At 49.2% G+C, this 121358-nt stretch overlaps 1 protein-coding gene across 2 annotated transcripts; it reads left to right on the top strand.

The window, feature by feature from the left end:
- The first annotated feature begins 21594 nt into the window (after positions 1-21594).
- On the top strand, positions 21595-109975 carry GTF3C1 (general transcription factor IIIC subunit 1). Of its 2 annotated transcripts, none has more exons than XM_025370397.1 (37): positions 21595-21849; positions 26013-26222; positions 33753-33929; positions 34183-34326; positions 39007-39103; positions 44023-44146; positions 58928-59080; positions 61636-61751; positions 63144-63453; positions 64182-64399; positions 67294-67430; positions 68906-69059; positions 71546-71649; positions 72452-72636; positions 74780-75061; positions 75363-75508; positions 76650-76747; positions 77239-77335; positions 77437-77614; positions 80238-80379; positions 80802-80937; positions 81658-81739; positions 81878-82066; positions 84113-84270; positions 85919-86061; positions 87494-87575; positions 89434-89546; positions 91776-91838; positions 93572-93665; positions 98133-98305; positions 99635-99922; positions 100483-100742; positions 104765-105045; positions 105450-105966; positions 106690-106741; positions 107822-108014; positions 109028-109975. In XM_025370397.1, exons 1-37 carry the CDS (start codon positions 21629-21631, stop codon positions 109238-109240), a joined length of 6330 nt encoding a protein of 2109 aa, XP_025226182.1. In that variant the 5' UTR covers positions 21595-21628; the 3' UTR covers positions 109241-109975. The 2 variants fall into 2 exon arrangements, with proteins under 2 accessions (XP_025226182.1, XP_025226184.1); XM_025370399.1 differs by having other exon boundaries at positions 21603-21849; positions 105450-105900; positions 106699-106741; positions 109028-109240.
- Positions 109976-121358: the final 11383 nt, after the last annotated feature.

The raw sequence follows: 121358 nt of genomic DNA on the forward strand, positions 1-121358 counted from the left end.
TAATTAAACTATTCATATTGTAATCACTCCCTCTATTTATCCTCTTCAGGTGGGAGGAGAGTGGTGGGGGTGGAGGTAAGAGCCCAGCATTGAGTTCATAAAAGTTCAATGCTTGGTTGATGCAGGGCCACTGTATTGGACACCTACTATGTGGCGAGTTTCTAGGCGGAGGCATCATCTCCTGCATCCTCACAACCACTCCTTTAGACCAGAGGTCAGCAAACTGTCTCTGTAAAGAGCCAGATAGTAAATATTTTTCACTATGTATGCCATAAGGTCATAAGACCACAAGGTTTCTGGTGCAACTACTCAACTCCACCACTGTAGCAAAAGCAGCCATAGACAATATGCAAATCAATGGGTATGACTGTGTTCCAATAAAACTTTATTTTAAAAAAATTATCACTTACAAGTGGGAGCTAAACATTGGGTATACATGAACATAAAGATGGGAACAATAGACACCGGGGACTTGAAAACGGGAGAGAGAAAGGGCTAAAAAAAACTTCTGTTGGATACTATGTTCACTATATGGGTTCACTATACGGGGTTAATAGAAGCCCAAACCTCAGCATCATGCAGTATACCCTGTAACAAACCTGCACATGCACCCCCGCCGAATCTAAAATAAAGATAAAAATTTAAAATTAAAAAAGCGGGGGGGCTGGGCATGGTGGCTCATGCCTGTAATCCCAGCACTTTGGGAGGCCGAGGCGAGCAGATTGCCTGAGGTCAGGAGTTTGAGACCAGCCTGGTCAACATGGTGAAACCCTGTCTCCACAAAACAAAAAAATTAGCTGGGTGTGGTGGCGGGTGCCTATAATCCCAGCTATTCGGGAGGCTGAGGTAAGAGAATCGCTTGAACCTGGGAGGCAGAGGTTGCAATGAGCTGAGATGGCACCTCTGCACTCCAGCCTGAGTGATAGAGCAAGATTCTGTCTAAAACAAACAAACAAACAAACAAACAAACAAAAAAACAGGTGACAGGCCAGATCTGGCGCACAGGCTGCTGTTGTTTAACTGACTCTTGCTTTAGATGAATAGTACCATTCCCATTGGTACAAAACAATGAAGAAATGAGAAACAAACAGGGTAAGTGATTGCACTGCTTGCTCAAGGTCACAAAAATGTAGCTTGTTAAGTGGCAGGGCTCAGTGTGCTCTTAGTCACCATCATCACCGTCATCATCATTACCATCAACATCATTGTCACGGTCAGGTCATCATCATCACTGTCACTGTAATCACCACTGACTTTACCCTCACTGTCACTGTCAACCATCATCACCACTGCCATCATTATCATCATCTCCATTACCGTGGGAGCTCACCTGTAGTCAGGGTTTACTACGTGCCAGGCACTGTGGGCTCGGGGCTAAGCACATACATCAAATCATTTACTCCTCACAACCACCCTATGAAATAGGGACTATATTATCCCACTTGACAGATGAGGGCACTGAGACCCAAAGAGATTAGGAAACTTGTCCAATACCACATAGGTAGTGAGCGGCAGAGATTTAATTTCAATCTGGGCAATTTGGCTCCTGAGCCTGCACTCCTAAGCACTAGACTCTAACTGTCCCTCGGCCAGGTCAGTAAAGGCTGATACAAGAACAAAGGCAGTACAAGCATATGCTGAGGAGGAAGTTCCAAGTAAGGAACTCTTCTGGGATGCAGCTGTTTAACGTGCTTTGGACTCCCACAGCAATTAATAAAGAGACTGGAAGGAAAGAATTCCCCAGTGAAGGTGGAGCTCCCTTCTAGCCAGATGGCTTACTGAAAAGATCTAGAAGATGGCAAGGAGCAGAAAATACCAAATGTGCAGAGGCAGGCTTGACATTAGACCCTCACGCCCATCGAGTCAGGTAAAATGCTCAGCCTTGGCACGGAAGGTCAGGTTTTGGAGAATAAAAGGAACTCAATAGAAATCTGCAGGTAAAGAAATCCAGTGTAAGGGCCTCCCCAGCACAAAAGAGTTTTGGATTAAGAACTTATTTCTGGCCAGGCGTGGTGGTTCACACCTATATTCCCAGCACTTTGGGAGGCCCAGGTGGGCAGATCACGAGGTCAAGAGATCAAGACCATCCTGGCCAACATGGTGAAACTTCGTCTCTACTAAAAATACAAAAATTAGCTGGGTGTGATAGCATCTGCCTGTAGTCTCAGCTACTCAGGAGGCTGAGGCAGGAGAATCACTTGAACCCAGGAAGCGGAGGTTGCAGAGAACCGAGATTGTACCACTATACTCCAGCCTGGCAACAGAGCTAGACTTGGTCTCAAAAAACTTATTTCTTATTCCCGGGGCAAGGCCCAGTGGCTCACACCTATAATCCCTCAAAAGCACAAATGCATTTTTCCTTTACGCTAGCAGTATCACTACTAGGAATCAGCCGTGAAGAAATGTGTCCACAAATAGGAAACAAACGTATGCGCAAGGTATTTGCTGTATCATGATTTGCAATAGCAAATATTAGAAATAATAAGTCACTGAGTAAGTATGATGAATCTACACAACGTAATTGAACATTATAAAGCCGAAAGAATGAGCAAGCTTCTTATATTCTACTCTTCATAAATCCTTAAAAGATGGTCATATTTTAGGTGAAAAAAATCAAGACAAGAAAGTATATGTTGTATGTAACTTTTTCTCTAAGAAAAAGGGAAGATCAAAATATATACTCATATTGGTTCTATTTGCATAAAGAACTACCCAGAGAGACATGTGAGGGACTTCTTAATGTATATTTTTTATATTGTTTTTATTTTTCTTTTCCTATTACTATTATCTTTTAGAGATTGAGTCTTGCTCTGTTGCCCATCCTGGAATGCAGTGGTGTGAACATAGCTCACTGCAGCCTGGAACTCCTGGGCACAAACGATCCTCCCACCTTAGCCTCCTGAGTAGTTGGGATACAAGGGTGTGCCACCACTGGGTGCAGTGGCTCATGCCTGTAATCCCAGCACTGTAGGAGGCTGAGGTGGGCGGATTACCTGAGGTCAAGAGTTCAAGAACAGCCTGGCCAACCAACATGGTGAAACCCCGTCTCTACTAAAAATACAAAAATTACCCAGGCATGGTGGCAGATGCCTGTAATGCCAGCTACTCAGGAGGCTGGGGTGGGAAAATCGCTTGAACCTGGGAGCCGGAGGTTGCAGTGAGTCAAGATAGCGCCACTGCACTCCAGACTAGGCAACAGAGGGAGACTCCTTCTCAAACAACAACAAAAACAAAAACAAAAACAAAAACAAAAAACAGAAAAAAACCCCAAAAGGATGTGCCACCACATCCAGCTTTTTTACTTTTTTGTAGAGGTGGAGTCTTGTTATGTTGCCCAGGCTGGTCTCAGCCTCCTGGGCTCAATTGATCCTCTTGTCTCAGTCTCCCAAAGTGCTGAGATTATAGGCGTCAGCCACGTGCCTGGTCTTACTTTTATTTCTGAATTATCTATTTGGATTTATTTCCTATTCAAAAAGCTAAAACAAACTAAAAATATGCAATGTCCAAAGGCTGATTTAAATGTGTAAAAAACATAACATAATGAGAAATGCTATAGAGTCTCCCATCCAAGACCTAAGATGGGGTAGGCGGTCTGTCAGAGGGAGATGGAGGAGCCTCTGTGAACCTCAGGACCCCAAAGCTTGCTGGAAAGAGAACACAGTATTTTTGGAGGACAAACTGCCTTCTTTTAAGAGATCAATCAGTAATGTGTGAGAGATAAGAATGAAATGATGACAAAATATGGTTTCTGGAAATTGAAACAACAGTTCCTTAGTGAAGCCAATAGGTTATTGGTGACCTGCTCATTTATTTGAGGGCGAAGTTTTTATGAAATGGCTAGAGAAGACGAGAAGGGAAAAACAAACAAACAAAAAAAAGATAAAGGAAGGTGCATTAAAAAAAGATAAAAAGATAAAAAAAAGATAAAGATGGGTTGTCTGACGATCTGATTTCACTGGGAGTCAGTTTTTCCAGTGCTTTCTGAGCACCTGCCATTGTCAGCTTCTTCCCCGGGTGATAGCTCTTGAGATTTCCTACCATTTGCAATGACAAAGCCACATGGGTCACAGAAGCAAAGCAAACTGCCCACGATCACACAACAAAGAAGCAAGGAAGGGTTAGCAACCCATTAGTCCAACGGCCGACCCAGTGCTCAGCATGTTTGCCCCACCCTGCTGCCTGCACACCATTCTTCCAGTACAGGAAGGAGAGCACCCCCTGTCATTACTACCCCCACTCCCCTACCCCCATTTCAACTTCCTTTTTTTTTTTTTTAGACAGAGTCTCACTCTGTCGCCTGGGGCTAGAGTGCAGTGGCGCAATCTTGGCTCACTGCAACCTCCGCCTCCCGGGTTCAAGCGATTCTCCTGCCTCAGTCTCCCAAGTAGCTGGGATTACAGGCGCCCACCACCATGCCCAGCTTATTTTTGTATTAGTAGAGGGTTTTGCCATGTTGGCCAGGCTGGTCTTGAATTCCTGACCTCAGGTGACCTGCCCGCCATGGCCTCCCAAAGTGCTGGGATTACAGGAGTGAGCCACCACGCCCAGCCGGCTTCCTGAACCTTGATTCTTGCTTCTACCTATAGCATTCACAAAGATAGACGTGTGTCGGAGTGAGGCAAACAGAGGAAGGTAGCAGGATGGGAACAAGGCAGGCTAAGAACAGCTGTCTAGGAGGGGCATGGTTGCTCATGCCTGTAATCCTATCACTTTGGGAGGTTAAGGTAGGAGCAGCTCTTGGGCAACAAAGCAAGACTCCATCTCTTAAAAGAAAAAAAAAAAAAAGAACAGCTGCTGGTTTCCATACAGAAAGGTCGGCCTGGTTTTGTTGGATTAGATTTTCCAGAGAAGTGGTAAATAAATCTAGTCTTCTAATTTTTAAATGGTGATGAATAATTTTAAAAAATTTAAGGCTCTGTACAGGCTAAAAAAATCAGGCCTCTAGTTTCCAACTACGTACATAATAACTAGGCAGACAAATGGAAAAATCTCCCACTTTCCCATTCTTCCTTTTTTTTCTTTTGAGATGTTTCGCTCTATTGCCCAGGCTAGAGTACAGTGGTGTGATCACAGCTCACTGCAGTCTCAAACTCCTGGGCTCAAGCCATTCTCCCACCCCAGCCTCCAGAATAGCTGGCCCTATAGGCATGTACCACCACACTTGGCTAAAAATTATTTTTATAGAGATGGGGGTCTCACTATGTTGCCCACGCTGGGCTCAAACTCCTGGATTCAAAGCAATCTCCCACCTTTGCCCGCCAAAGTGTTGGGATTACAGGCATGAAGCAGTGCGCCTGACTTTCCCATTATTTCTTTTCTTTTTTTTTTTTTTTCTGAGACAGAGTCTCACTCTGTCACCCAGGCTGGAGTGCAGTGGCGCAATCTTGGCTCATTGCAAGCTCCGCCTCCCAGGTTCAAGTGATTCTCCCACCTCAGCCTCCCAAGTAGCTGGGATTACAGGGGCATGCCATCACACCCAGCTAATTTTTGCATTTCACTGTGTTGGCCAAGCTGGTCTCGAACTCCTGACATCAAGTGATCCACCCGCCTCAGCCTCCCAAAGTGCCGGGATTACAGGCATGAGCCACCACGCCCGGACTCCTATTATTTCTTTATCTTGATGCCATGGACCCGTTCTGAGGGGACTTCTTTAAGGACATCCCACTAAAACAACATAAATCTATTAGACAAAAAGCAGGACTGTTTGAAAGCCAGGTAGGGCCGGGCGTGGTGGCTCACTCCTGTAATCCCAGCACTTTGGGAGGCGAAGTGGGTGGATCACCTGAGGTCAGAAGTTCAAGACCAGCCTGGCTAACATGGTGAAACCCTGTCTCTACTAAAAATACAAAAAAATTAGCCAGGTGTGGTGGCACATGCCTTTAATCCCAGCTACTAGGGAGACTGAGGCAGGAGAATCACTTGAACCCAGTAGACTGAGGTTGCAGTGAGCCGAGATCGTGCCATTACTCCAACTTGGGCAAGAAGAGTGAAACTCCATCAAAAAAAAAAAGAGAGAGAGAGAGAAAGAAAGCCAGCCAGGTAGACACCGGCTCTGCAACACCCCTTCCCTTCATTCCCCACGTGTGCCTCCAGGCTGATGTGGGCCTTTAAGTTACCTTCCTTCATGGAAAGCCTGATACAAAACCCCTGTCACTTTTCCTTTGCATTTTCTGTGTAACTTGACTTCTGGGGCCCAGTTTACTACCAAATTACCTGGGACAAACAAGTCATGCTAAGATCCTCTTTTCCTTTCCAAATCCAAACAGCAGCTGGCAGACAGAAATGGTTATTTATAACCTGCACACTGGTAACGCGCATTTGCTTGGTTTAGAAATGCTTAGCCATGTGTTCTTCCGTGAGCTTTGGGCTTCATAATTAGATAACAGCCTGGGGACAATGCTGCGTGGTGGCTGAGAGGGGAGGCTCTGGGTCAGCAGGTCTCACTTAGCTACTACCCATTTGGGAGTCCTATTAGTCCTAACTCCATTTAAGTCTATTGTCAGGGTTAAGGCACTACACGTAAAATGCTCAGAACAGCGCCCTGCATACAGTAAGTACTTAGCAGTTATTAGTTCCCATAAACTGCTGACTATTCATGGATCTCAGCCATTTCAATTGAACTTGGGCTTCCAAATAGATCTGGAATCTGTTCATTCCTATCATTCCCTCTTTCCAAACCAGGCCCCCGTCAACTCCCCCTGGACTTTTTTTTTCTGTTCTATTTTATTTATTTATTTATTTATTTATTTATTTATTTATTTAGGGCATAATCATGGCTCACTGCAGCCTCAACCTACTGGGCTCAAGTGATCCTCCTGCCTCAGCCTCCTAAGTAGCTAGGACACAGATGTATGCCACCACAGCTAGTTTTTTTTTTTTTTAATTTAGCAGAGATGAGGTCTCACTGTGTTGCTCAGCTGGTCTCGGACTCCTGGGTTCAAGCAATTCTACCCGCCTCCGCTTCCCAAAGTGCTGGGATTAGAGGCATGAGCCACCACACATGACCAACTTTTTCAACAGCCACCTAGTAGGCATCCCTGCCTCCATTCTTGCCCGGATTTTCCTATGGCAGCCATATAAAAACCAGACCCTACCACTTGCCTGCTTGACCTTCTAATGTTTCCCTGTGCATGCAGAAAAGAATCCGAGCCCCATTCTGACCAGGCTCTGCGTGGCCTGGCCCATGGGATATTCTGGACCTCTCGTCCCTCTTCCCTGCAGCCCTGCTGTCTTTCTTCTTTGTATTTAGAGAAGGAACCTTGCTCTGTTGCCCAGGCTGGACTGCAGTGGTGTGATCACAGCTCACTGCAGCCTCGACCTCCCAGGCTCAAGCGATCCTCTCAAGTGGACTCCTGCGTAGCTGGGACCACAGGCATGGGCCAGTGCACCAAGTCCCACATCCTTCTTCTGCTCCGTAGACCCAAGACTCCTTCCTGCCTCAGGGCCTTGGCCCTCTCCTCTGGGCCAAGAGCACTCATGCCCTGGTCTTATGAGGGATCCTTCTTAGCAATGAGATTTCAGCTTAAACCAACCCACCTCTCCAGAGGGACCCAGCCCTCAGTCCTCCCTGTCTTAACCTTCTGCATGGCGCTTACTGACATTTTCTTATTAATACGTTTGTGGTCTGTCTACCCAACCAAAAATAAGCCCCATGAAACCAGAGGCTGCTGTCTGGCTTATCACTGAATTCTCCACACCTGGAATAGTGCCTAGAATGGAGTGTGCATCAGTAGGAATTTCTGAAATGGATGAACGAGTGAATGACTGAATTTCTGAATAGACAATGCTGGAAGGGACGGGAGGCATGGCCATGTACTGCGGTGAAGACGTCATCCACTCTGCTCTTGCAATGTGCTTTCCCGACCCCTTCCCCCTGCTCTTTCTGGGATGGTGGAACAAAATATGACAAAGTCAGTTTAATACCCCATTGAAGATAATTGGAAAATATTGATTTTTTTTTTCCATTTGAAATAGTAAAGATAAGTAAATGCTACACTTCTTTAATCTAATCAGCGGCTTATGTGTCAACACGCTTCCCAGGCTGAAATATATTTTAATCTACCTCTGTATCCATCAGACAAGCTCCTAAACCCATTCCCACTCTGCACTCCAACCCAGCCTCATCCAGCCATCCCAGCTCCCCATAGTGTACAAGTGAAGACTTTGCACTTGTGAAAACGTGCACAGGTGTGTATGTGTACCCTAATTAAAGTGTCTTTTAAGTATCTGCATCTCCCAAAAATGATCTGCCAATCTGCCTTGATAAACACTGGAAGTAGTGCATGAGATCTCCCAGAATCCTAAGGAAAGAAGATGTGTTCCTTCTCCACATAGCTAAGTTGTACTGAGAGGCTACCAAGCACCAGGCCCTGTTCTAAGGGTTTTAGATGGATGAATTCATAGGATTTGCCTAGCATCCCTATGGGAAGGTCCTATTATTATTATTACTGCTATTATTATTATTATTATTATTATTATTATTTGAGACAGAGTCTCGCTCTGTTGCCCAGGCTGGAGTGCTGTGGCGCGATCTCGGCTTACTGCAAGCTCCGCCTCCCAGGTTCACGCCATTTTCCTGCCTCAGTCTCCCGAGTAACTGGGACTATGGGTGCCCGCCACCATGCCCGGCTAATCTTTTTTGTATTTTCAGTAGAGACAGGGTTTCACCGTATTAGCCAGGATGGTCTCGATCTCCTGACCTTGTGATCTGCCTGCCTTGGCCTCCCAAAGTGCTGGGATTACAGGCGTGAGCCACCCTGCCCGGCCTTAGCATTATTATTTTTTTGAGATAGGGTCTCCCTCTGTCAGCCAGGCTGGAGTCAAAGTGGTGTGATCATGGCTCACCATAATAACTTCGATTTTCTGGGCTTCAGTGATCTGCCCACCTCAGCCTCCCAAGGAGCTAGGACTACAGGCATGTGCCACCAAGCCCAGCTAATTTATAACATTTTTTGGTAGAGCTGGGGTCTGCCATATTGCCCAGGATGGTCTCAAACTCCTGAGTTCAAGCAGTCCTCCTGCATCAGTCTCCCAAAGTGCAGGAATTACAGGCATGAGCCACTGCCCCTGGCTGACAACAGATTTTTTTTTTTTTTTGAGCCAGAGTCTTGCTCTGTTGCCCAGGCTGGAGTGCAGTGGCATGATCTCGGCTCACTGCAAGCTCCGCCTCCCGGGTTCACACCATTCTCCTGCCTCAGCCTCCTGCGTAGCTGGGACTACAGGCACCTGCCACCACGTCTGGCTAATTTTTTGTATTTTCAGTAGAGACAGGGTTTCACTGTGTTAGCCAGGATGGTCTTGATCTTCTGACCTCGTGATCCACCTGCCTTGGCCTCCCAAAGTGCTGGGATTACAGGCGTGAGCCATCACGCCTGGCCAACAACAGATTTCTTTATGAAACCGAAGAATATTCTTAGGTATGCAATGTGTATTTAGGTGTTGGAAACTGACATAAGCAGTGTAAGGAAATAAACTCTGGTCAGGACAGTCATCTACATTACCTGGCCCCTGCAGGCCTCTACATTTGTGACCCCTGCAAGGGAACTTCAGGGTTCTGAGCTACTTCAGAGTCCCCAAAATAGGACCCTAGGCTAGATCTGTCAAGTCCCTTCTAGCTCTAACTTTTGGGATATTAGAGAGTTCATGAAATGTTTTTAAATAGTTTGGGACTCATTGCAGGGGAAAAACATACACATACATACACACACACACACACACACACACACACTGCACTGCAGGTTCACTTAGAGTTTAGAAAAGTGTGGTGGGCCCTGCAGGTGACCAGATATCTGTAGTGCTCTGACTTCCTGCCAGGCGCTACGTTTACCCACAACTTTCCTCTCCCCAAAGGACATGTTAAATCAGAGGGTCCACTGCTAAGAGTGGTCAAAGCAGCAGTGGGCTCTGAAGCGAAGTGGGAGCTGGGAGAGAAAGTGACTTCACTAGGAAAGGAAATTGGGCTAGGACAGGAATGCTAATGGGAGAGCACGGGAAGCAGCTGCCGGGGACAGGACAGGTAGCTAGGAGCGGGAATAGTATGAGGACTGGGTTGTCTAGGGAAACCATACATATCCACCAGAGAAAAAGGACCAGGCCAGGCAAGGTGGCTCACGCCTGTAATCCTAGCACTTTGGGAGGCCGAGGTGGGTGGATTATCTAAGATCAGGAGTTCAAGACCAGCCTGACCAATATGGTGAAATCCCGTCTCTACTAAAAAAAAAAAAAAAAAAAAAAATTGATAGGCATGGTGGTAGGCACCTGCAGTCCCAGCTACTCGGGAGGCTGAGACAGGAGAATTGCTTGAACCCGTGAGGCGGAGGTTGCAGTGAGCCAAGATCACACCACTGCACTCCAACCTTGGTGACACAGCGAGACTGTCTCAAAAAAAAGATAAAAAAAAAAGAGAGAGAAAAAGGATCCAACCACGGTCCCTGGAAGCTTGGCCTAGAAGCTTGGCTACGAGGCCCTTTCCTCTGTCTACTTTATGGAGACTGTCCAGCAATTCACCAGGGAATAAATCCGTTAATCTCTTTCCTGGTTACAGTGTCAACCCAGCAAACACTCATGGGATCTGCCTGTGCCAGTGTTGGGCATACAAAGGAAAGAAGTGAGTCCCTACCCTCAAAGATGGAGAAAGGCATGGAGCCCGTCCCTGTGATACAACACATGCATGACTAACTATGGGGTCCGCCATCGGGGAGGAGCTAATTCTGTAGGTGGTGCTGGTCACTGCAATTTACAGTGTGGAAGTGACTTGAAAGAACGGCACAGCTGGCAGGGAACACAGCACAGGCAAGGCAGAGAGGTGGGAAAGAAATGGTGTACTCCAGAGATGGCCAACCTCCCCAAGTGTCTTGGGCTGGGATTGAAATCTCAGATGCCTGCAAAGGAGGGCAATATGCTCAATGGAAGAAGTGAGCACCAGATGACAGGTAACACCAGCCAGAAGGGGTCATCGACACATGTCCCAGGTCAAGGGGGTGGCCACTGTTCAGTGCTAGAGGACCAGAGCTATGTGACAAGGAAGTGCTGAGGGCCCAAAGCACCCTGTTTATCAAGAGACTGAGAAGTCCAGGTTCTTATGTGAAATTACTTCTTTTTTTTTTTCTGAGACAGAGTCTCACTCTATAGCCCAGGCTGGACTGCAGTGGCATGATCTCGGCTCACTGCAACCTCTGCCTCCCAGGTTCAAGCGATTCTCCTGCCTCAGCCTCCCAAATAGCTGGGATTACAGGCGTCCGCCACCACGCCTGGCTAATTTTTAATTTTTAATTTTGTATTTTTAGTAGAGATGGGGTTTCACCATGTTGGCCAGGCTAGTCTCAAACTCCTGACCTCGTGATCTGCCTGCCTCAGTCTCCCGAAGTGTTGGGATTATAGGCGTGAGCCACCACATCTGGCTTTTTTCTTTTTTTTTTTAGACAGAATCTTGCTCTGTTGCCCAGGCTGGGCGTGCAGTGGCGCAATCTAGGCTCATTGCAACCTTTGCCTCCCAGATTCAAATGATTTTCCCCCCCTCGATCTCCCAAGAAGGTGGGATTACAGGCAGCTGCCACCATGCTCGACTAATTTCTGTATTTTTAGTAGAGATGGGGTTTCACCATGTTGGCCAGGCTGGTCTCAAACTTGTGACCTTAAGTGATCCACCTGCCTGGGCCTCCCAAAGTGCTGAGATTATAGGTATGAGCCACCATGACCTATTTTTTTTTTTTTTTTTTTTGAGACAGGGTCTTGCTCCATTGCCCAGGCTGGAGTGCAGTGGCATGATCACAGTTCACTGTAGTCTCAACCTCCTGGGCTAAGGTGATCCCACCTTAGCCTCCTGAGTAGCTGAAACCACAGGCATCTGTTGACATGCCCAAATAATTTTTAACAATTTTTTGTAGAGATGGGGTCTCACTGTGTTGGCCAGGCTGATCTCAAACTCCCGGGCTCAACTGATCCTCCCGCCTCGGCCTCCCAAATTGCTAGGATTACAGGCCTGAGCCACCATGCCTGGCCTGAAATCACTGTTTTTGAATATGGAAAAACATATTGATAGATGCTGTATAGTCCGGTATAAAACCTCTGGGTGTGAGAGCAGGTAGGCAAGTGTCTAAAAAGATGAGGCTGGAGGGGAGCTAATTTCCTAGAGAAATTATCTACTTCAAGGTGATATGATCCACAGGGCAATTGTTAAAGCTGCAAAGCCCCATGGGACATCAGTAGTCATACTTCCTTACTTTTACATAAAGTGCTCTGCAAACAGTGTCAAGTTGTTTCCTACAACCAACCACATTGCTCTGCATTAGCCTACTCCCATTTGGAGACAGAGAAGCAGTCATGGGACCAGATGCTGAGGGAGCTGGGAATGTAGTCAAAACGGGTGCCTTTCAAAATGTATATTCTTCCATCAGCCCAGTGGCCAGGCCCCACAGACTTACTCTCCAGGTGTGAGAACCTGGCAGTGACAGGGCTGAGATGGGCCTTCCATAACATACTAACAAGTGTAGGCCTTATTTGACTGAGTCCTGGCTCTGGTACCTACTAGGTGTGTGGTATAAAACAGACACAATCAGAGTATCCCATTGAGCTGTCTCAGGAGTCAAATCAGATCCGCCATGGCAACAGTCAGCAAACGTTTCCTCTAAAGGGCCAGATAGTAAATATTTTTGACCTATGGGCCACACAGTCTCTTTCACAACTATTCAACTCTCAAGAAAAAGCAACGGACTGTATGTATGTGAAAGGGTATAGCTGCATTCCAATAAAACTTTATTTACAATAGCAGGCAGTGGGCCACACTGCTTTGGGAAAGGGGAAGACCTCTACAAATATTATCTTCTAAGGACTCCCATGTTGAAATGTAGTCATCAGTTTATGTCTGCTTTCTCACCATACTATGAAGTTTCTAAAGGCAGATAATATATTCATTTTTTCAGATTAAAACAAAAAGAAGCTGGGCATGGTGACTCATGCCTATAATCCCAGGACTTTGGGAAGCCAAGGTGGGCAGATCACTTGAGGTCAGGAGTTTGAAACCAGCCTGGCCAACATAGTGAAATTCCATCTCTACAAAAAATACAAAAATTAGCCAGGTGTGGTGGCAGACACCTGTAATCCCAGCTACTCGTGAGGCTGAGTCAGGAGAATCACTTGAACCCAGGAAGCAGAGGCTGCAGTGAGCTGAGATCGCACCACTGCACTCCAGCCTGGGTGAGAAAACATGACGCTATCTAAAAACAAAAAACAAACAAACAAAAAGAATAAGTATAGTCCAGTATGGCACACAAGGAAGTCCACAGGAGTTTTCAAAACTGTACAAGTTAATACGAAAGTAGAATTCTAAGTACAAATGCTGACAGACACAATGAGAGAAGCCAGTCATTAGACAGGCCACCTCTCTCCTAAGGGGGAAAGTCTCCACTTAACTCAGGTGGTGGGACAATTGTTGCCATGCAGAATTCTGATTTGGTGTAAACAGACTCTATTGATATTTTCAAGAAAACACCACAATCAGGTATTTATGAGAAATCTGCTCATTTTCCAAGGGTGACAACTAATTCAACAATTTAAAAAACAAAACATTATGAGCCAAATAAACACGCATGTGGGCTGTTTCAGCCCAGAGGCTATTACTGTGCAAGCTCTGATATAAAGAATTCATTTCCAGCCAGGCACAGTGGCTCATGCCTGTAATCTTAGCAACTCGGGAGGCCAAACTGGGAGGACCACTTGAGCTCAGGAGATTGAGACCAGCCTGGACAACACAGCAAGACCCCCATCTCCACAAAAAATAAAAAATTAGCTGGGCATAGTAGCACACACCTATAGTCCCAGCTACTTGGACAGCTGACATAGGAAGATCGCTTGAGCCAAGAGATGGATGCATCAGTGAGTTATGATCTCACCAGTGCACTCCAGCCTGGGCAACAGAGCAAGACTCTGTCTCAAAAAAAAAAAAAAAAAAAAATCCACACCTGTAATTGTAGCACTTTGGGAGGCCAAGGGGTGGGGTTGGATCACCTAAGGTCAGGAGTTCAAGACCAGCCTGGGCAACATGGTGAAACCCCATCTCTACTAAAAATACAAAAATCAGTTGGGCATGGTGGCACGTGCCTGTAATCCCAGCTACCTGGGAGGCTGAGGCAGAAGAATCGTTGGAACTCGAGAGGTGGAGGACACAGTGAGCCAAGATCCGCCACTGCACTTCAGCCTGGGCTATAGAGTGAGACTCCGTCTCCAAAAAAAAAAAAATCAACTTCACAGAAAAATGTCAAGAATAGTACAATGAATTCCCATATCCCCTTCACCTGGATTCAATCTTACCCATTTTGGTATCTCTGAATTCCAGTACACAGAAGGCACCGAAATGTTGAATCATGGAATGAATCTCATAAGGAAAAACAAGCAAAACATTATGTGCTGACTTCCTATAACTTAAAGTGACAGGGAGGAATGACCTCGGAAAAAATCTGAGAGAAAAGAAATTAATTAGATAGAAGGATCGGAACAAGAAGAAAAGAAAACAGAACAGACACAAAGGCTATATGGGATGCACGTTTATTTCACCTGCTGAATGCTTGCTTTGTTTTATTGCATTTGATTGTCATTTTATTTATTTATTTATTTTTGCTGGGTTTAAGTAGTAAGAGAAACAGACAAATCACCAAGAAGCCAGGTAAATACCACACAAGGACAGGAGAGACCAGCTAAACCAATGGTGTACTCTCAGCAAAACCTTCCTAATTCAACCATCACCTGTTTGCAGTCTGGGATTATTTGGACAAGCGAGGCTAAATTTCATCTTGGCATTATTAATTATTTGAGAAAGTTTGCTAAGCAAATGAACAGTATAAACAGGGGAAATGTTGAATATTTGCTCTAGGGGAGCAGTGAAAAGCAAATGAACAGCTTCCAAATCCTTTCTAATTATATCGATGTGCAGAACTTTTGTCTAATTATTATGTTCCTTGAAAATGAAGTACAATCTTTTTTCCTAAACCATTTCATATGTTTAAAGCACCGGGGAATATTCAACTTTAACAGAAAGGCGAACATTTTCATAGGCAGAACACACACACTGCCAATGTACCTTCATGTAAATAAAAAATGTCAAACATTGGATTTTCTGTTAAGCAAAGAGTGTGCTAATTACAAAAGTTATCATTTGCTAGAAAGTTTCATCAGCACACTTCCCTCTTCTGTCAACGGTGTGGAAGAAGCCTTCCTGTTTGCAGATAATGATAGCATCAGCCACTATGTAGGAACTGTTTTTTTTTTTTTTTTTTGAGACAGAGTCTCAGTGGCCCAGGCTGGAGTGCAGTGGTACAATCTCGGCTCACTGCAGCCTCTGCCTCCCAGGTTCAAGCAATTCTCTGCCTCAGTCTCCCGAGTAGCTGGGATTACAGGCACCCACCACCACGCCTGGCTAATTTTTGTATTTTTAGTAGAGACAGGATTTCAACATCTTGGCCAGGCTGGTCTCGAACTCCTGACCTCGTGATCCACCCATCTCAGCCTCCCAAAGTCAGGCCGGGTGTGAGCCACCACACCCGGCCGTAGGAACTTTTTTTTTTTTTTTTTGAGACAGAATTTTGCCCTTGCTGCCCAGGCTGGAGTGCAATGGCGCAATCTCAGCTCACTGCAACCTCTGCCTCCCGGGTTCAAGCGATTCTCCTGCCTCGGCCCCCCAAGTGGCTGGGATTACAGGCATGTGCCACTACACCCGGCTAATTCTGCATTTTTTTAGTAGAGATAGGGCTTCTCCATGTTGGTCAAGCTGGTCTCGAACTTCTGACCTCAGATGATCCACCTGCCTTGGCCTTCCAAAGTGCTGGGATTACAGGTGTGAGCCATCGCCCCCGGCCAGGAACATTTTTTTATATGCCAGACTTGACACATTGTTTCACTGAAGCCACAAAACAAGGTAGGCTTCATTATCATGTCCATTTTGCTGACGGGAAAACCAAGGCTCAGAGAGGTCCAAGTGTACAGCAGAGACTCAAACCCAGGGCTATCTGGCCCCCAAACCTAAGAACATCACGCTGCATCACAGAGACAGATAGGACCTGCCCAAAGTCAAAATCAAAAGGCCAGGGAAAGGGTTGTGAAAAGCTATGGTGATTAAGACACGCAGAATAAACTAAATCATAGTCCAGTTTGGAGGGCATCTGCTAGACACTGAAGCCTTTGTGGGTTTAGGAAGTAAACATCTTTCTAATAAGGCCAGGCTTGGCTTATCTAGTTGGTTAGAATCACAACAAGGTATGCTTCACTTTATCCAATAAATAGGTATGTGCCTATAAAATTATGTGTAAATCAGGGCCAGGTGCGGTGGCTCACCGCTATAATCCCAGCACTTTGGGAGACAGAGGCGGGTAGATCACCTGAGGTCAGGAGTTCGAGACCAGCCTGACCAACATGGTGAAACCCCCATCTCTACTCACAAAAGACAAAAAGTTAGCGGGCCGTGGTGGCGTGTGCCTGTAATCCCAGCTACTCAGAAGGCTGAGGCAAGAGAGTCGCTTGAACCTGGGAGGCAGAGGTTGCAGTGAACAAAGATCATGCCACTGCACTCCAGCTTGGGTGACAGAGCGAGACTTTGTCTCAAAAAAAAAAAAAAAAAAAAAAAAAAGTATAAATAAAGTTTTAAAAATTGGAACAGAAAATGGGATTCTTCGGAGGTCAAATATGACCCTAGGTAAATACTTCGGAGAATGAATTTTTCCTTTTGGGGACCAATTTGAAAATGAACACATTCCTCCACTGGGCTACAATAACGTCCTAAGATTGCAAGTGCAGAGATGCTCATTGGAAGGCACAAAGCAGCTTTCCTGAAAATGGTCTACAGCAATGTTTCTCAAAGTGTGTTCTGCAGATCCTGGGAGGAGGGGTCCACAAAGACAAAAGTATTTTAATCATAATTTGAAGGGTTTTTCACTGTGTTGATTTTTTTTTTTTTTTTTTGAAACAGTCTCACTCTGTTGCCCAGGCTGCAATACAGTGGCATGATCTTGGCTCATTGCAACCTCTGCCTCCTGGGTTCAAGCGATTCTCTTGCCTCAGCCTCCTGAGTAGCTGGGACCACAGGTATGTGCCACCACACCCAGCTAATTTTTGTATTTTTAGTAGAGACAGGGTTTCACCATATTGGCCAGACTAGTCTCAAACTCCCAACCTCAGGTGATCCGCCCACCTTGGCCTCTCAAAATGCTGGGATTATAGGCATGAGCCACCCCGTCTGGCCCTGTGTTGACATTTGTACTTACGACACAAAGCAATGGTGGGTAAAACTGCTTGCAGCCTGAATCAAGGCAGTGTTACCACAATGTACTAGACATCTTCCCTCCTTCCTTCCTCCCTCCCTTTGTCCCTCCCTTCCTTCTTTCCTCCTTCCTTTCTCTCTCCCCTCCCTCCCTTCTTTCCTCCTTCCTTTCTCTCTCCTCTCTCCCCCCACCCCACCCCCTGCTCTCTCTCTCTCAACAAGGTCTTTTTGCCCAGGCTGGAGTGCAGTGGCACAATCATGGCTCACTGTAGCCTCAACCTCCTGGGCTCAAGTGATCCTGAGTGGCTGGGACTATAGGCACGAGCCACCACACCCCGCTAATTTGTTACTTTTTGTAGAGATGGAGTCTCACTATGTTGTCCAGGCTGGTCTTGACCTCCAGGGTTCAAGTGATCCTCCCACCTCGGTCTCCTGAGTAGCTAGAACCACAGGTGCACGCTACCATGACTAATTTTATTTTATTTATTTTTATGTATTTATGAATTTATTTATTTATTTTGTAGAGATGGAGTCTCACTATGTTGACGAAGCTGGTCTTGAATTTCTGGGCTGAAGAGATCCTCTTGCCTTGGCCTCCCAAAGTGTTGGGACTATAGGTGTGAGCCACTGAACCCAACCATCAGGACATTCTTAAATAAAAACAATTGTTTGTTTGTTTTACTGTGAGTACATGGCAGTAAAGAATATAATAGACAAATTATGGTTATTCAGACTTTGGGATTTGGCAGAAATTTTCTCAAATATGAAATAAGTGAGTCTGTCACTTCAAGGAAACAGCTGACAATATTTGTTGCCAATGTTAAAATTCAAGCTGTCAAGTGAAAACAAGTTGAAAACTTGTTTCCATTACCTTGAGTTTGATAGTTTCCTAATTACTTAAACTCCTTTTTAGGTGGTGATATTAACAAATGTGATTTTTTAAAATACTGTATAATGGCACCTGAAAGGTCAACCTTTAGATTTGCATAACTCACTGAACCAACATTTTCTAAACAACAAATGGTTGATGTTATAAAACCATATATGGGTAAAACAGTCAATGAAAGGGCAGGATAGACCACTGGATTTTAATGTAACATAGTATAAAAGTTCACCTATAAGGCTTCAGATGACACACTGTGACTAACCTTTAAGAAACTGCCACTTGTGGCCTGGCACGATGGCTCATGCCTGTAATCCCAGCACTTTGGGAGGCCAAGGCAGGCAGATCACCCACCTTGGGAGTTCAAGACCAGTCTGACCAACACAGAGAAATCCCATCTCTACTAAAAGTACAAAATTAGCTGGGTGTGGAGGCACATGCCTGTAATCCCAGCTACTCGGGAGGCTGAGGCAGGAGAATCCCTTGAACCTGGAAGGTGGAGGTTGTGGTGAGCTGAGATCATGCCATTGCACTCCAGTCTGGGCAACAACAGCGAAACTCTGTCTCAGAAAAAAAAAAAAAAAAACTGCACCTTGTAGGCCGGGCATGGCGGCTCAGGTCTGTAATGCCAGCACCTTGGGAAGTGGAGGCAGGCTGATCACCTGAGGTCAGGAGTTTGAGACCAGCCTGGCCAACATGGGGAAACCCCATCTCTACTAAAAATTAAAAAAAAGTAGCTGGGCGTGGTGGTTCATACCTGTAACCCTAGCTACTCAGGAGGCTGAGGCAGGAGAATCGCTTGAACCCAGCAGGCAGAGGTTGGTGGCAGTGAGCTGAGATCATGCTACTGCACTCCAGCCTGGACGACAGTGAGACTTTTTCTCAAAAAAAAAAAAAAAAAAGAAAGAAAAAAGAAAACAAAAAAAAGAAACGAAACTGCCATTTGCTAACTTTTGTATAGTATCAAAGAAGAGTGTCTACAGTTATCTGAAAAGACAATTAAAACATTTCTCTATGTTCCAATTATATATTTGATAAGGCCAAATTTTCTTCATATACACCAGCCAAAACAGCGTAACAAAACATTTTGAATCCTGAAGCAGAAATGAGAGTACTTTTTTCTATTTCTATTGAATAAACTTGAGAAAATGTAAAATAATGCTACTCTTCCTATTAACTTTTTTGAGGCAAATGTAACTGTTTTCCATTAAAAATATTATTTATGTTCAGAAGTAACAGGTTTATTGTTGGAGTTTTTTTGAGACAGGGTCTAGCCATGTTGCCAGGCTGGTTTTGAACTTCTGAGCTCAAGCAAGCAATCCGCCCACCTCAGCCTCCCAAAGTGCTGGGATCACAGGTGTGAGGCACTGCAAGGGGCCAATTAGAGACAGGGTCTAGCTATGTTGCCCAGGCTGGTCTTGAACTCCTGAGCTCAAGCAATCCATCCTCCTCAGCCTCCCAAAGTGCTGGGATCACAGGTGTGAGGCACTGCACGTAGCCAATTATTATTATGAGCCACTGCACCTGGCCAATTATTATTATTGCTATTATTATTGGGGTTTTTTTGAGACAGATTGCTCTGTTGCCCAGGCTGGAGTGCAGCGGTGCGATCTCGGCTTCAAACGATTCTCCTGCCTCAGCCTTCCAACTAGCTGGGATTATAGACACACATCACCACGACAGCTAATTTTTAGCAGAGACAGGGTTTCACCATGTTGGCCAGGCTGGTCTCAAACTCCTGACCTCAAGTGATCCACCCGCCTCGGCCTCCCAGAGTGCTAGAATTACAGGCATGAGTCCGTGCCTGGACCAATTTTTATTATTTTAAAAGGAACTAATTAATGGACATTTTCTCAGTTTAAATCTCTGATATCATAAATATACATAAATATCATAAATATATACAAACAAAGCTCTTTGAGGTAAGAGTATACAGGGGTCCCAAGGCTTAAAAGGTTTGAGAACTGATGTCCTATAGCAACATTACATTGACCTTTCCAGAGGGCAAAATGGTAATGCACAGTACAAAGGGCAAAGATGTATTTTAAGCATATGCCAGAATGTTCAACTGAAAACATTTTTTCCACACTACATTCAGTGAATATAAAAAGAAGGTAGATTCCCCAGGAACAAATTCCTGAGAAGTGAGGGACAGTACTGTAATTAGAGAAATGATCTGGATTCTAGCCCAGACCCTACCAGTCTCTCCAGACTTTGGTCTTCCCATCTGCAAAGTGAGATATCAGAATAGCCTATTTTCCATTTGCTTTCAATTATCAATACCATGACTCTAACCAGGGATCCCTAAGTAGGGACCCATAAGCTGTCTCTGGCCTTCAGACTGATTGGCCATCCCTGTTTCTGAGAAGTACCCCATGAGGACAATCAGCTGGTGCTTGGTGAGCAGCTTTCCTTTCAGGTGAGAAATTGATTTTCAGTTACGGTCTCAGTCCAGCTCGCTAGACTCTCCTCTGCAGACACCTGCATTTACAACCTCTGGAATAAAAGGCCCCTCAAAACCGGTCCAAATCTCAAACTCTATAATTCAGCTCCAGAGACAGAGTGTCTGGGTTTCTCACCCACTCTGCTACATGCTGGCTGTTTGACTTTGGGCAAGTTCCTTAACACCTCTGAGCCTCAGTTTCATCATCTGTAAAATGGAACAATGCTGACCTCAAAAGGCTGGTATGAAGCTTAGCGAGGTGTTGCCCAAGAGTGCTTACAGAGTTCTTGGTACTGGACAGCACTTTGTTAAAGGGGGCTATTATTATTAACGCCAAGGCACAGAAAGGGATTTTTCCCAAACGCCCTTCACACCCCATACCAATTCCCTTTCCCAGCACCTGACGATTGCACTCCCACAATCAAGCTTACCTTCATATCAACTCCCAAATCCCACAGCCACATCCCAACATTCACAAGACCCTCCTCAGACCTCTACTTCTCCTTCCCCACCCTACATCTCTTCACTGAGCTTCTGGCCAGTACCGGTTTCCTTCACGACCACAGCCGGGCAGAATGGTCACAGCACTGACCACTCCCCCAGCCTCTCCGCGCTCCGGACCACTAAGCCTCCCTATCCCTCATTTCGGAGACCCCCTTGGGTCAGGAAGTGGTGGTCCAGGGGTTTATAGCCTAGGATTCTGCCCAAGGCGCGCTCGGGAGGGATGGGAGAATAACAGCCCGACCTCCCGGAGGGGCCCGCGGACACTCACCGTCCATCCCCAGAGGCGGCGGTTCCGGGTGCTCGAACCGGAAGCGGCCTCTACACTGTTTGCAGTTCCCCTGGTTACTGCAGGGCCCCGGACCAATGACGGTAGAGCTCCAATTACTGAGCCCGCCCCCGGGGAGTGACGTCATGCCGGCGCACTGGAACTCCTCCTCCGAACCCCCGTCTGACCCACCCCGGGCCCCCTGGATCGTTGTGCGCAGGCGCGCTGGACCAAGGGCCTTGGAGGTGCGTTGCGCATGCGCCCCGGGCGCCGCCGACTGAAGTAGCAATGGACGCGTTGGAGTCGTTGTTGGACGAAGTGGCTCTGGAGGGGCTCGATGGCCTGTGTCTGCCAGCGCTGTGGAGCCGTCTGGAGACGCGAGTGCCGCCCTTCCCGCTGCCTCTGGAGCCCTGCACGCAGGAGTTTCTCTGGCGCGCCCTCGCCACGCACCCGGGCATCAGCTTTTATGAGGAGCCTCGGGAGCGACCCGACCTACAGCTCCAGGACCGGTCAGCGGGCGGCCTGGCCTGGCGGGCGGGCGGGCGGGCGTAGGGCCCGGGGGCTGATGGAGCTGGGGGCGGGGCGGGAGAATGGAGTGGGGCCGTGTAAGTACCGTAGGCCTGATGATTGAGTTGGGGCGCGGCGGTTAGGCTAATTTGGGGTCCCTCAGGCCTGGCAGGGCCCTGGAGTCTGATGGAGTTGGCGCGGGGAGGGGGAGAATCTAGTGATGTACCGTTTTGTCCCTGTGTGTGTTTTGGTGTAATGGCGAACAGGATTGGGGATATTCTTCAGGCCTAAAAGAATGTTTCCTTGATATTGGAGGGTAGGATTAGAGTAGGAAGACACTTTAGAGCCAGACTGGAGACTCTGGAGATCAACGGACGCTCATGGAGTATTCATTAAGTGCAGATAGAGAGCCTGGGGCAACTCGAGATCTGCATATCAGCACAATTAGCGATAATGCTAAAAGCTGACATTTATCAGGGACTTTATGGGTGAGGTGCTGTTCTTTTTTTTTTTTTTTTTTTTTTCTTATTTGAGATAGAGTCTCACTCTGTGGCCCGGGCTGGAGTGCAGTGGCGCGATCTCGGCTCACTGCAACCTCCCTCCGCCTCCCAGGTTCAAGCGATTCTTGTGCCTCAGCCTCCTAACTGGGATTACAGCGTGTTCCACCACGCCCGGCTAATTTTTGCATTTTTAGTAGAGATGGAGTTTCACCATGTTGGCCAGGCTGGTCGCGAACTCCTGATCTCAGACTAGCCGCCCGCCTTGGCCACCCAAAGTGCTGTGATTACAGGCCTGAGCCACCGCGCCCGGCCACAGTGCTGTTCTAAGAACCTGTTCTAGAAGCTTAGGAGCTTAAACTCACTTGATCCTCACTTGATTAAACTCCTTTAAACAGGAGATTAAATCCACTTGATAGTCACCTATGAGGTGAGTGCTGTTATCTTCCTCATTTTACAGAGGAAGAAACTGAGTCACAGAGAGGGGTTACATAATCTGTCAAAGGTTCTGGGGGCAATAAGTGACTAAGAATTGATTTGAACCCAGGCTGTTTCCAGCGGCTGTACTCTTAAGCCATATTGTGAGGGTCAGGGGAGGTTCCAAGAGGTAATAATGTCCAAGATGGGCGGGGCTCATGCCTGTAATCCCAGTACTTTGGGAGGCTGAGGTGGGCGGATCACAAGGTCAGGAGTTCAAGACCCGCCTGACCAACATGGTGAAACCCCATCTCTACTAAAAATACAAAAATTAGCCTGGCATGGTGGTGCATGCCTGTAATCCTGGCTACTCAGGAGGCTGGGGCAGAAGAATCACTTGAACCTGGGAGGCAGAGGTTGCAGTGAGCTGAGATTGCGCCATTGTACTCCAGCCTGGGTGACAGAGTGAGACTCCGTCTCCAAAATAAAATAAAATAATGTCCAAGACAAAACAGCCAGTTGGCAAAGAGGACTGTTGGACAGAGAACAACAAATGTGAAGTAAGTGGCTGCAGTGTGGAATTGGAGGTAGGGAATGAGGAATAGCTAGGACTGTGCTAAGATCCTTAACACAACATGTTATGTAATGTTTACAGCAACCTTAGGAGATGGGTAATATTCTCCCCATTTTCCTGAAGAGAAAATCGAGGCCCTGAGGGGTCAAATGGCATGCTAAAGGCCAACTAGCAAGGGAAGAACCCAGACTTTGAGGAAGGTCTGAGTTCAGAATGTACTCTGCCCTTAGCCAAATTGGACTGGAATCAAGTCTTTTAACCTACTTAAAGAGTTTATCAGCTTGTAATCCCAGCACTTTGAGAGACAGAGGTGGGCGGATCACTTGAGGTCAGGAGTTCAAGACCAGTCCGACTAACATGGTGAAACCCTGTGTCTACTAAAAATACAAAAATTAGCCGGGCGTGGTGGTGGGCGCCTGTAATCCCAGCTAGGCTGAGGCTGCAGTGAGCCAAGATTGTGCCACCGCACTCCAGCCTGGGTGACAGAGGGAGAATCCATCTCAAAAAAAAAAAAAGTTTATCAAAAGGATAGTGAGAAGTCACTGAAGAGGGGGTCAGACTAGGACCAAAGAGTGAAGTTGAGAGATTTTTAGTTATCTAGTCATGGTCTGGCTTACCATGGTGGGTATGGGGATGAAAAGCACAGGCAGTCAAGACATAGCAGGCCAGAGAATCAAGAGGCTTTGGAGACTGATTGGATGTGAAGTGTAAGGAAGGTAGGAATCAAGGGTGATGCCCTCTGGTGGCTGCTGTTTGGGCAACTGAGCAAACCCTGATTCTCATCTCTGAGGCTGGGAACATGAAAGAACAGTGTGGGGGTTGAGTCTGGGGGAGGTGGGGACTTTGCTGAAGGGACATGTGACACATTGAGCTTTAGGTTCTTTTGAGTTGTCCAAGTGAGGAGTCTTAATTAGTAAACATCTGGCTTCGTGGGAGTGAAAGCAGGCCAGAGGGAGGGACTGAGGTAGGCATCTGTGAGTCATTCTGTGCAGCTGGTAATTAAAGTGGCTGGCCAAGATCAGCCCTAAGAGAGAGTGTCGTGTAGTTGGAGGTCTTGAGACATAGCCCTGCAGTGCACCTACATTTCAAGGCTGGATGGAGGGTGAGGGACTTTCAAAAGAAGATTGAGGCGGTGTGGCTGGAGAGGCAGAGGACAGTCAGGTCAGAGTGTTGTTCTGGAAGTTTGGGAGGAGACAGGATAATTTAAGAACGAGGGTTGGGCTGGGTGTGGTGCCTCTCTACTAAAAATACAAAAATACAAAAATTAGCTGGGTGTGGTGGCAGGTGCCTGTAATCCCAGCTACTAGGGAGGCTGAGGCACAAGAATCGCTTAAACCCAGGAGGCGGAGGTTGCAGTGAGCCGAGATTGTGCCACTGCACTCCAGCCTGGGCGACGAGATCAAAACTCAGTCTCTAAAAAAAGAGAATAGAGGGTTAAATAGTACAGAGAACACAGAGGGGACAAGGAAGGAAAGGGCTGAAACATGTACATGGGATTTAGCTGCAATTAGACTAGTATAGGATGTGAGTGAGATTTCAAAAGAAAAAACTTGACAAGCAGCCAGGCAAGGTGGCTCACACCTGGAATCCCAGCACTTTGTGAGGCTGAGGTGGGCAGATTACTTGAGCCCGGTAGTTGAAGACCAATCTGGGCAACATAGTGAGGACAAAAAAATTATATATATATGTATGTATGTATTTTTTTTTTTTTTTTTTAAAAAAGAAAACTTGACAAGCTTAGCTAACTGCATGAAAGAAGCACAAATGAAAAACGGCCCCATGGTGTTGTAAGAGGCACCTAGGAGAAAGCGGTGGCAAGAGGGGAAAGAAGGGACTTAATTGGAGCTGAAGAGAGGCAATCATATTTGGAATAGGAGGTGTTTAATAGACAATCGAAGACATTGGATCTGTATTTGGAGAAAAAGGACTGAGGATTCAAAAGTGAGACTTGTTGACATGCAGACAGTAATACAAACCATGAAAATGGATTAGGATATTAGAGAGATAACTAAAGAGAGATGGAAAGATGAGATCTTAAAGGGAGGAAAGCTTTGGCCGCTTGTGGTGGCTCCCACCTGTAATCCCAGCACTTTGGGAAGCTAAGGCGGGCAGATCACCTGAAGTCAGGAGTTCGAGACCAGCCTGACCAACGTGGTGAAACCTCATCTCTACCAAAAATACAGAATTAGCCGGGCATGGTGGCGTACTAGTGTAATCCCAGCTCCTTGGGAGGCTGAGACCGGAGAATCACTTGAACCCGGGAGGTGGAGGTTGCAGTGCGCTGAGATCACGCCATTGGACTCTAGCCTGGGCAACAGGAGCAAAGCTCCATCTCAAAAAAGAGGAGGAAAGCCTTAAATAATTTCATCCAATTTGGTGGTTTGGAGACTGAGCACTAGATTTGGAAGGAAACAAAAGCCCATAACTTGGCCAATAAGGAGGTTTAGGTCCCAGCACCCAGCTTCTGGAATAGTCTGGGGAGTCCTGGAAAGGTCTGCGTTCTGTGGGATAGAAAGGCAGGAACCTGCTTGTCAAGATTATCTGCATTTATAAGGCAGGAAAACTGAGTGATCTCACTTCTCTCTGATCTCTGCTGGAGGTTGTCAAAAGAACACAGCCAAGCACGTATTATTTCTGAAGCTGAATTGTGCTTTGATATTTGTGCTTTTCTCCTTAGGTATGAAGAAATTGATTTGGAAACTGGAATTTTGGAGTCTAGGAGGGACCCGGTGGCCTTGGAGGACGTCTACCCCATTCATATGATCTTAGAGAATAAGGATGGCATCCAGGGCTCATGCCGCTACTTTAAGGAGAGGAAAAACATTACCAATGACATCAGAACCAAGTCCTTGCAGCCTCGCTGTACGATGGTAGAAGCCTTTGACAGGTAACTATTTTGCACCATCAGAAATTCCTGGGAATCTGGCTGGGGTGCCGTGGCTCACACCTGTAATTCCAGCACTTTAAGAGGCCGAGGCAGGTGGATCACTTGAGGCTAAGAGTTCAAGACCAGCCTGGCCAACATGGCAAAACGCTGTTTCTATTAAAAATACAAAAATTAGCTGGGTGTGGTAGCACATGCCTATAATCCCAACTACTGTAGTGGCTGAGGCATGAGAATCGCTTGAACCCAGGAGGCGGAGGCAGGCTGCAGTGAGCCGAGGTCATGCCACTGCACTTCAGCCTAGGCAACAGAGTCAGACCCTGTCTACAAAAAAAAAAAAAAGGAAAAAAAGAAATTTCTAGGAATCTGAGTGCTTTGAATGTGTAGTCAGAGCACTTGGATCTGGCCTACAACCTTGGAGTCTGTCAGAGTTCACTAGCCCTGCCCTAAGCCAGTTCTTGGCCTTCACTTGCCTTCTTCACTGGGGTCAGGGGTCCTGCCTTTCTCTTTCCTTTGTGCTCACAGTCCTCGAACACTTGAATGGTGCCCTTTCTCTCTTCCTAGCTGGGCCCTGTGCTGCCCAGCCGTTCTCTTGTGCATCCTCAGTCAGTATCCCAATTCCCCAGAGTGTCTAATCCAGATGATCATTTTTCAAGCACCTAACCCCATTGCTGCCTTCCTTCTTACTTCACAAGGCAATGTGAACTCTGCTAACTTCCACGTTCTTCCTTGACTTGCAGACTTTTCCACATTTCTTCCCTGTCTACTCTCATCTTGGAGGAGGTGAGAAATGGTGGCCCTGTCTAAGGCTGTGATCTGGATGCTTCCCTTCCTCCTTCTCTCCCTAGCCCAGCTCCCGCTACCCCTCTCTTTCCCACCTCTCAGTTAGCTCATCTTTCTCCTTGATTTTCTTTTTTCTATTTCTTTTCTTTTTTTTTTTTTTTGAGACAGAATCTCACTCTGTTGCCCAGGCTGGAGTGCAGTGGTGTGATCACAGCTCATTGCAGCGTTGCCCTCCTGGGATCAGGTGATCTTCCCACCTCCCCACTGAGTAGTTAGGACCACAGGCGCATACCACCACAACCAGCTAAGTTTTATTTTTTGTAGAGATGGGGTCTTGCCGTGTTGCTCAGGCTGATCTCAAACTTCTGGGCTCAAGCAATCCTCCCACCCCAGCCTCCTAAATTGCTGGGATTACAAGTGTGAGCCACTGCCCCATCTGTCCTTGATTTCTACTGAAGTTTTCCCTTCAGCACATGAACAGTTTACCCATCTCACAAAATAACCTTCTCTTGACCTCAACGCCCTTGTAACTGGTTGTCTCTTTGACTCTGCAGCCATGCTTCTTTGATGAATCAGCCCCATTCACTGTTTCTCCCTCTTCACCTCCCTTTCACTCCTTTGCCCACTGCAGTCCTGATTCCTGACTATCACTTCACGATTTTATCCTCTAAGATCCCAGTTAATAAGCCATGAACACTGTTAGGCCCCTAATGTCCTTGACCCTGCTACACTATTAAGGACTCAAAGCATTTGTGCCAGTGTCTTCCTGCCTTAATTTGTTTTTCTACTTTCCTTGCCATTCCTCACCAGCTTATTTGTGGATTCACCTACTTCCACCACTTAACTGTTGGCTGGTGGGCTGAGCAGTAATCCAAGCACTTTGGGAGGCCAAGGCAGGAGAATTTTTTGAGGCTAGGAGTTAAAGACTAGCCTGGGCAATATAGCAAGACCCCATTGCTACAAAAAATTAAAAAACAAAAAACTAGCTGGGCATGGTGGCACACTCTGTAGTCCCAGCTACTTGGGAGACTGAGATGGGGGGATTGCTTGAGCCCAGGAGTTTGAGGCTTCAGTGAGTTATGATTGCACTACCACACTCCAGCCTGGACAATGGAGCGTGACCCTATCTTTATTTATTTCTTTCTTTTTGAGACAGGGTCTTACTCTGTCACCTAGGCTAGAGTGCAATGGCACGATCTCGGCTTACTGCAACCTCCACCTCTCAGGTTCAAGTGATTCTCCTGCCCCAGTCTCTCGAGTAGCTGGGATTACAGGTGCATGCTACCACGCCCGGCTTATTTTTGTGTATTTAGTGGAGACATGGTTTCACCATCTTGGCTAGGCTGGTCTGGAACACCTGACCTCAGGTGATCTACCCGCCTTGGCCTCCCAAAGTGCTGGGATTACAGGCGTGAGCCACCACGCCTGGCTGACCCTATCTCTTTAAAAACAACAACAACAACAAAAAACCACATTGACTGCTTCTAAAGGTTCTCTGTCTAGTCCCAGACCTCTCCCAAGCAGCATATGTGTTATTCCAATAACCTGCTGTGCATACTCAGTGTGATCATCACTCTCCTTCACCCCAAACCTGTCTTATCTTCCCGTCTTAGTGTGTTGTGTGTTGCTAGAAGATGAGGCTGGATAATTTACTTTTTTTTTTTTTTTTTTTTTTTTTTGAGACGGAGTCTCGCTCTGTCACCCAGGCTGGAGTGCAGTGGCCGGATCTCAGCTCACTGCAAGCTCCGCCTCCCGGGTTCACGCCATTCTCCTGCCTCAGCCTCCCGAGTAGCTGGGACTACAGGCGCCGCCACCTCGCCCGGCTAGTTTTTTGTATTTTTTAGTAGAGACGGGGTTTCACCGTGTTAGCCAGGATGGTCTCGATCTCCTGACCTCGTGATCCGCCCGTCTCGGCCTCCCAAAGTGCTGGGATTACAGGCTTGAGCCACCGCGCCCGGCCGAGGCTGGATAATTTACAAAGAAAAGAGGCTTGTTTAGCTCACAATGCTGCAGGCTGGGATGCTCAAGGGCATGGCACTGGCTTCTGGCAAGACTTTCGTGCTGCCTCATAACATGGTAGGAAGGTCCAAGGGACAGTGAACATGTGCAGAGGGGCAAAACCCAGAGGGCATCCTTGCTTTACATCAACCCACTCTCACTGGAGCTAATCCATTCCCAAGAGAAGAACTCATTCTCTTCTCCAGGTGGCATTAATCTGTTTATGAGTGATCCACCCCAATGATCCAAACACCTTCTACTAGGCCTCACCTCCCAGTGCTGCTGTGCTGGTGATTAAACTTTTTTTTTTTTCCTTCTTGAGATGGAGTTTTGCTCTTGTCGCCCAGGCTGGAGTCCAATGGCGTGATCTCGGCTCACTGCAACTTCCGCCTCCCAGGTTAAAGCGATTCTCCTGCCTCAGCCTCCTAAGTAGCTGGGTTTATAGGCACCTGCCACCATGCCCAGCTAATTTTTGTATTTTTAGTGGAGACGGGGTTTCTTTTTTTTTTTTTTTTTTTTTTTTTTTTTTTTTTTTTGAGACGGAGTCTCGCTCTGTCACCCAGGCTGGAGTGCAGTGGCCAGATCTCAGCTCACTGCAAGCTCCTCCTCTCGGGTTCACGCCATTCTCCTGCCTCAGCCTCCCGAGTCGCTGGGACTACAGGCAACCGCCACTTCGCCCGGCTAGTTTTTTGTATTTTTTAGTAGAGACGGGGTTTCACCGTGTTAGCCAGGATGGTCTCGATCTCCTGACCTCGTGATCCGCCCGTCTCGGCCTCCCAAAGTGCTGGGATTACAGGCTTGAGCCACCGCGCCCGGCCTAGGAGACGGGGTTTCACCGTGTTGGCCAGACTGGTCTTGAACTCCTGGCCTGAGGTGATCCGCCCACCTTGGCCTCCCAAAGTGCTGGGATTACAGGTGTGAGCCACAGCGCCCGACTTCTTGGTAGTTATACTTCAACATGAGTTTTGATATGGACAAGCCTCATCCAAACCATAGCACTGCCTTTTCTCATTCTTTATTCTGGTCAGATGTACTCCCATGCATGCGGCTGTACAAGCCATAAACGTGGGACTCTCCTAGGCCCCAGTGTAATGGGATGTACCCTGACCACGCTAGGCAGAGGTTTCAAACTGACCAAATATGCCCACAGATGAGCTTTGTGTGCCCAGCATGGTATTCTGTTCGGTTTTTAATTTCATTTCATTGCTAATATTTAAAAACCTGGATTTCTAGCTTTTCTTGAAAAATCACAAGGTCTAGCTGCACTGAGACCAATTTTTTACAGGGGGTTATAGGCCAGAGTTCCCCTCAGCTGGCCGTGTACCGCCTGGTTCCATACACCATGATGTTGTGTTCGTGTTGTGTTCGTGTGTGTTCCCTGCCCTCCTGATCAGGTCCCAACAGGCTCTATGTGATTGTGCCCCTGCCCACACAATTCTCCAACCTCAGTTTCTTCACTCTGCACTGCACTTCAGCCTCAACATGCTGGACTCTTTCTGTCTCAAGGCAATCCTTGTGCTGTTCCTTCTGCCCAGAATATTCTGCCCACAAATCTTCACATCGCCACATCATTCAGGCTTCAACCTGACTCCTCTGGAAGTGTCCCCCATTGCCCAGACAGCATCATAGTACTCTTTATGGCACCAAAAATGGTTTTTAAGTGTTTGTTTATGTCACTATTTCCTCACTAGACTATACATTGCTCGAAGGCAGGGACTCCATCCTTCTTGTTCACTGCTCTGTCTCTTAGTTCTATAATATGCCGGCACAAAGCCGGCTTCTAGAAATACACGTTTGAAGTTGTAACCCCTGACCCATGTTATAGAATCTGAACTCCCCAGCACGGCATCAGAGGGCCATTGGGGATGTAGACGCTGCTGGCCTCTCGAGCTTTCCTTCTGCTTTTTGCTGGGTATCACACTCCAGACTTTGTAGCCATGCTGCACCTCTTACCTCCTGGAGCAGGTGTGCTGCTTCGTGCCTCTATAACCATGCAGCTTCTGTGTCCTTCCTCTTCTCTCTCTCATCCACCCAGCTCACTGCTAATACAAGAGTCACCTCCTTGCCTGGTGCGCTGGCTCATACCTGTAATCCCAGCACTTTAGGAGGCTGAAGGGGGTGGATCACTTGAGGCCAGGAGTTCGAGACCAGCCTGGCCAACATGGCAAAACCCCATATAGGCAAGTGCCTATAATCCCAGCTACTAAGGAGGCTGAGGCAGGAGAATCACTTGAGCTCTGGAGGCAGAGGTTGCGGCGAGCCGAGATAGCGCCACTGCACTCCAGCCTGGGCGACAGAGGAAACTGTGTCTCAAAAAAAAAAAAAGTCATCTCCTTGAGAGGTTTTCCCTAATCCCTGTGCACACACTCTTGTTTATACACGCATATTTGAATTAGGGCTCCTCATCTATGCCATCGACAACTAGAGCCTCTTTCTGTCAGAGAAGTTATGGCCTAATACTAGAATTGTTCATTTTACGTTTTTTTCTTCTTCAGTAGCCTGTGAGCTCCTTGAAGGTAGAAACTATTTTTATTTGTCTTGGTATACTGGTGTACTTTGCATAGTACTTCATTGGCCTTTGATAACCTGTAAGATGACCATAGTCAGCAAATTAAAGCTAGCAGGAGTCATCGAATCAGCTAATTGGCAATAATTAACAGAAACACAGGGATCATGACAGTGAAGGATAGTAAACTAGTCAGAGTAATGATGTTTTAAAAGCAGCAAACCAGTGCCCCTGTTTTTAAACTTTTTTCCCCCAACTGACCTCTTACAATTTAACTTAATGAGCCTATTTTGAGAACAAAAGAGCATAGGTCCTAAGTTCGTGAAATTCAGATACATAAAGTGAACTCTCTGTCATGTATATTCACAACCTAACATTCTTTTTGAAGATGGACTATATGGGCTTCTGTGACTTAGGCAAAATACTGATTTCAGGTCTCAAACAATGTGAAGAAAGATGCAGTTAAGTTAAAACAGCCTCTTTTTTCCTTTGTACCTACTTAGTTGTAGAAGTAAAGTCATCTGGTGTGGGGAAGAAGGAAGGAAAACTGTCAGACTGAGTTACTGAGTGGGGGGTGCTGCAGAAGGACCTCGTGACCAGGCATCTGTAAATCCTGGGGCTGAAAAGAGTGGATGTTGGCTCCCAATAAATGGGATTGGTAGCCTGTGAGCTTTTCTACGTGGACCCTTGGTGACTCCTTCATCTGGGAAAGGGGGATCCTCTACCTTAGGCCATTTCCTGCTGATATAGCAGAATACCACAAACTGGTTAATTTATAAAGAACAGTAGTCTGTTTGGTTCATGGTTCAAGGGGCTGTAAAGTCCAAGAGCATGGCACCAGCATCTGGCAAGGACGTCCCACTCCTGAGATAACTAACCCACTCCCACGATAAATGCATTAATGTATTCATGAGGGCAGAGCAGAACTCTCATGGCCTAATCACCTCTTAAAGGTTCTTCCTCTTACTACTGTTACAATGGAAATTAAGTTTCTAACACATGAACTTTCGGAGGACACATTCAAACTTGAGTCTTCTCCAGTTGAGTAACTTGATGCCAAGGAGCGAATGAGGGATGGTTTCCCCAGCAGCACATCCTTGTGGGATCTCCCAGCTGCAGGGCCAGGGCTTGGACTCTGAGAATGGGTGAATGGAACAGGTTAATTTGCTCAAGATGTTAGATTGAGCAGGCTAGGCACTGTGGTGGAGTCTCCATCATCAGTGATGGGGAATGCACAGTAAGGACTGTTAGATGTCAGCATAGAAATGAGTCTTCTCACTTGGGCTGTCCTCACATGCCTTGCTCGAAAGTGGTTTTGGCCTCTTGGTGCATTCTTTCTCACATGTCAATTTGGTAGAAGGAACGAATGATTTGTGCAAGGTCTGGCCTTCAACAGTGAAGTCAAAATGAGACTGTAGGTCCACTGATTGCACCGTTCAGGGCTTTTGACTCTGAAGATTATTTTATCAGTCCAGCTCACTAGCCTAGTTCATTTACTTAACAAATACACACAGAGCCCCTGTTATCACCCAAATTCATTATTCTAGGCACTACGGATGTCCTGCTGAACAGGTTGACAATGTGCCTGCTCTTATATTTGAATGAGGGAAACTGATAAGAAAGTTGGCTCAAAAAAAAAAAAAATATATATATATATATAGAGTCATTTCTGAGAGCGCTAAGTGCTATGAAGAATATGGAAATTGTGGGGGTGGGGCTGGAACTCTAGTTGGCATTTTCTGGAAAGGCTGAGGAGTTGACAACTGAGCTGTGACCTGAATGATAAGAAGAAATCAGTCACCTGAAGACCTGGAGGAGAAGCAGCTAGGCCGAGGAAACAGCGAGGGCAGCACCCCTGAGGCTTGTCTTAGGAATAGGAAGCCTCCTGTGAGTGAGGGGCAGAGCCGTGGAGGATGAGATGAGCAAGGCAGGGAGGGCTGGGCCTTGGAGAGCTTTCCAGGAGGACCAGGAGGAGGAGTTGGATTTGGCCTGAGCACTTTGGCAAGCCCTGAAGGACTTTCAGCAAGGAAATAAGATTGGCCGTGTTCCTTCAGCACACTATACTCCTTTTTGTCTTTTTTAGCACACTACACTTCTAAGACTGAAAACTTGCTTAGCTTAATTTTGGGATCTTGTGAACTCCTAGGAAGAAGCAGAAAGTAAGGATTCTATACATTTCTTTTTCATATCTCTGTTTACCTAAAATCAGTTAAACATTTCTTCATGCGATTGTTTCTGATTTGCAGGTGGGGGAAGAAACTGATCATCGTTGCCTCCCAGGCCATGCGGTACAGGGCCTTGATAGGCCAGGAAGGGGATCCGGACCTGAAGCTGCCCGACTTCTCCTACTGCATCCTGGAACGGCTAGGCCGGTCCAGGTGGCAAGGGGAGCTCCAGCGAGACCTTCATACCACTGCTTTCAAGTAAGTGGGAGGATTTGCTTCTCTGCTTTAAATTATACATCATTGCAACCTGAACCCCAAACGCAGGGGCCTGCTGCGGTATCTTCCCCGAGGCATGGCTTTTTGTTTCAAGGCCATGGTCGCACAGTGACTGTTTTCTTAGGTTGGCTGGACAGGAGGTTTGTGTCTCTGGTGTTTTATGTCCAAATGAGAGATTCTATACGTTGATAAAGCTACCAGCAAAGCGAATGACATGGCTCTTCTTCTCCTCCAGGGTTGATGCTGGGAAGCTGCACTATCACAGAAAAATTTTGAACAAAAACGGGCTGATTACAATGCAGTCCCATGTGATTCGATTACCCACTGGAGCCCAGCAACACTCAATCCTCCTCCTACTGAACCGGTTTCATGTGGACAGGTATGGTTTGTAGTGATCAAAATGTTAGGTTTTTTAGTTGCAGCCATGTGTAGTATGCTTTAAAAATCGTAGGGGCAGCTGGGTATGGTGGCTCATACCTGTAATCATAGCACTTTGGGAGACTGCAGTGGGAGAACCGCTTGAGGCCAAGGGTTCCAGACCAGCCTGGGCAATATACCAAGACCACAACTTTATAAAAATAAAAAATTAGCTGGGTGTGGTGGTGCACACCTGTAGTCCCAACTACTCAGGAGGCTGAGGTTGGAGGATCGCTTGTACACAGGAATTTGAGCCTGCAGTGAGGCATGATTGCACTGCTATACTCCAGCCTGGGTGACAGGGCGAAACCCTGTGTCTTAAAAAATAATAATAATAGGGCCGGGCGCGGTGGCTCAAGCCTGTAATCCCAGCACTTTGGGAGGCCGAGACGGGCGAATCACGAGGTCAGCAGATCGAGACCATCCTGGCTAACACGGTGAAACCCCGTCTCTACTAAAAAATACAAAAAAACTAGCCGGGCGAAGTGGCGGGCGCCTGTAGTCCCAGCTACTCGGGAGGCTGAGGCAGGAGAATGGTGTAAACCTGGGAGGCGGAGCTTGCAGTGAGCTGAGATCCGGCCACTGCACTCCAGCCTGGGCGACAGAGCGAGACTCCGTCTCAAAAAAAAAAAAAAAAATAATAATAATAATAATAATAGAAGCCAAATTAGAATATCACTATAGCTTTTTAAAAAATGATATTTGTTATCTGTTTGTGTGTGTGTGTGTGTGTGTGTGTGTGAAAATAAGTCCTGGTTGTTTAGAGAACCAGCAAACTATACAGAAAAGAAGGAAAAATAAATCTGTAACTTCACAGCCAACAATGGGAACCATTAACATTTTGGTGACATTTTGGGGAGATGTAAAAATAAAAGTGAGTCAGATTTGATTTGTTGTGGTGGCAGGATTGTAGTTGAATTATGTCAGTTTCAAATAGGATGTTTTGCAGCACTCAACCATAATAACCTATATGGACGAGATGGCAAGGTTCTGCTAAGCAATAACATTGTGTGATATTGCTATTTTAGCGGGATATTGTCCAGATGATACAGCAAACTAGTTAAATGTGCACATTCCCTTCTGAGGACCAGGGAGGCTGGGGGAGTGAGTAGGTTATCTCTGACTTCTTCATCCTTGCCATTGGGGTGGCTAATTACCTGGCATAGGAATGAGGGACAGAAAAGTTTCAGCACTCTGCAGAGGTCTCAGCCCACACTGCACAAACTCATGCCCTTTTTTATGGGAGGGGCAGAAGCCAGGATAAGAAAAGTTCAAGCTGGTGCAGGGCCTGGGAAGAGCAGCCCTTGGCTGAGGAAGCCCTGAGCCCCTTAGTACCTGGCCAGCAGCTCTCTGGGGTGGAGGTAGGCAGCAATGAGGGATAGTGGGGAGGGGAGGTGCATCCTCCAAAAGCGGGGGGAGTGATTACATGTAAATGTTAAAGTTTACAGTGCACATGGGTTGGCCTAAAGAAAGTGCTTGATGCATGTGTGTAGACTCTTTATTGACCTGGGATCTCCAGGGGTGAAAATCATCATTGCTGCATCTCTGTCAAATGTCCGCCTCCCGGATTCAAGCCATTCTCCTGCCTCAGCCTCCCGAGTAGCTGGGACTGCAGGCACCTGCCACCATACCTGGCTAATTTTTGTATTTTAGTAGAGACGGGGTTTTGCCATGTTGGCCAGGCTGGTCTCGAACTCCTGACCTCAAGTGATCTGCCCGCCTTGGCCTCCCAAAGTGTTGGGATTGCAGGCGTGAGCCACCGTGCCCAGCTACATATAACTCTTGACTCCCCAAAAACTTAACTACTGATAGTCTACTGTTGATCAGAAACCTTACCAATAATATAAAGTTAATTAACACGTTTTGTTCCATGTGTTATACTATTCTTGTATTATTGCAATAAAGTAAACTAGAGAAAAAATGTTATTTAGAAACTACATTTACAATACTGTACCGTATTTATTGATACCATAAGTTTACATTGTCCATTAACAAGACAAATTGTCTGAAATGGCGGGCAGCCGCAGCTGCAGACCTCACTCTACAGTACACGTCAAGCAATTTAACTTTTCCTTGAAGTGTCATGACTTTTGGGGAGCTTCTTGGGAGCATTTCCAGCATCACTAGTGGCCCTTTGTATGGGTCCCATGGTGTCAGTCAAGGTTTATGGTATTGCACTAAACACAAGGAAAAATACGTGAGAACTGCAAGAGATCACCTTTTTTTTTTTGAGACGGAGTTTTGCTCTTGTTGCCCAGGCTGGAGTGCAATGGCGTGATCTCTGCTCACCACAACCTCTGCCTCCAGGGATCAAGCGATGCGCCACCACGCCCAGCTAATTTTGTGTTTTGAGTAGAGACAGGGTTTCTCCATGTTGGTCAGGCTGCTCTCGAACTCCTGACCTCAGAAGAGATCACTTTTTACTGTTTACTAGAGAGGAACTGCTCACACAGAGATGATGAGCATCACATTTTTTTAAGAGAGTCTTGCTCGGTTGCCTAGGCTGGAGTGCAGTGGCACGATCTCGGCTCATTGCAGCCTGCACCTCCTGGGTTCAAGCAATTCTACTGCCTCAGCCTCCCAAGTAGCTGGTACTACAAGCTTGTGCCACCACGCCTGGCTAATTTTAGTAGAGACGGGGTTTCACAATGTTGGTCAGGCTGGTCTCGAACTCCTGACCTCAGATGATCTGCCCACCTCAGCCTCCCAAAGTGCTGGGATTACAGGCGTGAGCCACCGCATCCGGCCTGTCATGGCATTTTTAAGCCAATACTCACAACACTTAAGCTTGCCACAATAGTAACAGGAGGTGGCTACGAAGTTATTAACAGTAGTACACTGTTGTATTACGGTTAATTTTATGCAGGTTTGATTTCATCCCGCATCTTCATGTTTGTTTACATTTCCTCCACTGCAAATGGCACCATGTATGGTCTGTAAATGGTTGCGTAAGTTTTGATTAGCTTTTTATAATAGATTTGTGTATATTTTATGGTAATGAATGATAAAATAGACTAGTATCCACATATATTATACATTAATGACATACCTTTTTCTTAATTTTTTCAATATTTCTAATGTTATACAGTTTGTCTGAGTTTTCTCAAACTGTCACAAATCTCCAAAAATTCTAATATATATATATTTTCTAATATTTTTTCAATAAATATGAAAAAAAAAACTGCATATAAGCGGACCCGACCAGTTCAAACCCATGTTATCCAAGAGCCAACTGTACAGTATTAGAGAGAAGCATCTTTTATGAATTCACATTTTAATTGGGTTATACTATCTATTGATTAAGTAACTGTCTCACCAAACCCTTCACTTGTGTATAACCTGTGCTCTGCCAAGAACACAGGGTGGCAGCTGTGGCGTAGGAGAGAGAACACTGGATCAAGTCAAGATCTGTATTTCCATCTTTGCCCCTCACCTGGGCAGTCACTTGATCTCTTTGAACCACCATTGCCTCTTGTATTAAATGGCTGTGACACAGTGCCTCCTATGCAGAGTGGCTCATATGCATTAACCATCTGTTCCTCCATTTATTCTTTCATTCATTGAGAGGCAGTACAGATGGGGAAGTGGGTACAGTCACTGGATCCCATACGTGTGCTCTCTCTCCCCCTAGGACTATAAGTCAAGCCAAGCTATTGTCCAGCCGAACTGGCTACAAGATTTCTCCCTGCACCCCTCCCTGAACTCCCCCTAGACTTACACAGTCAAGGGCCCTCAGTGTTTTTAAATAGCTTCCTTTGCTGGCCGTTAGCTTGGAAGCATTGATCATGACATCCGCTTCACAGTAGAAGTGAGATGGAAGGTGGCCTCTGCCACGCCAGTGTAGTCAGGAGCAGGAACCGGAGCCTCAGAATCAGAGTGGCGTCCCAGTGAGTAAGGAGAGGACTGGATTTAGAGAAAGAAGACCTAGGTTTGTGTCTCCAGCCTGAACTTCAATAAAGTCTGTTAACTTTGTAGAATAACCCCCATCCTTCCTCACCAAGTGATCTGTTTTTTGTTTTTCTTTGAGACGGAGTCTCGCTCTGTCACCCAGGCTGGAATGCAGTGGTGCGATCTTGGCTCACTGCAACCCCCACCTCCCGGATTCAGGCGATTCTCCTGCCTCAGCCTCCCAGGTAGCTGGGATTACAGGTGCCTGCCACCATGTCTGACTAATTTTTGTATTTTTAGTAGAGACGGGATTTCACCATGTTAGCCAGGCTGGTCTCGAACTCCTGACCTCCAGAGATCTGCCTATCTCAGCTTCCCAAAGTGCTGGGATTTTGCCCGGCCCCTCACCAAGTGATTTGTAAGAAGATATGTGTGATACTTCCTAAACTTAAAAGTATTGTAAAAATGAAAGATGTTTTACAGAGTCATGTCATGCAAGTTTTAGTCCTAGAGTCTAGTCTATACGTTTCCTCTAGAAAGGTGGCCTTAGATATGACAGAACCTCTCACAGCCACAGTCTCTCCGCCTGTAGAAGGTAGGAGTTGGGCTGGATGATCTTTGAGACCTAAAAGATTCTGTCATGTATTGTCAAATGATTAAGTCAAGTCTTGCTTTGTCATCTTTAAGAAACAGGCAGTAAATATTGACTTCAGCAACAGGTTTGAAAAAACGAATCGCTCGGTGTTTCTTGCAGGAGGAGCAAATACGACATCCTCATGGAGAAGCTTTCAGGCATGCTGAGCACACGAACTAACTGTATAGAGACGCTGGGAAAGCTGAGGGAAGAACTGGTGAGCCTGGGGTTTCCCACGGGCAGGGCTGGGTGTGATCTGTACCATAGCCGGGAGGTCTTGTCAGGCATAGATGAATGATTTGCAGCCCAACACCCTATTCTGGATTTGATGCAAATAAGATTTTCCTTTGTTTGTTGTTTTTTTCTTTTCTTTTTTGAGGCAGAGTCTCTCGCTCTGTTGCCCTGGTTGGAGTATGGACTGTGTCCTTCCCGGGTTCAAGCGATTCTCCTGCCTCAGCCTCCTGAGTAGCTGGGATTACAGGTGCCAGCCACCATGCCCTGCTGATTTTTGTATCTTTATTAGAGACAGGGTTTCACCATGTTGGCCAAGCTGGTCTTGAACCCCTGACCTCAAGTGATGCTTATGTCTCAGCTTCCCAAAGTACTGGGATTACAGGAGTGAGCCACCGCGCCCAGCTGTTTTTTAGAATGAGAGAGTGCTTTGCCCTTCATTTAAATTCTTGCCTTTGCCTGACTTCCATTTTTCCCCTGGAGTTTTCTAGGACCTATTATCAAAGTTCAGACGGAATAGGAAAACGTGGCATTTAGGTTTACTTCTGTAATCAAGCTTGTGATCTTGTTCCCAGTGGTTTTGTACTGAAATAGCAGAGTGGCTGTCCTGAGGGGGAGGGGAGAGGATGCAGGGAGGAAGGCAGCTGTTGACCTGCTTTGTCTTTGGGCCCCGGAGCAGAGGCTGTGGTGAAGGGAGCGTGAGAGGGAGAAAGGCGGAGGGGTGCTGCTTCCAATCTGACTGGAAGGTTTCAGTGCAAGTCAGGAAAGAGCCAACGTTAGAGATGGAAGGAAAACAAGATTGCCCTGTGTGTGAAACCAGAACTTAAAACTGAACATTTGAAGTCAAGCTCTTTGGTGACTAGTAATTAGTCCCCTAATGAGTGGTCTTCAGTCTGACCACAGGCACCAGGACAGTCCTTGTTCTTTTCGCGCATTGCATCGGTGGAGTTGTAGTCTCTGATTTCATTGTTCACAGGGAAAGGAGGTATCTTCCGCATTGCTAGATTCGCTGTCTGCCTAAGCCTCTTTAAAGCAGTGGTTACAGTCTGGAGGCTTGTGGGCCAGACTTGGTCTGTTAAAAATCAATTTGACCTAGCATTTTTTAAGAAATTGAGACTTTCCATAAAAATCTAGGTTTCTAGTCTGTCTCTGGAACTGAGAAGCCTGGGTCTGCCCTCTCTCCTGACAGCAGTTAGCTGGAACTAGTTGTGCACTGGCTGGGTCCCCTGCAGTCCACCTGCTTTCTGTCACCTCTCAGACACGAGGCAGGGCGGCAGGGCTCTTTGTCATTCCCTGAGCACTGCTGTTTGTGATAGGGGAGAAGTGTTTTGCTTCTGTGTGTCTGAGTTTATCAGAGTAGAAAATCAAAGATAGACGGAGAAGACCTCAGGAAACCCTGGCAGAAACTAAGGAACTTCCTACCAGCTTAATAAACAAATAACTGGCCACTGTGTAGATTGATGTTGCTTGTCCAGCCCATGCAGACTCTGGAGATTGAAACCCTCCCTCCTACTAAGTCACTCAGGGGCAGGGAGACAGGGCTAGTCTGGTTTCAGGTCAGCCCTGTGGTCTGTGTTAGCAGCAAGCCTTGACTGTTACTGGACAGCCTTTCACTTATTCATTCAACAAATACTTCAGGGAGTGTGTATGCTGAGTTAGAACTGTGTTCCACAATAAGATGGTGAAAGTTAGCCAGGATGACAACAGGTCTCACACTGTCATGGAGCTGTCTAACCAGAAGGGTAGGCGTGTGAACACATACCTGGAAGGATGTAGCCGAGCCAGTAGCGGGAGAGGGGTGCTTTCTTTAGAGAACTGGGGAAAGCCTCATAGAGCTGTGCCAAAAGCACAGTTGAGCTGGGCTTTTCCCCCACACAGAGGGAAAGTGGCATTTGACGGAAAGGAGAAGAGCTGGTGCAAAGGCATGAGTTGTGGAAGGCCATGCAACATGCTTAGAAGTGGGCAGTAATCCACAGGGCAGCCGGCACATTGTGTGACTGGATAGGAAGGTAGGGGCCGGATCAGAAAAGACTGGAGTGCTGGCTGAGGAGTGGGGACTTTAGCCTTGAAACTTTAGCCTTATGCACTGCTGCTGGCCGTGTAGAAATGAAGAAGTTCTTAGCCAGGGGTGGTGGTATGCATCAGTCCAGCTACTTGGGAAACTGAGACAAGAGAATCTCTTTTTTTTTTTTTTTTTTTTTTTGAGACGGAGTCTCGCTCTGTCGCCCAGGCTGGATTGCAGTGGCCCAATCTCGGCTCACTGCAAGCTCCGCCTCCCGGGTTCACGCCATTCTCCTGCCTCAGCCTCCGGAGTAGCTGGGACTACAGGCGCCCGCCACCACGCCCGGCTAGTTTTTTGTATCTTTTAGTAGAGACAGGGTTTCATCGTGTTAGCCAGGATGGTCTCGATCGCCTGACCTCGTGATCCGCCCGTCTCGGCCTCCCAAAGTGCTGGGATTACAGGCTTGAGCCACCGCGCCCAGCCAAGAGAATCTCTTGAGCCTGGGAGGTGGAGGTTGCAGTCTAGGCAGATGAGCTGGTAGAGGGAAGGGGATGGGAAGAAGGTGGCGAGGTTGTGGCCATGAGGGCTGGAATTGTTTGAGAAACATTTTGGAGCTGGAACTAACAGGACGTGGTGAGTGCCTGCACTGGAATGTAGAGGTGACTTGAAGAAAGAGGATCTCAAGATGAAGCCAGTGGATTTGCTGGAGTGGCTGCTGCTCACCGAGGCAGCGCAAAGGCAGGCTTGTGAGGCAGGGATCACATCTGCTTGCTCACTGTGAGCCCCCACGATGAAGACAGTGCCTGGCCCCCTGTAGATGCTCAGTAAATATTTGCTGAATGAGAGTTGAATAAATAGAGAGGTCAGAAAGAGGAGCCGATTTGGGTGAAGAGGAGGCACAGGACAAATCTGAGTTTTGGACGTATTGGGTATGAAGATCTTCTATGACTTTCCCCTGGTGATGTCTAGTCAACAGCTGGAAATTGGGGTCACAGAGAGCTGAGCAGGATTCAGTGAAAATTAGCCTATAGATGAAGCTGAGGCCATGAATATGGATGCTGCCTTTGGGGGAGATTTGGTACGAAGACTCACTGCCTCTTTCTCTTTTAGCTGGCCAGATTGTGTGAGTCGTTGATGGCAGCCCCTCAGAAGGAAAGACTACATCATCCTTCCCCTCTTAGGATGGTCCAGGGCTTAGTGCCATATGTCAAGGGCTGGGATCTGATGGATGAGTTTCCATGGGGTCTTTTTATGGTGCTGGGGGCACGGCTAGATTAACGATAGATGCCATGTACAAGCCAGTGGCTTTGAATGAGCCATATGTGAGTCATCTGTATTGTTTTGATAGCCATATGTTCTGTCACCCAAGGGCTGGAGTGCTGGTTAGCCTGGGGGTAACCACACATATGTGGTGGCAGCAGCCCACAGACATTTGCTCCCTGTCTCTCCCCAGAGTGTAAGAGGAAACCTGTAAGACTCAGCAAACAGCTCTCAGTCGCGAATGCCTCCTGCTGTTCGCTCCTTCACTGGGAGCCGTGGTGACCTGCCTTACTCCTCCAGGGACTGCAAAATCACATGGCAGCAGTGCCCAGGAGGGTGATACCCACAAGCAAAATGGACCATGTGTAAAATAAATTTTTGATATAATATAGGTTTAAGAAATGAACTTTCCTCTAACTACCATTAGGGAAAATCAGCACAAAAATGATGATAAATGGCAACTGACCTTCAGTTTCATTGTTGGAGGCTCTGATGGGGGAGCGCAAAGGCTGTGACCCCCTGGAGACGCGTGGGCCCCGCTGAAGAGCAGCTGATCGAGGCTCCTGTTCACTGTTGCTGTGAAGCTACAGTCCTAGCATTGGCTGCCAGATCTTAGCCTTTCAAGAGAAGCCAGAATCTAGGTCTTTTTTTTATGTGAAATCACTCACTTTTCAATTTTGGCAAGTAAATTACTTTCTTGAAGAAAAACATTGTATCAATTTTAAAAGCAAGGCCTGCACTGGAGGCTGCTGTTGGTCACCCCTGCAGGGGAGATGTTCCTAGGATCATTTTGGTTTTCAGTCTTGCAAAAATAGGAGTGATGAGATGGAAATACCCATTATTATTCTGTTGTAACTTCACAGACCACATGTAAATTTTTACAATTTTTTTTCCTTTTTCTTTTTTTTTTTTTTTTTTTTAAACAGAGTCTCACTCTGTCACCCAGGCTGGAGTGCAGTGGTACTATCTCGGCCCACTGCAACCTCCACCTCCCAAGTTCAAGCAGTTCTCACCCTCAACCTCCTGAGTAGCTGGGATTACAGGCACATGTCACCGCACCCAGCTAATGTTTCTATTTTTAGTAGAGACAGGGTTTCGGCATGTTGGCCAGGCTGGTCCAAACTCCTGGCCTTAAGTGATCTGCCCGCCTCGGCCTCCCAAAGCACTGGGATTACAGGTGTCAGCCACTGCAGCCAGCCTATAGCATTTTTTAACCTATTTTTTTCTCCTTTCTTTTTCTCTACTGCCTTTGAGGGACAGGGGTGTGTGTCTGTGTGTGTGTGTTTGTATTAGTAATACGCTTACATGGTTAAAAAATCAAAACAACATGAAAAGGTATCAAATGAAGTCTTCAGTCTCCACGCCTCCACTCCCGCCTGCCTCATTCCCACCCCTGGATACCCTTCCAGGATCTGGCGAAGTGAATCTCTTTCCCCCTCTCTAATCAAAAGGTAGAATCGTTTATATCCTGCTCTGGACCTTGTTTTGGTCCCTTGACAAGGTAGCTTGGCAGGCTTTCCTCGTTAGTACCTCAAGATAATCAATTAATTCAGGTCCTGAACTTGTGTTCATTTACATGACTTTCTAGTCATTTCAGACATCTTGCTGTGTCTAATAGTAGCCTTTAAATTGTGTTTTGGCAGGGGCTGTGTGAAAGGACGTTTAAGCGTCTGTACCAGTATATGCTGAACGCTGGCCTAGCCAAGGTGGTGTCTCTTCGCTTGCAAGAGATCCACCCTGAATGCGGACCTTGTAAGACGAAGAAAGGTAACGCAGAGTCTCAGCTTCTGTTGCCTTGGCTGGCTGGCTCTCACTTCTCTCTTCTAAGCTTCAGCCTCTCTCTCCGATCACATTCTGCCTTGCGGCATAACGATTTCACGTATTTATTCAACTCTATACCTCAGTGCCTGGCTCAGGACTGTCCGTATAAAAAGTGCCTAGAAAATGTTTGCTGAACAAACTTCCAGCAAACATCTCTGTGGTGTCCTCCAAAATCATACTTTTATGGTGCCAAATAAACAAGTTCATCTTTTCCTCCTTATACTAAGCCACTCTATTTTTTTTTTTTTTTTTTTTTGAGGCAGAGTCTCGTTCTTGTCACCCAGGCTGGAGTGCAATGGTGCGATCTCTGCTCCCTGCAACTTCTGCCTTCTGACCTCAGGTGATCCACCCACCTTGGCCTCCTAAAGTGCTGGGATTGCAGGTGTGAGCCACCACGCTCAGCCCTTTTTTTTTTTTTTGAGACAGGATCTTTCTTTGTTGCTCAGGCTGGAGTGCAGTGGCATCATCTCGGCTCACTGAAATCTCCGCTTCCTGGGGTCAGACGATACTCCCACCTCAGCCTCATCACACCCGACTAATTTTTGTATTTTTTTGTAGAGACAGAGTCTCGCTGTGTTGCCCAGGCTGGTCTCAAACTCCTGGACTCAAGTGATCCACCTGCCTCAGCCCTGCAAAGTGCTGGGATTACAGGCGTGGGCCACCACTCCCAGCCACTTGTCATTCTTTAGCCTGCCTTTGTGAAGTGCCTACTCTGTATTGCATGATCTTGTTATCTAGCCCTGTAAGGTTGGTAGCATTGTCACCATTTTATATGTAAGAAAATTAAAGTGAAGAGATGCTGAGTAACTTACAGAAGGTTAAACAATCAGTACTCAGCAGAGGCAGGATCTGAGCCTTCTAAGAAAGTTAACTTAAGGAACAGACTATGAAACTTTAAAAACCTTCCTTAGGCTGGGCACGGTGGCTCACGCCTGTAATCCCAGCTCTTTGGGAGGCTGAGGTGGGCGGATCACCTGAGGTCAGGAGTTGGAGACCAGCCTCGCTAACATGGTGAAACCCTGTTTCTGCTAAAAATACAAAAAATTAGCCAGGCATGGTGGCGCGTGCCTGTAATCCCAGCTACTCCAGAGGCTGAGACAGGAGAATCGCTTGAACCCGGGAGGTGGAGGTTGCAGTGAGCCGAGATCGCGCCATTGCACTCCAGCCTCCATTATATTTTTTTCCTAGACAGGGTCTGTCTCTGTTGCCCAAGCTGGAGTGCAGTGGCACAACCATGGCTCACTGCACTCTTGATCTCCCAGGCTCAAGCTAATCCTCCTGCCTTAGCCTCATGAGTAGCTGAGACTACAGGCACACTTTACCATGCTGGGCTAATTTATTTTTATTTTTAGTAGAGACAAAGTCTTGCTATCATGCCCAGGCTGGTCTTGAAGTCCTGGGCTCAAGCGATCTCCTGCCTTGGCCTCTCAAAATGCTGGGATTATAGGCATGAGACACCAAGTCCAGTTATTTTTATCTATTCTTGATTTTTATCCCATCCTTTTTACTCCTCCTGATTAACCAGAATCATTTTAAAAGCTGCGGGTCAGAGTTCTCAGTAAAAGGTGTTAGTTGGAATATACGCATTTATCTACACTCCACCCAAATTTCACCATGGTGATGAAAGGGATATAAGAGGAGTAAACCCTCAACTACAAAGAAAACAGGACAGGAAATGACAACAGCAAATTTTTGTATTTTTAGTAGAGACGGGGTTTCACCATTGGCCAGGCTGGTCTTGAATCCCTGACCTCAGGTGATCTGCCCCCCTCAGCCTCCCAAAGTGCTGGGATTACAGGCGTGAGCCACTGCATTCATCCCTCAGTATTTGACTTTGAAGTCTAATGGCCTGAATGCCTAAAATACTCAGGGCCTGTGGAGCTAGTAATCATTTTTATTTCCTGTCCCGTTGGAAGAAAGGTGTTAAGGAAAAGACAGAAGTAATTTATATTTAAAGTAAAGAGAAACTAAGGAGAAACCTCAGTTCCTTAAAGAACCTTTTTTGCTAGACAGGCAACTGTAGAGAAAGGCTTCTCCTGAGCCTAAGGTCCCTGGAAATTGAACCAAACTAACTTGAAACTAACACCTCACACCTGAATGGACTTGAGAGTAAGACAGCCCTGGGTTAGAATTCTTGTTCCGTCACTGTCTGGTAAGGTGACCTTTAGCAAGTGATTTGATCTCTGTATACCTCAGTTTCCTCACCTGAATTATCTAAGGGGTAGTAGTACCCGCTTTCCAGGATATTGTGAGACTTACAGGTGACAGGAGACATAGAGCAGGGCCATAGGCTCATGACACACAGGCCCGATCTAGCCGTGTGTTTTGTTTGGCTCACAGTGTTTGTTTGTGTTGAATTTGTTGCTGGCATTTAAAAATCAGAAATTTTCACCTAAAAAGTCTGACTGTCAACTTCTCTGTAAAAATGCAATTAGGCAACGTTGAACTTCATTCCTTTATTAGCAGTTGGCTAGGCAGAGGGAACTGCCCCATTTCGGAGGGGCTCACCTTCCCCTCTCACCATGGACACCTGCTTCCCACTGTGTAGCCTGCGGCCTGCTTCACGCTGGGATGTCATTTGCCTGACCGTTGAAAGTAAGTTCATGCATAGGACCCATTGCCCAGTGAGTGGTTTCCATCATCTTGAGGCCTGGGGCTGGGACAAGAGGACTTTACAGAAGAAAGATCAGCATGACTTACAGCGCAGACAGTGGTGGCTTTGGCTCCTTGTGCTGGATTAAGGCAGCAGGCACCAAGATGGCGATGGTCAGGATGTTTAGATTGTCACATGCATGCACAAGGAGCCATTCTGATGGCTGGAGGGATGTCTTTGCCCACACTGTCGCCCACCTCTCTGCTGCTGCGACTGGAAACCTGGGCTCATGGTGAGTCCTTCCCTCACTTCCATGGCACGCTGTAGCTCAGTTACTCATCTGTGTGAATTCTTTCCAGCTAGCTCCTGAGCTCCTTCAGGGTGGTGACCACACGCTTTTCATGCTTTATGTCCTTTTTAAAGGCTGTGCAGTGTCTGCTTGAAACAGGGTAGGCGCTAAGCAGATGCTGAGCAAATTTAATTTAATTAAGTGCCACTTCAGTTACTTTCCATACGCAGGAGGCAAGAGATGAAGGCAGTTTTCAGGGTTTTTTTGCCTTGAGCTTTGTCTTTCCAGTTTGCCAAATTAACATAAAACCTTCCCTCTAAGGCATTATGGAGGAGACAAAGCTCAAATAATAAATAAAGATGATGTATTGTTTCATTTAAATTTACAGGTATACCTGGATCTAGTATATAAATTATTTCTAAAACTCCTTAACGAATTTGGATTTAGGCATCTTTCAAATGCATATTTCACTGCACAGAAGGCTTCAGTGATCTGTTTTGCAAAAAGCAAAAAAACTTTGGAAATGTAAACAGCCCCGCTGAACTGATCTGTTTTGCAAATTTGGATTATTTTCTTCAAGTGTTTACCAGTCATCCTGTGTTTATTAAATTGTGCTGAGAAAAGAAAGGGAGAGAAGTAGAAGTGAACTCAGCAGTCTGTCGGAAAATGATCACAGTTGGAAACAACTCACAGAAATTGTGCTCCCTGGGGCTAATGACTGAGGCGGTCAACTGGCTGGTTTTTCCAGGTTGTCACAAGCTCAGCATTGAAAGGACTGTGGGGTGAAGTAGCTGTGAATGAGATGGACTCTCTCCTCAGAGCTGTTGCCCCTGTGACTCTAAAAAAAAAGTTCAATAAGATTTCAGGACATGAGATCAGTATACAGAAGTCCATTGTGTTTCTATAGACCTGCCGTGCATAATCTGAAAATGAAATTAAGAAAACAATTTTGTTCACGGTAATTTGGGAATAAATTTAACAAAAGAAGTACAAAACATATACTCTGTGAAAACTACAAAATGTTGCTGAAAGTTAAGATTTATGTAAATGGAAAACATCCCAGGTTCCTGGATCCAAAGACTTCACAGTATAAGGAATCTACTGATTCCACACAGCCTGTGTGAGAATCCCAACTGACTCCTCCTCAGAAATTGACAGGCTGATTCTAAAATTCACAGGGAATGCAAAGGGACCCAGAGAGCTAAAACAATCCCGAAAAAGAATAAAGTAGAACTCACACTTCCTGCTTTTTAAACTTACTGCAAAGCAATAGTAATGGAGACAGTGTGATACCGGCACAAGGGTAGACAGATAACCGAATAGAACTGAGAGTCCAGAAATAAACCACACATCTATGGTCAAATGATTCTCGGCAAAAGTGCCAAGCCCATTCGATGGGGAAGGTGTGGTCAGTCATGAAAGGCCATGACTGTGTGGTTCCATTTATAGGAAAGTCCATAATGGGGGAATCTGGAAGTAGATAGTGAGTGCTTAAGGGCAGGGGTGCGGGGAGAGAGGAGCGAGAAAGGGTTTGAGGTGATGAGAATGTTCTAGAATCGACTGGTGATGGATGCAGGGGCCTGTGAATATAGTAAGAAACCATTGACTTGTACAGATTAAATGGATGAATTGTGTGATATGCAAATTATATCTCAACAAAGCTATTAAAATTTTAAAAAGTAAATAATAACCAAGAAACCTAGCAGGGTATAGCAAATTAAAGTATGATAGTTAAAATGGCCAACAGGCACAGTTAAAAAGTTAAAGTGGGATTGATGTATACAAGCTAAGAAAAAAGAAATGAACCATATTAAGAATGATTAAAATGCAACAAATAAATCCAAAAGTTTAAAGGAGCTTTGAAACCAAAAAATGAATTAAAAAGAATCAAGATTAGAAAAACAAAAAAGATAAAAGGTGAATATGAACAGAAAAAGAGCAGAAAAAGATTGTCAGAGATGTTAAAAGCCTAGAAAATTGATTATGCTGGAGGGAAAATGGTTAAAACAGTTAAAAAGTGATTAAAGAACACTAGCTTAAAAAATGAATAAGAGAAGTAAAAGAAAGACATGGTAATATGGCAGAAGCTCTGTTGAAAGCAAGAACTTTAAAGAGGGGTAAGAACCCCAAGGGTGTAAATTTCTGGGCTGAGTAACTTCTGCTGAGTCCTAGACAGTTCTCTGGAAGGGACCCAGGCACCTGGGGAGCGCCCTTTGCCGGGAACTGGCCTCTTCCCTCCTCTTTGCTCTCCCCCAGGAGGGACCAGCCACTCAGTCCTGCAGACAGCAGGAGGCTTTGGCCTCCCTCAGCAGAGAAATGTGTTGTGTTTCTTGGAAGAGCACACTGGGGACAGGTGGGAGGAGTGTGAGGACTGGGAAAGAGAAGCAGGCTGGAACAGGATGGGTGACTGGCCGTGCGCTGAGGGAGGGGCCCTAAGATTTTCTTGTAAGACCTCTCTAAGGTGTAGCTGGCTGATGCCTTTGCAGGCTGAGAAGGGAATGCTCCCTGCGCTAGGAAGAGTTGAAGGCAGGTGCCAGAACTTGTGAGCAGGGGAAATGACCGTACAGGGTGAGGGCCTGGCAGCGGACGGAGGTATCCATGGGGCCAGTGCAGCGACTGGGATGTTTCTCAGTGAGGGATATGGCCTCCTTAAATAGCCCCTGGCTCAGAGCCCTCAAGAGAGGTTCGCTGCTGCTGTTAGCACTGCACAGTTGACACCAGCCCCTCCCATCTATTGATCACACTTTAAGAGCACTGGGGAGGCTGGGCGCCGTGGCTCACACCTGTAATCCCAGCACTTTGGGAGGCCCAGGTGGGCGGATCACTTGAGGTCAGGAGTTCAAGATCAGCCTGGCCAACATGGTGAAACCCCATCTCTACTAAAAATACAAAAATTAGTTAGGCATGGTGGCAGGCACCTGTAATCTCAGCTACTTGGGAAGCTGAGGCAGGAGACTTGCTTGAATCTGGGAGGTGGAGGTTGCAGTGAGCTGAGATCGCACCTCTATTCTCCAGCCTGGGTGACAGAGCAAAACTCCATCTCAATAAAAAAAAAAGAGAGAGAGAGCATTGGGGACCTCAAGTCAGCTACCAACTCAGCCCAAGGGTTTGGGGAGGTGATTGACTCAGAAGCTGTACACGAAGAGCGTTTCAAGAGTGTTTATAATTTTCTGAACCCTTGTAAACCCCCATGTGTACTATTGTCAGTACCCTTGTTTCCTCGAACAATTAGTGAGAAAAACCCAAGACCCTGTGGGCTTGTCTAGAGGCACTAAAAAGAGGAAAGAACTGGGTGAGATGCCATATTGTTATCCCATTTTGTGGTCAGTCTTGGAGTGGAGGGAAGTAGAAAAAACATCGAGATGACAGTCCAGGCAAGGCTGGCTGGGCATGGTGGCTCATGCCTGTAATCCCAGTACTTTGGGAGGCCGAGGCAGGCGGATCATTTGAGGTCAGGAGTTGGAGACCAGCTTGGCCAACATGGTGAAACCCCATCTCTACTAAAAATGCAAAAATTAGCCAGGTGTGTTAGTGCGCGCCTGTAATCCCAGCTACTTAGGAAGCTGAGGCACGAGAAACGCTTGAACCCAGGAGGTGGAGGTTGCAGTGAGCTGATCACACCATTGCACTCCAGCCTGGGCGACAGAGTGAGACTCCATGTCAGCAAAACAAAACCAGACCAAACACAAGGTCTCACTCTGTCTCACCCAGGCCAGAGTGCAGTGCTGTGATCATGGTTCACTGCAGCCTTAGCCTCGAAGGCTGAGCAATCCTTACCCCTTAGCCTTCCAAGTAGTGGGACTACAGGGGTGTGCCGCCACACCAGCTAATTTTTTTAAAAAATTGTTGTTTTGTAGAGATGGGATCTCACTTGTTGTCCATGCTGGTCTCGAACTCTTGGGCTCAAGCGATCCTCCTGTCTTATCCTCCCAAAGTGCTGGGGTTACAGACGTGAGCCACTATGTCCAGCCTTGTTTCTTTCATTCTAGTCCTTCTAACCATACAATCCTGTCAGTACTATTTTCTTTCTTTCTTTCTCTCTCTTTCCTTTCTTTCCTTCTGTCTCTCTCTCTTTTTTTTCTTTGTTTTTCTCTTTTCTCTTCCCCTTTCTTTTTCTTTATTTCACCGATGAGAAAACAGAGGCACACGTCCCTTGCCTGAGGTCGCAGAGCTGGGCAGTGCTGGTGCAGGGATTTGGATAGAGTGTCGGTTACTTACTCTGCTGCCTCCCATGTGAGACTAGGCTGAACTCAGGAGGAAGTGGAAATCGGGTAGTTGAGTGCCTGGGGCCTGAGCCTGGCTGGGACACTGGCTAAGGGTAAAACCAGTCGAGGACAGCTCCCATGGGCCTGAGGGTCTGTGGATCTGGACTCCCTTTCAGGCCTCTCTCCCTCCAAGCCAGCTTCCTTGTCCACTGCAGAAATAGCTTCCAGTCAGTCCCAAACATCATGCCTACAAAATAAACAAGAAAATATACTATGGTTGGCATAGAAACCTTCCACAGCTACCTTTCTCTGTATCCTCACCTTCATTCCTGCCCTCTCCCCTCCCCTTCCCCAGTAGGCCCCTTTTCCATCTCAGCGCCTTTGCTCATACCCTTCCTTTTGCCTGGAATACCTGTCTTCTTCTGCCTTATCAGACAATTCTTAGTATCCTTTACTGTCCCACCCAAATGCCACCTCCTGTCTCTGCTGTCCCCTGCCTAGCCCCATCCTGCCTCTTTCTCATTTCCAGGCTCTGTGCATGCTTAAAGCAGGGTCCTGAAGGTGTTGTAGCACATTTCCCAGCATGGTTGGCTGGCGCTGCTAGTAGTCAACCAACCAGAGAGCATGCGTTGAGTACCTAATTTGCCTCAAGTGTTACGCTAGGGCCCTTGAATGCATTCATTCATTTAGTCCTTACTACCAGCTTGTTCTAGGCATGCTGTTAGAATTACCCTCATTTTACCCATGAAGAACTTGAGGCTCAGAGAGGTAAGGAGCTTCCCCATGGCTGAGCCAGAATTCAAACCCAGGCATGTGAAGCCTGAGCACATTGTCCTTCCTGTGCTGCCCGCCAGCCTCTCTCTCACACACACAACCTTTTGCAGGGGCAGAAAACCTGTCTCTCTCATCTGTTTGTGTTCTGGGCCCAGCACAGAATAAATGCTTGTGGAGTCAAATCGAGTTAAAGGCCCCAAGCACTGTCTGATATTTTCAGCCCAGGTGACTGGGTATGCCACTTGATCCTCCAAAGCTGTGCATTTCCAAGGTTGAACGATCAGAGTTGTAAAAGCAGTAGCAAACATTGACAGAGCACTACCTCCACGCCAGGCGCTGTCCTAAGGTTTCTATGAGGAAGATGCTATTATTATCCCTATGTTATAGATGAGGAAACAGGCCTAGAGGCCGTATTACATAGCCAAGTTATACAACCAGCAAAGGCTGCCAGAGGCAGGGTAACACCAGACAGATTGACTCCGGAGCCCATAATTTAACCTGTACCACCATTGCCCTGGGGTGTGTGCTGCAGCACCCCCACCTCTGTCATTCAGTGTTCCCTGAATTCTGTGCTTTCAGCCTGTGGCCAGGCGTGTGTGTGTGTGTGTGTATGTGTGTGTGTGTGTGTGTGTGTGTTGGGCGGGGGTGGCGGGGAGGTAACACACTGAATTTACGGGACATCTGCCTGCCTTACCAGTAGGACTTTCCCATTGCTTGTGATCCTTAAAGAGGAAAGCTGCCATGGGGTTCGTTTGTTCCCATCTTGCTTTTGTTCTTTCTTGGGTTGATCACAGTTGAGAGTGTCATTTTACTAGGAGGCCAGATGGATTTTTCACTGGGAACGGGAGAAACACAGACTGTTGGTTCCACCTCACAGCTACTCTGGTTTTTCCTTTGCAATGAATCGTGCTCTCTGATGGAAATTTGAAATTCTAGCCTAGCCAGGTGGCCTAGTGTGGAAGGCATCGGTTAGATCATATGACCACTCTGAGTGTCAATTTTCTTTGTCTTAAAATGGCAATAATAACTTGCAGAAGCCACGTGGTTAGTAAGTAAAATCGCTTCCGAAAACACTAAACACAATGGCTGGCTCCTACTAGGTGCTCCTTAAGGAGTCACTCCTTCTCTTTTTCTCGTCTGGGTCTTCAGAATGTCGGAATGAAGTCCATCTTGGATCCTGGACACAAAAGATCTATGTGATTTCTTTGTGTTGGACTGCTAATATTAGCATGCCATGTCTTTAAAATGCCTGAAACTCCTCATGCCTGTGAGCGGGTGCTGGTTTTATCTTACTGCCTTTGGTTCCTGGGAAGAAAGCCCTGTGTCCAGGGACCAGGGGTTGCCATTAGCAAGTCCCCAGTTCCTCCCAGGGGAATTGCTGGTCACTGAGGTGGTAGCTTAAATGGGGCAATACGCCCCAGTCACCCTGGATGACGTGCGCTTATTCGGGTCTTGCTCTGCCCCTGTGGCTTTTGGCTTTAGCTGACTTGTAGTCTGGAACAGGTACCTTCAAAAAGGCAAGTAGGAGCCAGAGGGATTTTAATAATAGAAACTGAAATTCTAAAGCTGGTAAAACTCTAGAACTGTGGGAAAGGCACACAGGGCTGGTGAAACTCCTTCCGGATGGTCCCTTGGAATCACAAGGCACACACTACACTGTTCCATCGTTTACCTGCCTGATCTCTTAACAGTTCTCCCCACAAGGCTAAACACTGTCATCAGCCCTAGTTTTCAGGCAAGACACTTGAGGCTGAGGGAGGTCAGCCACCTTGTCCAGGCCCACCCGACACAGCAGCAGGGCTCACAGCCAGCTCTGTGGCAGAGAGTCTGGCTTCCCCACCACAGTGCTGGGCTGCCTCTCCAGCACAAGGTTTCCAAAGGAAAGATGTGCACCAGGCTCGACTCGGTGGCTCATGCCTGTAACCCTCTACTTTGGGAGGCCAGGGTAAGAATGTCACTTGAGGCCAGAAGTTCTAGACCAGCCTAGGTGACAAAGCAAGATCCCATCTCTACAACAAATAAAAAAAAAAAATGATCCGAGCGTGGTGTTGTATGCCTGTAGTCCCAGCTACTCGGAGGTGAGGTGGGAGGACCGTGTGAGCCCTGGAGTTCGAGGCTGCAGTGATTGTGCGGCTACACTCCAGCCTGGGCAACAAAGTGAGACTCTGTCTCAAAAGAAAAAAAAAGATGTCACGGCATGGGGAAAGGAAAATGTTTCTGTGATTGGTATGTTGTGAAAGAGCAAAGCCAGACACAGCTTGGTTAAATAAAACAGGGCTTACTTGCTGGGCAGATACAGAAGAGAGTCAGCGCAGTTGGGATTCACAGCAGAGAAATCAGCTATGCCCTGTGGGGCAGGCAGAGCCACAGATCCCATGGCCAAAACATTCGGAGAGCCACTCCAGGCCTTCTGGAAGCACAGCCACCTCACGCTGGGCCCAGCCTCAGCACCTGCTCCGGGTCGTGGGTGCTTTGTGGGTCCTGGGGCTGATGATGCCTATTGTGGTTGCACAGAACAGCTCATAGTCCTCCCGCATCGCCCTGAGCCCCCGTGGCCAACAACTGAGCCTTATGCTCAGAACCAGAGCAGGGGGGCGCCTTCCCGCGAGTCTCCAGGAGGCAAACCATCATGACCAGAGGGCAGCTTTGGGGCTTATCCCACAATAAGAGGGGGCCCGCCACCCTGAATGCCACTGATGTTTGTCATGCCTCAGCGCTGTGCTAGGTGCTGGTGGTACTAATCAGAGTAACTCCCCTACTGGCCGAGTGCATCCACTGCAGGCTGGCAGCCTGGGCTGACTGACATCCTAGCTCTGCCACTCACTCCATAGCGCCATCACTTTGAGCAAGTGCCTTAGCTTCCGCATCTGTGAAATGGAGCTTACAGGGACCTGCCTCCCTTGGGGTTGTGGGATTTTATGGGTTAATTCATGTACCGCCCTTGGCATGGTGCCTGGCTCCCAGCAAGTGCTGGGTGGTCATGTTGAGGGATTGCTCCATGCCAGCCTCTGTACAGATGTTGTCTCGGCCATGCTAACATTAACCCCGTGACACAGAGAACACTGTCATCCCATTTTGCAGGTCGGAAAACAAAGAGTCATACTTGGTAATTTCCCCAAAGTCACAGACATGGGGAGCTGTGGAACTTGAGATGGAAACACTTCTCTGCCTGGCCCTGGAGCCCAAGTTTCATCCCCACCTTCCCTCCAAACGTTTATTCAGGAGGTAGTTGTGCCATTTGTTGGAGGGGGGCATGGGATGGGTGTCAGTTGCTCCACTAGTAGAGAGGTGAGGACGGTGAACCAACTTGGTGGGGAGAAGAAGGGGTTTTTTTGTTTTTTTGTTTTGTTTTGTTTTGTTTGAAACAGGGTCTCACTCTGTTGTCCAGGCTGGAGTGCAGTGGTGTGATCATAGCTCACTACAACCTCAAACTCCTGGGCTGAAGCGATCCTCCTGCTTCAGCCTCCTGAGTAGCTGGGACTACAGATGCACACCTCCAAAGCCTAGCTAATTTTTTGTATTTGTTAGGGAAATGAAGTCTTGCTCTGTTGCCCAGGGTGGTCTCAAACTCCTGACCTCAAGTGATCTGCCCGCCTCGGCCTCCCAAAGTGCTGGGATTACAGACATGAGCCACTGCGCCCGGCCAAGATCAGAAGCTTTGAAGGCTGTGAGGCTTTTTCTCTTTTTTGCCTACTGAGGTCACGCGTTTACTAGTACCGTTTCTTGCCTTCCACTGTGTTTATTTTGAGGGCTGTCCTGTGGGTCTTTTCCTAGCTAATTAGCCTCTTAAAGAAGTTTAAAAGGAGAAGAAATAACGCTGGGCCACTGGCTGAGGACGCCTTGGGTCTGACTCCCCTAAGTGCTGTGTTGTGCTGCTGCTCAGGCAGAAGCCAGCATCCCTGACCCCGGGTCACTCAGCTATTCCCAGTCTCAGGGACGTTTTGAATCGGGGAGTCTAAACCAAAGGTTTAGAGCCTGGATTGTGGAGCCAGATTGCCTGGTAAATGCCAGCTTCTTACTGGCAAAGAGACATCTGTTTGTGTGAATTCCTCAGCTCCTTAGTGTTCTCATGTGGGACTGGAATGATCACCCTTACCTCCTCTGGCCATGGTGAGGGTCAGTTCATAGGGCACACAGGGAGCCTAGGATAGCATCCAGGATGTAGTACTGGATAAACGGTCGTAGTGTTATTAGGAGCAATAGGTTGCTCGTGTGAGCAGCATGGTGGAGTGGGGGTTGGGAGGGGGTTGACTAGCGGACAGTCTAGGGGGGAATGGCGTGGTGGTCTTGTCTTCCTTTGTGCTGGGTGTGTTGGCCACCAGCTGCTAGAGGTGCTACTTGTAGAAAGGGAGCCTGGCAGGGGACCCTGTCCCAGTGCCCGAGGCTTTAGATAGTTCTTACTCATGTCCACAGTCCCGAGAGTCCCCTTGTCCCCATATTTCCCCTCCTGATTGCTTAAGCCTCCCATTCTGAAAGAGGGATTGCAGGAGAGGGCAGGGCAGGGGCCTGGAGCACAGGGCAGAGCCAAGAGGGACGGCAGGAGGCCCGGCGGGGACTTGGCAGGAGCCGAGGCTTCAGGCCTGCGCTGGGGCCTTAGGTTGCCTCTAATGAAAAGCCATGCCCTGGGGGACTTTCTGTTGCTGTGAGGAGTGGAGGGGTCAGCAGCAGGTTGGTGCCTGGGGACCACTTCTGCTGGCCGCTTGCCCTAGGCTGGCTCCCCCTAGAGTGTCTCCTGAGGTCTGTTGAGTTCCAGGCATCTCCTGAGTTCCAGGCCCTAAGATGCTTATTTGTGAACTTCACCTGCAAGCCACATGCTGTGCCCCCACAAGAACCTCCTGCTCAAGTGGAGGTGGCTGGACCTGACTTTCCTTGGACCTCAGTCTTGTGTGCTGTCGGGGGTGGCATTTCACACTTGCGGGCAGGGTCCTGTACTAGAGGGCTGGGCTCCAGGGCCAGAGTCAGTGCCCACTCCTTGCTGTAGCACCCAGGATTCTGTGCATCCACATGCTGATGAAAGTTGGTGGAGAAGCTGTCCCTATTATTCTTACGACTACTGTAACAAATTACACCAACCTAGTGACTTCAAACCACACAGATAGATTACTATCTGAAATGGCTTTCACTGGGGTAAAATCAAGATGTTTGCAGGGCAGTGTTCCTTCTGGAGGCTTTAGAAGAGAATTCATTCCCTGGCCTTTTTTAGTTTCTAGGAGGCACCTGCATTCCCTGGGTTGTGGTCCCTTTCTCTGTTTTCAAACCCAGCAGTGTAGCATCTCCCAGTCTCACTCTGATCCTACTGCCTCTCTCTTTTAACGACTTTTTGTTGTTGTTTAGTGTTTTGTTTTGAGACAGGGTCTCTGTCACCTGGGCTGGAGTGCTGTGGTGTGAGCTGGGCTCACTGCAACCTCGACCTCCCAGGCTCAAGCAGTCCTCTCACTTCAGCCTCCTGAGTAGCTGGGACTACAGGCACATGTTACCACACCTGGCCGATTTAAAAAATTTTTTATAGAGTTGTGTCTTGCTATGTTGCCAAGGCTGGTGTTGAACTCCTGGGCTCAAGTGATCCTCCCTGCTTTGGCCTCCCAAAGTGCTGAGATTACAGATGTGAGCCACCATGCCCAGCCTAAGGACTCTGTGGTATTACATTGGGCCCACCCAGATAATCCAGGATAACCTTATCTCAAAATGCTTAACTTCACTCTGACAACAATGACCCCCAAAAATCCACGACGCCTTAATTTAATCACTTCTGCAGAGTCCCTTTGGCCATGGAAGGCAACATGTTCACAGGTTCCGGGGATGAAGATGTGAACATCTTTGCAGGGCAGTTTTCCCACTCCGGGTTATCGTGTATCACAGGATATCTTGGTGTTCATGTTGGAGACCGGTGACCTTAACTGAGTCACTTTTCCCGTCACTTACAAGCTGTTGGGAGCTTGGACAAGTTATTCAACCCCTCTGTTCCCTAGCATCTTCATCCAAGGGTTGTTGGGACCGAATGAGTTAGCACATGTCAAGTGTCAAGAAGTCCCCATTTTTCCTTGTACCTTTTCTAGTTCTTACCTACATGTACACTTATCTTTCTCTTGTTATAGCCGTAGGTACAAGTGTGTTATTTTTTCCCCATGTTTTACTTTTGTAGGTTGCAGTATAGGTGCAGTGCGATGATTTGAAGGCAGACACTAGTCCACAGAAAGTGAGGTGGCTGGTAGGTATGCCACCCTCCACCCCCATTGCTGATTTTTTTGTAGTACTCATAAGATTGCTCTGATGCTATAAAGAGTACTATAGTGAACCTATTAGTACTGATAGCCTTGTCCTCCTTTTGAGTTGTTTTCTTGGAATAAACGTTTACACTTGGAATCATTGTAAAATCCCCTCGAAATGCTCTAGAAGGGTTATACAGCTCATTTACACTGCTGCCACACCTTATTGGCAGTGAGTATTAGCTTAAAAGGAAAAAGATGTTTTTTATCCTTTTGGCAAATACCGCTTGCGTGCCTGCTGAGTGTGGGCCGTGTCCTGGGTGCTGGGAAGAGACAGGCACGTTCCTGTTGTCATGGAGCTGGTCTCCAGCAGGAGAGGGCGACTGTTGATTTAACAGAACTAATAGCACCTCGTTATTCCTTCCATTTGCATTGCTTTCTTCCCTCATTCTTCTAAAAACAAAAAGCAGCTTTATGGAATACATTGTCAGGTCTTGTGGTCCTGACCACATTTTTAAACCTCCGGACATGGTGATGTGTATGACCTTTGTGGGGATCTCTGTCTCTGCCGACATGTGCTGTGATATTTCAGAACCCCTCACCTCCCCCAGGCAGCGCTGCTTTCACTCATTGCTGGAAAACCTGTGCTTGTGTTGCCAGGGACTGATGTCATGGTTCGGTGCCTCAAGCTGCTGAAGGAATTTAAACGGAATGACCATGACGATGACGAGGACGAGGAGGTCATCTCCAAGACAGTGCCTCCTGTGGACATCGTGTTCGAGCGGGATATGCTCACGCAGACCTATGACCTCAGTAAGTCTTTTTCCCACATCAGCTTGGATGTGGTTCCCGAGAATCTGAGTCAAGAAGTGCTTTGCCCACATGTGGAGAGAGGACTCTGCTATAGAGAATGTAATACAATGGGAAGCGCCTTGGTTCCCCAGAAGGGTTCAGGCTTTGAGGTCAGATTGGAGTTTGAATCCTTGCTCTGCCACTTAGCCATATGACTTTAATGAGGTCTCTGAGCCCCAGTTTCCTCATCTGTAAAAGCAGGCATTTTAAAGTTCTCCAGAGACACAGAATCAGTAGGAAAAATATATGTAGATGTATGAAAGGAGCTTATTAAGGTAATTGGCTCGTGCAGTTATGAATGCTGAGAAGTCCCACTAGCTCATCTGTGAGCTGGAGGCCCAGGGAAGCATCAGAACTAGGGAAGCCGCGGGGGCATGTCCCAGTTACCTAAGGCTGGAGAGCCTGGAGTTCTGATGGCCAAGAGCGGCAGCAGAGGGGGCTGCAGCTCCAGAAGAGAGAGAGGGCAAGTTCGCCTTCCTCTGGCTTCTTGTTCTGTCTGGGCCCCTGGCTGATGGGATGGTACCCGCCCACATGGAGGGCAGATCTGTCCCACGTAGTCCACTGAGTTACACACCAGTCTCCTTCAGAAACACCGTCACAGGCACACCCAGAGATAAAACCTGACCAGTGATCTGGGTATCCCTTAATCCAGTCCCATTGACAACTAAGGTTAACCATCACATGTCGAGAGCATCAACACTAGCACATTATGAGGATAAATGAATCAAAATAAAAGAGCTGCTATAGGGTCTGGTGCATAGAAAGCACTGAAAAAAGAAAGCTATTACTATTATTATTCAAAGGTTCAAGAGCTATCTGTTGTTTTCTAAGATTGGTCTGGTGTTACCACAGGCCAGGAATCTATGATAAATGGGCAAAGAAAACATTCTCTCCAATTCCTAACCCTTCCCCCAGGTCCCCTAACTTCTGTGTAGCAAAGAAAACATTCTCTCCAATTCCTAACCCTTCCCCCAGGTCCCCTAACTTCTGTGTAGGACAGCAGTGACCTAGTGTCATAGGTGGTGTGGCCTCAGGTCCCTGCAGGGAGGACAGAGCAGAAGGTGAAGCGGCTACAGGGGATCTGACTGAGCTGTGGGGTCAGCCCAGCCTTTTTGGAGGGCTGTTTGGTAGCTCCCTTCACATCTCTCAGAATGGGTTCCTCACAGCACAACTGGGGAAACGCTGCCCTTAACCCTTTCTTTTTTCTCTTTCTTTCTTTCTTTTTTTTTTTTTTTTTTGAAATGGAGTTTCACTCTTGTTGTCCAGGCTGGAGTGCAATGGCGCCATCTCAGTTCACTGCAACCTCCGCCTCCCAAGTTCAAGTGATTCTCCTGCCTCAGCTTCCCAAGTAGCTGGGATCACAGGCATGTGCCACCATACCCGGCTGATTTTTTTTTTTTTTTTTTTTTTTTTTTGAGACAGAGTCTCACTCTGTTGCCCACGCTGGAGTGCAGTGGCACGATCTCGGCTTCTTGCAAGCTCCGCCTCCCAGGTTCACGCCATTCTCCTGCCTCATCCTCCCGAGTAGCTGGGACTACAGGCACCCGCCACCACGTCCAGCTAATTTTTTTGTATTTTTAGTAGAGACGGGGTTTCACCGTGTTTGCCAGATGATCTTGATCTCCTGATCTTGTGATCCGCCCGTCTTGGCCTCCCAAAGTGCTGGAATTACAGGCGTGAGCCACCGCACCCGGCCAAAAGGAAGATACTTCTGAAAAGTCAAAGAGCTTTGCCACCACGTCTGCCTTGCGGCTCGTGTGCTTTACTGCTGGGACTACCTGCCTACCTCCCAGTTCCTAAGCCAGCTCCTTCCTGGAGTTCTTAGTTCCAGCTTAGTAGGATGCATTTAAAGGGCCTCTGAGCGGCAGATATACTCACAATCCTGACATACACCAGCTTATGACAGCCCAGGAGTGGACAAGCTACACACAGCAACAGTGGGGCCCAGTGGTCTGCGAGTCATTTACTCCAGAGTCGAGGAATACCATTTCCTTTCAAAGTCCCCGCTTGCACGACTCTTACGGGACCGTGCAGTAGTCAGAGTCCACAATGCCTCTGTGTCTATCAAGAAACACTGGGAAATGAAGAATACACATTAAAAAAAGTTCTGAATTAAAAATTATTTTGATGCTTCTTAAAGAGGTCAGTTTCATTGATCTGAAACAGTTCATTCATGCGAAAGGGCTAATTTCTTGCCATTGGGTAAAGCCTATTGGGTTCCTGCATTTTCGTATTTCAGCTGTTGATCACCTGACATTTAGTATTTTAACGTGGTGTCGTGAGATAGTAAGCATTCAAACATTAGCTGTTAGCGTTACTAGCCTAGCATAGTATGTTACTCAGAGGCTTGGGAGGGAAGCACACTTGGGAGGATAAGGGAGAGAAATGGCGTATGTTTTGTTCTGTCTGTTAATTTCACAGCATTGAAATGTCTGCTGAAAAAGTGGGCTGGAAACTGACTTGTGCAGAACAGCTCCTTTGCAGCCGTTTGGGTTCATGTGTATTGTTTCTCACAGTTGAGCGCAGAGGCACGAAAGGAATTTCCCAAGCTGAAATCCGAGTGGCTATGAATGTGGGAAAACTAGAAGCAAGAATGCTGTGCCGACTCCTTCAAAGATTCAAAGTTGTCAAGGTAACATCATGAGCCTTCCCCCAACACTCCTTGTCTTTGGAGGTACATGCGGTGTATTCGCTAAGGAGCATCTCAGTCAGAAGATTCGATGGCCTGACATGTGTGTCAAGGAGGCAGTTGGCCTCCCCGGGGCTGAGTGCAGTCCATAGCCATGTTATGTCTCTCCCTCACTGTGGTTCCTGTTCGTCTTCCCTTTTTAAGAATTGAATGACTTGTCAGCTTTGAAAAGTCAGAAAGTAGCCGGGCATGGTGGCCCACACCTGTAATCCCAACACTTTGGGAGGGTGAGGCAGGTGGATCACCTGAGGTCAGGAGTTCGAGACCAGCCTGGCCAACATGGTGAAACCCTGTCTGTACTAAAAGTACAAAAATTTAGCCAGGCGTGGTGGTGCATGCCTGTAATCCCAGCTACTCGGGAGGCTGAGGCAGGGGAATTACTTGAACCCAGGAGGCAGAGGTTGCAGTGAGCCAAGTTGGCACCATTGCACTCCAACCTGGGCAACAAAAGTAAAACTCCATCTCAAAAAGAAAGAAAAGTCAGAAGGTGATGTGGCCACCCCAGGAGCCTACTCCCATGTGGGGACAGTCAGCTGGGGCTGGCCACTCTGTTCACCTGCTTCAGACAAAGCAGTGCTCTCCAGGGTTCCACCATCCCCACCTGGCCCTCCTTCTCATGCATGTTACTTGCCGGGTGCCTGGGGACATCGAGTTGTCCAGCTATGCCCGTCTGGCACTCTTCTTTTGTAATTCAGACCTGTGGTCTCAGCCCCTGACATGCCACTCTCGTCTTGCTCACGATCTGGTCATCTGGCTGGAAGGCAGTATTATAGTTGGGTGAATGACTGCAGCACACTTAGCCCCATCCTGGCATGTGGTGGTACCTAGATGTTACTCTTTTCCTGTCAAACGCCCTGGGAAGAGCCCCTTGCCCTTTTCTGGAAGTTAAAATGGGTGTGGATCACTGATGCCCTGTCCACCAATCCTCATGGCAGTGGCTAAGTGGAGCTCGAGTTCTCCAGTCTAACTTTTCAGTCTGCATCACAAACACTTGCTGCTTACTGACCGTTTTGTGTGGGCCACGTCCTGTCCCAGGCACTGGGGCTATATGGAAGGTTAAGTCAGGGCCCTGCCCCTGAGAAGCTCATAGCCTCATAGAGCAAACACACATTCAGGGTTGTACTTCAGAAAAGGATCCCTGTGGAAGCAAGACCTGGGGGATTACAGAGAGGAAGAGCCTGGAGGAAGCATCAGTGTTGCCCAACCCAGGGCCCAGGCAGTAAGACAGGAGACACAGAAGAAAGACAATGAGGAAATAGACGCCACAGACCACCTGAACCCCTGTGGGTATGATGCCCTCTTTGCAGTGGGATAAACACATCTTATTCCCTCTAGGGATTCATGGAAGACGAAGGTCGGCAGCGAACCACCAAGTACATTTCCTGCGTGTTTGCAGAGGAGAGCGACCTAAGCCGGCAGTACCAAAGAGAGAAGGCCCGCAGTGAGCTCTTAACCACCGTGAGCCTGGCATCTATGCAGGAGGAGTCGCTTCTGCCTGAAGGCGAGGACACCTTCCTCTCTGAGTCGGACAGTGAGGAGGAGAGGAGCAGCAGCAAGCGGAGACGCAGAGGGTCCCAGAAGGACACAAGAGCCTCTGCGAACCTCCGGGCTAAGACCCAGCCTCATCACTCCACCCCAACCAAGGGTAGGGAGCGCGTGGGGCGGGCGGGGGCTGCGTGCACTGCACTACTGGGCACCTGCAAGAAACACCTCTTCAGTTCAGCAAACGCCTGCAGTTGCCCTTGGAACCATCCTAATGAGAGGCCCGATGCTGTCACTTGTACCACATCATCATGGGTTTGGAGGAGAGGGTCCTGTGGTATCTCCTGGCTGCTTGCAAATCATTTCTTCATGGCCGATGTTTTGTTTGCTTGTTTTTACTATTAAAGGATGGAATTTCATAAGCTTCCTCTGCCCCCTCCCCTCCAACAGTCTAAGACTCCTCCAAGTTTTTAGTTTAGTTATAGAAAACTTTTTTAAAATGCATAGTGAGTGGTGCTGATGACCCGTTTGCAAATCTGGTACCCAGCTCTGAGCCCCCTGGGGACATTGTTAAATGTCCAGCTTAGGAGGGACTCCTACTGGCATTTCATAGGTAGAGGCCAGGATGCTGTTTAACATCCTGCAATACACAGGACAGCCCCTGACACAGAGAATTAATTGACCCAGACGTCAGCACTGGCCAGGTGGAGAAGCCCTGCTGTAGATGAGAGGCCAGAAGGAGGAGCCCAAGCTACTGCTGGTCTACTTCCCTCACCTTTCAACTGACTCTCAGCAGAATCCTCTGGCCCGTGTGGGTCTGGTCTGACTGCCAAGCAGGAATGCCCTCCTGGCCTCCCCCTTGATTTGTTCTACCTCTTTCCTCCACCACAGGTGGGTGGAAAGTTGTAAACCTACACCCATTGAAAAAGCAGCCACCCTCCTTCCCAGGAGCCGCTGAAGAGAGAGCCTGCCAGAGCCTTGCCAGCAGGGACAACCTCTTGGATACCAGCAGCGTCTCAGAACCCAGTGTGTCCTTTGTCTCCCACTGTGCGGACAGTAACAGTGGTGACATAGCTGTGATCGAGGAGGTCCGGATGGAAAACCCAAAGGTCAGTGCATGCAGAGGGAGGGAGTTGTCTCCGAGAAGGAGCCTGTGGCCTCATGGTTTCTGTGTTTAGGAATCACATGATCGCAGTGGAGTCATCCACAGCGAGAGTGCTGCGTGCCGAGGCCTGCCTGTGCTTCCCGGGCAGTAGCGCGGTGCTCATTTACACACCACCCTCATGCAGCCTGGGCCCTACGCAGAGATTGTCTGCATGGTTATCCACCCAGTGGCTTATTAATTTCCAACAACTTATTCTTTTCAGTTAGATTTGTTTTAGAGGGAAACCTATATGCCTAATTTAGATCAATGGTTCTTACCCAGTTTTACCCCTTTTCTGTTCATTGGATGCCACAACTCTCTATGGAGTCAGGATTGGCATTTACCCCAGGGGACATTTGGCAATATCTGGAGACAGTTCTCAGTGCCACACTTAGGGAGAGGCTGCTACTGGCATCCAATAGGGAGAAGTTAGAATGCTGTTAAACATCCTACAATACACAGGACAGAGCTTCACAGCAGAGAATTTCCTGGCCCAAATGTCAGCACTGGCAACGTGGAGAAACTCTGCTTTAGATAAATGGCCAATATCGTTTGTCGTAAAAAAGAAAGTAATCATAGAATAGATACAATAAAGTCAAAACTGTATTAGTACATTCTAGCCAGTTACTGTTATATATCAAGGAGTTAAAGACACAGTGAAGTCAAACCAGTACTTTCATGAATATAATTGGAAGGATCAAAAGACAGTTGATAAGGAATGCCTTTCCCATTATGTGATTCAGTTCACCTAATGCCATGTCAATACTGGACACATAACTACCTCAGACACCGCCAGTGCCACCCCCTATATTTTGGAAACACTGAGTAGAGAATGAGGCACCTAGCACGGAGTAGTAGATGCATGATCTGGGGTGGCTTTTGATGGTGTTGCTGATGTTTATGTATGTTTTTTAATTAATTAATTTTTTTGAGACAGAGTCTTGCTGTGGTGCCCAGGATGGAGTGCAGTGGTATGAGCTCGGCTCACGGCAGCCTCTGCCTCTTGAGCTCAAGTGATCTTCCTGCTTCAGCCTCCTGAGTAGCTGGGACTGCAGATTTTCTCTTCTGCAGGCACGTGCCACTGCACCTGGCTAATTTTTGTATTTTTTTTGTAGAGATGAGGTTTCCTCATGTTGCCTAGGCTGGTCTCAAACTCCTGGGCTCAAGTGATCCTCCCAACTCAGCCTCCCAAAGTGCTGGGATTCCAAGTGTGAGCCACTGCGCCTGGCCACTGCTGTTTCATACAGCCCTGTAAGGTCAATGTCAGCTTTGGTCTGTGAGAGGAAAGCGAGGCCCCTAGGGATAGAGTAACTTGCCTGCGCAGTCCCTACCCTATGCCACTTCTCCCTTTTTGGAATGGTAGCCTGTACTTTGGAAGTATTTCTATGGCAGAGGTGATGGGGCGTGGGGTTGATTTTTTTCTAGACCCTTTCAGGCCTTTTCTGTTCATTGGATGCCACAACTCTCTATGGAGTGAGGATTGGCATTCTTTCTAACCAGGGAGGCCGGGCCTGCCAGCAGTGGAACCCAGCAGGTCCCCTAGAGTCCCGCCTGCCTTCCTCCCCCTGCCATCCCCTTTGTACCTCTGTGCACTTCCACCAGGTCTTAAAATCCCTGACTTGTTTCCTAGCTCAGCTCTTCCTCTCTCTCATGGAAGTCCATTCCCAGAGTAATGGCAGCACCGTGGTCCTCCCCACATCCTTGCTGAAAAGAATGGCACCCACTGCTTGCCTGGAGGCTCTTGGCAGAGCACGTTCCCTTTGCTGTCCAGCAGCCCCATGGAAAGTGGCTAGATTTACTCACATGATTTTCCCCCAAACTTTTCACCCTGAAACACAAGGGTGAACAAAGGACTTTCTGCCCCTCTTGGGACCCTTCTTGAATCTTTGATTCTTTCCCCCTTCAACAAAGAACTGTGTCTTGCCTGGAGCTCCCACAGTGGACAGGGAAGTGGGCTGGGGCCTGGCTGTTCAGATGCCATCACCGAGTGACCTCCTTGGGCACTTCCTCATTTCCTGAAATTGCTACTCCAAGCTGGGAGGTGACAAGCAGAACATGCCCTGGGGCTACCATAAGGCGCTGACTTGGGTCCAGTGATTCACAAGATGTATATTAGAGTTAGGATTTCTTTTCCATATAGGGTTCACATTTGGGCTTTCACATTTTGATCCAATGTTGGGTGAAACAGTTCATCTTAAGCTCATTAAGAGAGAAAGACATTACAAGATAAGTAGATGATTTAGTGGGGATAGAAGAGGAAGCACAGATCCACTCATCCTAATTTTCCTAGAGGAACCCTATTCTGAACTCAAAAGCCGTCTTCTGCCTCATGTCACTTTTTGTCCAGAGACTGCCCTGGCTTCTTCCATCTGGAGTCAGAGGCCCCATCCTGGCACGTTCACTCCCCATGAAACCCTGGAAATTAGCCACACAGCCCTGGTTTCCTCTTCTGTACCATGGGAACTATGATGATAAAAGTGTTAAGAGTTTTTGATGGAAAAAACCCAACAATACCTGGCGTGTAATTGTCAGTATGTCAGTTTCTTCCATTCCACTGTGGGAGAACCAAAGGGGAATTGAGGGAACACTTCAGGAGCTGCTGGAGTAGATGCCTCTGATTTCTGTCCTGAAACCAGCTGATCTTCATAAACTGGCCCAGGGTCCTCTGCTGGCCGATGTCTTTTTCAAAGCATTGAGATGGTAGAGTAGTGGGATCCTGTGTAGGAGAACAGGCTTCTCGGCTTCCCTTCTTGAAAGATAGAAGTTCCTTGAAGAGGGCCAGTGCACCCACAAGAGTGGCGTGTGGCCCCCAAACCTTGCCAAGCCCATTTCATCTTGTGCTTTTGGTCTCTGTTCTAGGAGAGTACCAGTTCCCTGAAGACTGGGAGGCACAGCTCAGGCCAAGACAAACCACACGAAACTTACCGACTGCTGAAACGCAGGAATCTGATCATAGAAGCTGTCACCAATCTTCGCTTAATCGAGAGTTTATTCACGTAAGGAGCTGTCTGTCTGTCTTCTTGCACTAACAGTAATCCTTCTACCAGTTAGTCATCACAAGCCATGGACACCACTGAGCGGCCTTCAAATCTGTGTCCCACTGTGTAGATTCTCGTCTCGTTCCTTTGCAGTAGGAAGGATTTAGAGTTTACTCTTATTCAAAAGGAGCAGATACTGAGGAATTATCAGCACACTAGTCAGAGAGAGAATGACTGAGCAGGAAGCAGAAGTCACAGGGAAAGTGCGTTTGTCTTTTCCTTACCTGGAAGATGGTTGCTCTAGAAGGGCTATGGAGACACTTAAGCGGGTAGTAGCATTACTTCCAGACTTTTAGTTCTCCATGGTGCATTTTGTGCAAATAGAATCTTCTAGAGGAGAAAAAACAAGAGACACAAGTAGAGCTTCTGTGTTTGGCATGGAGTAGAGGCTCTGAACTCTGATGTGGTTCTTGTAACCTCCTGTCACCACCACCTCCTGGGTGGCATTTTCAGGGCTTCTGAGGCACCCAATGTGAGAGCCACTTGGTGAGGAGGAGCCTTACCTTCCATCAGGGACATGGCTTCTTCCTCATACTCCGTCTCTAACGAGGGCTGAATGGGAGGGGGTAGGGACCATCTGCACACACTGTCACCTTGTTCTCCTCCTCTGAGTCATGAGAGGTTTAGCTAGGTGTTCCTAATGTCCCTTCTGGCCCTGCATTCTATTTTTTATTCTTTTTCTTTTCTTTTTTTTTTTCTTTTGAGATGGTGTCTTGCTCTGACGCGCAGGCTGGAGTGCATGATGCCATCTCAGCTCACTGCAACCTCTGCATCCTGGGTTCAAGCGATTCTCCTGCCTCAGTCTCCTGAGTAGCTGGGATTACAGGCACCCACCTGGCTAATTTTTGTATTTTTAGTAAAGACAGGGTTTCACCATGTTGGCTAGACTGGTCTCAAACACCTGACCTCAAGTGATCCGCCCGTCTGGGCCTCCCAAAGTGCTGGTATTACAGGCGTGAGCCACCACGCCCGCTGGCCCTGCGTTCTGTGATCGGTGATCTAGAAAGATCACCATCGTGATTCAGTAAGACCTAGAGGTAGTCAAAACGCACTTCAGATCTTAGGGGCTAGTGATAAACCGAAGCAGCCCTTATCTGGATGTTAAATTAGCATTCGACTTGGTGAAGACAGGTTTCTATCATGGTGCACAGTTTCCCTGCCATCATGATCTCAAATTGTAGTCTCTTAAGCTGCTGGTGAAAGACTCAGCTGTGGAGCTGCTGTCTTTGGTGGCTCGTCCTTATCTGATACGTTTGCCACAGAGGGAAACAATCACTAACGTCTCAAGGAGTCAGTCTTTCCAGGGTGGGGAAACCCTCTTTGATCCTTGCCTGTTTCTGTTGGTACCGTGAGGCATGTCTCCGTTGCCTGGGTTGAGGAAGGCCTTCCACGTTGAGATTGGGAATGTTATCTGCTTATTTTGTGATTCCCAGGATTCAGAAGATGATCATGGATCAGGAGAAGCAGGAAGGTGTGTCCACCAAGTGCTGCAAGAAGTCCATCGTCCGCTTGGTGCGGAACCTGTCTGAGGAAGGTCTCTTGCGATTGTATCGGACCACCGTCATTCAAGATGGCATCAAGAAGAAGGTAACCAGGGCCTCCCCTGATGTCCAGAGCCAGCCTAGTGCTGTTGCAAGTTTTTGTCTAGCTTCTCTTGTCATTGCTGTATCCTGGTAGTTGCTTTATTACCAGTGACTGGGAATTTCCCATTACGCCTCCTGATTTGGGGAATATAGGTTAGCTGGAAACAGAAAAGAGCAAAAATTTGCTAGGATTGTAAAGCATGTCAACTCCAGGCAGCAGCTGTGCAGGCATCCAGCCCCGCAGCCATCCTTGAAGAAGCAGAAGGCAGGCAGAGGCATATTGAAGTTCAGTCATTGTGGGACAAATGAAATAACATTTAGAAGGTGGGAAATTTAGACTAAGCAGCAAGAACGCTTTCCTCAGAGAGCTGAGGAAATATCCCAGAGGAAGCAATGGCATCGAGTCAGTGAGGATGCGCTGCCGGGTTATCCGATGGGAGCAGTACATCTCTTCCGCCTCGACATGTCTATTTCTGTAAAATTTAAAGTTTGGGGGGATGCATTCCCATAGCAACTGTAGCTCAGCAGCTTCATGGACATTCTAAGGCACACGTTTTTCACAGTCAGGGTAATTTGTGATGGTACAGCCAGGCACCAGGGCCAAAGGGAATGGTTGTGTGGGGACAGTCGCTCATAATTTCCTGACCTTTTCTTCTGACTGCATTTTAAATCTCTGCCTTAAGAAAGCTCTGCTTTGATATTTTGTTTTCTTAATAAGCTAGCAAGGTCATTTTTGCTTTTCTACTTTTATTTTTTGAGAAATTTGAAAACTGCAGAGCAGTATGAAAAATGACTTAAGAAACAACAGTGTCTATCCTTCCCACATTGACAGCTCTTCTCAGTTTTTATATCTACTGTAAGTCTTTTTAAAATAAAACAATAATGTTCCCTGGCCCCTGCTCCCTGCTTCCCCACCAGCCTGCCACTTGTGCCCTGAGCAGTGGCAGTGGGTTCCTGCGCTGCCCTCTCTCAGTGAAGGCCGAGAAAAACTAGCCCAGTAGCAGCAGTGTCTTCGATTTCTGTTCATCTTCAAAGAGTGCAGTCGCTGAAGACAGGAATCCCCCCACCCTCCAGTCTAGGGTTAGGGAGAGGCAGGCAGGCATAGGCATTAGCTATGTCTCCAGGCAGTGCTGGAGGGAGTGGGCGAGGGACGGGGGCAGCGGGTAAGCATGGGGGACCACATAACCTCAAAAATGAAAGTGCCCAGGCCTCTTGCCACAAGGTCCCACTATAGTAGCTGGAAAGGGCTTCTGTCGTGTGCATGTGACTCTAGTACCAGCGTAGGTTTCCAGGCAAGACTTTCTCTGGCACCCAGAGCATGTGCTGCTGGCAGCCTTTGATCTGCTGGGGCCATGTGGACTGGAGCTGGTGTGCCTGTGTCAGTCTTTTGCCTTTGCTCCTGTGTTCTCCCCCGCCCATGGGGCCTCTGGGAAGTTTGCTGGGCCATTTGGCTGTGGAAAGTGGGGCAATGTGAATGCTGTATATTTCTCCCTTGCCTTTGACTTCTCTGAAATGTTGCCTCACTGCATCTCATTTGAGCTTCACAAAACCACAAAGCTGGTGGTTGGGGATGGGGGCGGGGTGGTCCTTATTTCACAAATGAGGATCAGGAGAAAATGAGCCAAGAGTGGCGTTCGGGAGCCCTCGTCTAGGCATTGTTGCCTGCCCCATTTCCAGATCTATCTGAGCCCGTGTTCAGCATGAAGCTGCTGGCCAGAGTGGATACTCAGACAGCCTGACCTTGCTGTCCCCTGCCTCAGCAGAGACAGGCAAGAAGCATGGCTCCCTGGGGTCCTGGCCATCCTTACCTGCCACAGCATGACTGGTGCGCTCACACACACCGTGCTCCACTCCCCGACTCCCTGCTGAGCATTCAAGTTACTTCCCTTCCACACAGTCTGTTTTTCATCTTGTGTATCTCTCATGAAATGATAACCACCTTAACTGTTCAGCTTCAGTAGCTCGGAAAAGGTAAAACAACAAAAACAGCTCTAATTCTCTGCCGGTTTGTTTGGACGTGCGCCTGGCAGGAGTCCCATGATGGCGCTCTCAGCAAGGGTAGATTAATGAAAGCCGCTTACCTTTTCCAGATGGAAGCCCTCAGGACTCACGAGCAACTGGGAAATTCTCAGATAGTGGGAAGGGGGCACAGAGCAGCCCGCCAGGTAGCAACAGAAACCAGTGGGCTGTGACAGCCCAGTGAGGGATTTGCAGGGGGACGGCTCTGTGTCCTGGCCCGATTCCTCAGTAGGGCTGAGCAGCCCCGGCACCCATGGCAGAGCCTGATTGCTTGGTCACTTGAGGGGTTTGGCTGCCAGTAGCTGCACCAGCATACTGTTCAGCAACACATTTTGTTTCGATCTCCTAATTGTGTTTTGGAAATGTTAATGAAAACAGGTGTGACTGAGGTTCCACCAGGAATCGACTTGTGGAGCCAAGTCTTCCTCAGCTCTTCTCTGACCTGTGGGATGCTCCAACCTCTCTCTCCAGGTGGATCTGGTGGTGCACCCGTCCATGGACCAGAACGACCCTCTGGTGAGAAGTGCCATCGAGCAGGTCCGCTTCCGGATCTCCAATTCAAGCACAGCCAACAGGCAAGTGGAGGCGCCTGGGAGGAACCCATAGCAAGGCTGCCAGGCCTGTGTGTCAGCCTGCAGCAGTCCATAAGAGCCCTTTCTTTATACCTTCATGGATCAGTGGATTTGTTGGTTTGGAGTTCATGGTCCATGATATCCTAGTCTAAATAAGGACCAATTTCAGGATTCTGTAGAGGGGAAAAAAGTCCTAATGGTCTTTATTCTGTCTGATAGAGTGTGGACAGAGCACTCCCCATCGTAGGCCTCTGAAGTCTGACACTCACTCTCATAATGGCTCACAGTGATTCTGGTTGCCTTTCTCAGATCTTCTCTAATTTCATTCATAAACCATGTAATGAGCTGAGAGAAAACTCAGGGGAGGGAGAAAGTTCTTAGCTGTGTCTCAGCTAGAAACTCTCACAGGCAGGCAGAGGGCTGATCTGGCTTGCACATGCTGGTTTGTGGGATCTGCTAAGTATTGGCCACACATACTTTGAATAGGTTGCTGGTTAATTTCTCATATAATTCCTGACTTCTAGCATTGATGCATATGTCAAGAGATCTAGCATATTGGATTCCCTGTCTCACAAGGCAGCACCCATAAGTGGGGGTGCCCTCTCCAGGGCCCCACAATCCCTACCACCCCCAAAAGTTTCAGTGACTTGACATTTTGTTTGCGTCATCTCCCTGGCCCCTACAGGGAGCAGAATTTGAAACCCCCAGGCCAAGAGGCTGTATCTGATTCACACAGACAGACTCTGTCCTTTCTCTTAGCCCTTGATTTTCTCGGTACATTATTGCATGTTTATTTGAACTGCAGGGTTAAAACTTCCCAGCCTCCAATGCCCCAAGGGGAGGCAGAAGAAGACAGTCAAGGAAAAGAGGGCCCAAGTGGATCAGGGGACTCTCAGCTGAGTGCTTCCTCTAGATCAGAAAGTGGACGGATGAAAAAAAGTGATAAGAAAATGGGCATAACCCAGCTTAGAAATTATCACCCCGTTGTAGGTAAGCAGCAGCTTCTTGTCTGTGTTTAGTTACATTTGATTTGTTGTTTGTATGACGATGTTTGAGGCACTTGGTCGTCTCCATTCGAGCTCTGAGCCACAGTCAGAAGAACCGCATCTGAGCTGTGGGCTGGATCCTGTTACTCTGGCCGCATAACTTCTTCCAGCGTCTGTTTGCCTATCTGCAAAATGGGGACAATTCTGCCTGCCATACCTTACAAGGCTTTGGATAGACTCTGATGAAATCCAGCTAGATGTCAATATGAGGAAAGAATAATTTCTTCTGCTGAATGTCCTTGAGCTGGAACATTCTACAAACGACAGAAAATTTCTCCCTGTCCCGACTCGACAAATCCCCCAGCAGCACAGTCATTGATGAGTCTGAGTGCTCCTATAATTTCCTCAGAGTTGGAGCGCTGACGGATTCCCTCTTCCCTCATTTCTGAACTTGTGCTGAGCAAGGCAGGTGGCCATGGCATTGTAATCAGGATGCTTAGCTCCTCTCCAGGCCACGGCACATATGCTGGTTCAGGAAGGAGGGAAAATTTGGCTCATCGGGGCCCGACTGTCTGTCAGGCAGCATCGGGTCCGAGACACAGCAGACCCAGGGATTCCAAGTGGAAGAGATTGTGTGTGTGACTTCCATTTCCCAGGGCTGCAGCCCCACAGTGTGGCATTTACTCTCAAGGTTCCCCCGTTAGAAGGCACAGGTGAAGGAGGAACAGCAGCATGAGTGTGTGCAGCTAGACAGCATTTGCACTCGAATGGACCAGAGGCAGCACGGGTGTTCCTCGGGTGGGCCTTTTCTGACTGCCTGTCCTGTACCCTCTTGCTGTGCCTACCTCCTCTCGCAGTCGTCATCTCTCACTGGGGAAAACCAAGCAACAGTGCATTTGTATCAACAAAGAAATAAGCCCCTTTAAAATAATGGAGATGGCTGGGCACTGTGGCTCATGCCTGTGACCCCAGCACTTTGGGAGGCCAAGGTGGGTGAATCATGAGGTCAGGAGATTGAGACCATCCTGGCCAGCATAGCGAAACCCTGTCTTTACTAAAAATACAAAAATTAGCTTGGTGTGGTGTCTGCAATCCCAACTAGTTGGGAGGCTGAGGCAGAATTACTTGAACCGGGGAGGTGGAGGTTGCAGTGAGCTGAGATCACGCCACTGCACTCCAACCTGGGCAACAGAGCGAGACTCTGTCTCAAAAAAAAAAAAAAGACAACAAAAACTGAGATTATGGAATATTTGGCACAGTTCTCATCAAGCCAGAAATCCTTATCCAGTAGCTTCTCAGGCCCTCTGTTAGGCCGTTCTTAGCCTGCTATAAAGGAATACCTGAGGATGGGTCATTTGCAAAGAAAAGAGGCTTAATTGACTGATAGTTCTACAGGCTGTATAGGAAGCATGGTGCCAGCATTTGCTTGGGTCCTGCTGAGGCCTCAGGAAGCTTCCAGCCATGATGGAAGGTGAAGGAGGAACAGGCACATCACATGGCAAAAGCAGGAGCAAGAGAGAGAGTTGGGGGAGGTGCCACACACTTTTAAACAACCAGATCTCATGAAGATGGCACCAAGCCATGAGGGATAACCCATACCCAGACGCCTCCCACCAGGCCCCATCACCAGCACTGAGGATTACATGCCGATGTGAGGTGTGGAGGGGCATCCAAACCTTCCCACCCTCCTTGCTGATGCCCTGCTCGGTTGCCCTTCTGCCACAGATTCTGTACTCTCCTTCCTTGCTCTGCCTCCCCTTCCAGGAATGTGCGGGGCACACCCCCACCTCAGGCCCCTTGCATTTGCCCTGTAGGCACGCCCCAAGGGGTCTGCACTGCCGCCAGCTCCTTCACCAACTGGAGTTCACTCTAAGGCTCCCCAATGAGGCCTCTCCTTTTGTAGAATTGCAGCCCTCCTCCCATCCGTGCTTTATTTTCTGCACCAGCTGTTTTCATCTGATGGGCTATTTTAGATCTTATATTTTATTATCAGTCCTTGCCCATTAGAAAGTAAGCTCTAAGACAGTAAGAATATTTGCCATCTTTCTGGGCCCTGGCACATAATGGCACTCAATCGTTTTTTAATGAATTAAACTGAATTCAATATGGGATTTTTCAAGCACTGCCCTCTCCCTTTCTTGCTTTAGTTCCCGGACTGGGGCGTTCTCTAGGGTTTCTGCCCAAAATGCCTCGCCTGCGGATGGTCCACATGTTTCTGTGGTACCTCATCTACGGGCACCCTGGCAGCAGCACTGTGGAGAAACCAAGCCTCATCAGTGAACGGAGAACGATAAAGCAGGAGTCGGGCAGGGCAGGCATCCGGCCATCCTCCTCTGGAAATGCCTGGGAGGCCTGCTCTGAAGCCCCATCTAAAGACAGCCAAGGCAGTGTTACCTGGGAGGCTGAAGTGGAGCTCGCCACGGAGACAGGTGAGAGGCCCCTGCCACTCCTGCACCTGGGGCAGGCAGGCCCAGTAGTAGGATCCAGGGAGAAACATGATGGTTCCTTATCCTTGTATAAACTGGCTACAGCCTCTGATCCAAATGGAAACATAATCCACACTTCCTGAACCTGCAGGCTTTCTTCCTCATCTTCCTTCCTGCCTGACAAGTAGAGTTTTCCTCGAGTTGGGGGTAAGGACATCAAGACCTCCTGGGAGATGATGTCACCATATGTCACCATGGTGACTGGGATCCTGGCTGCCGGGGGTAACTGTGAGTTTTTTCCTAGTGTATGTGGACGATGCCTCGTGGATGCGCTACATCCCCCCGCTCCCAGTCCACAGGGACTTCGGCTTTGGCTGGGCTCTCGTCAGCGACATCCTCCTCTGCCTTCCCCTCTCCATCTTCGTCCAGATTGTGCAAGTCAGCTACAAGGTATTGGTGACAGGAGCCATCACAGGACTGGCCCCTCGGCTCTGGGCTGGGAGGCCTACACTCACCTGGGCAAGGGAGGATACTTGAAGACCCAGGGTTGCCCAGATGGATGGATGGATGGGTGGATGGATGGATAGATGGATGCTCAGTCAAGGGAAAATACTTTAAGGATTTGTTTGAGATAGATTAGACTAGATTAGATTAGAAAGATGATTGGGTGGATGGGTGGGTGGTTGATCGGGATAAATACTTCAAAGAGTCGTTCTTCTAAATGGATCTATTGGTAGGTAGGTAGGTAGACAGAAAGAAGACAATTATATTACAACAATAAAACATGTTGTTTTTAGAAATTTGGTAAATGGAGAAAGATAAAATAGAAATTACCCATAACTGTATCACTCAGAGATATAATTACTACTAAGTAATTATCTTGGTAAGTTTTTTGTAGTCTTTCATTGCTATGCCATACATACTTGTGTATACTTGTGTGTACACGGGTATGTGTGTGATCTCCCTTTAAAAAAAAACTGAATTGAAACTGTATTCTCTCTTATTGTCTGTGCTTTTGACTAAAGAATGTTTCATATTTTTTGCATCATTAACTTTTTTAGACTTGATATTAAGTAGATTCATGGTATTCTTATCTAATTTATTTAACTATAATATTTTCTATTTTTGGACATTTAAATTCCACTTTCTTGCTACCGTTGAGTAGGTATTTATTATGACATGTTGATGAATACCTTTTGGTAGACATAGATTGGCGGCTCCATCATTATTTCCTTCGGGTAAGGATAGGAGCAGAATCACTGGCTTCAAAAGGAACGCGTGTTCTCCATCTCATCTTTTCTTGTTTAATATAAATGTATATATTCTTGTGTTGCCCCCAGGAAAGGTTTAGCAATTTCTATGCCCACCAGCAGGGTAGGAGGGCACCTGTTTATTGCTCCCTGCAGTGTGGTAGTTGGGCTGGAGGGGAGGGGCAGCAAGGCCAAAGGCAGAGATGCACGGGCACTTGGTGAGGCAGGAAGGAGAGCCTAGTGGGCAGGTTCAGGGAGACTATGTTCAGAAAATAGTGGCGAACACTTTTTCAAGTTTCTTGAGGGCCAGGGCGAGCTGAACCTGCACATCACCTCTTCAGGTGGACAACCTGGAGGACTTTCTGAACCACCCGCTGAAGAAGCACACGCTGATCCGCTTTCTCCCCAGGCCCATCCGGCAGCAGCTTCTGTACAAGAGGTGAGGCCATTGAACCTGATCCAGAGTGGCCACAGGTCTAAACAAACCCTTTAGTCAGGGCTCTGAGCCATCATTCACCAGAAAGAGGAAAAGGTTTCTAACTTCCAGCTTGCAAAAACTCAAGATTTTTATTAAGTTATTAATATTAATGGAAGTATGGACTGGTACATTTTATTACTTGATTTGAAGGTTCTTTTAAAGTAAAATCTGCTGCTAATGTCTGCAAGTACAGGAATGTTTTTGTTTTCCCCTTTCATTACTTTTACTTTCCAAATCAAATCCCCAGTGTCGGGTTGATCTCTGTGGCCCTGGTTGGGTGTTAGGTTGGGTAGTTCTGGGCCTCAGTACAGTGTCAGCTTGAGACCGGTCCTCCAGTGACCACCAGGTGGAAAAGAGAAGAAGGAAGTCGCACCCCTCACCCCACATGCAGACCTCTGCGGCTGGCTGCGAGTGTGGGGTGATGGGAACCTCCTGCCCCCTCTGTTTTCTAGGCGTTACATTTTTTCGGTGGTGGAGAACCTTCAGAGGCTGTGCTACATGGGGCTGCTACAGTTTGGTCCCACGGAAAAGTTTCAGGATAAAGATCAGGTAATGTCTCTCAAGTCGAAACGAAGGAGATTCTGATTGTTTAACAGTCTCCAAGCAGCCAAACCCAATATGGGTTCTCCCTGTCTGGTGTCTCCCGTTAGGTCTTTATCTTCTTGAAGAAGAATGCAGTCATTGTTGACACCACCATCTGCGACCCACATTACAACCTGGCGCGCAGCAGCCGGCCCTTCGAGAGGCGCCTCTATGTCCTGAACTCAATGCAGGATGTGGAAAACTACTGGTTTGACCTGCAGTGCGTCTGCCTCAACACCCCACTAGGTGGGTGTCGGCTGTTTCGGCTGGACCTGGCTGCTTTTGCTCCTTTCTGTGTGCTAACTGGGATTTAGGGCTAGAAAAGCCTAGGAGTCGCCTCCACCAGTGGTGTGTTCTGAGTGCTCCCCAGAGGCCCAGAGCACCCCTGGGGCTCCCTCAGAAAGGAGAGTGGTGGGCCTTGAATGGGTGGGGTGCTCCCAGTTCCCCCACCCAGTTGAGCCCAGGTAGCTGCACTTGGGTGCTCCCAGTTCCCCCACCCAGTTGAGCCCAGGTAGCTGCACTTTGTCTTCATTTGTTCGTTGAGTAGGTATTTATTAAACACCTGCTGTGTGTCACTTCTTCTGCCTGACCATGCTGCAGTGAGGACACACCCCGCCCTGCCTCCATGAGACTTGGAATCTAGTGTGAAGAGGAGACACAGCTCACAGGAGTGCGATGAGGGCCCGGGTGTTGGTTGCAGGGGTGTTTATTCCAGGGCTCAGGAGCAGCCTTGCTGTGGAGGAGACATTGGAGCTGAATCCTATAGGATGAGGCAGAGCCAGGGCCAGAGCTGGGGAGGGCATCCCAGGCAGGGGCAGTGCCACAAGCTGAGGCCCTGAGTGGTATGTTGGAAAAAGAGAGGAGGCCATGTGGGTGGGAGGAGAGTGGCATCCACTGGTGACAGTGGGGAGGACAGGGCAGGACTAGAGGTGTTTTGGAGGGAACTGACACGATGTGCTGGTGACTTTGCTGAGTTGGGCTTTGCTGGGAGCCTCTGCCCACACCCCTCTCCCTCCCTAGAAGGGCCCTCCCTCCCTCACTTGCTTCTCAGATGCCCACTCCTACTTCAGGCATCACCTCTCAGAGAAAGCCTGTCCACAGCTTTATTAGCATCATTCCATTTCATCCTGTGAGTTCCTCGTGTTTAGAATAGTTGGCTTCCATCGCCACGATGTGTCGCAAAGGCCGGGTGCACAGTTGGCTTCCTGTAAATGTGGATCAAATGCATGGAGGGTCTGCAGAAAGCAAGAGAGCCTCCCCTGCAGTGCTTTTCCTCCAGGCCTCTCTCCACCTGGCCTTTTCCTGCCACCTCTACCAGGAGGGAAAGGAAATCACGTTCAGCTTGCACCTCCAAGAGGAGTTCCATTCTGCTCCTCCCTTCTTGAAGCTGGAAGATCCAGTATCACATTTTGATTTTTGCAAAGTGGGAGTCACACATTTTACTTGGCAGAATTATTTAATGCCAAGAGTAATAGCACTTGTATTTAGAAACTTTCATGGGTCCAGACATATTTTAGAACATTGTGTTTCATAGAATCCTCGGCATTCAGCAGTGAGCTAGGCTTTTGCCAATTTAGATTTTAATAATGCCCTAATTCCCCTGCATTTTATATGTAGATAAAAATTTGTGAACCAGCATGAATTTGCACCAGAGTTTTTCAGGCCTGACAATTGGTGAATTTCCATCCCTTTAGGTGTTCATGAGCAGAAATGGCAGAGGCTTATTGAGCCCATTAATCAGGCATTGATTATCCCTTCATTCAATAAACATTTGAAGAGGTTCTGCCCCAAGGACGAGGGAAAAAGCATCATATAATGAGATGCAATCATCTTTTAGAGTAGGTGCTGCATGAACATTAGCCTGCGTAAGAATCACCTGAGGAACATATTAAATGCTGATTACTGGGCCCTACCCAGAGAGTCTGCGTTTTTTCACAAGCAGACTTGTGCTGCTGTTATTTATATGAGAAACTTTGCCTTAAATACTGTTAGTTTCAAGGGTCCATTCAAACGGGTGACCTCGGGCAAGCTACTTGTAACCTCCCTGAATCTTAGTTAATTTCTAAGCTGAGAACTCCACTGCCACCACCATATGGGCCAAGGTGAAGTTGGGCAAGGCGTCTCATGTAAAGTTCCAGCTGCGGGGTGTGGGGCTTGAGCTCCCGCGGCCCAGGCCCCACCAGCCATGCCATCGAGCCGAGGTCTCCGAGCATGCTAGGAGAGAGTCTTTAGAGTCTACAAACCTTCCCTCACCTATCAAGCAGTGCTTTTAGTGGTATCTTATATTTCTTTGCAAGAAATGCAATTTTCTGTATTATAGAATAACTGGATATCATTTCTCAACTCCATTAGCAAACCTCTTGAGCACTTAGGAGACATCTGGCTGCTCCTGGAGCCAGGTGGGGCCCAGGCCTGCTTCATGCAGTACATCTCAGCAATCTATCTATGCAGGCCCCTCCCCATTCCTGCCTCCACCAGCAAGGGCCATCGTTTCTGCCACCCTGGCGCCAGCAGCTCCCGGGACTTTCTGAGAGACAGGAAGGCCTGGGTTTCCCTTGCGCTAGACTCCCTGAGCCTGCCGGGCTCTCTCTACTGCCTTGCCTGCCTTCTGTCTTTAGTGAGTTCAGTCTGGCATAAATCCTTTCCTCAGGTCACCCACCAGTACTCCAACTCTCTTCCTCTGTTCCCTCTGACTTTCTTGTATGGATATTTTGTATGAAGAGGTCTTACCAATCTCAGACCTCCCAGTGGCCAGGGAGCCTTTTCACAGGCGGGGAATCCACTCTTCTTCCCCACTCAGCCACAGGCAGTAGCCACCAGAGCTGCAGCAGGAAGGTGTGATCAGTCACCCTGATGTTTGGTTTTCCAGGCGTGGTGCGCTGCCCGCGCGTCAGGAAGAACAGCAGCACAGACCAGGGCAGCGACGAGGAGGGCAGCCTACAGAAGGAGCAGGAGAGCGCCATGGACAAGCACAACCTGGAGCGCAAGTGCGCCATGCTGGAGTACACCACGTGCGTGTCCGTCCCAAGCGCGGCCAGCCGGGACTGGGCTGCGGTGGTGCTCATTTCAGATGCCTGCCGGCCCTTGTCTGGCTTAGGATGTCAGGCCAGACGGCCTGTCTCTCTGGTGCAGAGGCTGCAGATGGCTGGCTCCAGACATACTTTATTTAGCCCACATCTTGTTTTTAAAAATGTAATCAGTTATCAAAAATTATTTTAGGAATTTTATATAAAAATCTGGATTTTTGACTTATCTTGCAAAAGTGAAAAAGAGTCAACACTTAGGGCCCCCAAATTCTTCATTGCTACCTCTGGGGTGTTTTTCTGGAAAGGTGAAAGTTGGTTATAATTAATGTCCCTCACCCCAAGCCATGGGCTCTCTTTTTCAGTGATGACCAAGAAGCGTTCTTTTCTGTTGATTTCCTGTCTTTTAGTGGAAGTCGTGAGGTGGTGGATGAAGGCTTGATCCCCGGAGATGGGCTGGGTGCCGCAGGGCTTGATTCCAGCTTCTATGGACACCTCAAGCGCAACTGGATCTGGACCAGCTACATCATCAACCAGGCCAAAAAGGTGGGCATGTGTCACAATGGATCACAATCTCAGGGGTCCTCGCTACTCACCCTCCTGTCCCTCCCTGCCTGACCAGAGACACAAATACTGGCTTCTGTATTGAAAGTGCGTCAGGCCCCTCAAACGTGTGCCTGGCCTGTTTTTTTCCCAGTGGATTCTAACTTACTCTGTGACGTGGACAGGTATTCCTTTTTATTTTTTTATTTTTTTTTTGAGACGGAGTCTCGCTGTGTCGCCCAGGCTGGAGTGCAGTGGCCGGATCTCGGCTCACTGCAAGCTCCGCCTCCCGGGTTCACGCCATTCTCCTGCCTCAGCCTCCCAAGTAGCTGGGACTACAGGCGCCCGCCACCTCGCCCGGCTAGTTTTTTTTTGTATTTTTTAGTAGAGATGGGGTTTCACCGTGTTAGCCAGGATGGTCTTGATCTCCTGACCTCGTGATCCGCCCGTCTCGGCCTCCCAAAGTGCTGGGATTACAGGCTTGAGCCACCACGCCCGGCCAGGTATTCCTTTTTAAAGAAGGATCAGAAGATCTGGGTGACACAGGTCCTCCAGGAGGGAGTACATGAGCAATGGTAAAGCGGGTGGCAGGAGACTCCAGCCCCTGGCTGTCGGTGCACAGCGGCCCTTAGCTCCTAAGAGACCTTGGTGCATTTGTTACTCTGGGCGGCTGGGGATTCGTGGAAGCTCATGCTTCATCCCAGTGCTGTGCTTGTCTCACAGGAGAACACTGCCGCAGAGAACGGACTCACAGTGAGGCTCCAGACGTTTCTGTCTAAGCGCCCATTGCCTCTCAGTGCCAGAGGTACGTGTGCTGAGGGTTCACCCCAGAAGTAAATATGGTACCAGTTCAGGGCCTAAACGACCACCCTATGTTCAGTTTGGTCTTCCTGTCCTTTATAGCACTCATCCTGAAACTGTTGTCTCCTGTGATTATGTCTAGGCAACAGCAGGTTGAATATTTGGGGGGAAGCAAGAGTAGGCTCCGAGCTCTGTGCTGACTGGGAGGAGCAGTTTGAGGTGGACCGAGAGCCCTCGCTGGACCGAAACCGGAGAGTGAGGGGTGGGAAAAGCCAGAAGCGGAAGCGGCTGAAGAAGGACCCTGGGAAGAAGATCAAGAGAAGAAAGAAAGGTTAAGTTGTGATCATTTACATTTACTGGGTCTTGTCTTTACATTTTGGCTTGGAGACATGCAACAGCCTCACTCCAGCCGGGCCTGAGCTCTGTCCTTCAACGCGAGTTTCCACCTTCCCTTGATGTGTGGCACTGACTCTCTGTGATGGTTGCTTTATTTCCACATCCATCTGGCAGACGAGAGAGCCTCGAGTGTCCCATATGCTTCCCTTTTAGAGCTTCTGACTTTAGGAACTCATTCAGTTCAAATGCCTAGTTTCATCTCAGCTGAAAAAATGTCAGCAACAGCCTCATCACAACTAGCCCAAATCCTAATTTTGGGGGGGGTTTACCTTTTAATATCTGTGTTTATGCTAATCAAGCCAAAGTTCAAAGGCATGTTGCATTTTAATTTTTAAATTTTTATTTTTTTGCGTCAGTCTCACTCTGTCGCCCAGGCTAGAGTGCAGTGGTATGATCTTGGCCGACTGCAACCTCTGCCTCCTGGGCTCAAGCAGTTCTCCTGCCTCAGCTTCTTGAGTAGGTGGGATTACAGGCGTATGCCACCACACCCAGTTAATTTTGTATTTTTAGTAGAGACGGGGTTTTGCCGTATTGGCCAGGCTGGTCTCAAACTCCTGACCTCAAGTGAGCCACCATGCTGGGCCCATTACATTTTTAAATTAGAGGGAAGCTGGGAGTCGCGTAAGCCTGCAGCACCTTCTGATTTGATGCACCCCTTGTATGGTGCCTTTTAGACTGCCATTTTGAGTTCTTCATCCAGCCAGTATTTGTAGCAGAGGGGGTGATAAGGAGACCAGCATCTAGTTTTTCGACCACTTTTGTATTTCCTAAGTGGTTCACGAGTTTTAACAGCAGCCACTGATGGCCAGTAGCTATTTCAGATAAAGACAGAATGTTTAAACAGGAACCTGTTTTTAGTGGTTTATTTGGCTGGCATTCATAACAAATAGCATTCCATCAGTTGAAATGGCCCCCTCAGTTTCGCCTCTCGTAGATATGTGTAGCACCAATTTGGCTCAAAAACCAGAATTTATCACAATGCAAAATGTGATGGTGTCTCTTCGAGTCCAAATTTCCTTGCCCCACTTTTCTTCTGCCTTAATTTGGAAGACACTCGCTCAACAGCCTTTTGAGATTGGCAGTGGCATATGGTGTCTATCCTGTGAAGGTGCTATCAGTACCTCGCCTAGGCAGGAGACCTTGGCAACCCCATGGCTACGCTCTCAAGGTTCAGATCCTCCCTCTGCTGCTGACTCAGCTGACTCAGCTATGTGACTTCAGCAAGTCACTGTCTCTGTGTTCCTCAACAAAAAACAGTGATAACAATTGTATCCATTTCATAAGGTTGCTATAAAGTAGTATTCTAAGATAATACATTGAAAAAAGCATAAACCAATGCTAGGCACACAGTGAATATTCCCTGATGGTAGATTGCTGCTTTGGTGGTGGTGGTGGTGGTGCTGTTTAGTTATTAAGTACAGAGATCTCACTGCTGATGTTAGTTATTTAGTAGCCACCACTCTGTGCTGGATGTTTTATATGCAGTCTCCTTCCACCCTCTCCATGGCCCTGGAGCAGAGGCCTTATTGTCCCCAGATGCACTCAAGTCTACACAACGCCCGTGCAGTCACAGAGCAAGGGAGTGTGGGGGCCCGGTGACTGCACAGTCCCTGGTCCTGCTCACTTGGTGGATACGCCCCGAGCACGCGCCATAGGCTTCTGTACAAGATGCCTTCAAAGGACTCTGTCACAGTGGGGGAGATTGGAAACTGGCAGATAACTAACTAGAGGCTGCATTGAGCCTTCCAACCTGTGCCTGTGAAATTTTATCAAGATAAATGATGAAAGGGGTTTAAAAAGAAATAAAATCTATCAAAAGGGTTGAGTCTTGCAGTTAGTTGTGTGACTTTAGACACAATGGGTAATAACCAATACCATTAGTCACATCTCACTGGCTGGGTAGGGACCCTGCCCCTCTGCAGAGTGACAGCTCCAAACCAGGTGTTAGAGGCCTCCTCCCTTCTCCCTCTGGTGTTTTTAGGAGAGTTCCCAGGAGAAAAAAGCAAAAGGCTGCGCTACCATGATGAAGCCGACCAGAGCGCCCTGCAGCGGATGACGCGGCTTCGCGTCACCTGGTCCATGCAGGAGGACGGGCTGCTCGTGCTGTGCCGCATTGCCAGCAATGTCCTCAACACCAAGGTACCAACCAGCCCAGCCCAGAGGTGGGCCTGCCCCTCTCTCGGAGCTCCTTCCTGTCTGAGCCTCCCGGGGACTCCCAGCCAGGGACCACTCCTCTCAGCTGCTCTGCTTGGCCCCTGGGAAAAGCATTGCCCAGAATCCTACACGTTTTCTTTTTTAGAGAGGTGGAGCCTCACTTTTTCACCCAGTCTGGAGTGCAGTGGCATGATCACAGCTCACTGCATCCTCAACCTGGCCTTAAGTGATCCTCCCACCTCAGCCTCTCCTAGTCCTGGGACTACAGGCGCACCCCGCCATGCCCAGCTAATCCTACAAATTAATACCATTCTGTTTTTCTACATTTCTTTTTAGCTTTCAGTTGTATACATATAAATGTTTGCCTAGCTGCAGGCAAACTAGTTCAGAGCTGTTCTTTCTCTCTCCTCACCAGGAATCTAACCCTGTCCTGCTCCCTTCCTCCCACCTTCATTGCCTGAAAAGCTCCTATTTACCTTCCTATAACTGCCCATCATGTCTGGAACGATCTGCCAATTGCATGTCATTACCCTGCTCTTTCTCTGTTCTTGACCGGATACTTCTCACACTGTTTCTGTCACCTCTGGTACCTCTTGGCTCACTGGCGTGGCTGGTCCACAAGGCAGAAAGACCTCCTATTTGCATTCCAGGAAAAAGCTCTGCCAGGCCAGTCCAGGGCCCCTTCAGGCAGTAGTGCCACAAGGCAGCTTCAGAGGAGCCCAGGTGTGCCTCCGGGTCTCAGCCAGGCCAGGCAGGAGAAACCCAGCTGAGGCTCTGTGCCCAGATGCTTCTTGCCTGCAAACTATTAGATCCCTTGTCTTGACCGCTTATCCACTGTTCTCTCATCCCTCAGTCCTCTCCTGAATTCCAACCCAACCTCTTTTCCAAGGAAGAACCTGAAAGGTGACATGTTGTCATCCCTAATTTCTGTTCCCTGCATCTGCAATGGCTTTGTCATTGCAGAGCTGATGGGGGAGAGGGGCGTCCCTCCCTCTACTTCAGCCCTGGTACAGCTAGAGGAGGCAGGAGGGTCCTGCATAGGTCAGTGTTGGTGGACTGTCACCACTTACCGGAACTTATAGCCTTCTTGGGTCACCTCATCCTTGGGGATGTAAGAAAATAACTGTCATCAAGCGGCTTTCTCATGTCGGCCTTGCGTTTCTGTGTTATTGACCAAGATGTTCTCCTAGGTCCACTAATTTTGTACATTCTGCTTCTACTAACGTGGCATACAAGCACAACATACAGAACGTTTCTGAGCATACATGATGCATAATTAGGACACTAAGACCTCTAACTAAACACATTTTACATCCCCATGATTTCCTCTAATACAGCACCCTTTCAGGCAGTTCCCCCTTGCTCCTCTGGGCACCTTTGTCACACATGGCACTTGCCAGAATACACTCTTTCCCGCTGGTCACTGAGGCCTCGTCCCGTGCTTGTCTGCCCAGAATCTCCCTCAGTGTCTGGCACATGGTGGGACCAGTATATATTGTGAGGTGATAGTTGTGGGGATTCTCTGAGGAAGGAGGCTGCACAAAACACATTTTGTCCACTTTTTAATGGTAATTCCCCAGGACGTGGGCTCTGAGGATACTGACTTTTTGTCTTGGCTCTGTGTTTGATCCAGGTGAAGGGCCCATTTGTCACCTGGCAGGTGGTACGGGACATTTTGCATGCCACGTTCGAAGAGTCTTTGGATAAAACATCTCATTCCGTTGGACGAAGAGCTCGCTACATAGTCAAAAACCCACAGGCCTATCTCAACTATAAGTAAGCCTCATTGAAGCCTGATCACTCTTGGACGTGGTTACGTCAGCACTTCTCATTCATTCTTTACTCTTCCTTCATCCCGTTTGCTTAAGAGTCTGGCAGAGGCCGGGCGCGGTGGCTCAAGCCTGTAATCCCAGCACTTTGGGAGGCCGAGACGGGCGGATCACGAGGTCAGGAGATCGAGACCATCCTGGCTAACACGGTGAAACCCCGTCTCTACTAAAAAAATACAAAAAATTAGCCGGGCGAGGTGGCGGGCGCCTGTAGTCCCAGCTACTCGGGAGGCTGAGGCAGGAGAATGGCGTAAACCTGGGAGGCGGAGCTTGCAGTGAGCTGAGATCCGGCCACTGCACTCCAGCCTGGGCGACACAGCGAGACTCCGTCTCAAAAAAAAAAAAAAAAAAGAGTCTGGCAGAAAGTGCGGCTGGAGCACACTGAGGCATCTGATGGGGTGGCCAAGTGTTGGAGTCTGTTGGGGAGATGGACCTTGGTTTTTTGAGGGTGAGGGCCAAGCATGATTCTCGGTGCTTTCCCATGCAAGGTATTGCTTGGACCTTATAGTGGCCTTGAGAAGTAGGTGGTGTTAGCCTTTATTTGGATGAAGAAGCAGAGACTAGATAGGCTGACTCGCTGAATACCATGTGCCTAGCAGGTGGTGGAGGCTGAGGCAGAGGTTGGCTTTTCCTGCTGTTTTCAGCCCTCAGAGCAGCTCCTGAGAGCTCTGATTGGTGGCTCCCTCCAGCAGCAAGCTAGGCAGGACCTGGGATCATTGGACAGGATGCCCTCTACCATGTTCTTGGCAGAGCTGAGAACTGTCCTCCTGCACCGCCCTTGTGTGTGTGACCTCAGGGAGTCCCCTCGCCTTACCAGGCTGTAAAGCGGAATGAGTCTCTACCTGGCAAGCTCTTTATGAAGGCAGCAGTGCTTGGCGGATGGGAGCCCAGCAAAGGCTGGTCGCCTTCTCCTGCATTTTCTTTTGGGCAAGTCAGGCTCTCCTTATATCATGGGGATGTGAAGGTTAGTGGAGTGGACACACCTCCTGCTTTGCAGTAGATTAGAGAACTTAAGAATAATAAACTGCAAAGCCTGTTTGGTGTTTTTAAATGTATGATACACTTTCATGTAGGTCAGCCCATACGGTCCTGGCCAAACCCCTGTGAGAGACACTTTGGGACTCAGTGTTCTCGGCTACCCATGAAGGACGGAAGTTCAGAGAAGCCAAGGTGTAAAGTGTGAACAGACCTGACTGAGGTCAGGCTTGGCTGACCCCAAATCCTTCGTTCTTAAAAGCTGCAGTCGCGCAACAGGCATATAAGTAACTCATGCTTCACGGTCAACCAAGGCCAGAAACGTGAGAATGGAGCTCTCTGAAGTTTCCGAATACGGCATCATTGCAATTCCCAGACTCCAGCTTTGTCTCCTCTTCCTGCAGAGTGTGCCTGGCCGAGGTGTACCAGGATAAAGCGCTTGTTGGAGATTTCATGAATCGAAGAGGTGACTACGATGACCCAAAGGTAGGTCCTGTGTGGGTGTAGGGCTCGGTCTGCTTGGAGGTTGGGGCATCTAGACTTCGGTCAGCTCCTCTCGTCCCACAGTGACCCTGCCAGCCTTAGGAACGTGGACTTTGTTTCCTGCTCACTTGAGAAATCACTGAGTCAGCTCTCTGGTGTTGGCCTTGACTTGATCTGTCTTCAAGCATCTGTTTTTAAAGATGATTAGAATCTGACAGGCCACTTTGAAGGGCTGCTATGCCTTGGGCCTGTTTTGTTTAGAAAATAGAACATCTCTTCAGAAATTACAGGCTTCCTAGAAAGCTTGCAGACTGGGTGTGTGTTTTCTTTCTGAGTTTTCTGTCCTGAGGGGCCAGGGCGGTGGCTGACAAGGAGGGAAGCAGTCTGCTGACCCAAATTCCTGCCCTTTGCCTCAGAGGCTGCTCATCTTTCGTTTTTGTGCTAACCCTGGACTCTACAGTGTGTGTGGCAGAACTTGTGCCAAGTAAGGCCAGTGGACAAGGAGAGGCAGCCTTTTCCCCAAGGAAGCCACAGGCAAGTGGGACAGACAGAGAAGTACATGGTCATTGCAGGACAGTGCAGTCAGCTCCCGGAAGAGGAAGGCACAGGCCCGCAGAGGTCGGGGAGCAGGCTCAGCAATGCTTTTGGATGGAAGTGACAGAAAAACCTAACCTAATGGTGTATACGGCTTCCTTTTTCCCAGATGCCAAGCAGTTGAGGGTAGTCCTGGTCTGGTGCAGGGGAGCAGAGATGTTATCAGGCTCCCAAGTTCCTGCCGCCACACTCCCCTCCAGGAGCAGGGGCCAGCTTTCCATCCTATGCCAGTGACCCCCTGGTTGCAAATGTTGACTATGAGAGCTCAAGTCCTCACAACAGAATCCCAGAACAGGGAGCAGTGGGGAGAGGGGCTGCAATAGACCCACATGGCCCTTGCCTCAAGGGGCAGCCTTTCCTAGGAGCCCCTGGCAGACCTGGGCCACGTGGCTGGGAAACAGTGGGACACAGCACAGGGGACCCAGGCTGCCATGAGTGGCTTAAACTGTCCTGGTGTATCCTAGGAGGCTGGGCATCCTCCCTCCCCACAGCAAATTGAGGCTGGCTAATCAGAAAGCATGGGGAAAAATGGAATAGGTGACCCACAGACACCCACAGTGTCTGCCAGCGGGCTTGGCAAAGGTGTCAGCACTGGGCGAGACTGGAAACCACAGCAGCTGGGGTAGCGACAGTAAGGGGAGAGGGAGTGCAGGGCTGGCAGGCACAGCATCAGGATAGCAGCGAGATGCAGCAGGGACCACGTCCTGCACAGCCACCAGGCCAGGGAGGAGCGGGAGCATACCATGTCGCGCATTGCACACCGGGTGACGTGACCAGCTTGCTCCTCAGATCTGGGTCTGGACTGAGACGATTGCAGTGCGCGTATAGAGGAGGAAATTGATTTCGGGGCCACCCGTGGAGTGTGAGGCTGGGGCAGAGGAAGAAGGCTGACTACACGGGTGAACCAGGGAGCACCAGGCCTGGGAGGGAGGCTGTGAGGGAGCACTGTGTGGGGCACGTTTGAGTCTTCTCACCTGGGACTTGGGAGAGTGCCAGCGATGCAGGTGTGAGGCTGTCTGCAGGTTAGTTGGCACCAGGTGCCCCAGTTTCCTGAGCGTACTGGTGAGGGTCTTTTGCCTCCTCTATATAGACCAAGCTTCTCAGATGACAGGTGACAGATGACAGGTGCCCAGGGGAGGCACCTGGTCGGTGGTTCTCGGACTTAGCTGGTGCAGGAGTTTGTTACAAGATGTTCCTTGGTGCATCTTAGCAAAACCTCCCTTCAGGAAGAGTAAGGGCTTAACCTCTCATGCTCTCATGTTGAAAGGTTTGTGCCAACGAGTTTAAAGAATTTGTGGAGAAGCTTAAAGAAAAGTTCAGTTCAGCCCTAAGGAATTCTAACCTTGAAATCCCAGACACACTGCAAGAGCTGTTTGCCAGGTAAGTGGCTTCTGGGATGGTTCCATGTGGCCCTCGCAGGGCAAGAGGGAAAGGCCAGCCCTGTATCCCTTATCAGCAGGTCCAGGAAGTGCCCAGCACCCGCCTGGCTGCGTTTGGCCTTGCAGTGGCCCTCCTGTCTCTCCTCTCATGGGTGACTTGAACGCAGAGTGGGGCCTAGCACCCTGCCGGGCATTTATGTTCATTCTCCCATTGGTCCTTCAGGCTTCCTTGTTTGGTTGGTGTACTTTTTGCTAAGCTTGCTTACTTTACCTATGAGGAAATTCCTATGTAAGAAACATGCCCAAGGTCACAGTGCTTGTAAGCATCAGGGCCAGGATTTGAACATAGGAGGGTCTGGAACCACTCGACGTTTGGAAGAACATTCTTGGGTATGAGCACAGAACCCTGTACAATTTTTAAATCTGAAGTTCTGTGAACTAGGCCTGTTTCCTCAGCATCTTCCAAATGTAGATCCCTTTTCTCCACCATCCTCACCCAAGAAGTCCCTTGAGCCACTGTTTTTCTGAATTTCTCCTTGTAAAATGATGGCATCCATCAGTTCTGCCTGTGAACTGTACAACACCCTTGCTCTCAACATTTCAGTTGAAGACCTCATTCCTTCATTCACTCAACAGATAATGTATGTTGCGCCCACTGTATTGCCGTGCCTAAAGAGCAGTTTGTACTCGTTTTCAGAGTTGATCTCCTTTACCCACATTCCGAGTTTTGTTTTTGGTTTGCAGTAAATTGTTCCCCAGAATTCCCAAATGGCATGGTTTCAGGTCAGTCCAATGGCCTGTTTACTGATTTGTAATTTATATCTCCACATATTCTTAGTAGAGTTATGGGGCAACTTTTAATCATAAAAGAAGACAGAGATTTTTAAAGGAGAGTCCATGAACCATTTAGAGAGAAGAAAAAGTTGCAAGTGTAACAGTTTAATACTGATTGTGATCCTGAGCATTCTGGCAGGCAAGGCAAAATAGAAAACGGTTCCAAGCCAGGCGTGGGGGCTTACGCCCATAATCCCAGCACTTTGGGAGGTTGAGGCAGGCAGATCACCTGAGGTCAGCAGTTCGAGACCAGCCTGGCCAACATGGTAAAACCCTGTCTCTACTAAAAATACAAAAATTAGCCGGGTGTGGTGGGCACACGCCTGTAATCCCAGCTACTTGGGAGGCTGAAGCAGGAGAATCACTTGAACCCAGGAAGCAAAGGTGGTTTTCACATTTTTCTGAAAAGTTTATTTTTCTTGGCACTAAATTATAAGAGGAATTTACTGTTGCAATCAAGATTAATTTTTCCATTGGTTTAGTAGAAAATGAAGAAATGTCCTACAAATGGCCAATTTGCCATATTTTATAAAAAGACAGTTCTATGATTTATTCTTAAATTTACTTGCATGGTATGAATACAGTAAAATAATATTACATGAAACTCAAAAAAGAAATGGGGAAATAGTTTGTAATTCCAACACCTAATATGGCTACTCTTTGGGGATTTTCATATTTCTTTGTTTTAATTGATGAATAATAATTTTATATATTTTTGGGGTACAGTGTGATGTTTTGATATATGTGTCCATTGAGGAAAGACGAAATCAAGTTAACTAACATATCTGTCGCCTCACCAACTTCTTTTTTTGGCAATAAGAACCTTAAAAATCTATTATTTTAGTAATTTCAAAATATGTGTAATATGTCCTTAACTGTGGTCACCATGCAGTTTGAAATCATGAAAACTTATTCCTCTGGTCTAACTGTAACTTTATACCCTTCGCTCTACATCTTTCCTTTCTTCATTCCTTCCCTTCCACTTCCCAGCCTCTGGGGACCACCTTTTTCCTTTTTCTATGAGAATAATTTTTTTAGATTACTTCTGGGACATTTTCTTCCTTGTGCTTTTTCTTTTTGGATTGTAACACACCCACAGTTTTAAATCCTGTTCCTTTTACAATTAACAGTGGATTTTTGCCAATTCACATTTTTCCGTGTTGCCACATAATTGTCAGTAGGTGAACACTGCACATTTTCTCAGCCCTCCTTCTACCAGGCAGAACAGGGTATATTCGCATTTTAATTTACATGTACAGCGCTCGACTTTTGGTGAGTTCAACATTTCTCCCACTCCCAACACTTTAGCCAATAAATGGCCATCTTGAGTCAGCATCCGCTTGCTTAGTGAGGAGCTGCTTTGTTTCATTGACATGTTCTTATGTTTCTTTTGCAGGTACCGAGTTTTGGCAATTGGGGATGAAAAAGATCAAACCAGGAAGGAGGATGAACTTAACAGGTAAGTGCTGATATATAGAGTAGCTTTTCCTCAGCTACTTAACTTGGTGGCTGACAGCCTATTGCACTGGGGTAGTCTGGGGCCAAATCCGGCCCACTACCTGTTTATGTAAATAAAATTTTATTGGCACACAGCCATGCCCATTCTGTATGTTGTCTGTGCTGCTTTTATGCGAGAACATCAGAGGTGAGTACAGTTGACCTTGAACAACTTGGGGATGAGGGGACGCCGACCCCCTGCACAGTCAAAAATCCACATAGAACTTTTTTTTTTCTTTTGAGACGGAGTCTTGCTCTATTGCCCGGGCTGGAATGCAGTGGTTTGATTTCAGCTCACTGCAGCCACTGCCTGTTCGATTCAGGCAATTCTCATTCCTCAGCCTCCCAAATAGCTGGGATTACAGGCGCCTGCCACCACACCCAGCTAATTTCTGTATTTTCAGTAGAGACGGGGTTTTTCCGTGTTGGCCAGGCTGCTCTCGAACTCCTGGCCTCGAGGGATCTGCCCGCCTCAGCCTCTCAAAGTGCTGGGATTATAGGCGTAAGCCACCACTCCTGGCCCCACATGTAACTTTCGACTCCCTAAACCTAACCACTGATAGCCTACTGTTGACCAGAAACCTTATCAATACCAAACAGTTGATTAATATATATTTTGCATTTTATATGTATAATATACCGTACTCTTACAAGAAAATAAGCTAGAGAAAAGAAACTATTAACAAAAATAAGGGGCTGGGCACAGTGCCTCACGCCTGTAATCCCAGCACTTTGGGAGGGCACTGCGGGTGGATCACCTGAGGTCAAGAGTTCAAGACCAGCCTGGCCAACATGATGAAACCCCATCTCTACTAAAAAATACAAAAATTAGGTGGGCATGGCAGGCGCCTGTAATCCCAGCTGCTTGGGAGGCTGAGGAGGGAATCACTTGATCCTAGGAAACGGAGGTTGCAGTGAGCTGAGATCATGCCATTGCACTCGAGCCTGGGTGACGTGAGCGAAACTCTGTCTCAAAAAATAAACAAAATTGGAAGATAAAATCTGTTTACTATTCACTAAATGGAAGTAGATCATCTTAAAGGTCTTCATCCTTGTCGTCTTCATTTTGAGTAGTCTGAAGGGACACAGGAAGAGGAGGGGTTGATCTTGCTGTTTCTAGGGTGGCAGAGGTGAAAGAAAATCCGTGTGTAAGTGGATCTGTACAGTTCAGTCCACAGTGCAGAAGGGTCAGCTATAGTTGCAACAGATTCCACAGAGCCCACCAAGACTAAAGCATGTATTAACTGGCCCTTTAGAGGAAAAGTTGCTGACCCCCTAGCCTTGACTATCACTGGCCAAGCCTTAACGTAGATTGAGGAAAGGATTTAAACTCTCAACCCATGAGCTTTCCAAGCAAAACTCAGTTCCAAAAGCTCAGGTTTTGTTTTTCCATCTTGGATAATCAATAGTCACTTTGATTTTAGCTCTGTAGAGAAGTACTAACTACATTTGTTAGTGGTCACGTAAACCCATTCTGGGTAGGTCACCCCCTGTCCACTAAATAGAAACTTTTCTCCTGCAAAAATGGACCTGTTAGTAAAGCCTAGAAACCATCATTTATTGTGTTTTCTTTTGTGAAGTTTTGGCATTTGTGTCCCTTTTGTGAGATTCAAGATTTTTTCCCTAAGAATTGTATCTGCCTGAGCTGAGTGGTGCCTGTGGCCTCATGGTGCCTTGCCGCCCCCTCTCTTTCAGCGTGGATGACATCCACTTTCTGGTGCTCCAGAACCTGATCCAGAGCACGTTGGCCCTCTCGGACAGTCAGATGAAGTCCTACCAGTCATTCCAGGTGGGTACCGGCTGCCTAGCTGCACAGCAGGGATGTGGACCCTTCTGAGGCCAGCCTCGTGAGGTGCTGGCCCCTGCCCTTCTCTGCTGTGGGCTCTCAGGGGCTGATTCCCCCAGCATGCCGGCCCACACATCCTTCAACTTTATCTTTTTATCGTTGTTTTATTTGTATTTATTTGTGTTTATTATGTATGTTTATGGTATACAACTGAAGGATTTGATGTACGTATACATTGCAGAGTAATCGCCACAATCAAGCCAATTAGCACATACATCCCCCCACACAGTAGCTTTTCTCGTTGTGGTGAGCACGCTTGGCGCTCTCTCCTCCTGGTGCATTTCAAGTGTACAGCATCGATTGTCACCTGTCATTACCAAGCTGTGATCCTCCAGGGCTTAGCATCTCATAGAACTGAAGCTTCGCACCTCTTGGCCAGGTTCTCCTCATCTCTCTCTTTAGTTTTTAAAGCATGGGGATGGGATCCAGTGACCTCCACCATCCCTCCCAGAGCTGAGGTTTTTAAGTCTTACGTTTAAGACAGAAAATGAAGCAGGGAAGGAAATGAGGCATGGCAAAGGACCTGAGAAAGTAATTGAGCTGTACGGCGTAGCTTTTCAAATCATCACTTTGGAATGCCAAGATATTCTGGTTGTGGGAGGTCACTGGATGGGAAAGCTGCCCTCCCATGGGCAGTGAGTCATCTGTCTCCCGAGGACACAAGTCCATGTGGCCACTCTGCTGCGGCTGAAGGAAGATGAGAGTGAGGAAGAGAAATCACATTGAACCCCTGGTGGAGCCCAGGAAGTCAGTGGTCTTAATACTCTTATGCAAATGTGGGCACTTGAGGTTCAGAGAAGTTAAATCACATGCCCGAGACCACATAGCTCAGTCAGTCATCACCCAAGACCCCAACAGAGAGGTGCTGAGGGGCCCCAGCCAGTGCCACCCAGGGCCTCGTTCTCCCCCAAGTCATCACAAAAGGAAATTCTAAGGAGGACCCATTCATTTTGTATTTAATCACTAACCCTAAAAATCTGCTCCTGGCTTACATTAACAAGTTACCTGATTTGGAATATGAGGGGAAAAAAGAATGAGGAAACAAAGGGACTTTCCTAGTCCCGCTGATGAATTCAGCTGGGTGAGGACCTGATCATCAGGGCGCCTCAGAGTCCACAGAGAGATCTTGTAGCATGTGGAGCCCAAGCCCTGTCCTCAGAGACTCCAGTCAGGAGCAGCGGAGTGGGGCCCTGATAAGAGTGTGCCATCCCTCCCCCAGTCCCGAAGGGGCCCATGGGCCACCCTTGCAGAAACAGCAGTGTCGACCCTGCTGGGGCGCTGCACGTGCTTGTTACTTTGGCCACAGCAGGGCAGGGAGGACAGGGAAATGGAGCTGGTTCACGAAAATGCCAGGCTGGGCTTGAATGCCCTGCTTCAGAGCAGCACCCAGGCCCTAGTCTTTAACAGCCATGGCCAGGCCTCAGCACACCCAAGACTGAGTGTGCATATGATTTCTCCTGTTTTCATCACCACCTGGAGGTTCTCTGTGCCTCCTGCAGGGACACGTAGGACCATCAATCAGAGACGCCCAAGAAATGTCCTCCATACCCTTGCCGTGCATCCCTTGAACCCCATGTTTTATTTCCTTGGGCCTGTTTTACACTTATGGTCAGGTGTACACATTTGGAGTGGAAGGCTAGCGTCTGTGCCATGCACCCCTCTGCTACCCCAGCATTTTGTAGATGAAAGCAAAACCCTGTCTGAACCTGAACTTGCAGAGAAAAAAATAAATAGTTATCAGGTGAAGTTCCAAATAAACAGTCCACAGACCGCATTTTATTGGTCTCACACTTGTTTAAAAGAAAAACACAATTTTTTTTTTCAAAAAATGTTTTTTCCAACATTACACATAGGAGTCCAAATTTCCGACTTCTGGCTATGGGGTGGGCCTTCCAGCTGTCCTGCTCATTAGTGGCTCAGAGCTGGAGGGGACTTTGGGGATCCTTCCCACTGTATCCTACCTCCAAACAAGAAAGCCCAGCCCCAGTGGCAAAAGCCGGGCCCCCTGCCTTCCAGCCAGGCCTGTCCCCAATATTATCCCACTGCTTTTTCCTCCAGTTCCATCTCCAGGTGGCACCTGGGCTCTGATGTTTGGTACTGAAGGCCTAGTCACTCTGCCTCAACCCCCAGGGGCATGGAAAGTCACCTTAGAAAGACCACCGGCCTGCATGGCCTCTCTCCCTGAGCAGGAAACAGGACACTTCTTTAGTGACTTCTTCAGTGACTCCTGAGTGAGGACTAGAAGGCCAACAGCAAAGTCAGAGCCCCATAGGGGACCCCGCGAGGCTCCCCTCAAGGTTCCAGGAAGCCAGTGGAAGGCTGCAGGTGGGCTCACTGTGCCTGTGACAACCCAGCCTCTTAGAAATGTGAGTCAGTGGACCACAGCCCCCAACTCACCACACATGGCCTGAGCGCTCCTATCCTGTTGTGTGGGAATACACCCATTCGCTAGTTATATTCAAATGGAACAGAAGATCAAAGGCACAGAAGGCTTGTCACAAGGAGTGAGATGCAGCTTCCTTCCAGTGCTGTAGGGAAGGATGATGGTGTAATGGCCACTCCCAGCTTCTCCCGTCCACTACATGGAGAGTGTTTCTCCATAAGGCCTGATGGTCTGCATGCCCAGGACTGGCGCACAGGTGCTGTTTGGGGAAGCAGAGTTGCACAGGCTTCAGGCAGACATGCTCCAGGGAATACCTGAGTGCTGCCTCAGAGCCCCAGCTGACCACTGCACTGGTCCCCGGTCCCCTTGTGTCCCTCCGCTGGAAGTAAGGTGCAGTGGTGAGGTTGCTCTTCTCTTCTCTGACCCACCCCTGCCTGACAGTGTGACCTGAGGATCACTTAAAGTCCGTGTGCCTCAACCTTCTCTGTCACTCGAGGTCCTGGAGGCAGTGCCTAAAATCCTTAGACCATGATAGGGATTTTTCTCAGCCAGCACTTTTGAGGAGACAGTCCTGTAGGAGCTCTCTCGGAGGCTGGCAGATGCTAGATACTCAGGAACAGATTGTTGCTTGCCCTTTGCAGAAGCTTGGAGTAACAGAGACTCTGCTGACCGCACAGTCCTTTCAGGTGCTCATCCACTAGGTGGGGCCCAGGTCCACAAGACTTAGCACGCTGAGCCATGAAGTCCCCATGGTGTGTTCAGCAGAGGCACTTCCTTCCGCCTAGGCACTGGGGTGGCAGCAGCAAGAGCTGAATCTAGGCCAGGCATGGTGGCTCATGCCTGTAATCCCAGCACTTTGGGAGGTTGAGGCACGATGATCACTTGAGGCCAAGAGTTAAAGACCAGCCTGGGTAACATGGCAAGAACCCCATCTCTACAAAAAATACAAAAATTAACCAGACAGTGCCTGTAGTCCTGCCTACCCAGGAGGCTGAAGCAGGAGGACTGCTTGAGCCAGGAGGTTGAGGCTGCAGTGAGCTATGTTGGTGCCACAGTACTCTAGCCTGGGCAACAGTGAGACCCTGGCTCAAAAAAAAGGAGTTGAATCTGTGTTCTCCTGGGACTTCCAAACAATGAGTAAGTAGATGAGATCATTTCAGGTAGCTGCTATGGAGAAAATAAAACAGGATAATATAAGGCAGTTGACCGCAGAGGAGGAGAATGGAGAAGGATTTGTCATTTGAGGGGAAATATTTGGGCTGAGCCCTGAATGTTGAGGAGTCAGCCATGCAGAGATTTAGGGGAGCGGCAGGGCAAAGGTCCCAAGGTAGGATGCCTGGACTTTTTCAAGAAATGTAAGAGGGTCCAGGAGGCTGGTGCAGTGAGCAAAGGGTGGTGTTGGGGGAGGTGAGGCCAGAGTGGTGGGTGGGCGGCCAGGGTCCCACTCATCAGGCTCCTTGTCGTGAAGGCCTGGTTGTGGTCACATCTGCAGAGGGAAGTCCTCGGGGGCTTTGAGGCAGGGCAGGAATGTGTGGTCTGATGTAGGCATCAAAGGATTACTTTGGCTGCTATGGAGAATGGTCAGGGGTTGGGGGAAGGTGACGTGGGGAAGGAGGGAGACCAGTCAGCTGGGGACGGTGGTGAGAAAGAGCAGTGGCATGATTAGATGGGCCAGTGCAGGTGGCACGAACCCAGTGCATTGGAAGGTAGAGCCCACCTGACGTGCTGATGGCTGGGTGGGAGGCCAGGGGACAGAGTGGTAGACCAGATGACTCTGTGTTGATTCCGTCTGTCTGCATCAAAAGAAGTTGGCTTGGGAGTGAATAGCCCCCGTCTCGTCAGTTCCCTGCCCTTTGTGGTCTCTGAAAGTGTGATGTGATGGTCCGAGAATTGGGATTGCCGACCCTCCCCCGCATACACACACTCACACACACACTAACACACACATACGCCAGCCTGGGCCTCCCATGATCGGTCACTTCCTCTATAAAGCATCAGCCTCTGCCTCTTGCCTCACTGTGTTGCAGACTTTCCGCCTCTATCGGGAGTACAAGGACCACGTTCTCGTGAAGGCCTTCATGGAGTGCCAGAAGAGGAGCTTGGTCAACCGGCGCCGGGTCAACCACACGCTGGGCCCCAAGAAGAACCGGGCCCTGCCCTTCGTGCCAATGTCCTACCAGCTATCCCAGACCTACTACAGGTGAGTACCTGTCAGGAGCCCTGGGTACTCCAAGGTTGAGCCACATAAAGAGGAGCAAAGGAAGCATCGTGGCCATGAAAGCATGTAGGAGCCGGGGCCCCTCGCAGCCTCATGCGCAACACGCAGGCTCTGGGGTTTCCTGTAGCCCCTCTCCTCCTACCTGGTGTGGGGATCAGGTGAGTGCTAGCAGCATCTTTGTGTTGGTGGTGTTGCCATTTTGCAGGTGGTTTGTTTCCGTTTCTCCCATCAGATGGAGTGAAATCGGTTTTGAATTTAATAATTGGCCCAGCTGGAAGTTCACCCTCCAGTTCCAGCATAGCCTCAGTCCCTCTTCCGCGTAGCCCTGAGACCCAGGAAGTCTCCTGGGCCCATTCGCAGCACCAGCAGCCGGTGCGGGGTTGGGGTGCAGAGGTGCATTCAGACAGGCATCCTCCTGGGGCTCCTTCCTGAAACGCAGTGTGGCTTCATGCCGCAGAGGGCGTTGTACCACCAGCCTCCTGACCACATGCAGAGTCCCTGAGAACATTCCCAAGCCGCCACCTTGGCAGCTTCCCCTTCACACCGTTCTCCTTGCCCACCCTCAGGTCTGCACAGGGCTGCAGTCAGATCCTCAGAGACAGCACCATGAATCTTCTTTCAGTTCTTTGATACCATCCCTTGCCCGTGATGGCAGACACTTCCTCCTCCCCAAACCCTCACCCCGAATGACCCTCAGGCCTCTGGGAAGTAGGTGTGGCAGCAGAAGATACATGTCCAAGTCCAACAAGGCCATTTGTCACGGAGACACTGCTCTGACCGCATGTCCCCATCTGAACCGAGGGCAGTGGTCAGCAGACAAGGAAGGCCTTTTGGGTCCCTCCCTCTGACCCTGGTAGCAGGATCGTGGAATGTTGCTCTCTGGACAGAGCCGGGGAAGTGACTCACCAGGTGCTGCATGGAGACAGCTTGGGTACACGTGTGAGACCAGGGCTGGCTTTGTGCGGGGACTATTATTACAGAAAGCATGCTCACCATCCCTAGTTCAGCAGCTGTGTACAGTGAGTGCCTGTGAGGTGAGCCTGCCAGCGCCCTCCTGGAGCGCCAGGTGAGGCCACATTGAATTAGACGAGGAGACGGTACTCTGCATGGAAGGTACTCAGGCTAGCAGGGAAGAGAGACACGAACACCGCTACACAGCGCCTTCATTTGGGATGGGACGGAGAGCTTTAGGGGAGAAATGGGACGTTTTGTTTAGTTCTCATCATAATGATTTGACGTGCTCATAGCCTGTCCAAATGATGGCTTCCCACGGCCGACCCTCAGTCAGGCCCTTCCTTTTTGTCTGTGTAGGATTTTTACGTGGCGATTTCCAAGCACCATCTGCACGGAGTCATTCCAGTTTTTGGACAGAATGCGGGCTGCCGGCAAGTTGGACCAGCCTGATCGTTTCTCTTTCAAAGACCAGGATAATAATGAGCCCACAAATGACATGGTGGCCTTTTCACTGGATGGCCCTGGAGGAAATTGTGTGGCCGTCCTGACCCTCTTCTCTCTGGGCCTTATTTCCGTGGATGTCAGGATCCCGGAGCAGATCATCGTGGTAGATAGCTCAATGGTGGAGAATGAGGTCATCAAAAGGTAAGAGCCCGGCGTCTGCAGCATCAGGTCTGGCCATGTGCTAGGCATTGGCCAGACACAGACCGGCAGGGGTCGGTAGTGCCTTCTGGGAGCTTGCAGGATGGGCGTTGCAGATGAGTGACTGGGGATTATAGGCCAGTGTCCAAGGCGTCCTCTGCTGATGCCTCCCAGGTGTTATGGGAATCGGCCAAAGAGAAGGACGCAGCACAGTGGCGGGGGTGGGGGTGGGCAGGGAAGAGAAGGGAGGACTGGTCCTGAGGGCCTTGCAACAGAACTGGGGATTCCTGGGGAAGTGGGTGTTTTCTGGACTGAGAGACGGGCAAGAGGAACAGTCCCCACAGAGACGCAGATATGTGACAAGGGATGAGCGCGTTGCACGGGAAGGTGGGAAAGGGGATGGATCTGGGGCAGCCGTCCACACCAGCCTTGGTAATGAAGCACAGCCAGCTGCTGGGGCCACTGCTGAGGCCCGGCCACAAAGACCTCTCGAGGGAGGGGAGAGGCTGCAGTAGTAGCTGGCTGGCCTGTGCTTGGGTATCCAGGTCGCAATTCTCTTCTAGCTTGGGAAAGGATGGCAGCCTGGAGGATGACGAGGATGAAGAGGATGACTTGGATGAAGGCATAGGGGGCAAGCGCCGGAGCATGGAGGTGAAACCTGCACAGGCCTCCCACACTAACTACCTGCTGATGAGGGGCTACTACTCCCCCGGCATTGTCAGCACCCGCAACCTCAATCCCAATGACAGCATAGTGGTCAACTCCTGCCAGATGAAGTTCCAGCTCCGCTGCAGCCCTGTGCCCGCCCGGCTCAGGCCCGCTGGTGAGTGCTCCTGCTGGTGCTGGGGGAGGGCCCGGCCTTGCCATCATCCAGGAGGACCCTGAGGCCTGGCCTGAGACCTAGACCTTCAGGCTCCCCAGGCCAGGCGTGCAGCCACAGGACACACAGAAAAACACACCCCATCCTTGCAGCTGACTCAAGGGACACCTTCCCCAGGTGCCGGTGCCGTGCCCACACCTCTGTGGGAGAGCTCCCCGCACCACCGCTGTCTTTTAGTCACAGCTGTGCCGCAGGCACCAGCAGTCACCCAGGCGGGCTCACGAGGAAGAGCAGAGCACTCCCGCCTCCTCACCCCGCCCACTCTCCCCGGGGGGCCGCAGGGCTCTAGTCTCCTGGTGCTTAGTAAAGTGTGCGCTCTTAGGAACCTTTTAGGTATTATCTTTTGACCCCTTGCTAGGAAAGATGAGTATTCCACTCACATTCATGATCTCCTGCCTCCTTTACTTCCAATTTTGACGCTATCTTAGTTCTATTGATGACCTTTGAAACTTTACTTTTTATTTTTATTTATTTATTTGAAATGATTGAGACAGGGACTCACTATGTTGCCCAGGCTGGTCCTGGCCTTAAGTGATCTTCCCACCTCTGCCTCCCAGAGTGATGGGATTACAGACGGGAGCCACCACACCAAGCCTATTTTTTAGAGACAGGGTCTTGCTCTGTTGCTTAGGCTGGAGTACAGCGGCACAATAATAGCTCATAGTCATCTCTAGCTCCTGGGCTCAGGTCATCCTCCTGCCTCAGTCTCCTAAGTAGCTTGGACTATAGGCATGTGCCACCACAGCCAGCTACTTTTTAAATTTTTGGTAGAGACAAGGCCTTGCTCTGTTGCCCAGGCTGGTCTCAGGCCTCAAGGGATCCTCCCGCCATGGCCTCCCAAAGGGGTGGGACAACAGGTGTGAGCTACCATACCAGACCTAGTTTATGTAATATTCTAAGTCCTTTGTTGCCATTTCAATGATGTTCTCAGCGTCTTTACCAGGAGTAGATTCTATGTCAAGAAACTCAAGAAACCACCTTCTTTGCTCGTCTATAAGAAGCAAGTCCTCATCTGTTCAAGTTTGATCCTGAGATTGCAGCAATTCCATCCCATCTTCAGACTCCGCCTCTAGTTCTCTTGTTATTTCCACTGCATCTGCAGTTACTTCCTCTACTGAAGACTTGAACCCCTCAAAGTCATCCATGAGGGTGGGAATCAACTTTTTCCAAACTCCTGTTGATGTTGGTATTTTGACCACCTCCCATGAATCACAAATGTTCTTAATGGCATCTAGAATGGTGACTCCTTTTCAGAAGATTTTCAGTTTACTTTGTCCAGATCCATCAGAGGAATCACTGTAGTAGCCATAGCCTTACGAAATGAATTTCTTTCTTTTTTGAGACAGAGTTTCACTCTTGTCACCTGGACTGGAGTGCAGTGGTATGATCTCAGTTCACTGCAACCTCCACCTCCCAGGTTCAAGTGATTCTCCTATCTCAGCTTCCCGAGTAGCTGGAATTACAGGCACCCACCACCACACCCGGCTAATTTTTGTATATTTAGTAGAGATGGTGTTTTACCATGTTGGGCAGGCTGGTCTTGAACTCCTGCAGGTGATCCACCCGCCTTAGCCTCCCAAAGTGCTGGGATTACAGGCGTGAGCCACTGTGTCCAGCCATCAAATGTATTTCTTAAATAATAAGACTTGAAAGTGAAATAACTCCTTGATCGATGGGGTACAGAATGGATGTTGTGTTAGCAGGCATGAAAACAACATTCATCTCCTTGAACATCTCCATCAGAGCTCATGCGTGACCAGGGGCATCATTAATCAGCATACCATTTTGAAAGCAATCTTTTTTGTCTGAGCAGTAGGTCTCTACAGTGGGCTTAAAATATTTAGTAAGCCACACTGTAAACAGACGTGCTGTCATCCAGCTTTGCGGTTCTGTTTATAGAGCACAGGCAGAATAGATTTAACATAATTCTCTTCCCTCAGAATTTGGGGATAGGAAATGGGCACTGGCTTCAACTTAAAGTCACCAGCTACATTACTTCCTATCGAGAGTGGGCTGTCGTTTGAAGCCTTGAAACCAGGCCTTGCCTTTTCCTTTGTAGCCACGAAAGTCCTAGATGGCATCTTCAATATAAAGCTGTTTTGTGTACATTGAAAATCTGTTTAGTGTATCCACCTTCATTACTGATCTCAGCTAGCCAGAGCTTCTGGAGAACTTGCTGCAGCTTCTCCAGCAGCACTTGGTGCTTCACCTTGCACTTTTATGTTACGGAGACGGCTTCTTTCCTTAAACTACATGAACCAACCTCTGCTAGCTTCCAGCTTTTCTTCTGCATCTTCCTCACCTCTCTCAGCCCTCATAGAATCAAAGAGAGTTAGGGCCTTGCGCTGGATTAGGCTTTGGCTTAAGGGAAGGTTGTGACTGGTTTCATCTATCCAGACCGCTGAAACTTTCTCCATATCAGCAACAAGGCTGTTTTTGCTTTATTATTGTTCATGTGTTCCCTGGAGTAACGCTTTTCATTTCCTTCAAGAACTTTTCCTTTGCCCTCACAACTTTGACTGACTTCGGCACAAGAGGCCCAGCTTTCGGCCGTCCTGGCTGTCACCATGCTTTCCTCGCGAAGTCTGATATTTTCTAGCTTTTGATGTAAAATGAGAGATGTCCAACTCTCCCTTTCACTTGAACACAGAGGGGGCCATTGTAAGGTTATTAACTGGCCTGACGTCAATTTTTTTTTTTTTTTTTTTTGAGACGGAGTCTCGCTCTGTCACCCAGGCTGGAGTGCAGTGGCGCGATCTCGGCTCACTGCAAGCTCCACCTCCCAGGTTCACGCCATTCTCCTGCCTCAGCCTCTCGAGTAGCTGGGACTACAGGCGCCCGCCACCGCGCCCAGCTAATTTTTTGTATTTTTTAGTAGAGATGGGGTTTCGCCATGTTAGCCAGGATGGTCTCGATCTCCTGACCTCGTGATCCGCCCACCTCGGCCTCCCAAAGTGCTGGGATTACAGGCGTGAGCCTCCGCACCCAGCCAACCTGACTTCGATATTGTTGTGTCTCAGGAATAGGGAGTCCCAGGAGAGGGAGGAAAGTGGGGAATGGCTGGACCCTGGAGTTGTCAGAACACACATGACATTTATCAATTAAGTTTGCTGTCGTATGTGGGCGTGGTTTATGGCGCCCCTAAACAGTGACAATAGTAAGGACAAAGGTCACTGATCACAGGCCACTGTCACAGATATGATAATCATGAAAAAGATGAAATATGAGAATTCCCAAGCATGACAGACACAAATCGAGCACACGGTGTTGAGAAAGTGGTGCCTGTAGACTCTCTTGGTGCAGACTTGCCACAAGCCTTCAGTATGTAAAAAACCCAAAAAACAATATCCGTGAAGCACAATAAAGTGAGGTGCGTTGTTGAAGTTGATGGTATTCACTCTATGTTTCATAACCACAGTTAGAATTCTGTACTTTGTCTGGAGTTTGGACTGGGCAAAAATGTAGTGATAACCTACTGATTATGGCCTTAGCAGAGACATATTCCATAGGAAGCAACAGAAGCCAGCTCTGGCTAGTGTAGGCAAAAGTGGGGTGTGTAGAAGGGGCCTGGAGTATCTCACAGGGTCTAAGGAACAGTGGGCACATGAGCAGCAGGAAGGGATGGGACCAGGCCAGCCCTGGTCAGTGACTCCCCCTCAGAGCACTGGGCTTTACAGTTCTCGAACCCCAGTCCTCAGCCTCTGTGCCCTTCACTTTATGTCTTGAGCACGAGAATCATAGTGGCCAGGAGAAATCCAGTCAGCTGTAGTCAGAGGCTCAGGGTTGCGGATCAGGAGCCTGACTGCCAGGGGCCCAGCCTGTCTGCCCAGCAGGTGACCCCTGTGGCTGTCGGGGAAGCAGTGAGTTGGTGCTGGAGCATGCCTTTCCTGAGTGTGGCCTGTGCATTGGGCAGGGGAGGGGGGCCTCTGTCGGGCTGCCTCTGATCTTCCTCCGTGTCCCCACAGCCGCTCCTCTGGAAGAGCTAACAGTGGGAACCTCCTCCCTCCCTGACACGTTCACCAAGCTGATAAAGCCCCAGGAAAACACCTGCAGCTTGGAGGAGTTTGTCCTCCAGCTGGAGCTGTCTGGGTATAGTCCCGAAGACCTGACTGCTGCCTTGGAGATCCTGGAAGTCATTATAGCCACGGGTTGTTTTGGGATTGACAAGGAGGAGCTGCGCAGACGGTTCTCGGCCTTGGAGAAGGCAGGTGGCGGGCGTACCAGGACATTCGCAGATTGCGTCCAGGTGAGCTGTGCCTTAGGCTAGCCGGATATCACTGAAGCGGAAATTGCAGCTCCCAGGCCAGGTGCACACTGAGGATGGGCTTGATTTGGGGCATAGCATGCTGCGTTCTTTTTAAACGTTGAATTAGTCATTAACATTTGAAAACTGGGGCATTTCACATCCACTTTGAGGGTGCAGTTGTGAATCCACAACTGCACCACAGCTGATGCGGCTCACCAGCGGCCAGAGAGGAAGAGAGGCTGCTCCAGGGCACAGGGCTAGCAAGGGGCAGCCCCAGGGTTAGGAGCCAGGCCCGCCTCGCGAGCCTGGGCTGCTCAGGGCACTCAACCCGCCAGGGACGAGAGGTCACCAGCGCGGAGGATCCCGGGCTCCCCACAGACCCCCTGTGTCTCCTGCCTCCCCAGGCCCTCCTGGAGCAGCACCAGGTGCTGGAGGTCGGCGGCAACACCGCGCGCCTGGTAGCCATGGGCTCTGCCTGGCCCTGGCTCCTGCACTCGGTGCGGCTGAAAGACAGAGAAGACGCTGACATTCAGAGAGAAGACCCCCAGGCCAGACCCCTGGAGGGGTCTTCCAGCGAGGACAGCCCCCTCGAGGGACAGGCACCTCCTTCTCACAGCCCCCGGGGCACCAAGAGGCGTGCCAGCTGGGCCAGTGAGAATGGGGAGACCGACACTGAGAGCACCCAGATGACGCCTGCCAAGAGGCCGGTACTCCAGGACTCAAACTTGGCCCCCAGCCTTGGGCCCAGAGCTGAAGACGGGGCAGAAGCCCAGGCCCCATCTTCACCCCCAGCTCTTGAAGACACCGCTGCAGCGGGGGCAGCACGGGAAGACCAAGAGGGCGTCGGAGAGTTCAGTTCCCCAGGCCAAGAGCAGCTGAGTGGCCAGGCGCAGCCTCCAGAGGGCTCTGAAGACCCCAGAGGTACCGTGCGCCTTGTCCCCCACCCCACCTCACCCCACCCGCGCTTTCCCTCCCCTCTGCCCTGATGGGCCCCACGCCTTCCTCCGGGATAGGGGAACTGCCACTGACACAAAAGGGGCTTGACTTCAGCTTCTCGGAGCCTGAGCCCCAACGGGGGAGGATGCTGCCTGTAAATGCATTTCCAGGGGAGCGCGGGCCTCCCACACCCCCAGGCAGCGCTGTGAGTTCTGGAGCGGGAGCTCAGGCGGTGGGGCCAGCGTGTGTGCTGCAGCAGCTGCTGTGGGGCAGTGACGGCATGGAGGTCTCACCTTCCTCGGGTGGCAGCACGCCCTTTCCTGTCCTGCACGTCTGCCATCAGCAGCAGCCTTCTCATGTGGCTTCTCTGGGCGTTTTTGTTTTCTTTGGGCTGTTGTTGCCTCGGGTTTACACCACCCTTGTGGTCAGGGCTTCTGGGTGGAAAATGAGGTGTTCGCTGGCTTCCTCCGGTGTGGGGCTTGTCCGGGCCTGGGACGCTGCTTGCATGTGGCACTGTGTGCGGCAGTCTCCCCGGCCCCGCACCTCCAGGTGGCTGCTCTGTGAGATGATCGTTGTCCTTTTTTTTGATGCTTCATCCCCTGAGCCTCGAGGTGCCCTGCTCATGCTGGGTGCCATGCTGAACGTGGGGAGGCAGAGATGGCTTCCCTGACTTTCCGAGTCTCTCTCATTCTCTTCCTCTTCCCTCAGGGCTCGCAGAGAGTTTTGGAGCCGGCAGCATCTCCCAGGCAGCGCGGGAAAGGTGGGTGTGGGGTTCTGGCTCCAGGGCTTCGGGTGGGGCTCTTGACAGGGACCGAGGGTAAGGATTTGTGTGAGGGTTTTTGAGGGTCTTTCCCCAGGTGCCAGCTCTGACAGGCTGCCCAGCACTGTGGTTCTCGGCAGGGGTACTTGGAGGGGCGCAGTGGGTGAGCAGCAGGCGTGCTGAGCACCAGCAGTGCCCAGGTCGGCCTGGAACAAGGGCTGCGCTTCCAGAATGCCCAGGGCGCTGGCGGAGAACCATACCTGGTGCCGTCAGCTGCACTTCACTGGCTCCTCATGGCCCACAGGCACCTCACCCGCTCCTGCAGATGAGCCAGGGGCCACAGAGGGATAAGCCCTGAATGCCCAGCTGCCCCCGGGACAACTGTGCCACACAGTTATAGGAAGCAAGGGGGCCACAGAAGCCCCTCTGGTGGGGGCGCCTCCCATGAGTGTGTGTGCTGACCCCAGATTGGGAGGGCCCAAGTGTCCTGTGTCCTGGCTTTCAGGAGCTTTCAGGAGCCTGTGTCCTGGCTTTCAGGTGTGCTCCTCCAAGGCCCAGCCGTAGCGATAAGAGCCAGGTGTCCAGCTCTTCTGGGTCCGCCCCACTCCTGGGCCCCGGGTGGCTGTTCAGTCCCTGGTTTAGTAGCAGAAACGTCCGTTTCAAGGAAAGCGTTCCTGGAACTCTGCACATGGTGTGGGGCAGAGCTTCAGGGTCATGCTCCTGTGAGCTTCGCCACAGCCTGGAGGTAGCTGCTGCCCGGGCTGCCAGGAGACCTGGCAAGTCCAGGAGTCTCAACTCTTGGCCCTCTCCTGCCAACGTGGGTGGGCCCACTGAAGCCTCAGTTACAGCTGCATCTGAGCAGGACCCCACGTCATGGTTCCACCCAGCTGGCGGTCAAGGGCCCCTCTGTCCAGACAGGAGAGAAGCGGGGAGTTTGGAGAGCAGAGAACAAGAGGTGGCGGCTGGTCTCAGCCCTGTGACCTGGGCCAGGCCCAGGACACCCCTGAGCCTCAGTGTTCTGTCTGAACGAGCTGCCCTCCTGCCCCCGCCAAGCCCTGATGCCAAGCCCTCCCCCTGCAGGGACTGTGAGAGCGTCTGCTTCATCGGCCGGCCATGGCGTGTCGTGGATGGCCACCTGAACCTGCCCGTATGCAAGGGTATGATGGAGGCCATGCTGTACCACATCATGACCAGGCCTGGCATCCCCGAGAACTGCCTGCTGCGCCACTACCAGGGCGTCCTGCAGCCCGTCGCCGTGCTGGAGCTGCTCCAGGTATGGGGCCTTCCCAGGCTCAGCAGGGGGTGGGGGCGGCTGGGTGCTCTCAATGGCCCGGCCGTGATGTTCAGGCCCCAGTCTGCATGCGGAACCACCATACTGCTTGCCTGCACCCCCTCCCCCAGCTTGTCCTGGGCTCTTGCCTCTCAGGCCGTCCCTCGGTGTCCTTCACCAGCTCCATGCTGCTGGCCAGGCTGGAAGAGGGGGTGCCCGGTGCTTGTCTCTGATGCTTTCTCTGTGCCGGGGGTCACTAACTCATGAGTCCGCAGGGCCCCATGGGTCAAGCAGCTGCCCCCTGGTGCGGCTGCCTCCTGCTCAGCTGACAGTTGCCCTGTGCTCCGTTGGCCCAGTGCGCCTGGGGCCGTGTGTTCCCCCACGAAGTCAACTGGAACAAGTGGATCCACCTCTAGGACCCCTGTGCGCGTTCCCTCCCTCCCAGCCACCACCTGCCACACCACTCCTGCCTGATGCTCGGCAGACGCCACTGTGCCCCGGCCTTGGGTCTGCCGAGCCTCCTGCAGCAGGGGACAGGTGCTCTGGCCAGAGTCACAGCCCGACACGTTTCTCACTGTCCTGGAACTCTGGAAAGAGGGGCTCCCCCACCTGCCTGCCCCCCAGGCTCTTCTGGGCCTCTGGCTCCTCCAGCAGCTAGGAGCTTGAAGTTCAGTGTCAGATTCCCTGCGAGCCAAACGGAGCCCCACCTGGAAGCCAGTCTTGGCTCACAGGACGCTGGGATGCAGCCCCTGCTGCAGGCCTCTCCTCCACACATGAGATTCAGTGTGGTGGCTCCGGCCCGCGCTGTACACATGCTACTCAGGCTGCTGCCTCTCCCACCAGGGCCTTTGCCTGAACCCTCCTGGTACATCCCCACTTGACTCATGCCCAGTTCAGGTGTCCCCTGCTCTGGGAAGTGGCTTCCTCGTACAGAGAGAGCATTCCCTAAATGCTTGAAGAATAAATCAAGCAGGCGAGGGTAGTGCCGCTGTAACCGGTGTGTCTGGTGTCTCCAGGGCCTGGAGTCCCTCGGCTGCATCCGGAAGCGCTGGCTGAGAAAGCCGAGGGCCGTCTCGCTCTTCTCCACACCCGTGGTGGAAGAGGTGGAGGCGCCCTCCAGCCTGGACGAGAGCCCCATGGCCTTCTACGAGCCCACCTTGGACTGTACCCTCCGGCTGGGCCGTGTGTTCCCCCACGAGGTCAACTGGAACAAGTGGATCCACCTCTAGGACCCCTGTGGGCATTCCCTCCCTCCCAGCCACCACCTGCCACACCACTCCTGCCTGATGCTCGGCAGACACCACTGTGCCCCGGCCTTGGGTCTGCCGAGCCTCCTGCAGCAGGGGACAGGTGCTCTGGCCAGAGTCACAGCCCGACACATTTCCCACTGTCCTGGAATTCTGGAAAGGGGCTCCCCCACCTGCCTGCCCCCCAGGCTTTTCTGGGTCTACCCCTTGGGAACTGGCCTCATCACACTGGGAGTTGGTGCTTCTTGTCTCTGGGTCTCCGGAGTTCGCCCCGCCTGTGCACACCTCACATTCCAGACTCCAGCCATCTTGGCAGGATCTCCTGGCTCCTTGAGTGCCTAAGTGCCACCAAGAGGAAGGGCCTTGTGGGATATGCCTTGCAGCATAGGGATCGGTGTGCGCTGCTGCCGGGGGGTCCCCATGGGGACTGTGGCCCCTCGGCAGGCAGGACATTCCAACCCCTGGCTGGGACTGAACGACCCAGAGAAGAGCAGCTCCCTTTCCAACCTTGCGAGTCACCTGGCAGGCCCCAGCTGGGCTGGCTGTCCGTGTCCCTCGGCCTGGCTGGTGACTCCCTGCGGGCCGGAAATGAAGAGTCCCTGGAGGTTTGGGTTTTGTTTGGTTTATTTTGTTCTTTCACCTTTTTTCCTCATTAAAAAAAAAAAGTCCCTGTGGAGTGTATTTATTTATTTTTTGATTAAAGGGAAGTAAAATGCATTCTTCTGTTTTGTGTGTTTCCTAAAGAATCAGTGATTCCCCTAGGGGACTCCCTACTTTGGCTGCAGAACAACCTGGAATGGCTGTTCCCATTGAAACCAAAGGAAGAGGGAGGCCCTGATCCTAAGCTCGGCAGCCCTGCCTGGCCCCAGCCAGCGGTGAGACATGGCCTCCAGGATGGAGAGGGGCACAGGCGGCTCCCTCGCCGCCTTCTCAGCTGGTCCCAGGCCCGTCCCCACAGAGCAGCTCCCAGCCCAGTGCCAGGCCCATGATCAGCTCGGCTCAGTGCAGCTGGTGCCGGCGGCAGGGCCTGCGGGTGGGTCTGGCACCTGAAGTTCTCTTGAGCTCACATTGTTACATTGTTTTAAGTTAGTTGCCAACAGTTTTAAAATGTAGAGTTCACATTTTTAAAAAAAAATTCAGATGTCTTCTCTTAAAATGGAAAGTTCCAGTAACAATGGCCTTAGCTTCCTGCCTGTGGCAGTCAGAGTGCAGAGCAGAGGCCGCTCCCTCTAGGTGGGACGGGCCCCGCGCTGGCCAGCTGTGTCTCACACCCACCTGCAGCTTCTCTCACCTAGAAAAGTGTCCCCTCTGGGGAACGTGTACCCTTAGGACCCCTGACCTGACCCACCTTCCAACCCTATGTCTCCATCCTCCCTCTGCGAGGGATGCCCTGGTCACTCTAGGCCACACTTCTGGGTGGGGAGGGATGAAGGCAGGGACTTGGGAGTCAGGGTCCTGAGAGAGTCCCTGCACTGCCAAGCCTGGTCAGGTCTTAGTGTCCATTTTTTTTCTCTTTAAAGTTTCAAGTGTAGAAACAATAGTGTTCTATGGGATTTTTTGAGGCAATCAAGTAGAGTAGTGGATGTGGTCTGCTTCATATATAAAATGCTGTACAAATGGGAATGTGTTTGGGAATGTGTGGTGTGGTGGAAGAAAGGTTTGGGAATCCGGTAAATGTTTCTAAAAAACCAACCCCTGCATTCATATTTCAGAGCCTTAGTTTTGTTGTGTGAAAACGGGGAAGAGTGTCTCCCTTGAGGGAGGCAAGGTGAGCTGAAGAGCACCGGGTGCAAGTGCATAGTCAGGTTCGGCAGGTTCCCTTCTTCGCCTGTGCCTCCCAGATGATGGAGAGAGTGGGCGTGTGTTGGAAGATGAGACACAGGGATGGTGGGGACTGCTCTCAGATGGTGAGATGGGGCTTCTGTGAACACCAGTGCACATTCCCACAGTCACTCTGCCCAAGGATGACCTGTTCCTTCTTCCCCTCCCTCCTACCCATCATGAAGCCCCTCATCTGCCCACCCATCTATCCATCCATCTACCTACCTATCTACCCATCCATTCATCTGTCCATCCATCCATCTGCCCATCCATCCACCCAACTGTCCACCTACCCATCCATCCATTCATTTGTCCATCCATCCATCCATCCATCCACCCATCCATCTACCCACCTACCCATCCATCCACTCATCTGTCCATCCATCAATCCATCCATCCATCCATCCATCCATCCATCCATCCATCCACCCATCCACCCATCCATTTGCCCATCTATCCACCCACCTACCCATCCACCCATTCCTCTGTCCATCCATCCATCCACCTACCCATCCATTCATTCATCTGTCCATCCATCCATCCATCCACCCACCCATCTGCCCATCCACCCATCCATCCATCCTTCCAAGGCAGCTCTCTGCACAGAAGTCTCCAGAAACCACAGCATTGACCAGTAGTTGTGAGCTGAGATGCCTTCAGGGGCCAGGCAGGTAATAAATGAGAGGAAAGGGGCCTTGGGTTAAATACTAGGGAGTAATAGCAACTGTGGAAAACTAAAATGTGTATGCCCAGGCTGTGAAGGAATGCAAATTTGGAAGAAACATTAAGCACTAACTACCAAACAAAACCTATGAAGGGGCAAAAATGGTTCTCTGGCCCCTTTGCGGCTGACACAACAGTGCTAGGTGGTGGCTCCAGGTCTCCTGCAGAGAGGGCAGGGAACGCAAAGCCCAGATGGGCACTCGCACGAGGCCTGGACACCACGGCTTTGTGTCCCCAGCTTCCCTGTACCCCACAGTCTTGCCCTCCTCACTCTTAATTCTTTTCTCTTTTTCTTAGATAAGCAAATACATGAATGTATTCTCTTAAATACAACATTTCAAATCTGGGTAAAGCCTCTGAGCCCCTCTCCTTCAAGGCCCCTCCCCTTCAGGGCCCCTCCCACTTTCCCTCTTCCCATTTCCATCCATATCTGTCTGTGCATGCCCTGGGAAGCCCGGGCCTGTGATGCTACGTGACATAAAACACGCCCTCAGCACGGCTAACTCAGCGACCCCCTGGCACATCCGCATCAGCATGCCCTATTATGGGAGTGTTTTGAGGAAGCAGCCAAAGCTTTAGTGGACAACCACCCAGGAAAGCTTCACCAGAGAGTCCTCCACTGCAGCAATGCCCCTGCTCCCTCCTCATCAAACAAGGGCAATTTTGCAAGCGTTTCCATGGGAAATCATGAGGCACTCACCTTACAGTCCTGATATGGCTCCTTCTGACTTTTTGTTTCCTAATCTTAAAAGAAAAAGAAAAAATCTTTAAAGGGCACCTTTCTTCAGTTAATAATGTAAAAAAGATGGCATTGCCATGGTGACATTCCCAGGACCCTCAGTTTTTCAGGGAGGGGCTGAGTGGCTGGTCTCATCGCCCACCAAAGTGTCTTGACCTTGATGGAACTTATGTTGAGAAAGAAAGTTTGTCTCTTATTTTTAATCTTTGAATTCCATTTTCCACCAACTTTTTTTTTCTTTTTTTTTTTTGAGACAGGTTTTCACTCTTGTCGCCCAGGCAGGAGTGCAACTGCGTGATCTTGGCTCACTGCAACCTCCGCCTCCTGGGTTCAAGCGACTCTCCTGCCTCAGATTCCGAGTCGCTGGGATTACAGGCATGTGCGACCATGTCCGGCTAATTTTGTATTTTCAGTAGAGACGGGGTTTCTCCATGTTGGTGGTGTTAGCCACCGCGCCCGGGCTCCACAAACGTTTTGAAGTCGCGAATGTGTGTATCTGTGCACATGCATGCTGTGTATGCATGTGTGTGTGGGCATTTGTGTGTGTGAGTGTGCATGTACATGCGTGTGTGGAGTCTCCCTCCTTACCTCCACTGCCCAATGTAGGCCCATCCACCCAAAGGGTAAAAGCCAACCTTTGTTGAATTAAACAAACCCCTGCCGCTTCACCCCGTCTTCATCGCCCATGTTGTCTGCCGCAGAGGGCTTCACCCCGTCTTCATCGCCCATGTTGTCTGCCGCAGAGGGCTGCTGTGACGATTGTCCAGGGTCCCCTGTATAAGCGCCAGGCAGATACACTTGTGTGTCCCTTTTCCCCCGGACAGCAGAGCGCGACGGCACTGCCTTCAGCCGACATCTGCAGATTGCAGTGCTTACCAGCAGGTGGCAGCAGCCGCCCAAGCGTCTCTGTTTCCCGTTACTTCGTCTTGGTTTCCAAATGTCTGGTGCAGTGGTCCATAGAGGCACCAGGGCGAGGCCAGTGAGAGCTGACTGGGGCAGGGCATGACTTACCCATACAATTGATGATATCCTAGCAACAAGATTTCCTGAGCACCTGCCAGATGCCAGACACTGTTCTGGGCACATTACACACATTAACTTGACGCCACAACAGCCCTAAGACATCTGCCTGATCGGTATACCCATTTCATAGATGAGGAAGCTGAGGCGCAGGAGGTAAAATCATGTCCACAGGGCTGGAGGCTGGAAAGCGGATCTGCTGCTATTCCCAGTCTGCCAGCCTCGGGGACCTCCCCATCACACTGCCTTCCAGGGATGGGATTTGTTTTAGGGTGGTGGGGGAGCCAGCATTGTGCTGGGAGACTCCCTAAAGAGTAGGATGAAAGGGTTTCTTACCTGGGGTCATCAATTTTTTTTTTCTTTGAGACAGGGTTTCACTCTGTTGCCCAGGCTGGAGTGCAGTGGTGCGATCTCTGCTCACTGCAACCTCCGGCTCCTGGGTTCAAGTGATTCTCCTGCCTCAGCCTCCAGAGTAGCTGGGACTACAGGCACCCACCACCATGCCCAGCTATTTTTTGTATTTTTAGTAGAGACGGGGTTTCGCCATGTTGGCCAGACAGGTCTTGAACTCCTGACCTCTGATGATTCACCTACCTCGGCCTCCCAAAGTGCTGGGATTACAGGCGTGAGCCACTGTGCCTGGCCTGGGGCCATCGATTTTTGAAAGAAAAACCTTCACGTTTGTCACCCTTAGACACAGGGGGAAGACCTATGATTGCCCCGTGGTCTGAGCAATAAAGGAAGGGCTCTTGGCTCTGATTACAGACTCCCCAGGACGCGGCCTGTTTCATCTGCACACCTCATTCCATGCCCTTTCTAGGTCTGGGGCAGATGGTTCCCTCCTCTCTGCATACTGCTTTGCCAGTCACTGCTCTACCATTGATTGATTGATTCATTCATTCACTCATTCAATGTTTTTGAACACCTGCTCTTTACCAGGCACTATTCTAGGCTCTGAGACCCAGCAGAGACAGATCCCTGCTCTAGTGGGGTAGACAGTAAATATGATGGATAAATAACACAGATGTATAAGAGGATATAATAAGTGTGATGGCAAAAACAAAACCAGGCAGTGGGGTGTTGCACTTTGAATAAAGGGCCCAACCCAACGTGGAGAAGGTGACGTCCGAGCACACTTGACTCCATCCTCTCATCTTGCATGAATGCGTGGGTGTTTCCTGACGGCAGATGAGTCCTCTCCTTGTTCTTCCCTGTCGAGAGTTTAAAGGAAGTGCCTGCTTCCTTTACTGTCAGTGGAATGGGCTCCCGGGAGGGGAAGTGCATGTGCTCACTGCTCCATCTTCCACCAGAAGTCCCCTTCCTGGGTTCTGCCGGTGCACCTGGGGCTGGGCGGGCTGTGCAGGGCTGTGCCATACCATGGGGCCAGCAGCCGGACCGAGGCAAACAACATCCCCAGATAGGAGGGAGGAAGGGGCTTTCACCTCCAGCAGGGGGGCCAAAAGGAGCTCAGGAATGGGGCAGGGCATGATGGACTCCAGGCAAATCACTGCCTTTTTCTGGGCCTTCACTTCCCTCTGTCTCCTTCCATCGTTAAAGCACCTAGGACCCCCAGACAGCATCCCAGACTGAGATCTCGCAGGAACTGTCGATGGTTGGAGAGCTGGGGTTATGTGTTCTTTGAATCCCAGCAGAGAGCAATGAAAGCTTCAAGGCCTCTGGAGGGAAGCATTTATGAACTCTCTGGGAAGGAGACTGGGAAGGGCGGGGGCCACAGCCCTCTCCTCTGACCTGGAGCCTAGCTCAAGGTGATGATAGAAAGACAGCGCACCTCTGGCCGGGCGCGGTGGTTCACGCCTGCAATCCCAGCACTTTGGGAGGGTGAGGAGGGTGGATCACTTCAGGTCAGGAGTACGAGACCAGCCTGACCAACATGGTGAAACCCCGTCTCTACTAAAAATACAAAAATTAGCCGAGTGCGGTGGCAGGTGCCTGTAATCCCAGCTACTCAGGAGGCTGAAGCAGGAGAATTGCTTGAACCTGGGAGGTGGAGTTTTCAACGAGCCGACATTGCGCTATTGTACTGCAGCCTGGGTAACAGTGTGAGACTCTGTCTAAAAACCAAATAACAAAACAAACGAACAACAAAAAAAAGACAACCGACATCTAATAAGGGATTGTTCCACCCTCTCTTTTCATTCACAGAGCAAGCCGAGAGACTTATTCCTAACCTCTACTTTATAAAAGAGAAAACTGAGGCTCGGTGACAGCAAATGACTTGCCCTAGGTGATTCATGAGAGGTGCTAGAGCCTGGTCTTCTGGGGCCTTTGAACAGGGTGATGTGGTTTGGCTGTTTGTCCCCTCCAAATCTCATGTTGAACTGTGATTCTCAATGTTGGAGGTGAGGCCTGTGGGGAGGTGATTGGATCGTGGAGGCAGACCTCCTGAACAGCTTAGCACCATCCCCTTGGTGATGAGTGAGTTCTCACTCAGTCACTTCATGGGAGATCTGGGTTTTTTTGAGATGAAGTCTTGCTATGTTGCCCGGGCTGGAGTTCAGTGGTGGGAACTCGGCTCACTGTAACCTCTGCCTCCTGGGTTCAAACAATTGTCCTGTCTCGGCCTCCCAAGCAGCTGGGACTACAGGCACACACCACCAAGCCCGGCTGATTTTTGTATTTTTTTTTAGTAGAGATGGGGTTTCACCATTTTGCTCAGGCTGGTCTCAATCTCCTGACCTCAGGTGATCCGCCCACCTCGGCCTCCCAAAGTGCTGGGATTACACACGTGAGCCACCATGCCCGGCGATCTGGTTGTTTAAAAGAGTCTGGGACCTCCCACTTTGCTGTCTTCCTCCAGATCTTGCCAGGTGACACACAGGCTCCCCCTTCACCTTCCGCTATGATTGGAAGCTGCCTGAGGCCTCACCCAGAATAAATGCTGGTGCCATGCTTCCTGCACAGCCTGCAGAACTGTGAGCCAATTGAGCTTCTTTGTAAATTACCTAGTCCCTGATATTTCTCTTTTTTACTTTTATTTTTTGAGACAGGATCTCTCTGTCACTCACATCTCAGCTCACTGCAACCTCTGCCTCCCAGATTCAAGCGATCCTCGTGTCTCAGCCTCCTGAGTAGCTGGAATTACAGGCATGTGCCACCATGCCGGACTAATTTTTGTATTTTTAGTAGAGACGGGGTTTTGCCATGTTGGCCAGGCTGGTCTTGAACTCCTGGCCTCAAGGAATCCGCCTGCCTCGGCCTCCCAAAGTGGTGGGATTATAGGCGTGATCCCAGCCCAGCCTGGTAGTTCTTTATAGTGACACAAGGACTAATACAGCGTCCTTCCTTAGATTGGAAGCAGAGTCCTTACTGTGGGGATAATATCAGAATAATGCTAGAACACTCTCTGCTGCAAGGGACAGAAACCCACCTCAAACCAGCTTAAGCATAAAAAGGAAACTTATCAACTCACTGATTCAACTCGGGTAGGCAGGATTACGCTGTGGTAGGAAACAACCCCATCTTAGAACAACAAAGGATTGATTTCTTGCTCACGACACACGTCTATCACAGGTGAACTGAAACTTCAGTCTGTATCTCCTCACTCAAGGGCCCAGGTGCCTAGGCAGATGGAGCAGTCACCATCATCATCCGTCTCTGTGACAGCGAGGAAAAACCCCCTAGGGGGAGTGGCAGCCATCTGAAAAATGCTCTGCCCAGAAGTGAGACTTACCACTTCTGCTCACAACTGCCCAGTCCCAGCCAGTCACATGGCCCCATCTGGCTACAGAGGGTCAGGAGGTACAACCCTGCCATGTGCCCCGAAGGCCAAAAGCTGGAAATATTTGGTGAATAGCGTAATGACTTACATACTCATGTATCTAAACAGTCCAGGAGAAACATGGTTTCAGGCATGGCTGGATCCAGGATCTCAAGAGCTGTTACTGGGACTATGTCTCCATCTCTCAGCTCTGCTTTCTTGTGTGTTTCTAGCTGCCCCTCCCAGTACCCTCCTTACAGCTTAGTAATCCAAGCAGAAAGAGAGTATGGACCAGCTAGGTTATGTCTGTCCTTAAACTGTACTATTGCCAGGGGGAAGAAATGTCCTATTGGGCAGGCCTGGGTCACGTAGCCACTCGCAGATCTGGGGTCGGCCATGTCTCCAAACTGCTGCACAGGCAGATGCAATGGGCACCCACAGGGGTCTGCTAAACCTTCCTCACCTCTTAATCTAGGTACTTTCCAGCAGGGCAAGGTGAGAAAGAGCTGAAATTGGCATCAGGAGCCCAGAGTTCTGGTTCCAACTCTGACCACTCATTCAGTGTGTGACCTCAGGCAGGTGACCAGCCTGAGGTGTGCCTTCATTTCATCTGTCAAATGGATGACTCTGCCCCTCAGAGCTTGCAAGGTGAGGAATGCGGCAGCTGGCAAAGTGATGCTGCTATTGGTCCTCCTTCCTCTTAAGTGAGGCTTGTCAGCAATTCTGGCCTGGTCTTTGGAGGGCAAGGAGCCACCCGTCCCACTTGCTCCTGACCCTTGGTCATACCTCCAGGCCTTTGTCCAGGCTCTTCCCTCTGCCCCAAATAGCTGGTACATCTAAAACTCCTATTCATTTTTCTTTTTTCTTTTCTTTTCTTTTCTTTTTTTTTTTCTTTTTTTTTTTTGAGATGTAGTCTCACTCTGTCACCCAGGCTGGAGTACAGTGGTGCAATCTCTGCTCGCTGCAACCTCCGTCTTCCAGATTCTCCTGCCTCAGCCTCCTGAGTAGCTGGGATTACAGGCATGCGCCACCACACCCAGCTAATTTTTGTATTTTTAGTAGAGACTGGGTTTCACCATGTTGCCCAGGCTGGTGTCGAACTCCTGACCTTAAATGGTCTGCCCACCTCGGCCTCCCAAAGTGCTAGGATTACAGTCATGAGCCACCACTCCCAGCCTCCTATTCATTTTTCAAAGTCCAACCAACACCACCTCCTCCCTGAAGCCCCCTGCTCCTCTTGATGTTCTCTTTGGGCTACCATCAGTAAGTGAGCTGGGCCTCACTCATACCAGCCAAGAGAGCGGACTGTGCATATCTCTTCCCAACTCTGTGTTTAGACTCAAATCAGGAGCATTAAATTACACCATGGAAATAAGCAAATGCTACAAATCAGGCTTTATTGAGTGCCTACTATGTGCCAGGCTGAGACTAAAGAAGGAGAATCGCTTGAACCGGGGAGACAGAGTTTGCAGTGAGCCGAGATTGCACCACTGCACTCCAGCCTGGGCGACAAGAGTGAGACTCTGTCTCAAAAGAAAAAAAAAAAGAAAAAGAAAATGTTGCTAAGAAATATTTTCTTAGCTTCTTAATTCACACTTCAACAGGTTCTCTGACAAATCAATGACAAAAAACTTGACCTCCCTTCAGTTATCCAGGATGAACAAATAAGACATAGACAAAGTGAACAAAATAGACAGAGTTGCTGGCCTGGTATGACTTGTGTTTTATCTTTACTTTGTTTCCAGTATGCGTTTATCTCTGTCTATCCAACCAACCGTTCTTCCTTCAAGTTCTTTATTAAAGCCATTAAGAGTAATAGCAAAGACTTTTGCACCAACTTAATACCATCTTCCTATCCATCCACACATTCAACCATCCTCCACCCACCCTCCTACCTACTAATCCGTCCTTTCAGGTGATGAGCCAGCTCTTGTCTCCAACTTTTATTTTTAAGAGACAGGGTCTTGATCTGTGACCCAGGCTGGAGTGCAACGGTGCAATCACACAGCTCACTGCAGCCTCAAACTCCTGGGCTCCAGCGATCCTCCCACCTTAGCGTTCTGAGCAGCTGGGACTACAGGCAAGCACCACCACGCCCGACTAATTTTTTTAAAAAATAATAATTTTTGTAGAGATGGGGCCTTGCTATGTTGCCCAGGCTGGTCTTGGACTCCTGGCCTCAAGTGATCCACCTGCCTTGGCCTCCCAAAGTGCTGGGATCACAGGTGTGAGCCACTGCGCCTGGCCTCCAACTTTGCTCCTCTGTGTTTATGGACTGAGTTCCCTTCAAAGGTGGGATCCTGAGAAACCTCATCTGCCCCAGTCCAGAGCCCCCCAGTCTGGCCTCAGTCAGGCCCTCCCCAGCCATCTGTGTTCCCCTCCCCCACCCAGCAAGTTCCGGGTGCAGGAGAGCTGCACTGGTTTCCTGGGAGCCTGTGGCTCAGGTGACACCTGCAGGTGGCTCCTGGAACCTGTTGCCCCCAAGAAGGTGTGAAAACCACAGCACATCTGGACCCAAGAGTCCCTAGGGTGCAGGTGCAGGGGGTGCTGAGGGCTGCCCCGCCTTGAAGAAGCTGTGCTTCTACTCCTGTGCTCCCATCCAAGTCTCACACCCCTGGATCCCAGGCTCACAGTCCCACTCTTATAACCATCAGTGTTCTAAAACCTTCAGCCTCCTGCCAGGCACCAAGGACTCTCATGCATTCTGTCAGCTACCTCGCCCAACCACCCCATTTCACAGATGAGAAATGAAGGAGCTTTCAGCAGGACCGACTTCTGCTGAGTTCCAACGCAACCCTGCTCCAAAAGCATGAGAGAGCCAGAGCCGGCTCCTCCAGCGCGGCCCTGCAGCCTGCAGTCTGACCTTTGGGGAAGACGGGGCCGGGCCAGGGTGGCCCCAGCTCTTTTAAAAATACAAAAATTAGCAGGTGTAGTGGTGGGTGCCTGTAATTCCAGCTACCCGGGGGCTGACGAAGGAGAATCGCTTGAACCGGGGAGACAGAGTTTGCAGTGAGCCGAGATTGCACCACTGCACTCCAGCCTGGGCGACAAGAGTGAGACTCTGTCTCAAAAGAAAAAAAAAAGAAAAAGAAAATGTTGCTAAGAAGTATTTTCTTAGCTTCTTAATTCACACTTCAACAGGTTCTCTGACAAATCAGTGACAAAAAACTTGACCTCCCTTCAGTTATCCAGGTTGAACAAATAAGATGCAGGACTGAACTGGGGCGGGGTGGGGGGCCCAGCAGGACATGTGACTGGAGCACACTGCATGGTTCTGGCCTGCACCCTCCCTCCATGAATGCCACAGGGGAAGGGTCCCATGAGCCTTGGCCTGCTATGTAATTGGTGTTTAACAAATATCTCTTGAGCGCATAAAGGGAATTTTTTAAAACTTAGTAGCAGAAGTTAGAAAAAGAAATCTTTGTTGGTGGGGAGCTGTTTCCACAAGACGAAACAGACTGATTTTAAGCCTGGAAACCCCCTGAGTGGCCCTCTGCAAGTGGGATGGCCCCTCGGGCACCCAGGCTGTCACTGACGATTGATGTTCTCACCCCCGCCCGCCTCGGCTCTGGCCACAGAAGGAAGGAAGCTGACGTTTATTGAGGGTCTGCTCTGGGCTGTGTACTGTACATGGGTGACATTGCCAATTTCCCCCAGGTGGGTCATGCCTTCCCCATTGTCCGGACAAGGAAACTCTAGACCAGAGAGGGGCGGCGACTTGGCTCAGGTAGCACAGCCAGAAGGTATCAGAGTCGGTATTCAGACCTTCATCCATGGGCCACCCCAAATCTTCCCATTCCCGGGGTCACCGTGGGCTCACTCCATCCCCTTTCCCTTCCTGCTGGCAGGTGATAAGGAACAACGTGGACTTCTTGCAGCTCCTGGAGGCAGAAGCTGGAGGACTGGACTCGGCCTCTGTCACACAATGCCCTGATCCCACAAAGCCCCAGAGGTACTGTGGACCAGCTTGCAACACAAGACCCTAGAAGGGAAAATGACTGTTGTCATCTGTTGACCACAGACATGTTTGCTGTGCACACTCGTGCACATGGGTGAGCTCCGTGGGCCCAGATATGTAC

Source organism: Theropithecus gelada, chromosome 20 (genome assembly GCF_003255815.1).
Source record: "Theropithecus gelada isolate Dixy chromosome 20, Tgel_1.0, whole genome shotgun sequence".
Lineage (NCBI taxonomy): Eukaryota > Metazoa > Chordata > Mammalia > Primates > Cercopithecidae > Theropithecus > Theropithecus gelada.

Bases quoted from the DNA above. Each gene is read 5' to 3' on its own strand.
- GTF3C1 (XM_025370397.1), top strand. From the start codon at position 21,629: ATGGACGCGTTGGAGTCGTTGTTGGACGAAGTGGCTCTGGAGGGGCTC. The intron at 69,060-71,545 runs GTAACCAGGGCC...CTCTCTCTCCAG, and splicing joins AAGATGGCATCAAGAAGAAG to GTGGATCTGGTGGTGCACCC. The intron at 81,740-81,877 runs GTACGTGTGCTG...GATTATGTCTAG, and splicing joins ATTGCCTCTCAGTGCCAGAG to GCAACAGCAGGTTGAATATT.